General features: G+C 37.4%; 1 protein-coding gene across 1 annotated transcript; it reads right to left on the bottom strand.

Annotated features, from left to right (window-relative positions):
• Positions 1 to 26,144: 26,144 nt before the first annotated feature.
• On the bottom strand, positions 26,145 to 112,927 carry PTH2R (parathyroid hormone 2 receptor). The gene is made up of 13 exons (XM_032860271.1): positions 112,853 to 112,927; positions 86,160 to 86,262; positions 79,148 to 79,258; positions 78,916 to 79,037; positions 70,143 to 70,240; positions 66,767 to 66,956; positions 65,432 to 65,585; positions 56,380 to 56,440; positions 42,730 to 42,796; positions 36,781 to 36,875; positions 29,888 to 30,026; positions 27,857 to 27,898; positions 26,145 to 26,540 (listed from the first exon to the last, which is right to left on the bottom strand). Exons 1-13 carry the CDS (start codon positions 112,925 to 112,927, stop codon positions 26,145 to 26,147), a joined length of 1,653 nt encoding a protein of 550 aa, XP_032716162.1.
• Positions 112,928 to 137,446: the final 24,519 nt, after the last annotated feature.

The following is a 137,446-nucleotide window of genomic DNA, read 5'->3' on the forward strand; positions in this document are numbered from 1 at the left end:
GTGTGTGTGTGTGTGTGTGTGTGTGTGTGTGTGTGTGTTTATTTCAGCCATTCTGACAGGTGTGAGGGGATACCTCATCATAGTTTTGATTTGCATTTTCTGATGATCAGTGTTGTTGAGTATCTTTTCATGTGTCTGTTGGACATCTGCAGGAGACTTCTCTTTTGGAGAAATATCTGTTCATGTCTTCTGCCCTTTTCCTAACTGGGTTATTTGTTTTTTGGGTGTTGAGTTTGATAAGTTCTTTATAGAATTTTGGATACTGACCCTTTATCAGATATGCCATTTGCAAATACCTTCTCCCACTTGGTGGGTTGCCTTTAGATTTGTTGATTGCTTCCTTTGTTGTGCAGAAGTTTTTATTTTGATGAAGTCTCAATAGTTTATTTTTGCTCTTGTTTCCTTTGTCTGAGGAGACACACCTAGAAAAATGTTGCTACAACCCATGTCAGAGAAATTACTATCTGTGCTCTCTTCAAGATTTTTATGGTTTCAGGTTTCACATTAAGGTCTTTAATCCATTTGGACCTTATTTTTGTGTAAGGTGTAAGAAGATGGTTTACTTCTGTTCTTTTGCATGTATCTGTCCAGTTTAGAAAATATTTTTAAAAGAGTAAACTCATTCTAAAAGGTCAGCAACACTTCAATAACAAACCAGACAAAGATGTGGGAAAAGAACACTGCAAAGTAATCTCTCTCATGAATGTAGATGCAAAAAACTTCAACAAAAATATTAGCAAATTGATCCAACAATATATACAAAGAATTATATAAGAAAACCAAGTAGAATTAATCTCAGATATTCACAGCTGTCTCAACATTGGAAAATTGATTAATATAATCTGTCACACCTACGGGCTAAAGACAAGAAAAATCATGATCATATCAATAAATGCACGTAAAGCATTTACAAAAATCCAACACTCATTTATGATTAAAAAAAACTTTCATTAAACTAGGACTAGAAGGGAGCTTCCTCCACCAGTAATAAAAAAAAAAAAAACTCACAGCTAACATATTTAGTGGTCAGAAATTAGAAACTTTCCCACTAAGATGAGAAAGAAGACAAGGATGTTCACCCTCACCACTCCATGTGAATCTCATATGGAAGGTCCTAGTTAATGCCGTAGGACAACTGATTGGGACAGAGAACATAAAACTGCCTTTGTTCACAGATAACTTGGCTATCTATTTGAAAATCTGAAAGAATTAGCAAAAAAAAAAAAAAAAAAAAACCTCCTTGAACTAATAAGCCTTTATAGCAAGGTTGTAGAATATAAAGTTAATATACAAAAGTCACTTTCCCATATCCAGCAACAAACAAGTGAAATTTGAAATTGAAAACACATTGTCATTTGCCTTAGCACCCCCAAAAATGACTTTTTGGCATAACTCTAACAAAATATGTATGTGGTCTATATAAGGAAAAGTATGAAACTATAAAAGAAATCAAACTAAATAAATGGAGAGATGTTCTATGTTCATGGATAGAAAGACTCAATAATGTCAAGATGTCAGTTCTTCCCAACTTGATCTTCAAATTCTTTACAAACTGAATCAAAATTCCAGCAAGTTATTTTTAGATATTGCCAAATTGATTCTAGAGTTTACATGAAGAAGCAAAAGACCCAGAATAGCCAATACAATATTGAAGGAGAAGAAAAAAGTTGGATGACTGATGTTACTACCTGACTTGAAGACTTACAATAAAGTGACAGTAATCATAAGATAGCATGATACTAATGAAAGAATAGATGAATAGACCAAAGGAACAGAATAGAGATCCCACAAATAGACTCACTTACTATAGTCAACTGATCTTTGACAAAGGAGAAAAGGCAATACTGTGGAACAGATAGTCTTTTCAAAAAGTGGTGCTGGAATAACTTGATATTCACATGCAAGAAATGAATCTAAACATAAGTCTTATACTCTATATAAAAATTAACTCAAAAAGAGTCACAGATTTAAATGTAAAATGCAAAACAATAAAACTTCTGAAAGACAACAAAGGCAAAAATTTACATGACCTTGGTTTTGACAATAAGTTTTTAGATACAACAGCAAAGGCAAAATCCATGAAAGAAATAATTGATAAGCTAGACTTGACTAAAATTAAAAATTTCTGTCTATAAAAGATACTGTCAAGAGAACCAGAAGACAAGCCATAGGCAGGGAGTAAATATTTGCAAAAGACATATTCGGCTCGGGTCATGGTCTCAGGGTCCTGGGATTGAGCCCTGCATCAGGCTCTCTGCATAGCAGAGAGCCTGCTTCCCTTCTTCTCTCTCTCTGCCTGCCTCTCTGCCTACTTGTGATCTCTGTCTGTCAAATAAATAAATAAAATCTTTAAAAAAAAAGAAAAAGAAAAGAAATGTTATCCAAAATACACAATGAATTCTTAAAACTCAAGAAAGCAATCTAACATCAAAAATGAATCAAAAACTGTTAAGGTTTTTGTCTGTTAAGGACACTTCACCAAAGAAGACATCCAGATATCATATAAGTATATCAAAAATGCTCCTTATTATGTGTCATCAGAAACATGAAAATTGAAACAATGAGAAAAAATAAAATAAAACAACAATAAAATAACACTATACATCTTTTAGAATGACCAAAATCCAAAACAGGGACAATACCAAATGCTGGTGAGTATCCAAGTAGGAAGGCAAAACAGTACAGCCACTTTGAAAAACAATTTGGTGATTTCTTACAAAATCAAACATCCTCTTGCCATACAATGCAACAATAGAGCTCCTTGGTATTTGCCCAAAGGAGTTGAACACTTAAATCTACACAAAACCTACACAGAGAAGTTTATAGCAGCTTTATCCATAATTGTCAAATATTGGAAGCAACCAAAATGTCCTTCAGTAGGTAAATGGATAAATAAACCACTGTATCCAGACAATGAAATATTATTCAGTGCTAAAAAGTAATGAGCTAGCAAACCATGAAAAGACATGGAAGGCCTTAAATATATATTAATAAGTAAAAAGAAGTCAATATGAAAAGGCTACATACTATATGATTCCAATGATAGGACATTCTGGAAATGGCAAAATATGGAGACAACAAATCAGTGATTGCCAGAATCTGGGCAGTGGAGGGTGGTATACATAAGCAGAGGATATTTAGGGTAGTGAAATTACTTTGTATCATACCGTGAGGGTGGAAACATTTCATTATACATGCCCAAATCCATAAAATATATAACACACAAAGAATGAACCCTACTGTAAACTATAAATTTTAGGTGATGCTGTTATGTCAGTATAGGTTCATCAGTTGTAACAAATGTACCATTCTGGTGGGGGTGTTGATAATGAGGGAGGCTATGCATGTGTAGGGGCAGGGGAGATATAGGATGTCTCTGTATCTTCCTCTCAATTTTACTGTGAACATAAAATTACTCTAGAAGTTAAACTTTTTTTAAAAAAGAATAAAAATAAAACACATTAAAATATATGTGGTGCTATTAAGCAGTGCCTAAAAAGAAACTATGACCTTAATTGCTTATTTAGAAAAGGAGAAAGTTCTAAAATGAGCAAGTTTCTATTTTATGAAGCTATAAAATTAAGAGCAAATTAATCCCAAAATAGAAAGAAAAAAACAAGAGCAGAATTCAATGAAATAAAAATGGTGAAAAATAAAGAAAAGTCAAGGAAATCAAAAAGTGTTTCTTTGAAAAGCTTGAAATTTTTTACAAACATCTAGCTGAACTAGGAAATAAAGGGAGAAATGCAAACAAGCAATACAAGGAATGAATAGAGGGGGACAAACTGCATAACTACAGACATTGAGTATAATTAAGGAAATATTATGAATAAAGTTATGTCAACAAATTTGACATCTTAGATAAAGTAATAAACACCTTAATAGACACAAATGGTCAAATTGAATCAAAGTAGAAAAGCCAGATCAAGGAGCAAGATGGCAGAGGAGTAGGAGACCTAGGTATCATCAGGTTCCAGGAGTTTGGCTAGACAGTTATTAAACCATTCTGAACACCTACAAATTCAACAGGAGATCAAAAAGAAGAAGAGCAGCAATTCTAGGAACAGAAAAGTGACCACTTTCTGGAAGGTAGGATGTGCAGAGAAGTGAATCTGAAGTGATATACAGGAAGAGAGACCACAGGGAGAGGTGCCAGCTCCTGGGGAAGTGGTAAAACAGCAGAGTACAAAATTGGAACTTTAAGAAGTCTACCCCACTGAGGGACATTGTTTCAGAGTCCAAGCAGGGGGTGGAGCCCTCATGGGAGCAGTGTGGTCTCAGGACCCACGGGGTCACAAAAAAACCAAGGGTGTCTGACTATGGCAAAGCTCACAGGTATCAGAGTGGGGAAGCCAGCTACAGAGACAGAGCTGAGCAATGGGCTCTCAGCTCATGGTTATCTTAAACTGTGATCCAAGGCACAGTCAGACCACTGCTGTTTGGGCAGTGAGGGAGACTACCCCCTTCCTCCTCTGGGAGAAGTATCACAAGAGCACACTTCAGGAATCTGTTGGATTTGAAGACTCCAAATGGGCCATGCACCAGAAATAGAAATGTTCAGTCACAGGCTGGGTAAGCTCGGAGTGTGGCAGGATACCAGGGAGACGGGAGGGATTGACTGCTTTTCTCTGAGGCCACAATGAGGAGTGAACCCCAAACACTTGGCTCCCCCAGGCATGAGACTAGAAGGCTGCCATTTTCACTCCTGTCCTCCAAAGCTGTATGGAAAATGTTCAGGGAACAAACACTACCGAAAGTGAACCCAAGCAGATTACTAAGCCTGTGCCCTGGCAAAGGCAGAGCAATTCTTCCTAAGGCAAAGACATTTCCGACTCAGTACAAAAGACCCCTCCCCCAGAAGATCAACAAGACCATCCAGCAAAGACCAAGTTTACTACTCAATGAGAATTGTGGAACTCCAGAGCTAGGGGAAAGCATCACATAGAATTCATGGCTTTTTTTCCCATGATTCTTTAATCTTTCAAAGTTAAATTTATTTTATTTTTTTCTTATTCTATTTTTTAAAATTTTCCTCCTTCCTATTTAATGTTTTTAACTATTTTATCTTATCATACTTTTTTAAAAACCTTTTACTTTACACTGTTAGAGTCATATTCTATCCATTCATTCTATTTAACCTTAGTTGTTGTATATATATAGGTTTTTCTTTATTTAAAATTGTGGGATACAGTTTCTTCTAATAGATCAAAATATACCCTCAATCTAGCACATGGCTTAGTTCTAGTCTCCAGCCTGATCACATTCTTTCCTCTTTTTTTTTCTTTTTTTTTTTTTTGAATCAACTTCTTATCTCATCAATTCCTTTTTTAGAATCTTTTTAAATTTTCATCTTTGCAGTCATATTCCATCCCTTCATTGTGTTTACCCTTATTTTGTGTATATATACTTAAGTTTTTCTTTCTTTAAAGTTTTGGGAGGTAGTATCTTCTATGATACCAGAATAAACCCAAAATCAAGTGGGTGGCTCTGTTCTATTTACCAGTCTAATATAGTTTATTACTTTTTTATTTTTTTATTTTTCCCCTTTTCTTCTCCCCCCAGTTTTGGGTCTCTTCTGATTTGGATAGTGTATATTTTTCTGGGGTCTTTACCACCCTTTTAGTATTTTGTTCTCTCATTCATCTATTCTTATCTGGATAAAATGACAAGGCAAAAAAACTCACTGCAAAAAAAAAAAAAAAAAAAAAAAAAGAAGAAGAACAAGAGGCAATACTGACAGCTAGGGACCAAATCACTATGGACATTAGTAATATGTCAGAACTAGAGCTCAGAATGACAATAATCAAGGTGCTAGCTGGGCTTGAAAAAAGCACTGAAGATATTAGGGAATCACCAAAGGAGAAATAAAATCCCTTTCTGGAGAAATAAAAGAACAAAAATCTAACCAAGTTGAAATTTAAAAAAAAAAAAGCTACTAATGAGGCTCAATAAAAAATGGATGCTTACTGCTAGGATAAATGAGGCAGAAGAGAATTACTGATATAGAAAACCAAATGACAGAGAATAAAGAAGGTGAGCAAAAGAGAGACAAACAACTATTGGACCATGAGGGGAGAATTCGAGAGATAAGTGATACCATAAGACAAAACAATATTAGAATAATTGAGACTCAGGAGAAGAAAGAGAGAGAGGGGCAGAAGATATATTGGAATGAATTATATTAGAGAATTTCCTTAATATGGCAAAGGGAACAAGCATCAAAATCCAGGAGGCACAGAGAAACCCCCTCAAAATAAATAAAAATAGGTCCATACCCCATCATCTAATAGTAAAAATTACAAGTCTCAGTGACAAAGAGAAGATCCTGAAAGCAGCTCAGGACAAGAAGTCTGTAACTTACAATATTAGATTGGCAGCAGACCTATCCACAGAGACCTTGCAGGCCAGAAAAACTGGCATGATACATTCAGAGCACTAAACGAGAAAAATATGCAGCCAAGAATACTATATCCAGCTAGGCTGTCATTGAAAATAGGAGAGATATAAAGCTTCCAGGACAAACAAAAGCTAAAAGAATTTGAAAACATCAAACCAGCCCTACAGGAAATATTGAAAGGGGTCCTCTAAGCGAAGAGAGAACCTAAAAGTAATAGACCAGAAAGGAACAGAGACGATATACAGTAACAGTCACTTTACAGGCAATACAGTGGCACTAAATTTGTATCTTTCAATAGATACCCTGAATGTAAATGGGCTAAATGCCTCAATCAAAAGACACAAACTATCAGAATGGATTAAAAAATAAAAAAACAAGACCCATTGATATGCTGTCTATAAGAAACTTATTTTAGAACCAAAGACACCTCCAGATTTAAAGTGAGGGGGTAGAAAACAATTTACCATGCTCATGGACATCAAAAGAAAGCTGGGGTGGCAATCCTTATTTCAGAAAATTAGATTTTAAGCCATAGACTATTCTAAGAGATGAGGAAGGACATTATACCATATTCAAAGGGTCTGTCCCACAAGAAGATCTAACAATTTTAAATATCGCTGCCCCTAACATGGGAGCAGCCAGCTATATAAACCAATTAATAACAAAATCAAAGAAACACATCAACAATAATACAATAATAGTAGGGGACTTTAACACCCCCCTCACTGAAATGGGCAGATCATGTAAGCAAAAGATCAACAAGGAAATAAAGGCTTTAAATGACACATTGGACCAGATGGACATCACAGATATATTCAGAACATTCCATCCCAAAGCAACAAAATACACATTCTTCTCTAGGGCACATGGAACATTCTCCAGAACAGATCACATCCTGAGTCACAAATCAGTTCTCAATCAGTACCAGTAGAATGAGATCATTCCCTGCATATTTTCAGACCACAATGCTCTGAAACTAGAACTCAATCACAAGAGGAAAGTTGGAAAAACTTAAATATATGGAGGCTAAAGAGCATCCTACTAAAGAATGAATGGGTCAACCAGGAAATTAAAGAAGAATTGAAAAAATTCATGGAAACAAATGATAATGAAAACACAACTGTTCAAAATCTTTGGGACACAGCAAAGTCTGTCCTGAGAGGAAAGTATATAACAATACAAGCCTTTCTCAAGAAACAAGAAAGGTCTCAAGTATACAACCTAACCCTCCACCTAAAGGAGCTGGAGAAAAACAGCAAAGAAAGCCTAAACCCAGCAGGAGAAGGGACATAATAAGGATCAGAGCAGAAATCAGTGAAATAGAAACTGCAAGAACAGTAGAACAGAACAACGAAACTAGGAGCTGGTTCTTTGAAAGAATTAATAAGATTGATAAACCCCTGGCCAGACTATCAAAAAGAAAAGAGAAAGGACTCAAATTAATAAAAGCATGAATAAAAGAGGAGAGATTACAATCAACAGCAAAGTAATACAAACAATTATGAGAACATATTATGAGCAATTGTATGCAGCAAATTTGACAATCTGGAAGAAATGGATGCATTCCTAGAGACATATAAACTACCACAACTGAACCAGGAAGAAACAGAAAACCTGGACAGACCCATAACCAGTAAGGAGATTGAAGCAATCATCAAAAATCTCCCAACAAACAAGAACCCAGGGCCAGACAGCTTCCCAGGGGAATTCTACCAAACATTTGAAGAAGAATTAATACCTAGTCTCCTGAAACTGTTCCAAAAAATAGAAATAGAAGGAAAACTTCCAAACTCATTTCATGAGACCAACATTACCTTAGTCCCCAAACCAAAGACCCCACCACAAAGGAGAATTACAGACCAATATCCTTGATGAACACAGATGTAAAATTTCTCACCAAAATACTAGTCAATAGGATCTAACAGTGCATTAAAAGGATTATTCACCATGACCAAGTGGGACTTACTCCTGGGATGCAAGGTTGGTTCAACATCTGCAAATCAATCAATGTGATACAATACATTAATAAAAGAAAGAACAAGAACCATATGATACTCTCAATAGGTGCTGAAAAAACATTTGATAAAGTACAGCATCCTGTTTTGATCAAAACTCTTCAGAGTGTAGGGACAGAGGGTACATACCTCAATATCATCAAAGCCATCTATGAAAAACCCTCAGTGAGTTTCATTCTCAATGGGGAAAAACTGAGAGCTTTTCCCCTAAGGTCAGGAACACAGCAAGGATTTCCACTATCACCACTGCTATTCAACATAGTACTAGAAGTCCTAGCCTCAGTAGTCAGACAACAAAAAGAAATAAAAGGCATCTGAATTGGCAAAGAAGAAGTCAAGGTCTCACTCTTTGCAGATGATATGATACTTTAAGTGGAAAACCCAAAAGAAAGAAGCTAAAAATACTAGAGCTCATACAGGAATTCAGTAAAGTGTCAGGATATAAAATCAATACTCAGAAATCAGTTACATTTCTATACACCAGCAACAAGACAGAAGAAAGAGAAATTAAGGAATCAATCCCATTTACAATTGCACCCAAAGCCATAAGAGCAACCTCTTTGACCTCAGTCCCAGCAACTTCTTCCCAAAGGTAAGGGAAGCAAGAGCAAAAATGAACTATTGGGACTTCATCGAGATCAAAAGCTTTTGCACAGCAAAGGAAACAGTCGACAAAACCAAAAGGCAACTGACAGAATGGGAGAAGATATTTGCAAATGACCTATCAGATAAAGGGCTAGTATCCAAAATCTATAAAAAACTTATCAAACTCAACACCCAAAGAACAAACAATCCAATCAAGAAATGGGCAGAAGACATGAACAGACATTTCTACAAAGAAGACATCCAGATGGCCAAGAGACACATGAAAAAGTGCTCCACATCACTCAGCATCAGGGAAATACAGATCAAAACCACAATGAGATACCACAAGTCAGAATGACTAAAATTAACAAGTCAGAAAACAACAGATGTTGGCGAGGATGCAGAGAAAGGGAAACCCTCCTACACTGTTGGTGAGAATGCAAATTGGTCAAGTCACTCTGGAAAACAGCATGGAGTTTCCTCAAAAATTTGAAAATAGAGCTACCCTACAACCCAGTAATCACACTACTGGGTATTTACCCTAAAGATACAAATATAGTGATCCAAAGGGGCACATGCACCCAAATGTTTTTAGCAGCAATGTCCACAATAGCCAAACTATGGAAAGAACCTAGATGTCCATCAACAGATAAGTGGATAAAGAAGATTTGATATATATATGTATGTGTATATATATACATATATATATTTATAAATACAATAAATGTATTGTATACAATGAATATATGTATACATATACAATGAAATACTACGCAAACTTCAAAAAAAAATCTTGCCCTTTGCAAAAACATGGATGAAACTAAAGGGTATTATGCTAAGCAAAATAAGTCAATCAGAGAAAGACAATTATCATATGATCTCTCTGATATGAGGAATTTGAGAGGGAGTTGATGGGTCATGGGGGGCAGGGAGGGAAAAAATGAAACAAGATGGGGTTGGGAGTGAGACAAACCATAAGAGCCTCTTAATCTGGGGAAACAAACTGAAGTTTGCTGGGGGGTAGAGGGGGAGGGATAAGGTGGCTAGGTTATGGACACTGGGGAGGGTATGTGTAATGGTGAGTACTGTAAATTGTGTAAGACTGATGATTCACAGATCTGTACCCCTGAAGCAAATAATACATTATATGTTAATAAAAAAATAAAAAGTAAAAAATAAAAATAAAGTAGAAAAGCCAAATTTCCCTATATCAAACTTTAAAATAATTGAATTCATAATTTAAAACATTTCCAGAAAGAGAAGTCCACATGCAGAGACTTTATTAGTAAATTCTACCAGACATTTAAGGAAAAAATAATGCCAAGCCTACACAAATTATTTCCAAAAAATGGAGAAAGAAGAAAGACTTCTTAATTAATTTAGCAAAACCAATATTGACCTGATTCCAAAACTAGGCAAAAATAGTACAATAAAATAAAATAGGACAATAGTCCTCATGAATTTAGTTGCAAATATCCTTAAGAGCAAACTATAAAAATAATAATATATCATGACCAAAAACGTTTTTTTCTCAGGAATGAAATACTGGTTTAACATTAGGTAATCTATTAACATAATTGATCACATTGAAAAATAATGTTATACATCTCATTTGAAATGTAAAAAAAATTTGACAAAATTTAATACTCTTTCATAATAAAAAGTCTCAGCAACCTAGAAGGAAACTTCCTCATCCTGACAAATGACATCTATGAAAAACCTATAGTTTACACCATGCTCAATGGTGAAAGAATGATCACTTTCCTTTTAAGATGAGGAACATTGCAAGGATGCCAACTCTCACCACACTTATTCAACATTGCTCTTGAAGTCCTCACACTACAATTAAGGGAGTAAAGGAAATAAAAGGCAAACATATTAAAAAGAATGAAGTCCCAAAAGTTCATTTTCGCTTTTGTTTCCTTTGCCTTTGGAGACATATCTTGAAAGAAGTTGCTATGGCTGATATCGAAGAGGTTACTGCCTATGTTCTCCTCTAGGATTCTGATGGATTCCTGTCTCACGTTGAGATCTTTTATCCATTTTGAGTTTATCTTTGTGTACGGTGTAAGAGAATGGTCGAGTTTCATTCTTCTGCATATAGCTGTCCAGTTTTCCCAGCACCATTTATTGAAGAGACTGTCTTTTTTCCACCGTATATTTTTTCCTGTTTTATCAAAGATTAATTGACCATAGAGTTGAGGGTCCATATCTGGGCTCTCTACTCTGTTCCACTGGTCTATGTGTCTGTTTTTATGCCAGTACCATGCTGTCTTGGTGATCACGCTTTGTAGTAAAGCTTGAAATCAGGTAACATGATGCCCCCAGTTTTATTTTTGTTTTTCAGCATTTCCTTAGCGATTTGGGGTCTCTTCTGATTCCATACAAATTTTAGGATTATTTGCTCCAGCTCTTTGAAAAATACCAGTGGAATTTTGATCGGAATGGCATTAAAAGTATAGATTGCTCTAGGCAAGATCAAAAGCTTCTGCACAGCAAAGGAAACAGTCAAAAAAACAAAGAGGCAGCCCACAGAATGGGAGTAGATATTTGCAAATGACAGTACAGACAAAGGGTTGATATCCAGGATCTATGAGGAACTCCTGAAGCTCAACACACACAAAGCAGACAATCATATCAAAAAATGGGCAGAAGATATGAACAGACACTTCTCCAATGAAGACATACAAATGGCTATCAGACACATGAAAAAATGTTCATCATCACTAGCCATCAGGGAGATTCAAATCAAAACCACATTGAGATACCACCTTACACCAGTTAGAATGGCCAAAATTAGCAAGACAGGAAACAACATGTGTTGGAGAGGTTATGGAGAAAGGGGAACCCTCTTACACTGTTGGTGGGAATGCAAGTTGGTGCAGCCACTTTGGAGAACAGTGTGGAGATTCCTCAAGAAATTAAAAATAGAGCTTCCCTATGATCCTGCCATTGCACTACTGGGTATTTAACCCAAAGATACAGATGCAGTGAAAAGAAGGGCCATCTGTACCCCAATGGTTATAGCAGCAATGGCCACGGTCGCCAAACTGTGGAAAGAACCAAGATGCCCTTCAACGGACGAATGGATAAGGAAGATGTGGTCCATATACACTATGGAATATTATGCCTCCATCAGAAAGGATGAATACCCAACTTTTGTAGCAACATGGACAGGACTGGAAGAGATTATGCTGAGTGAAATAAGTCAAGCAGAGAAAGTCAATTATCATATGGTTTCACTTATTTGTGGAGCATAACAAATAGCATGGAGGACAAGGGGAGATGGAGAAGAGAAGGGAGTTGAGGGAAATTGGAAGGGGAGGTGAACCATGAGAGACTATGGACTCTGAAAAACAATCTGAGGGTTTTGAAGGGGTGGGGGTGGGAGGTTGGGGGATCCAGGTGGTGGGTATTGTAGAGGGCACGGATTGCATGGAGCACTGGGTGTGGTACAAAAATAATGAATACTGTTATGCTGAAAAAATAAAAAATTTAAAAAAACATATTAAAAAGAATGAAGTAAAACTATCACAATTCACAACTCACATGATTGTGTAGAGACAATCCTTAAGAGTCTATAAAACAACTAAACTCTTAAGCATATATAATAAGGTTGCAGGATACTAAGTTAATATTCAAACTGAGAATAAAACCCATTTCTACAAAAAGTCTACCAATAAACATTTGGAAATTTAAATTTTTTAATAGCCATTTACAAGTACATCAAAATTATGAATGCTTAAGGATTAATTTAACAACATATATATAAGAAACATATAGACAAAACTATAAAAGATTACTGAGTAAAATCAAATGTGATATAAATTTTTTAAAAGGTGATGTAAATAAATGTAGGCATATAACACATTGGTGGGTCAGAAGACAACCCTGTTAAGGTGTCAGTGCTACTCCAATTCATGTATAGTTTTAATCTCAGTCAAAATTTCAGCAGGCTTTTTTACATTAGTTGAAAGCTGATCCTGAAATTTATATAGCAGTGTAAAGGAATTAAAATAGCTGAAACAATTTTGGAAAAGAATAAAATTGGAGGATTAATATACTCTGGTTTTCAGACTTATTATAAAGCTCAGAGTAAAACTTATTATTGGCAAAAGAGTAGACAGATTATAGATTGATTGAACAGAATACGGAGTACAGAAATAGACCCATGCCTGAATGGTCAATTGATTTTATTTTATTAGAGTAAGCTCTATAACCAACATGGGGTTCAAACTCATGACTCTGAGATCATGAGTCTCATGTTCTACCGACTAAGCCAGCCAGGCATCCCTAGTCAATTGATTTTAGACAATGGTGACAAGGCAACTTCAATCAGAAATAGGATTTTGTTTTTCAGTAAATGGTGCTGTAACAGCTGCATATTTACATGGGGAAGAAAATAAACCCTGGATGTTTCCTCACCTCATACACAAATATGCACTTAGAATAGATCATAATTATCATACACCCTAACACTTCTAGAAGAAAGAACAGGGAGAAAATCCCTGTGACCTTGGAGTAGGCAAAAAATCCTTAAGACCACAAACCCCATGAATCATTTAAAAAATATTTTTGACAAATTGCATTTCATCAAAATTGAAAACTTCTACTCTTCAAAAGATATCATTTAGGAAATACAAAGGCAAGCACTGACAGAGAAAATATTCACAAAACCACAAATCTTTTATCTAGAAATGAGTTGTATACAGAATATATTAAGAATTCTTACAACTTGACAATTCAAATAGCCTAATAAAAATGAGAAATAATATATTTACAGTTACTTCATAAAAGAAGATGTATGAATGACCAATAAATATGAGAAAACATGGTCGGCATCACTCATCTTCATGAAAATGTTAATGAAAACTCCAGTGAGATAGTACTCTGTGTCCATTACAATGGCCCAAGTTAAAGTCTTTCATATATGCCTAGTGTGAGTATAAAATAATACAACAAAATTTGGAACACAGTTTAACAGTTTCTTATAAATTTAAACATATACTTCACATACAACTAGAATTCCATTCCTAGGTACTTACCTAAGAGAAATAATACATGATCACACAAAGACTTATTTACATATGTAAATATCAATTTCATTGGTAATAGCTAAGAACTGGGATGTCTATCATGTCCATCAACAGCTGAACTAATAAAAAAAAAATGTATTACACATCCTTGTGATGGAATAGTACTCAGCAAGCTACTTCCACAACATGCATGAATGTCTGAAAGCATTGTGCTGAATGAAAGAAATCAGCATGGTTTGTGATTACATTTATGTAAAACACCAGAAAGGCAAATCTAGTCTTTAGTGACTAAAAGATTAGTGGTTGTCTGGTCCCATGAGGGACAGGGTATTGAGTGGGAATGGCCACAAATTAAACCAGGTAATGAAAACATTCCTGAGTGTGGTGGTAGCACACAGGCATACTCTTTAGTCAAAACTCACTCTACAGCTTACCTAAAACATACATTTCATTCTTGATTAACACAATAAAGTCCTTTTTAAGGAAATAGAGTCACTGGGAAACAATGTGAGAAATGTGAATTCACATTTTGAAAAAGTCTGCTTTTGTTTACAGTCAGATGCAGACAGATGCTTTTACATAAAATGTTACAGGGCACATGGCTGACTCAGTTGGTAAAACTTATGACTCTTGATCTTGGGATTTTGAGTTTGAGCCCCACATTGGATGGAGAGATTACTTAAAAATAAAATATTTTACAAAAATAAAAATAAAATGTTGTTACCATCACAAGAGTATCATATGGTGAGAGTAACAATTTGGTCAGAAGGAAAAATAGGTTGTAGCAGTTCATTAGTAGTGCAGGAAGGGGTCAAGATCACCACCTTCTTCCCTCACCCTGACAGCCCAGCTTCCCCCACCACCAAGTCAAGACACAAGCAGAAACAGATGATCGTAGCCACTCTGTCCACTTACCTGGATTACTGTTGATAGGTCTTCCTAGGAAATGGCATATCTGTGTTTATCTTCATGTTTTCTATCTTAGGACACAGTTTTGATGCTTACACAAACTCAACATCTATCAAACTTTAGCTTGTGTTTCACAGTTTACATAGTTGAATTTATAGGCTCTATTTCATGCTCAATTGCCTTTTGGAAAGTTACATATTATTTCTTTTGAACATCACAATTTTTCATTATAATGTTCATGATGTGCCATTCATTTTCTCATGCTTTCTACTAGAATCAAGAATAAAGGAGGTAGCATTTAGATAACAGGCCTGTTCATTAAATACATCATTTACATGAATATAACATTCCCAGTTATATAGCTGTATGCATACTACTGCTTTATAACTTTTTTTTTTTTAAGAAACCTAAGGAAAGTTACATAATAAATAAGGGCAAGTAAGTTGGAGTTAATTAAATTCACATTCATTTTGTGAATGTGAAACTGACTGACTGGCTCAGTCAGTTAAGTATCTGCCTTTGGCTCAGGTCATGAAACCAGGCCCCACATCAGACTCCTTGCTCAGCAGGGAGTCTGCATCTCCCTCTCCTTTTCCCTCACCTCCTACTCCCCCTGCTTGTACTCTCTTTCTCTTTCTATCTCTGTTAAATAAATAAATTTTTTTAAAATAAATAAATAAATTCCTATTCCTTTTTCCACTTGGGCAATGGCTAGATTTGTGTGACAGACTTGTCTCAGCATTCTGAATGATGACATGAAATGAGATGCGGTATGTCAGAGACTTCAGACCTTTCTAATGTTTGGAGCTGCCTCATGATTCTTCATCAGTTTGCCTTCAAATGTTATTTTCAAAATTACAAAATTATGCTCATTGAATGGCCCATGTCAATTAATCTTGCTTCAGTGTTTTATGTAAAGTAACAACTGATTAATATTTACCAGTGAAAGTAATCCTGTTTGCCTTTATCATTGCTTTTCTGATATTCTCTCTGATATTAATATATAAAGCATCTTCTAGTGGACTTCTGAAAAGGTAAGGCTACTTTTTCTGAGTCTCTTCAATTATATGGCAGATTTATGTGTGAATGCAAATTTCTCTAGTTATTTTTCATAATCTATCAGTATGCCTTTAAGTTTCCTAAAAAAATTTCTAGAATATCTTATAAATTAATACCATTAGAATAGTTTTAGATTCTTTACAGAATTCCTGGATTTATTGTTACAAACGTAAGGCAACCTTTTAAAAAGATATACATGTAAAACATTACATGGATAAGCACACATCACTAAGACCACCAGCAACAAATGATATGCCATATTTGATGCTCTTTGTACTATCTGATAGCACATAAATCTTTGCATTAGAAAACTGCTTAGAAGCCAGAAAGTGGGGATCTCAACTGCAAGGGAAGAGGTTTAGGTCTGAGAAGGTCACACAGAAGAGGTAATGGGATGTGGAGCAGGTACTATAGCACTTGGTAGAGCCGGTGATGGATGTGAGGAGACAGACCTCAAGTTTCAAATACTGAGCTGTTACTACAGAATAGCAAAGTGCATGAGATTCTAAGGTTCTGGGTGAAAAGAACTTTCAAACACTGTGAAGTCCTCTGAAACAGGAATTCTGAGTTACTCAACCCTTTATTTTTTTGTATCTCCCACAGAACTTGGTACATAAAAGTCATGAGTATTAGTCAAATGCATGACTTATGAATGAAGTGGAAGTCTATCTGAGTTAAAAGTAAGGGGTACTATTTATTCATGAGAGGGGTACACCAGGCTCACCCCTCCAGTCACATCTCTCTTGCTCATTATCTTCAAATAATACTGTTTTTCATCGTATTTTTAGAACACTCAGAGCTCTTCCTTGCTGAAGAATTTTTCCCTTGCTGTGTGCCATCTCCCTCAAACATATTTCCATAGCTGGCTTTTTTGTCTCAACTCGGAAGCTACATCCTCAGATAAAGGCCTTCTATGACCTACTGTATCTTAAGATCTCCCCCAACATTACTCTCTATCACATCACCCTATTACTGTTCTTCTTAACAGCTAACTCAATCTGGAATTATCTTGTCTGTGCAAGACTTCATTTATTTACAGTCTGTGCTATCTTTTCCCAAAGAATACAATTTTCTTGAGAATAAAGATCCTATCTGTTCACTGCTTTACTCCCAGGTCTTCGGACACAACCTAGCTCATGATAAATATTTGCTGAATGAATAAAATAAGCTTCTAAATAAAATGTGACTTTTTATATCAACATAACTCTGAGTTGAAAATGGCAAAAAAATCTCAACTTGAGGCAAAAAATAAATAAATAAAATAATGAATTGATTGGTTTCATCATTTAAGCGATCACATACAAGGTAGAGGAACTGCTATCTAAAACAATGTCATCGGGTGTACACATCAGCTTTGTTTGCCTCTTCAGGGTTGGCTTTGTTTTTTCGTTTGTCAAATTCTGCTTCAGGCATACATCTTAACAATCGGTCCAGGAGAGGAGAGAGCTTCTTTTTCCTGGGAGCCCAGCATATTTCTGCCTGGTTATATCCTCATCACCAACCCAATTACTAGCCAGAGGAAAGAAATGAATTGCTTGATTGCAGCCTAACGGGTCCCACCTGGGACTTATAAGTGGGGTCAATCCCACCCAAATCACAAGACTGAGAATGAAGGAGGGGTGATTTCCCAACGGAAACTTGGCATCTCTTTACTAGAAAGAAAGAGAGCGGATGCTGGGCATCAAACACAAGATGCCTTCTACAGTATCATTCTTCTAATCCCTTAGCTGGAATCAGCCACAGCTTGATTCAAACCTATCCCTTTTGTTTGGATGTTATTTAGTTTTACACAGTTCTGCTATTTCTGATCAGAATAAGGAAGACAGAAAGGAGTACAGAGGCTATGTTATTCAGTATTCCTTTGGTTGTTCATGAATATTTCTATAGCTTCTAACAGCTGGTTGCTACTCTGCCTGAATGCCCCATGGCTCTTTTCTTTGAGCTGGAAGCTGAAAGATAATACTTGGGGGAAAATAAAGAAATTAAAATTTTAAAAATTTTTAAAGATACTTAGGGAAGTCTTGGTGGTATAGCCAGCAAAACTCTGGAAAATGCTTGCTCAGCAGGCAGGGAGGTAAACTTTTGCAGTTGGGAGGTGCTGGGGGGAGACAGAGAGTAACGTCTCCGCATTAGAGGAATTTCCTCTGACTTCTCTTCTGCTTCCATCCTCAGGCTACCTTCACTTACAGCGCTCTCGAATTCAGCACACCCAACTCTGGGATTACCAGCGTCGCTCTTTAGTACCTCCACCTGCATTCTGCCTCTTAAATACCTTCTCCCTCCCACTTCCACTGCCCTTGTCATACTTTGGACTCATGTAGGTCACCTGCACCTTTGTACTCACCTCCTAACCGCTGCCTTTGTGCCTTTTCTAGCCCATCTTCACACAGCTTGAGAGTTCTCTTAGAAATATATACCTGCTCCTTTCCTGCTTATCTCCATCAAAGATTCCTCACTCCTTTTAGATTACAGAAGCCTTTCCAGTATCCTCCCTGCCTCCCTCTGCAGCCACATCTCTTGTCATCTCCTCCTTCCCAGCTCACACTTCATCATGAAACCCTTATAGTTCGCCAAATGCATTACATCCTTCTACACCTTTGTAGCTTTGTAAAGGCACAGCCTAAAACTCTGCAAAGAACTACACATCACTTAACTCCAACTTTAATCAATGAATGTATACATGTATGATAATTAAGACAAAAGGAAAACAATGGAATTATTTTGATTACTTCATTTCAAAGGAGAATATGTGATCTAGATTATATCATAGAAACGGATACCTTCATGAAAGGGAAAATGTCAAATAGGAAATACCCTGAAGAATACATGTTGTGTGCTTGATGATGTTACAGCTAATACAATACAACTCCAGGGGTTGAGCTCCTTTCCAACTCTCTTCAATGTAACAGAAATTCAACTAGAATAAAGACAGCATTCAAAAGACTAGGGCAAGGGGTTGGGGGTGGGGGAGAGAGAGACAGATCTCTGTTAACATGCTCTGGGGAGGTCAAGGTGAGAAGACTTCAGAAATGTCTTTGGTCAGCAAGAATCTGCTCACCTAGAGATGCGAAAAAAAGTTACACAAACTCATAGCTTCAAATACTCAATGTGTTTTCCTATTCAGCCATTTAAATCTTGAATCAAAAGAGCCCATAAGCTCCCAAAATGAAATGTGGTGTTGGAAAAGATTAGGGATCTAAGTAGGAGCTGACTCTTATTTTTTAAGTGCTAACACATTAAACTAACAGTCAGTGAGAGAAAAGGACATTTACCTTTTTACTTGGCTTCTGCACCATTTATAGATACTTCCACTGAGCAGTTTTTATAATAGTGAATAAGTGAAAACCCACATAAAAGCTATCTTTAAAGGCCATAAAGATGAGTAATCTAAAGTTAAAGTGTTCAAAGTCATTTTTGCAACAATTCGTGGGCAAATTTTCCATGGTCTCATGAGGCAGCTTAAGAAGGATTTAGATCACTGTATCTCTAGCTATAGATTCCGTCTAGAATTAAAAGAAGAGCTGAGAAGAAAATAATTTGGAAGTTTTTTTCCTTTTTTTTAGATTTTATTTATTTATTTGACAGAGAGACACAGCAAAAGAGGAAACACAGCAGGGGCAGTGGAGAGGCAGAAGCAGGCTTCCAGCTGAACAGGGAGTCAGTCCAATGAGGGGCTCGATCCTAGGACACTGGAATCATGACCTGAGCCGAAGGCAGATGCTTAACAATGACTGAGCAACCCAGGTGCCCCAATAGGTTATTTTTTTATTCTGACAGTCATAAAATTCTGGAAATAAAAATGCTTTTACCCAAAACTATAATCATGTTATTACTGGTTTTCACATTCTCATAATTGGTAATTTGTCATCACAGTAGTTAAATTCTTATTTATTCCCTGGTTGACTTGGCATAATATTAGTTTCCTGACAAAGAGAGTAAAAATGTCCATATGCTTGAGAGAACAATCAAAGGCCTTGGAGTCAAACTGAACTGGGTTCAAATCCGGATTCATTCCCTTCCACCGGAGCAAGTCATCTACCTTCTGATTATCTCTACATTTTTGAAATGGTGATAACCTCACAGTGTGTTATCAAGATTATATGATAAAATAAACAGAAAAGGCTGAATTCAGTTTCTATGTTATTCCTAAACTACTCACAGGGTGGGCCATCTTTTCAGCCTAAAACTTCCCTGGCTGAGCAGGCAAGAGCTTTACTGAGGAGTTGAGTCCCTGCGTGTCTCATGGAGAGGGGCTGAGGGTAGAAAGACATAGGCAGAGCAGACCTAAAAAGAGACACAGATTGAAATCCTACTTATAAATCCAGATACTTAGTAACCCTTTAGAAAAGTTGAGAATGGCCTTTCCTGATAAATATTTATGTTTCTAAAATGAAACAACCACTGGTTTAAAAAAAAAAGTGAGTTTGGCAAATAGGCAACTTTCTTCCCTGTAATACATGCATCATATAAAATACGATAAACACTAGGGAAATAATTGATTTCCGTGAAGTAAGCAGGTAAATAACAATTATTCAGCATTATTCTAATGAGCCATTATAATTCTTTCCATATGGACCATCTATAGAAACCTCTGTAATAGGTTTCTTTGGGTACCATAACATAGTACCACAAAGTTAGTGGCTTAAAACAACACAAATTGAGGGGTGCCAGTGTGGTGCAGTTGGTTAAGAATACTGCTTTTGGTTTCAGCTTGGTTCATGATCTCAGGGTCCTGGGATCAAGCACCATGTCTGACTCTGTGCTCAGCACAGAGTCTGCTAAGGATTCCTCCTGCCCCTCGCACTCATGCTCTCTCCTGCTGAAATAAATAAACACATCTCTTTTAAAAAACACACAAGTTGATTATTTTACAGTTCTGTAGGTTAGAAGTCCAATAAGGAGTACACTGGGCTAAAATCAAGGTGTCAGTAGGGTGATACTTTACTCTTTCTGTGGGTTCTAGGGGAGAGTTATTTTCTTTGCCTTCTCCAGTTGCCTACATTCCTCAGCTTATAGACCCTTCTGCCATCTTCATAGTCAGCAACAAAAGGCATTCCTTCTTACATTATGTCACTCTGACATCCTCTTCTGCCTCTCTCTTCCACTTTTAAGGATTTGGGGACTATGCAGGACCTACCCAGATAATCCATTGATTTTAAATTCAACTGATTAGCAATACTTAATTCCATGTACAACCTAATTCCTCTTTGCCAAGTAACCCCACATAGTCACAGGTTCTGGGAATTAGTAGGCAAATATCTTTGGGGGGAGAAGGGTGGGCATTATTCTGCCTACCATAATCTCTAAGGAAGAGCACCTGTGAATCACATACTATTACTCTCTGGATGTAAATAATATGCTGCAACTCACACATACCTTATTCATTCTCTTCCAACAATTCAAAAACAGTGAAGTTCTTTCAGCAACTTTAGCGAAAGTGTTTATAATTGGTTTAACAAGAGCAGAAAGAGAAAATGTTCTGACAGTACGAGTTATGTGACCAAGATCATTCCTGTTTATACCAGACAGTGGAATTCTATTTTCTCTGATATCGGGGTTCCTTTGGCTACAGGAAAAATAAGGTATCAAAATTAATACCCATGTCAACAAGCCCTATATGGCTGTCTTCACACACCCCGTAACCTACCATACAATTTTGTCCTTTTTGCATCTAGAACTTGTGTATCGCCAAAGAGAAAAATATCTGTTGTGTTAGCAATAAGTAAGAGTGATGACTTAGAAAGTGAAGCACTGTGTGGTTGGGATCTGAAAGCACAGAAGCTGTGGGATGAATTTTTTTCTTAATAAACTCGTCTGAACAGAATATTTGTGATTTCAAGCCTAAATATCACTACACATAAAAATAGTTGATTGCAAAAAAAAAAGAAAAATAAAAAATAAATTCTCGGTTGCTTAACTTTATTAGAAAAATTAAAATTATATGGAATGTCATTCCACGAGAACATTTTATAAAACTATTGTTAAAGTTTTATATAAGTACATTGTCTAGATCAAGAGATGTAGAATAAAGGGGTCTGGAGCCAAAGCAGGTAACAGAAATAAGTGGATGAGGCCAATGGGCACTGGGTGTACTCGCACCTTTGTCGTCCAATCTGAAAAGGTCAGCCACCATTCAGCTCTAAGAGCTGATTTTTGGTTCATAAGATTGTCTGACATTCTTAAAATTGAGAAAAAATATTATTTTTATGTGGGAACATTCATATTTTCAAGGCTGGCAACTTAACAATATGCTGCAATCTCTTGATAGAGCAATAAAACCCAGCCATGGACCAAATTTAGCTAATCACCGAGGAGTTTGCATTTCTGAAACTAGATCAGCCAATCCAATAACCACCTGGTATTTTACTTGATAAAATTAAGATTTGTATAACTTATTATCTAACTGGATGCAACCATCAAAACCTGGAAGAAAAATTGTGTACACAGATGAGGTAAAGAGACTTAGCATGCACCTAAGGGGTTCTTTGTTCCTTACTGGGAATCGATTAATGCCTTATGTTTCGTTATAGCCCTAGGGCATAGTGTAGTATCTGTCACATGACAGGTTTTAAGTAAATATTTGTTTAATTAATGAATAACTGAACTTTGGGGGCACCTAAGTGGCTTGGTGGGTTAAGCCTCTGCCTTCGGCTCAGGTCACGATCTCAGGATCCTGGGATCAAGCCCCACATTGGGCTTTCTGCTCAGCAGGGAGCCTACTTCCCCCCTCTCTCTGCCTGTCTCTCTGCCTACTTGTGATCTCTCTTTGTGTCAAATAAATAAATAAAATAGTTTTTAAAAAATGAATAACTGAACTTTTAAATTTTGATTACTCTGAGGATTATACTCATACTTGTTAACATAAAGAATTAGTAACCTAACCTCAAAATATGAGGTTGGCTTAGAAAGCAAGAACACTTGGGGTGCCTGGGTGTCTCAGTTGGTTATTGGACTCTTGATTTCAACTCAGGTCATGATCTTGGGGTCATGAGATTAAGCCCCATGTTGTGTTCTATGATCAGCATGGAGCCTGCTTAGGATTCCCTCTCTCCCTCTCCCTCTGCCCTTTCCCCCACCTTACGTGTGTGCACATACACATGCATGATCTCTCCAAAAAAAAGAAAGAAAAGTAAGAACCCTTAATATTTTCCATATTATCAAAAGAAATATATTCTAACAATTGTTATGTTGTACTGACCAATAAGGTCTTTTTATTTTTCAGTGTTCCAAGATTCATTGTTTATGCACCACACCCAGTGCTCCATGCAATACGTGTCCTCCTTAATACCCACCATCAGGCTCACCTAACCCCCCACCGCCCTCCCCTCTAAAACCCTCAGTTTGTTCCTCAGAGTCCACAGTCTCTCATGGTTTGTCTCCCCCTCCAATTTCCCCCAATTCACTTTTCCTTTCCTTCTCCTAATGTCCTTCCTGTTATTCCTTATGCTTCACAAGTGAAATCATATGATAATTGACTCTCTCTGCTTGACTTATTTCACTCAGCATAATCTCTTCCAGTCCCATCCAGGTTGATACAAAAGTTGGGTATTCATTCTTTCTGATGGAGGCATAATATTCCATTGTATATATGGACCATATCTTCTTTATCCATTTGTCTGTTGAGGACATCTTGGCTCTTTCCACAGTTTAGTGATTGTGGCCATTGCTGCTATGAACTTTGGGGTACATATGACCCTTGTTTTCACTACATCTGTATCTTTGGGGTAAATCCCCAGAAGTGCAATTGCAGGGTCATAAGGTAGCTCTATTTTTAATTTCTTAAGGAATCTCCACATTGTTTTCCAAAGCGGCTTCACCAACTTGCATACCCACCAACAGTGTAAGAGGGTTCCCCTTTCTCCACATCCTTTCCAACACTTGTTGTTTACTCTCTTGTTAATTTTGGCCATTCTAACTGGTGTAAGGTGGTATCTCAATGTGGTTTTGATTTGAATCTCCCTGATGGCTAATGATGAGGAACATTTTTTCATGTGTCTGTTATCCACTTATATGTCTTTGGAGAAGTGTCTGTTCATGTCTTCTGCCCATTTTTTTTTTTATGTGATTATCTGTTTTTTGAGTGTTGAGTTTGGGGAGTCCTTTATAGATCTTGGATATCAGCACTTTGTCTGTAGTGTAAGGTCTTTTATAACATAATGGAGAAAAGCCAGATTTTAACTCGAAACTGTAATGTAACAACAACCCAAACCAAGTATTTGTATGATAATTTTATTTTACAAAGTGCTTTCAATATGTGACTTCTCTTATCACTAGAACATTTCTCTAATGTAGACAGATATTATCTTCATTTTAAAGATAGAAAACTTGAACTACAAAGGAAGCTAAGTGATTTTATAAAGTCTTGCAGAAAATTAGCTATAGAACTGAACTTAATCTTTCCACCCATGCTCTTTCTTTCCTGGTAAGGAGACAGCCTGCAGTGTGACAATAAAGCATAGAATCAAATTAATTAAATTTGTACAATGGCACCTTCCTAAACAGGATGGGAAGGAAATTACTTCTGTGTGGCACAGAGGAGGAAGGCAAGAATGAGCATAGAAGGAAAGTATAATATTTTTCAAGATGGTGTGTAGACATCAGGGTACCTTATTCATCATGACACCAGTTGCATGTTGGTTAAATCATTCAGCACAATGAGATTGATCAGCTTGACCTCTCTTGTTTCACTTAGAAAGAGATTGCTCTGTAATATATTCATTTCATATATATATATATATCTATACATATATGTAGATATATAGATATATATATCTGTCTGCCCCACTAGAGTGGAAACATCATGAAGGTCAAAGGTTAAGAAATAATAAGAGTTCTTAAGCACTCTCTATGAGAAGAAACTAATTGAATATTTTCATTGGTTAATGAGAAACATATATATTGGTGATAGTGGAGCTAATGGTTAAGAACACAGGACTTGAAGTCAGTAGATCTGGGTCAGAAACCATGTTCCATCAAGGTCTAGCTGTGCAACTTTGGGCAAGTTACTCCACTTCTAGGAGTCACAACGCCATCTGTAAAGACGGTGACAGTGATAAAACAGAACCATAAGTCTGTAGTGAAAATTAAAGAAGTTAATGTTTGTAAGAAACCAGCAGGATTGTGGGTACCTGATACGCACTCAATAAATGTTTCAGTGCTACAACATACTGAAGTTTCAAATTCGGGAAAGTGCTACAGCTACATGCTGATCCCTGTAGTTTTGAAGAAGGAGCATTCGTTGGTTCTCAAAAGCAAAGTTAGATGCCGAGAGAAAATCTTTTAAAGTGACCCAAAATGTATTTTTAGAACAAACTTTTAATGTTAACATAATGGAGCAAAGCCAGATTCCACATGCGATTTGGAATATAATAATAGAACAAAGAAGAAAAAGGCACAGATGCAGTGTGCCTATCACTACAAATGATTACAGACAGAATCGGTTTGCAGACACAAGCTCACTGACAGAGAAAACCGGGTGGCATGTCAAGGTTTTCAGGAGCGAAGACCTGAGATTTGGCTGGTCACAGAGGAGACACTCAAAAGAAGGAATAGGTGCAATACTATCTTGATAATTTTCCTTGTTTCTAGAAATAAACATATTTCACAAATTTATTATCAAAGTCCAGCCTCCTTTTTTTTTCCAGTGTGTACTTGTGCTTAGCTCTTTCATCGTTCAAGGTATGTTTTCAGATGCTAATTGCTCCTCTGCACAGGCAAAAGGAATGAAATTGTATAAGTACATTAAAATGAGGAAAAGAGAATGTTGATTTCTTAAAAGGGAAATGACACATATGGAATGATCTCCATCATACTTAGAGTGATATTTTTATGAGAAAACTAGAGCCACGTAATCGAAATGGTTTTCTACCCAAAAATAGCAGGAAAAAATGAACAATCACAGAGCACGTACCACACCAACAATTTAGAAGAGAATTTAATGCCAAAATAAGGTAATGAACTGCTCCACTGACGCCTCTCCTTCTGGGTCTTTACTATTTATAGAATCCAATCATGCAACCTGAAAACTTCTGGGAAGTGACACTTTGAACCCTCGATTTTCAGTTCGGCGGCTCACGCAGAGGAATGCCAACCAGACTCTAACACAACCAGAAGAATCCGCTCTTGGAAGTCGCGGGTGTTGACTCAGAGAACGTCCTCTGTTTCTCCTCTGCTTCCTTCCGGGTCTGGGTTACATTCCAGTGGCCGGGGGGACTCCGCCATTGGAATCTCCTCTCGCAGCCTCACGCTCCCTTCCTGGGTCTCCTCACGGATCAGGTGTGGCTGGCAGTCCTGCTCCGAGCTACTCCACACGTAGCCGGGTAAAGTCACGTGGCTGTCGGGCTGGCGGCCGGCTGTCCTGGGGGTTTTGCCGGAGATGAGCACCAGGCGAGTGCTGGCCGCCCCCTGCGACTGGCTGCTGGTGCTGTGGGTCAACGTGGTGAGCACGGAGCCGTACCTGTGGCCGCCGCAGGGGGGCGTCCTTTTCCAGTCGGTGGAGAGGTTCCACCGACTCCACAACTTCTTCACCTCAGACTGAACCTAAGTCGCAGGAAACAACGGTGCGTCAGAAACCATCAGGGAGACCTGGAGCCCTGTGACTTGGACGTTTGCGCGTCAGGGATGGTTATCACTGAGTTTCCACCATGGGTGCCAGCGACTTGATGTACATAGTCTCTCTCAACTTCGAAAAACCTCGGAGGTAGGTACGCTACCAGAGATGAGCAAGCGGAGGCTTTGAGAAAGGTGAAGGGACTTACCGCAGATCACTATTTTAATAGAATTTCAAATGCAGCCCATAGAAACATCTGACGTGGGGAGCCTGGGTGGCTCGGGCAGTTAAGCGTCAGACTCTTGATTTCATTTCAGGTCATGATCTCAGGGTCCTGGGATAGAGCCCCTTGGCCTGGGGGCTCAGCGGGGGCGGGGGGGGGGGGGCCTGTTCAGGGATTCTCTCCTTCTCCCTCTGCCCCTACCCCCACCCTACTTGATATTGATCTCTCTCTCAAATATATAAATCTTTTTTTAAAAAAGAAAGAGAAAGAAAGAAACATCTGACTTGTGGGAGAGGGAAAAGAGGCTTATGCCTTGGAAGAGAAGGAAAGATAAATAGTGCCAGCTGTGGCTGAAGAATGGCATGGAATTTACTCAACCTGAAATGTAATACTATCACTTTTGCATAAGCATACTGAAGGAGGAAAATACGGGGAAGAAACTTATACCATGAAAAGCAAGCATGCAAATGCATTATTAATGGGGTGGGGCTCTTGCTTCCAACCTGTGGTTGAAGATTCTATTCTACTGCTATTGCCATTTACCAAAAAGGAGCTTATCTGGGAGTTCTGTGGAAAACAGTAGAAATCTGGTTAGCTGGTGTCACCTGAAAGCACAGTAGGGCTACTTCTCCCCAGCCAACCCCTAAATGAACTGAAAGCGTCCCGTCGCCATTGTATAGTCTTAAATATATCAAAATATTCTTTCTTGTCTCAAGAAAACTTATGTTGTTTCTTATAGAACTTGAAATTAAATATCAGTTTAAGTATTGACTGGAATACAAAATTCACTGTCCTTCCAAGTATCAGTTTACACTCTAACAAGTTGGTATTTTGCTATCAGAGTTTCCAACTGAATTGACATTGAAAAGTGCTACGAGAGAAAGACTCTAGCTTATTTACATTAATTCTTGCTTTCCTCAAAATCATTTATGATTGAAATATCTCCTTTCTCCCTACTCATTTTTTCCTGTAGTTCCTGGGAATCCTAAAGAGATTAGGTCACACCGTGATGGCCATTTACAAGCTTACTTGGAGCTAGAGCTGTGGGATATGGGACGGGGGTGGGGGGTCCTTCAAACCTACCTCTCCATTGCAGTAGCAGTAGATGATAGACACAAAGAATCCCTGGGGAACAGAAGAGAAGGTTAGCATGCTGACAACTCATGAAGTTCACAGCACTCAGGCACCTTGGATCATAATACATACATTGAAAAACTGGGTTGTGTTTTGCTTCCTTCAGGAAATTTTATGAACTATTCTCTCCTAGTGTTTCCAAATCTTTAAGTTTACATTATATTTGTCTGAGATCCTTCCTTGGCGTCAGCTGAACCAAACAAAGTAATGGGATAAAACACTCTAAGACACACAAATAACTGATTTCTTGTTGGAGGCCACGGCACGGTTGGAGTGGAGGACCAAACCAGGCCCTGACTTGTGTCTCCTTTAAAGTCCAGACGCCTTGACAAGGTTAAGGACGGGAAAGTTGAGTAACACTGAGAAAGGGTCTGTGCTATGTGTCGTGTGCTCGCCTACGTGACTTCCCACACGCTCTCCCTACAGAAGGGAACAATGTGGTCAGGATCATGAATTCTTAGTTGGTCCTTGTTATTCCTATACTTCCCATAACCCACTCCCTGGTTGATTGTCTTGCATCAATAGTAGCTAATGGCATTAGCCGTGACTACCTGGCATCACGAGGTTTGCTTGTAGTTAATGTAAACTTGTTATAGGAACTTGCGGTCATCTGACTAGGTACTGATGTATTACTCCTCCCATTGTGGTCTGCCTTATAAATGCTTGTAAGATGTGGAATAAAATCGGCACTGTTGGACATCCTCCTCAGTGCTCCTCCTGCCCCCGTCTCTTTGTTTCTTAATTTCTTTTCACCATCCTCTTACCTTCACATTCCTGGTCGATTTGTCACACTGGCCGTGACAATTTCTATTATATTAGCTTCATTTATGCTGTCACTCAAGGATTACAGAATATCCCCTGGTTGGTAAGAGATATTTATACACTGCGAATGCTGGAACTATGGACACAGGCTATTATATGGTAAAAAGACAAAGAAACTTTTTGTTTTCTCGTTCAAAAATATTTATTGAGCTTCTACAGGGCAAACTGCTCAGCATGCCAGGAATAAACAAGTCAATCAAGACAAAGAAGGTCCCTGTTCCCTTAGAGCTACATTCTAAAAGGAAATATGGATGATGGATAAAATATAAACGACTTGCCACACTAGAAAAATGTAAAATAATAAGAGCTATGCAGGCCAAACAAGCGGCGTGAAAGAGAATGGAAAAGATACAATGAATGGGGAACTCAATGAAGACCGAGTTGAAGAGATGGCATTTAAACTGGTTTGAGTGACAAGAAAAAGGCTTGTGAATATTAGCAGGGAGCACCTTCCAGAGAGAGCGAACAGTAACTCTGAGACAGGAATGAGCTCAAGGAACAGAAAGTGTGGAAGTGCTAGTGGGGCTCAAACTTAGCAGGTGACTGGGAACATGACGGCATGCAACGTCACAGTTGGACAGGGTCCCTGTCACAGAGGGCTGTGCCCGGCAACAAATGGCATTTGGATCTTATTCTGAGTGCAGTGGGAAATCTCTGGGTACTTCTGGTAGATAACAGACATGATCAAATTTACTTTTAAGATCCTTCAGACCCTTGTATGGAGACTAGATTAAAGGCAGCCGTGGGAGGCAGCAAGTGAGTAGCCAGGAGGAGAAGAATGGTGTCCACAGAAAGCCATGTGAGAGATTATGGTAATCATATTTTCAAATGAGATAAAAGGGAAAGAAGCTACTTTTTCCTTTTCTCCCCCTCTTCCTGTCTGCTTTTTCTTTGGCTTTCATTTATTTTCCATACACACATGCTAGTCTGTTCACATTACATATTCTACAACAATATGCTTTCTTGTCTCATTGCCCAGGCGTATTTGTGAGAAGCAGCTCCTGCTCTGGTCAGAGGTTAAAAGCACAGACTCCAGAGAATAATGCCTTTTCATGGCCCTGTGGGGACATGAAAGCCTAACAGAGGGGCAGAGAACAAAGTTGCAAGCAGGGAATAAAAGCAAAATGCAAGAACCACATTACTAGCTGCCCTCTCTACCTGAAAGGAGTTGAAGAAGAGCTCACAGTGCATCCGGACCTCCCAGCCCAGCCCCGTGAAGGAGTGCGGCAGGCACAGGAACACGATGTAGTGCACTCCAAAGACCAGCACAAGGACCAGGGTTGATTTGGCGAGTTTCCTGAAAGAGAATACCAAGCCCTTATATTCATCAACTTCCAGTGCCCGTCAGTAGAGACAGCTTGCTGGGAAAAAAGCAAAGCTTACCAGAGGTAAGGGGGGCTGCATTTTTTCCATCTCTTTTGACCCCATGGCTTCTGCTAGCCTTTATTACCCTCCCTCCTCTTCCTGCCCTTTTATACTAAATCAAGTCACTTATTCTCATTTCCCAAGATTATTATCCCTTAAATCTTTCTAATCCCATTTCCACTCCTCTGGCATAGGATGCTATTTTCATAAAGCCATGAAAAGCCCCTTTTCTCTGCCCTAAATTTATTTTAACATCTATGTTTGAGATACCGCCATCCTTGTTAACTGTCTTTACTTTCATAGAGTACATTTCTTCATTTTAAAATTAACTACACCCTAAGTTCTTCTTACATTTGGATCTGCATTAATCATTTCGTATTTTCTTATAAGCTGCATGTGGTCAGTAGTTCCTACTTTTCTAAATATCCTCTGTCAAATATCCTACAGAATATCTACAGTTCTAGGTTTTGTACTCTTTTTTTTTTTTTGCAAACTAAGCAATGTGACTTTATTTCCCATAACTACCTCTTCATATACATTTTCTTGTGTAACTGGAGGAACCCCAGGTTTCCAAGATGTTGGTTGATTCTAAAATGGCCCCCAATGATCCCTACCTGGTATTTACATTCTTGTTAGTCCTCTCCCCTTGAGTGTGGGCAAAGACCATGAACTTGCTTCTAACTGATCAATTACAGCCAAAATGATGAGCTGTCACTTCAGTGATTACATTTCATAAGAGTATAACTTTCATTTTGCTAGTAAAAAAAGAGAGTTTACTAGCAAACTCTCTCCTTTGTTTGGTTCAAGGACACAAGTAACCATGTTGTGAGTTACTCTACTGAATGGGAGAGATGGCAAGGAGAGGTGGCATCAACTAACAGCCCGCAAGAAACTGAATCCTGTCAACAATATACTTGGCAATGGATTCTTGGAAGTGGATTCTTCCCCAGTCTTAGGATAAGACTGCAGTCCTGACAGCCATATCAGCTGAGTCTTGCAAGAGATTCTGAAGCAGGAGACCCAGCCAAACCATGTCCAGACTCCTGACCTAAAGAAACAGTCAAATAGCAAGTGTGTTGGTAAGCCACAGATATTTGCAGCAATCCATTTGCACAGCAGATAGCTGATACACCCAAGCACATCATGTGTTTCTGTTGTACTTTTTATTCAAGAAATAGCCAAATCTGGTTGATTCTTTATTTCTCAAATATTCCCTTCTTTACAAATCATTTATACCTCAGTAATCTCAAACAACTGCAACCTTCTCCCTGTCTCACTAGTCTTACCGCCAGCTACTTTTCTTCCTTCTTTCCTGCCTCTCTTCCCTCCTTCCTTCCTTATGTACTTACTTATAAACTTACTTAGTTCTCTTCTTGGAAATAACCTGTATGAGTGAAGCTAAACAGAACTGGATTCAGGTTCCAGATTTGCCATTAACTTCTTGAGTAACTGTAATTCAGCTTTCTTTTCTCTAAAATGAGGGAACAGGGCCCAGAAGTTTATAAGAGCTCTCACAGTCTAACGCTTTCGTAGGGAGGATCATCTTCCAGACACATCCATTTTCCTACTATAACCATCTTTCTGGCTCCTGCAGGAGCTGGGTATCCCACAGAATTGTACTAAAATGCCTAAATTAGTCATTTGGAGTTGCACACCTGCCCCATCTCATTCTCCTCTGCCTCTTGTATCTCTCACTAGTGGCCAGGCCTTCTACTCTTCTTGGCTCAGAGCCATCTGCTCCGCCTCACACCCAGTTTCCCTGGTGGTCTAGGGGCTTTCTCCTATGCTGCTCTAGTCCCACACTTCCTACCTTGACTCACCTATAGTCTACTTAATTTGAAAATTCTACCCAAAGTCTGTTTCATTCAAGGCAGCATCTCTGATAAGACAATGGATTTCTCTTACCTAACTCATTCTCTCAACTTTCGGAGGCTCCTCCTAAACCTGTCTAGTGACTATCCTCTTCACATCACTGCATATATGAGCAAGACACTGTGAGTACCTTCATGATGTTGTAATTCACTCTAATCAGATAAAGGGGAACATACTTGCAGAATTTTAGAAGTCTTGGTTAACATCAATCTGAAAAAAACAAAAATAAACAAACAAAAAAACCCACCCTGCACTTCCTCCTTTAAGATGAATGGATAAATCCCCCTGGAGACTATTCTCAAAATCAAGCTAACTTTAATTGCTACTATTGTGTGTGTCTAGGAACCAAAAACTAGGTTAAAACAAAAAGAAAAAAAAAAAAAAAGCAAAGAAGAAAAGAAAAAAAAAAAGAAAAGAAGGGAGGGGACAGAGGGAGGGAGTGAAGAAGGAAGGAAGGGAGGAAGGAAGGAAGGGGGAGGGAGGGAGAAAGAAGTAAAACACATTGTGAAATGATCACAAATGTAAAAGTTTACGGAGAGTTTGGTTCAATGCAGAGTAAGAAAAAGCTGTCAGACTAAAATTTATTGGGAATCCTGCTAGCTCAGCCATCTGGGCTTTCTCTCTCCCTTTATCTGTGACTAGGCTCTTTTATAAAAGCTCTGTAGAGATAAAAGTGAACTTGTAGAAAACCAGATAGTAATTGAATTCATTTTCTATTGCTATGAAACAAATCACCACAAATTTAGTGGCTTAAACCAATATCTATTTAGTCTCTCTCGGTTTCTAAGAGGTCCCTCAGATCTTAACCACAGACCTTCACAACACGTCAGATTACTTCTTCAAAGCCTGCAAGACAATCTCTCTCCAGACTGCCAGTCACAGGAGTGACTACCCCATCACCTTTCCAATATAATGTAACCTAATCGAGGGAGAGATTATCCCATCATAGGTCTTGCTCAAGAAGGTGTGTGAAGGATGAGGATTATATAGGGCATGTACACCAGAGGTAGTAATTTTGGGGGGGGGTTCATCTTAGAAATCTGCCCTCCACAACAGTGCAAATAAGTTCTGTCCATAGAAATGCAATTTGTGTTCAATGCAATGCCACTAATTACAGCTCTGTGAATGTTAATAATTTGTTAATTGGCATCCATTTGTAAATTCATTTTAACATTTATAATTATCTGTTAAACATATGCAATGCCTTACCATTTCCTTCATTAATCAATGAAATAAAATCTTTGAGGCGTGTTCATTTATGATTACATCCTCTTTTAAAATTTATCCTTCAATGACAGTGAACAAGTTGAAGCAGTGGCATGTGCCTGGCCAATGTATACATGGGTCATCTCTCTGTCTGTTCACTTATAAGATGGATTTTTCCACCGACATCAAATCATGCAGCCATCCTGGGCACTGATTTGCTTGGTGTCCATCTGGCCACTCATGCACATTTTACATCTTTGCAGCCCGGCTCTCTAAAAAGGCACAGCTGTCTAATGAGATGATCAGGGTTGCACCAGCTGAAGTGGCCTTCTGGCTTGCTGGAGACATGGTTGTGGCTCTGCATCCAAGAGCAAAGCCATGGGAGGAATATAAAGGAATCAAATGGTGTGTAGGACTCAGCGTCCTACTTAGAAAACAGATACCCAATTCTTGCAATCTCTCTCTCCAGGTCAAAAGTGCTGGAAGTTTTCTACTTTTCTTTTAAGAGTCAACTTAGCTTTTTAAAAAAGTAGTATTTACCCTAAGCCTTTTTCAATCTCTCTTGAGCTTGAATCTTTCCTTTTTTTCTATACACATAACACTTTGGAAGTGCGTTTCTACTAGCACTGTTCTCACTTTAATTAAATCAATCTCTCTCTTTCTCTCTTTCTCAAATTTTTTTCACAGGCAGAAACCATGTCTTCTTAACTCTCAATCTCTTGCATGGCACAAGAAGGGTAGTCAGTCAATGAAGCTATTGGCTATCATGCTCCTGTCATTTCCTGTACCGGTTGCCTTCTTTTATTCTGCCAACCACGTGAGAGAGCCATTATTTTCTCATGTCCAGATAAGGATAGAGGCTCAGAAAAGGAAAGTATTCACCCAAAGTTAGACAATGAGTAGAGGATTCAATTTAAAATCTGTCCTCTTTACTATCATATTGCATAACAAACACTGATTGCATTTATTCCAAAAATAATAAATACAATTTTTGTCTAATATTGAATCGAAAGTCAAATTTGCCAAAATATTCAAGTGTTCTTTTCCACTGAATTTTGCATTTTTCATATCTCATGTTCTTCCAGTCCTGACAATCTTCTCTTAAGGAAATTGAGTTGTAATATAAAAAAGAATGAAATGCATTAGCCCTATTGTTAAATCTGATAGATTATTTAATTTTCTACACAATTTGAAAAATCCTTCTTGTTTTAAAATAACTAATGTGAACTACAGATACGTAGAATGTCACTTTTGAGAGAAACTGGGTAAAGGATATATGTTATATATTACATACATATATGTATATTATTTTTACAACTCTGTATTACTTGTATGTTTTATTTTACCTCTGTATTACTTTTATAACTGCATATAATTCTGCAGTTATCTCAAAATAAGCAGTTTTTTAAAAGCTGACTGTATTATTTCATTTCAGTTTTTTTGTTAAGATTTTATTTATTTATTGGAGAGAAAGAGAGCAAGAGACAGAAGGAATAGTGGGGAAGAGCAGAGGGAAAGGGAGAAACAGACTCCCTGCTGAGCTGGGAACCCAACAATAGGGCTCAATCCCAGGACACTGAGCTCATGACCTGAGTCAAAGGCGATTCATTTCAATTTTAAGCCACTATATCAATGAGGGGATACCTTGTCCTTTTCCAAAGTCTGTCTTTATGTGTGTGCACATACTCACCTATCTCAGCTTTGAAAGATGTTTTTAGTCTTTCAGAGAGGAATAAGCATGGAAATGTGTTTAAAAAATGTTTTAGATACCACCATTTGGAAATTTAAATATAATATACTATGTTTTTTCATTGTTAGCAAGAATATTTGGTATTTGAGCATTTGTTTGACAAATGTAATGACCAAATGAAATATAAGTTTAAAGGTACAAAAATAAGTGGATGTAAATTTAAATACTCAGTTAAACTTCAAAGATAGAATTTCACTGGGATAGAGACACAAATTACACTTTTCTAGGTCTCTTTATTTATAAAGTGAGAAGATATTTAAATCAGGTGATCTAAGACCTCAGAAGCAAAATACTGAATTCTCAAATCACTGCCAAGTAAGTAACCACATGTTTCTCTCCAAAATGAAAGATGAAGTCATTCCTCACCATCTTATCTGTAACTTTGAACATTATTAAGAATTTAAATAGGTTTCAGCTACTTAAAAATAAATGTATTTGGCTGGAAAATACTTTCCCTGACTACTATTAGCCTAGACCCTGTTCAAATTAATGGCTCCAAAATTTAAAAATTTCCAGGCCCCCAATTATTTAAAATTTATCCTGAATTCTAAATAGTAGATTATTTTAATCTTTGATAAATGTTTCTCTTCCCTTATTTTGAGAAATAATCTCCTATGAATGAACTCAAAGTATTGTCTATTCTATTTTTTACATTAATTCACCCTTTGTCCTCTCCAGAGTTTCTCAAATCTCTTGGGAAACTTTTAACTGAAAGTACAAGTTCACATCATTCAGAACTAGAGAAATAGGAGCTTTTATTCAGGGCTAGAAAAATAAACTTTCAGAAACCTTTGTACTGTTCCACTTTACGGAAAAGAATGGAAAGCTATTTACGTTTTCCATTATTCTATCATCCTTTGGCCTTTGTCTTCATCAATGGGATGTAACATGAGACATGCTATGAGTATAACAAAGGGCCATCACTGGAAACTCTCAGGCATAATTTATAATGCTACCGCTAACAGCACATTACAAATGGCTGGAGCCTACAGCTGCTGGTTTGTTCATACTCCGCAGCCTATTCCAGACTCCAGTCCACACCCAGCATCTTTTCTTCCTGACAGTGAATGTTGCCTAAACAGTAGAGGGAAATGACTCAACAAAGGGCTTTGAGAACATTTGTGACACAGGACCAAAATGCTGACTATGGTTTCTTCCTTTCTATGTCTCAGATAGCATTTCCTAACAAACCAAGACAAAAAGAAATAGATATTTATGAAGATCAATTCCACCAGAAGATCAAATCCACCAGACTACTGGATGTGTATATCCAGTTGGGTAGAGGCTGCTGTTATTCAGAACTCCCAAAATGATCATTGGAAAAAGTTGACACACCCTTAAGATAGTTCAATAATGATTATAGACACTCAATTTTCCCCTTTCTTCTTGAAAGACTGAAAAACAGACCTCACTCAATCAGTACATTTGAAAGTTCTTAAAGATTTACATTCAGTAGAGGCCAGTCTGATGAACCGATTGGAAACAATACAGCAAACTCAATTTCTTGATATTTTCAGTTATATTATTTTAAGAACACAGATAAAATTGTCTGCCAAGATCATCAACAAGAGATTTTCTAGGAAGTCACACAGTTTATGGGAAAATTCCAATATGCTAAGAACAAATTAAAATTTTATATTACTTAATACTTAAAATTTAAACACATTAGGAAGGTTTTGGGTTATTTAAATTTTCCTAAAATACATATACTCTCTTGATAAATTGCACAATTAAACCAAATGAAAATTAATATGCATAAATTTATCTCTCAGAGACATTTCAGATCAATCAATATCTGTTCTTTCTTCTAAATAGTAACACAAATATTTCCTCTGGTGCGTACCTGTCCTGCAATTACCTGTATTGTTTTCTTGTGTCATGCCCAACTGCATTGGTCTCCCAGATTTTGGTAGCCAGAACTCTAACAGTATTCAGAAACAGAATAAAATTGAGCTGAAAGAGAAGGTAATATTGAAAAGCATTATTAAGGGAGTCTCCAAGGTTTTTATAAAAATTTGTATAAATTAAACTTCTTTGTATTCAAAAATTGAAAATTACCTATTCCACAAATGTGAATGAGGTACCCTGAGATAAGATATCGGATGGTTAGTGATTCATGAGTTGCCCTCATGAAAACATAGAGATAAAAAGTCTCAATAGCACTGAATAGAAATACCAGAGGACGATCTGCAAGAACAAATGGGGAATTTCCAAACGAAAGTTCAGATAAAGTCTGTGGCAGACTGGCAGGATAAAGAATAATAGTTACTATGTAAATTTAACTAACTGCTCTTTTTGAAATTAATTTCCCAGCTTCTGTGTCTATTTTAGGGAGAGGAATAGCAGAGTTGTTTGGGGGATGGTGTCCCTCTTATAACAAATGAGAAGTACAGGGTGTTGCCTTAAAAGATCAGTTAATAAAATATACCCATGTACATACACACTGATAGCTCCTACACCAGTTGGGTAAAATTCCAAATAATTACTCTGAATAATTTAGGGAAGTAGAGAATAAAGGTGAATTAGGAACTAAGTTATCAACTACTTATTTACTATTCTAAGTGTATGAGGTAAATTGACTCTTAGTCATCACAACAGTTCCATGAGATAGGCACTTCATTGTCCCCATTTTGTGGGTAAAGAACCCGAGTAACAGCTTCCACAAATTATCCCTGATCACACAGCCAGCAAGCAGCAGCGCCCTGAAGCCGGTGCGACCTGGATAATGGAGAGTGGGGACTCCACCATAACATCATGCTGCCCATAAAACAGAGTTGAGTTATAGCAGATTGAGATGAAGACATAAATTTCTTAAAGAGCAGGATTGATTAAGAAAAGATTGTAAAGAATCTAAAATAAATCAAGTTTTAAAATCAATATCAGAAACAGCAAACAGTAGATCTAACAAAGCAGAAGAACACATTGAGCAATGTAGAAGACCACTGAAGACTCTTCCCAAATGGGGGGGATAAAGAACAAAGACCCGTATGATGAGGGGAGAGATGTTTACACGTATGACATGGAATTGAGAGTCATCGTACAGATTTATTTCTCTCTCTGTAGAAAAGATTATGATAAACTGAAGGAATCAATAAAAATATGAGAGGAAAATTCCTTTGCTAAAGGAAGATCTGAGTCTATAAATGACCTTACACACTGGGCAAATGGAATGAAAAAAACAAGACCAATTGGAAACTTCTGGTGAGATTGTTAAATTTCATTTTAAAAGGTGTAGAAATAACTCTAGAGAAAATTATTTAGAGAGTCCTTGTATCTCTCATGTGCACTTCCTCTAAAATTTTGCTTAAAGGTCTACTTCAGGCAAAGTACAGATAAAACAAAGAAATAGGAAACTGAGAAGGTGAATAAAATGACCACTCCCTAAGCATTAAAACTAGTCACACATTGAATAAATTTTATGCAAATATGGCTTTTAAATAATGCAAACATAAACATTAGATTCTTTCTCAATTAAAAATTTAAAGATGCATTCAAAGTGAACCACAAATGAATCAAAACAAAGAACTCAAAATTTAAGTTTTGAAACCTCTGGCCCTTCAGGCTATCTCAGAGACTTTGTTCCCGGAGTCCCCTTTGCCTGGATCATTCTTCCACTTCCTCTGCTCTCCTTTCCTTACTAGGTTAGCTCGTTCCTAGGTTTCAGGCTGAATGTCAGCTTTTCTCAGAAGCCTACCACAGCACTTGTCATACTTAAATGTTCACCTTACCCACTCTGCTTAACCTTCATGAGAATTGGTGTCTTTTTTTTTTTTCAGATTTTACTCCCAGATACACAAATGCCAATTAATAGAATTACTGCTATTCTAATATCCAAAGCCAGAATTCAGTGAGGGATCCAACTTCTATTTTAAAGTTTTGGTGGAATGCCTAGGAAGCTCAGTTGGGTAAGTGTCCAGCTCTTGGTTTTGGTTCAGGTCATGATCTCAGGGTCGTGAGAAAGAGCCCTGTATTGGGCTCCATGCTCAGCAGGGAATCTGCTTGAGATCCTCTCTGTTGCTCTCCCTCTGCCCTTCCCTCCTACATTCATGCTTGTTTGTGTGCGCTCTCTCTCTCTCTCTCAAATAAATAAATCTTCAAAAAATTAAAATTAAATAAATAAAAGTATTGGCAAATAATTTTTGATAGCATATATGGAGCATATTTATTTATATAAAACCATGCTACATATAATGCAAGTGTGAAAAGCAAATATTTTATCCAGAGTTGATATATAAAATACTATAAACATTACCTTAAAAATGGAGAAAAAACCTTTTTCCCATAAATTCAAGAAAAAATCTTGACATGTTTTGGAGCACAAGTGAAAACAACATGGTCACAAAATGTAGTTATAATCTTATTTTGTCACACTAGCTATGTGACCTTTATCTGCGTAGGCTTTAGTTTCCTTCTCTAGAAATGAAAAGCTTGCATGAAATGGACTCAAAGATTCCGTAATCATACCTAACTTTGCTTTGGGCTCTTATTTAACCTCTTTCCTCTTACCAGTTCTCCAGGGCATCTACTTTGTATGCCAGCTTTATTTCTCCAACAAGTATTTATTGAGTGATCACTATGGGTCAGGAAACTTGCTAGGTACTAGAAATACAGACATTTAGGAAAATATGGTCCTTATGACTTAGTGTACAAGACGGACTTTCAACTATCAGAAGTTTTATACATTGTGATGATCTAGAGAAAAACCTCACCTTGCTCTTTGGGTTATAACAGGTGACCTAATTTAGACTGGAGGCATCAAGAAGGCCACAATGAACAGTTGCATTTCAAGGGAGGGATAGAAGGAAGTACATTCCAGGCTTCTAAGAATGCAGCACAGAACATGGAGGAGACAGAGGTGGACAGGTTCAAGGAACTGAAAGGAAAAAATGTGGATGAGGCATGACACGTAAAGGGTGCAAACACAAGTGACAGGGTCTTCCCTAGACTACTGGGGATGTTGGATTTTACTGTAAGTGCAGGGAGCTTATTGGGTAGGGACACTGACCCTGAAGTTAGAATCCCACTCTACCATTCACTAACTGTGTGATTGGGAAGTTTCTCCACTTCCCAGATCAGATAAATCTATGTAAATAAAGCACTAAGAACAGTGGCCACTGCATGGCACTATGCAGTGTCTGTGGTTATTATTTGCATCATCCTTTCTAGCTTCAGGACACTAAACAGCTGAGAGGAAGGGACACCTCACTCAAAACACTAGGATGGAGTTCAGGGCACATCTCTTCCCTTACAGACTGGTTCTACAATAAAATGAGGGAATCTTAAAGGGAATGGTGATAATTGAATTATAATACTAAAACAAAAAGGTAATTCAGTGAATAGAAAGGTGTTCTTGAATCTTTGATTTTTTAAAAAAGATTTTAGTTATTTATTTCAGAACGAGAGGGAGCATATGTCCGGGGGGAGGGAGAGAGAGAGGGAGAGTATCTCAAGCAGGGCTCGATCTCACAACCCTGAGATTGTGACCATGATTTTTGAGATTAAATGGATATTGTGATACTGGAAAAATACTAAAGAATTTTTGCTTTGAAGGTGTCATCATTTAATCAAGAAGATGAAAATGGATTTCATCTAAGTTTTCTTTAAAATACATACACAGGGTGCCTAGGTGGTTGGGCAACTGCCTTCAGCTCAGGTCATGATCCTGGAGTCCCAGGATCGAGTCCCGCATCGGGCTCCCTGCTTGGTGGGAAGACTGCTTCTCCATCTGACCTGCTGTCTTCTCATGCTCTCTCTCGCTCTCATCCTCTCTCTCAAATAAATAAATAAATAAAATCTTAACAAAAATAAAATGCAGATGCATTGGGCATACCATCATTTCTAGCTCCCTTTCCCCAATGGGGAATTTTCTAGAACCTCTATAATCACCTAATTTTACTGTTTTTCTTTGCAATGTAGAAATCTCAGCAAATAAACTTCTCATGCATGTTGACTGTGAGTAAGTAACTAAGATCTGCAAACAAAAAACAAAGCTTTGGTTAAAAATCAACTGTTTCAATGGAGGATGTCTCATGATGTACTTTTGTCCACTGTTCTTTGCTTCAATTCTTAATTTGGTAAGGATTTCTTGGAGTTTTAATATGTCTTTTCTTTTTGTCAAATGAAAACTCGTACTTAATGTTCTTAAATGTGCCGTTTTCATATAATACTTAATTATCTCATTTCACAATTCCAGTACAAGGCACTGAGGACACAAAAAAGTAATAAGACCTAAGTTATCCCCTTAAAAAGAGGATGGTAAGCGATGGACGAACAAATACAGTGGAGGAGGAACTAGGAAGAAAGAAGATGAAAGGCTGGCAAGCACAGATGAGGACAGAATATCAGTGGATGAAAGGGAAATAAGAGTAGTAAAGGCTAGACACTACTTTATAAAGTTAATTTGTATCTTTAAGTTCACTAATGTTCCCTAGGGATGCAGTTTATCGATAGATGATTTGATGGGATAGTTCATCACTAGACTAAGATAGCAGTACTTCATTAAAATTAAAATGATAACAGTTTATAAATTTAAGTCATTCATTCCTTTATCCACAGTCTGTTCCCAGTTTCTCCTAGGACATTGAAATGGGATCTAATTTGCTAAAGGGCTGTTTTAGCAAGGATACAAACTGGCTTCTCTAAAAGTCTTCTATATTTTCTTTCTCCCTATAAACATTTACTCAATGGCTTTTTGAAATGATGAGTCCTTTTCAAGCTTCTCTCTTTCTGTTTCTGTATTTTTCCTATGAGAGAAATAAGCTTTTCTCTGATTCTGGATTGATCCTACAAAACCTCAGTCCCATTAATAGTTGTCCCTCTGCCATCAAACATGGCAATATAATGATAAACCTGGTGATGCATTATGTTACAGAAAACAAAATGAGAAATGTGAGAAATTGGAGATCAAAGACCAAAAAAAAAAAATTTAGTTAAAAATTAGGCGGCTGCATTACTTTCAAGTGATTTAACAGTTAATATGGGAACATAAGTCCTCTTTTTAAGATGTTTATAATCTTGAATTAATACAAGTATAATTTCTTCATCAAACCATGGAGAAGCTAATGAGATAAAATCTTCAAGGGAAATTAAGAATAAACATTTTGGGGACTTGTATTAGACACAAAGAAGAGTAAATTTATTTTCTTTTACAACACACATGTAATAATATGTAGGTGAAATACAACAGACAGAAAAGGTACATGCAATATGCATTGTTTACTCCAGTCTTTTTCCCATAATAATAATATGGGAAATATTAAACATAATCCATGACCTATCCGACAGGGTTTATGGATTATGTTTCCAAACAGAATCATCTTAACTCCTTGGGGAAGGTGTGCCAAGGGAGAGCTTTAGTCAATGCTTTATAATGAATCATACTATCATTTTTCTCTCTCTCAGTAATTCCTCCATTCTTTGGCTATTTGACGACTTCTCCTGACCTACTACCAAGTGATCAGAACGTTAAAGTGGAGCCCTAATATAATGTATGCAAAGGGGGAAAAGTTTTAGAACCTTCCAGCTCCTTGAACATGTACAAGTTCACAGATATTTTGAAGCCCCAGAATTGCATCCATGTGCTAGCTGATTAAAGGGAGGGTGTGTGCTTTAAGTATAGATCTCAGTGTCACCCGTGAATATGAGTGTGATCCCCAGTCCAGGCTCCCCCAACAGCTATTGCTATAATGCAAGTCTCCTAAGCCTTGGTAGAACAACGTGAGAGAGCACACTTCCCCCTGGTTTTAGCAGCAGTTTAATTATGCACCCTTTTTTCTTTCTTTCCATCACATAAGCTTTTAACACTTACCCCAATAGCTGCTAAGATTGGGGCTTGGTAAATCCACTTGATGTTTCCAGAACTAAGTTCCCAGCATCTGAGACATGAAAAAGAACTTTCATGAATAAAGTGGCAAAGCAAATAGGCAGTGAGAATTATGTAGCATTTAAGTTTTACTGAACATTCTAGTCCCAAGCTTTTGATTAAAAAATAAGTAGACAAAAAGAAATCTCATAAAACACCCAAACCAGTAAAAAATGTGTACTAAATGTGTTACTAAAACCAGTAAAAAAAATGTGTAATAGGACCTAGTTTCTATACTATTAGCGATAGAAGATTATAAATATTATTTTCAGAGCCACAAAAAATTATCGTGTTTTAAATATGGTGCACAGGAGTACCTGAAAGATGGCAGAGGATCAGGGGACCCTAGTTCAACTGGTCCCCTGAATTGATCTGGATATCTATCAAACCATTCTGAACACCCACTAAATCAGTCTGTGATGTAAGAAGATATATCTGAATCTCTACAAACAATATCTCAGGGAGTTGTTCTCGAGGTATGAAGCAGGGAGCCGTGATTCAGTGGGCAGTTATTGGAAGATAAATGGAAGGGGGAGGGAGCATCTGGAATCCTGTACCTCTGGAGCACAAAAGCCTCCCTCTCTGGGGACCAGGCACAGACTCGCAGACTGGTAGTAGCAGGGAAAGGACTTTAGGGCAGCCCCCCAGACTGAAACCTGGAGGTGCCGGGGGGCGGCAGTGCTGGGGAGGGGCACGTGGGAACTGGAGGCAACTGGCGGTTTTAGAAGCACAAAAGGCAGAGATGTGCCTGGACCTGGAAGCAAGGGCTGGGGGTGCTGCTGTGCGGTGTACAACCCAGGATGCGGGTTTTGGCAGCACAGACAGAAGTGGCGAAGGTGTGGCCTGGAGTGCTCACCAAACAGACAGATTTCTCTGTTGAGACAGAGGTTTGGATACAGTCACTTCTGCTCTGACTCTTGGCGGGGATGCAGAAAGCCGCCAGAGAAAGTTGCCAGCGAACAAAATCCCCCCAAAAGCAGTTTTCACTGAGCCCATTCCCCCACAAAGAGGGCAGGGCAACTCCACCCAAATAGGGTTGCCTGAGTAGCAGCATGGCAGTTCCCTCCCCCAGAAGACAGGCTCAAAGAACAAGAGGCTGACAACCCTACGGTCCCTATGAAACAGATGCATCCTGCTTAGGTTGTGGTCAATAATTTGGACTCTGTACATTCCCTCAATGACCCCTCAACAGAATGACTAAGAGTAGGAACTCCCAACATAGGAAAAACTCAGAGACTGTGATCTCTGCCACAGAACTAATGGATATGGATTTAAGCAAGATGTCAGAAATAGACTTCAGGGTAACAGTTATGCAGATAATAGCTAGGATGGAGAAAACAATTAATGACAACATATAATCTCTAAGGGCAGAAATGAGAGCTGATCTGGCAGGACTCAAAAATGATATCAATGAGACCCAATATAATCTAGACATTCTAACAGCTAGGGCAAGCTAGGCAGAAGAACAACTTAGTGATCTAGAAGACAAACTGATAGAAAAGAAGGAACAGGAGGAGGCCTGGAACAAATAGCTTAAAATCCATGAATTAGAGAAATAAATGATGCCATGAAATATTCCAATGTCAGAATTATTGGGATCCCTGAAAGGCTGTCAAGAGAGGACTAGAAGTTATATTTGAGCACATTGTAGCCAAGAACATCCCTAATCTGGGGCATGAAACAAGAATTTGTGTCCTAGAGGCAGAGAGGACTTCTCCCAAGATCAAGGAGAAGAGACCAATGCCCCAGTATGTAACAGTAAAACGTGCAAATCTTAGAACCAAGGAAACCACCTCAAGGGCAGTTAGAAGGAATATATTCATTACATACAGAGGGAGGAATATGAGAATAATGTCAGACCTGTCCACAGAGACCTGGCAAGCTAAAAAGGGCTGGCAAGACATAGGGTAGTAAATGAGAAGGACATGCAGCCAAGAATTCTTTATCCAGCAAGGCTGTCATTAAGAATGGATGGAGAGATAAGGAGCTTCCAGGACTGACAGAAACTGAATGAATATGTGACCACTAAGCTGGCCCTGCAAGAAATATTAAGGGGGGGGGGTCTATAAGAGGAGAAATACCCCAATAATGATATAGAACTGAAATATACAGAGACAATCCATAGAAACAAGGACTTCATGGGCAACATGATGACAATAAAATTATATCTGTCAGTAATCACTCTCAATGTGAACAGCCTAAGTGCTCCCATAAAATGGCACAGGATTGCAGATTGGATAAAAAGACAGGACCCATCCTTATGCTGTCTACAAGAGACTCATTTTGAACCTAAAGATACATCCAGACTGAAAGCGAAAGGATGGAGAGCCATGTCTCATGCCAATGGACCTCAAAAGAAAGCTGGGGTAGCAATTCTCATATCAGACAAATTAGAATTTAAACCAAAAACTGTAGTTAGAGATACAGAAGGACACTATATCATTAAAGGGTCTATCCAACAAGAAAATCTAACAATTGTAAATATCTATGCCCCCAACGTGGGAGCAGCCAACTACATAAGCCAACTGTTAACCAAAAAAAAGAGACATATTGATAATAATACATTAATAGGAGACCTGAACACTCCAATTTCAGCAATAGACAGATGATCTAAGCAGAAAATCAACAAAGAAACGTGAGCTTTGAAGGACATGCTGGACCAGATGGACCTCAGAGATATATACAGAACATTCCACCCTAAAGCAACAGAATACACATTCTTCTCAAGCGTACATGTAACTTTCTCCAGGACAGACCACATACTAGATCACAAATCAGGTCTCAACTGATACCAAAAGATTGAGACTGAGACTATTCCCTGCATATTCTCAGCCCATAATGCCTTGAAACTGGAATTCAATCTTAAGAAAAAGTTTGAAAGAAATTCAAACACTTGGAAGCTACAGACCATCCTGCTCAAGAATGTTTGGGTCAACCAGGAAGTCAAAGAAGAACTTAAACAATTCCTGGAAACCAGTGAGAATGAAAACACATCGGTCCAAGACCTATAGGATATGGCAAAGGCAGTCCTAAGGAAATACATAGCCATCCAAGCCTCCCTCAAAAAAATAGAAAAAAATAGAAAAATCCTGAATACACAAACTATCAACAACAAATTAAGCCTAACCCATGCATAAGAAAGAAAATAATTAAGATTAGAGCAGAGATCAATGAATTAGAAATCAGAAATACAGTAGAACAGATCAATGAAACTAGAAGCTGATCCTTTGGAAGAATTAATAAGATTGATAAACCACTGGCCAGACTTAAAAAAGAAAGGACCCAAATTAGTAAAATTATGAATGAAAGGGGAGAGATCATGACTAATACCAAGGAAATAGAAACAAACATTAAAAATTATTACCAATAGCTACACGGCAATAAATTAAGCAACCTGGAGGAAATGAATGCATTCCTGGAAAGCTATAAACTACCAAGACTGAAATAGGAAAAAACTGACAACCTGAATAGACCAATAACCAGTAATGAGATTGAAGCAATGATCAAAACCTCCCAAAATACAAGACTCTACAACCTGATGGAGTCCCTGGGGAATTCTACCAAGCAATCAAAGTAGAAATAACTCCTATTATCCTGAAGTTGTTTCAAAAAATAGAAACAGGTGGAAAACTTCCAGACTTATTCCATGGGGTCAGCATTACCTTGATCCCCAAACCAGGCAAAGACCCCCTCAAAAAGAAGAATTTCAGACCAATATCCCTGATGAATATGGATGCCAAAATTCTCAACAAGATCCTAGCTAATAGGAACCAATAGTACATTAAAAGGATTATCCACCACAACCAGGTAGGATTTATCCTTGTGATGCAAGGGTGGTTCATCATTCACAAATCAATCAATGTGATGGAACATATTAATAACAGAAGAGAGAAGAACCACATGGTTCTCTCAGCTGATGCAGAAAAGGCATTTGACAAAATACAACATCCATTCCTGATTAAAACTCTTCAAAGTATAGGGATAGAGGGAACATTCCTCAACCTCATAAAATCTATCAATGAAAAACCCACAGCAAATATCATTCTCAATGGGGAGAAATAGACAGCCTTTCCATTGAGATGAGGAGCACAACAGGGATGCCCACTCTCTCCACTATTGTTCAACATAGTACTAGAAGTCCTAGCAACAGCAATCCGAAAACAAAAGGAAATAAGAGGCATTCAAATTGACAAAGAAGAAGTCAAACTCTCTCTCTTCGCAGATGACATGACGCTTAATGTGGGAAACCCAAAAGACTCCACCCCAAAAGTACTAAAACTCATACAGCAATTCAGTAATGTGGCAGGATACAAAACCAATGCACAGAAATCAGATGCTTTTCTATACACTAACAATATAACTGTAGAAAGAGAAATTAAAGAATCAATTCCATTTACAATAGCACCAAAAACCACAAGATACCTTGGAATAAACCTAACAAAAAAAGGTAAAGGATCTATACTCTAGAAACTACAGAACACTCACAAAAGAAATCAAAGAAGACACAAAAAGATGGAAAACCACTCCGTGCTCATGGATTGGAAGAAAAAATAATGTTAAAATGTCTATCCTGCCCAGAACAATCTACATTTTCAATGCCATCTCAATCAAAATACCAATATCATTTTTTCAAAGAGCTGGAACAAACAATCCTAAAATTTGTATGGAACTAGAAAAGACCCCAAATGGCCAAGAAAAAGAAAAACAAAGCTGGGGGCATTACATTGTCTGACTTCAAGCTATATTACAAAGCTATGATCACCAAGACAGCATGGTACTGGCATAAAAACAGACACATAGACCAATGGAACAGAATGGAGAGCCCAGATATGGGCCCTCAACTCTATGGTCAAATAATCTCCAAAAAAGCAGGAAAAAATATACAATGGAAAAAAGACAGTCTCTTCAGTAAATGGTGCTGGGAAAATTAGACAGCCATATACAGAAGAATGAACCTGGACCATTCTTTTACACCATACACAAAGATAAACTCAAAATGGATGAAAGACCTCAATGTGAGAAAGGAATCCATCAAAATCCTAGAGAAGAACATAGGCAATAACCTCTTCGACATCAGCCACAGCAACTTCTTTCAAGACATGTCTCCAAAGGCAAGGGAAACAAAAGCAAAAATGTACTTTTAGGACTTCATCAAGACAAAAGTCTTCTGCACAGCAAAGGAAACAGTCAACAAAACAAAGAGGTAACCCACAGAACAGGAGAAGATATTTGCAAATGACACTACAGACAAAGGGCTGGTATCCAAGGTCTGGAAAGAATTCTCATACTCAACACCCAAAAAACTAATAATCAAGTCAAAAAATGGGCAGAAGACATGTAGAGATAGTATTCAAAAGAAGACACATGGAAAAAGTTTCATCATCATTAGCCATCAGGTAAATTCATATCAAAATCACATTGAGATACCACCTTACACCAGTTAGAATAGCAAAAATTGACAAATCAAAAAATGACAAATGTTGGAGAGGTTGTGGAGAAAGGGGAACTCTCTTATACTGTTGGTGGGAATGAAAGTTGGTACATCCACTTTGGAAAACAGTGCAGGGGTTCCTCAAAAAATTAAAAATAGAGCTACCCTATGACCCAGCAATTGCACTACTGGATATTTACCCCAAAGACACAGATGTAGTGAAAAGAAGACCCATATGTACCCCAATGTTCATAGCAATATTCACAATAGCCAAACTGTGGAAAGATCCAAGATCCCCTTCAAGAGACAAATGGATAAAGAAGATGTGGTTCATAATACAATGGAATATTACTCAGCCAACAGAAAGGATGAATATCCAACTTTTACATCAACATAGATGGGACTGGAGGAGATTATTCTAAGTGAAATAAGTCCCAGAGAAAGTCAATTATCATATGGTTTCACTTATTTGTGGAACGTAAGGAACAGCATGGAGGACAATAGGAGAAGGAAGGGAAAAATGAAGGCAGGGAAATCGGAGTGGGGAGGCGAACCATGAGAGACTCTAAGAAACAAACTGAAGGGAGGAGAGTGGAGGGATGGGTTAGCTAGTGATGGGTATTAAGGAGGGCACATATTGCATGGAGCACTGTGTTATATGCAAACAATTAATCATGGAACACTACATCAAAAATGAATGATGTACTGTATGGTGACTAACATAACATAATACAAATAATAATTAATAAATAAATAAATAAATAAATGTGGTGCACATGGAGGCACCTGAGTGCCTCAGTTGGTTGAAAGTCCAACTCTTGGTTTGGGCTCAGGTCATGATCTTGGGATTGTGAGATAGATCCCCATGTCAGGCTCCATGCCCAGTAAAGAGTCTTCTTCCCCACTTCCTCTCCCTCTCCCCCTCTCTCCCCCATTCTTTCTCCCTCTGAAATAATCTTAAATAAATAAGTAAGTAAATAAATGTGGTACACCTGATACTTCATTTTTCTTATCACAGGGAAGATAAAGTCCTCTTACTTCCAGAAGCTCCAACAATTTTATGCTATACTTCCACATGCTATAGAATACTGACAATAATGCAAATCATTCTTACCATCGAAATGCAATAGAAAGCTGACAGTAATGCAAATGATTCTTGTTGGTAGAAATGCAACAGAAAACTAGATGCAAATGATTTTTGTGCTTAGAAATGAAAACTAGTTGTGTTCAATGAAATGTGATTGATCATTGCCTTATGAATTGTTTCATGTATTTATAAATTTATTCCAGGGTTCCTTTTGCTAAACACAGGCATGTGATTTTTTAATTTCTTCTCTGAACAAGTTATAATATAACATCTTACTGCTTCCCTTAATAATTAGTGAGTTAAAAAAAATCATTGACAAGTGCTCATTTTATATCTGCATAAAATCCATGATTTTATCTTTAACTTTAAAAGTTCATTTTTAGCATTACTTAATAAAAACACTATGTAATTTATCTATTTGTTATGTTTATCTTCTGCTTCACTCCCAACCCAGCTAGAATTTAGTTTCCACATGAACAAAGATCATTGTTCTTATTTTCTGATGTATTTTATGTGCCTAGAAGAATACAAAGCATATAGGTAATCAAAAATATTTGTTAGATTGAACTGAATTCAAGGTAAGTTTGACTCAATCTCACTCAACCTGGTTTATGATGTAGTTTTCACACTGAAATAAATGCAACAGTATTGAGAAAAATTAGTTCCACTTGAAACTGTAATGTAGCTTTAAACAGTTGTACTTTGAAGATACATAAATAAAATCCTCCATTTCTTTCTCCTTAGACGAAACCTAGCATTGATTGTGGGAACAATAAATGAAATTTTATAAAGAAATTTTAGGGATATAATGGTAATTTTTTAATTCTAGATGATAAACTTATCAAGAAGTTACTTTTAAATTAACGAATAAATTCTGGATAATAGAAAACTATTTCAATTATTCCTTGAAGGTAAAACACTTTCAGTACATAGATAATGACTACATATTTTTACATTTTAATATTTTCATATAGGCAATACATTCTCATTTCAAAAATCAAACTGTATAAAAAGACAGCCATGGAGACATCTCAGTCCTTCCCATGTTCCTGTCTTCCTGGGCCCCTGTGTCTCTCCGTATAGGTAACATCTTTTATTACTTTATTTTACATGCTTCTAGTGTTTTCTTATACATATACAGATACAAATATTATCATCTTATTTTCCCCTACCCTACAAAAAATGCAATGTATACTCCATTCAGCAACTGGCTCTTTCCTTTTAATAGTGTATTTTTTATTTCTTTCCATATCAGTACCAAGACAGCGCAGTAGGACAGCATTCCACTGGAAGGATGTACCACAGTTGAATCAACTAGACCTCAAAACCAAAATGTAATTCTGGTCCCACCACATTGAAATCTGCAAGGTCAATGGACTTGAAGTTTGCATAACATGGAAATATCAAAGGGAAATTTTGCATTTGCATGTTATTAAACATTTCCTAGCATTCTTTGTAGGCATCTATGCTTCACATTATTCAACTAGACAAGAAGGATAAAAGAGTGTTCCTGAGTTGTGCAGCACGTCTATCACATTACCCTAAAAATATTCTCTACTATATAGAAAGTGGCATATATTATTGTATTAATATAAATTGAATACCGATTCACTAGCTATGACACTCCTGGATTCTGTAAATTTTCTTTTTGCTTTGGCATTTGGTATTATCTTCACAATCTTCTTTCTTTCCCTCAATAACATTTCATCATTGTGTCTCCTAAAACATTACAACTCAATTGCACAATTCCAGCTCGGCAAAATACTTATATTTGGAAATAGGTCAAAACCAGCTACCTCTAAAAACAGAAAAATCTTGACTTTGATAGTTTTCAATGTCAAAGCTTCAAATTTGCCCTTTGATATGAAAGGCAACTGAGATTTCAGAATCTTTTTTTAAAGGAAAACACTATCAATCCTTGTTTTTCGTTAATTCTTTCCTATCTCAGCTCACACTGTGTTTGTTAACATGGCTCAGAAATTACCCTCTATTCAGACTTTGTAAATGAAATTTTAACACTCTAGAAAATGCAGAAATGAATGTCAGTAAAAATGTAGTTCTGAAAGGTAAGGATGAGGCACCCAGTTCTGCCTAGAAAGTAGAAACTCTCTACAGCCAGGATTAGGAATAGGAAATGAATGTTCTGCAGGAGGAATCCAGTGAAATGAACACTGCATTGTGTCCATGACTCACATTCTGAGAAGAGGAAGTACAGAAGCCCTGAGACCCTTGCAGATTTCCTAGATTTGATAGAGGTTATCTTTTCTTGGTCCTTTGCATTACAGGACCCGCCTTTCCTGTCATCATTCCATTTCCTTTGCATGAGCAGGGAAAAGGTAATGAGGTATCATATAGGGTGTTTCACTTTTGCAAGTAAAAGGAGAAACAAAAATACTCACTTTTTAAGCTCATTTGTCCAATCAAAACTATTCAACCTTCTTACCCTACCTAAGTCAAATAACTTTTGATAGAATTTCAGGACTGTAAGACTTCCTTTAGACTTCAATATCACCTAGAATGTCTTCAAAACTGGATCTGATTTGCTTACCTCTAAATGGCCAGGATGCAGAGAAAATCAGAGTTCTAGCTTTGAAAGTCCAGATCAGAAAAAGAAGAATCTCAAATGTAAGAGATAGGAGCAGAGACCCCACCTGTCCTTTGGAGATGCTCCAAGCTCAAACTTTGTGACAGAGGACTATATGTAGGTCAGATTACTCTCAAGAAAGCCCTCAAAAACTCTCTAGAGAGAAGCTGAATTCCAAGAAAAATCAAATTAGGAAATTTTGAAATCATGCTATGTATGTGATAATACAGTTTTATTTTACATGCAAAATTAATATAAAATGACCCCTTAACCCAATTATCCTGCTCAGATCAGGGCACTATAGAATTCAAGATTTTATTCTGAGTTGGTATGAATAAATGTTTTGCACAGAGGAGTCAACATGATCTAACATCTTTAATTTTTTTACATTAACTCAACTGTTTTAGAGAAATATTCAATATCAGTTGCATTTTTTAAGTATTATGTAGCTAAAGGAGATTCTTCGCCTCAAAAATAAACTTTTTTCCTTGAAAAATAATATGTTTTCCTTGAAAATACATGACTATTAATGGTTTATGATTTAGTTCATAATTTTCAAGAAATAATATAAGATAACTAAGAAAACTAATTATCTAATTCAATATAAAATGCGTTTGTGAGGGGCACCTGGGTGGCTCAGTAGGTTAAAGCCTCTGCCTTCGGCTCTGGTCATGATCCCAGGGTCCTGGGATCGAGCCCCACATTGTGCTCTCTGCTCAGCAGGGAGCTTGCTTCCTCCTCTCTCTCTCTGCCTGCCTCTCTGCCTACATGTAATCTCTATCTGTCAAATAAATGAATAAAATCTTTTAAAAAAATGTGTTTGTGAATATACTCGCTTGCATTCTGTGCTCAAGGCTCGGAATGTCCGTTGAACGGATGAATGAGTCAAATTTGCTACAGGCTGTGAAGATGCAACCTGATATCTCTGGGTCTCATTTTATTCATCTGGCAAATGAGGGATTAAACCAAAAAATGTCTTAGGATTTACCTTCTCTAAAACTTCAAATGTAAGTTTTATGGTTCTACATCTCAGGTGAAAGTATATAGCATTATCTAGTACCTCTTTACTGACTCAACCCACCCCCCAAGAAATCAAATAGCAGACACTCTAAGTCTTCTTTGACATTTCCAGTATCATTGTACACGTATAGCAATGGTGATATTGTTGATAATATTAACCCTCAACTATTAACCTAATGTTTGTATAGAAGCTGGGGTTTACAAAGTCTTTTCATAAATGGGCTTTCATCAGATTTTCAAATCTACCCCCAGCAGACTCAATCTTACTCACAGCCACGAATATTCCCATTTTACAAATGGGAAGGCTGAGACTGAAAGGAACTGCCACAATTAACGAATGGACGAGAAAACACATTTCCTAGTAACTCACAACTTGCATGAGTCAAACTTTATCTTTGCTCAATAGACACTTAGCAAATGGAGGAAAGTGGCAAAATAGATCCATAAGAACTAATCGGCAAGCTTTGGACAGTTCTCTATTGTAAAACAGAGAATTTCACTCGTGCCTATTTGTAATTCATAATTTTTTTTAATCTGAGAGCTATAGATGAAAATCAAGAGAAATAAGACAGTATGTAAGAAAGAAATTAATTATAGAATCTACATACAAAATGCTAAGGAATTTTATGAAGATTTTACATGGGGAAATAGCATCTTTGAAACACACTGAAGTGGTAGAGTGCTTGTAGCTATGGCTTTCCTTTCTGAACACCATGAAAGGTGGATATAATTTTATCATGTGGATGAGAAAAACATGTGCTAGTAGACAATGCTGTATGCTTACATGCAGTACTAATGCACAAGCTTGAGCTCATACCTAAATAAAAACTGTGAACTACTGAAAAGTCCAAGACAGGTGATGGACTATTTCTTATCAAGAGAGTAGGAAGAACTACAAGTGGTAGAAGGACAAAGAGTAGATAAAATGAAGGTACGAAAAACTGTCCAGTGTACAATGGGCATTGTCCACCACGCACTCCTCATTATCAGGGTTGTTTAAGCAACTGAAGGGTAAACAGCTGTCAGTGATACTGTAGAAGGAATCCCTCTTCAACACTCCTCCTCCACAGAAAATAAATACCAGTGATCTTAATAGAAACCTCTAGTCTGCCCATAGTATTTATTGAGTGCCTCTGGAACCTAACTGTCTACAAAATTCCTTCTCTACTATTTGTGGCTGTGCAATGCCAGGTACAATTTTTCTGGCCTCAGTCTCATAGGCTTGATAGGAAGTGCAAATAAGTTAATATTTGCAGAACCCTTAAAAAGTGTCTGGAATGTGGGTATCATTCAAAAATGTTAGCTTCATCTTTATTATTGCTTTTCTCCAATTTTCCCTCAGTATCCTGGCAATGATCTTTATACAATGCAAATTTGTTGTCATGATCACTGAAAAAAAAAATGCCAAAAATCCTAGTATGACCTATAAAGGTCTGGAAGATCTGGCCCCCATCTCTTCTCCAGCTTCATTTATAAGCTCTAATTTTAGCAGAATCAAGGCTCCATGGACTTGATAGGATAAATATCATCAGTTAAGATTAATGAAAGGATAAGTCCTGCTTTCTAATGGAATAACAATAAACAAAAAACATTATTTTTTATCAGACATTATGTATAGGTATAAATTAATGAAATAATCAAAGGAATAATACTTGTTAATAAGTATTTAGTATTTACTATTCCAAACCCTATAGTGTTTTATGTACAATATCTCACTCAATCTTACAACACTCTTGTGAAGTGAATATTCATTTTATCTGTATTTGATCAATGAAAAAACCAAGGCTCAGAGAGGTCAGGTAGGGCATCTGTTGTCAGAAAACGAAGAAGTAGCAGAACAGGCCAGTGAGTTCCCTGCACCTGAACCCCTTTCTCATCATGTTCCCATTTAGTGCCTACTAGCTGCCAGGCTCTGTGCTGTGTTTTGTCTATATTAATATAATTCATACATTATTATCTCTGCTTTAAACTAAGCAATGGGCATACAAAAAGATCATGTGTGTTTCCCGTGGTCCCAAAACTAACAGCTGGACCAAGATTTGAACTCAGGTCTGCCTTAGTCTAAAAAAGCATCTTTAACTATCATCCAGCATCACTGCCCTATACTTTAAAATGCTGCTTTTGGGGTGCCCAGGTGGCTCAGCTGCAAAAGTGTCTACCTTGGGCTCAAACTGTGATGCCAGGGTTCTGGGATTGTCATGTTGGGCTCCCTGGTCAGCGGGGAGCCTGCTTCTCCCTTTCCTCCTCGCTTGTGCTCTCTCTCACTGTCTCTGTTTCTCTTTCTCCCAAATAAATAAATAAATAAAATCTTTAAAAATAAAATAAAATAAAATGCCTCTTTAAATGAACCCCAGTCTACTTGAAAATCCTATTGAATCACTAGGACTGATTCCAATTCTAATGTGCTTTTGTTTTCTTTTCTGAAAACATTTAATTGTGCTATAGAAGACCAAAAAAAGAAAAAAATGGGATGGATGAAACCCATAGTTTGCATCAAATTCAACTAAATAGGTAATAAGTGGACCCCATGCATGTTAAACATAAGTATAACTAGACACTGAATATTCATGATACACCTGGGGCACCTGAGTGGCCCAGTCAGTTAAGCCTCTGACTCTTGGTTTCAGCTCAGGTCACAACCTCAGGGCAGTGAGATCAAGCCCTGCATTGGGCTCCATGCTAAGTGCAGAGTCAGCTTGAGATTCTCTCCCTCTCTCTCTCTCTGCCTCTCCCCTCAACCGTATCTCTTTCTTAAAATAAATAAATAAAATCTTAATAGATAAATAAACACTCATGATACACCAAATATATGAGGCACAAAATATTCCCTGATACACAGGAAGTGCTCAATATTCTTAACATCTTAATTCAGCCACTGATTGGTGAAACCCATCCCACATATCCTTTGCCCAAGAAACACAAATAAAACCCAAAGCTGTTTAGCAGGCTAACTAGCAAGCTACAGCTACAACCAGGCATACTTGCCTCCCAAAATATGAAAAAGCAAATGTGTGTCATTGGCCCGAGGCACCTTCTGTCTGTGGGTCTCCTTGCTGCAATCTCATATCTGGGCTTCATAACCACACCATGAAGTGGGGAAAACTGATGTGGCACAGATCTGAAAATTGCCCATCCTGGGAATCAGGTGGTGTGGTCCTTCCACATGCTTACATCATATCCTGTGATAACTTAACCATCTCCTTCCACTTGCTTCTCACAATATATTTTTAAATATTATAAACCAAAGAGGTCAAGCATCCTAATCTGGTCTGTGAGTCCTTCTGTCCCATGACCTCTGGGATTGGATAGCTTACTGGTAATGTATCAAAGGCTACAATCACATCAAGGTATTTCCTACATGACATCCCTGAGAGGACATGGGATCAACAACAGCAGCAAGTGTCAGTTCCAGGCAGGAAAACTGAGTCTTGAGAAAATCGGAGGTGCTCTCTTTACCTCTCCTTTTTCACTCACCTTGCATCAGCCAGAGTTGCTCGTGCCACAGCCCAGGCCACAGCAAATGCTGCTGGGAACCCTGCAATCAAAAAAGGATTCAGAGACCATATTTAAGATTAAGGGAATTTTTTAATCTCATACTCAACACACATAAGAATATACTATTAAAAGTTGAAAGAGAGGGGCACCTGGGTGTCCCAATGGGTTAAGCCTCTGCCTTCAGCTCAGGTCATGTTCTCAGGGTCCTGGGTTCAAGCCCCACATCAGGCTTTCTGCTCAGCAGGGAGCCCGCTTCCCCCTCTCTCTGTCTGCCTCTCTGCCTACTTGTGGTCTCTCTCTCTCTCTGTCAAATAAGTAAATAAAATCTTTAAAAATAATTAATTAATTTAAAATTTAGAAAGTTGAGAGAGAAAAACAGATATGAAAAATGTTGATATATCAACAAGAAATTCCACTTAATTTTCATCTTGTCCATTCAAAAAAATGAGCAGGTACATTGCTGTCATTTGTTCCTGAAAGTCTAAAGATTGAAGGTTGGGCCCAATTTTCCCTTGAGGGATAGATTCCCTCAAGCTATCCTGGGAGGGGAGAGAAGTTACTGCGGCCAGAAGCAGGCAGTAGTTGCAGCACTGGATTTGACTCTTGCCACCCTGACAGCTACAGGCTTTCAAGGAGGAGTGAAGAAACATGACAGACCTCATGAGAAGCAGCAGGGAGCCTGTCGTTTTAAAAAATTAGAACTTAGCCATTCTAAAAGAAACTATATTGAGAAGTTACAAAACTAAAAGTTTTGATCAGTTTAGCCTCTTCTTTTTGAGGGGTTCATATTGGCTGAAGACAAACATTTGCATGCATTTAGACCAAGGGGTGCCTGCTATATGAGTCTGGTGAATTGAGTGTGAGATATGTATCCTTCATAAATGTTAAACACCTTGTGAGCTTGTAACATCAGATCTATTACACTGACTTTCCACAAGCCTGAAAAGGCCACCTATGGTAAAGGCTGACTGTTCAGTTCATGTTATAGTTGATGAGACTCTGACAGCACACACAAAAAGATCACAAATCATAGCTTCTGTGGAACACAGCAAAATAGGACCAAAGGATTTAATGGACAACTTCTCATTCTGTGGAATTTATGAAAGTGGTTAAAAGAAAGGAAAGAGAGAGCATTATGGAAACATTGCAAAAGTTAAGAAGCACCTTAAAAGGGAGAGAAAAATTTTAATCTAACTTAGAACATTTTTTGCTAAACACAATATTAAATTATTTCCTTTTAAAAACACATTTTCAATTTTTCAAATAATCTTTTTTTAGCAAAAAGTGAAAAAGAATAGATTCAGATGTAGGAAAATGCTATTAAAAGTGAAAACAAGATGATACCCTGCAATAGAAAATTTTTTGGCCTTCTCAGTGATCATCTAATTGAATTTAACCTCAGCCTGCCTGTGTGGCTATTAGATTTTATGATTCCATGTTCAAATTTTATTTGTTTGCTAGAACATCTGAATTTCAAACATCATTTTGAAAATGCTCAAATTCTATGAGAATTGGAAATTGTTTTTGTCAAAATAGATCTACTTAGGGATGCCGGGGTATGCTCAGTTGGTTAAGCATCTGCCTTCAGCTCAGGTCATGGTCCCAGAGTCCTAGAATTGAGTCTTACATCGGGGTTCATTGCTCAGTGGGGAGCCTGTTTCTCCCCTGGCTGCTGCTCCTCCTGCTTGTGCTCTTTCTCTCTCTCTCTTTTTCTCTATGGCAAGTAAATAAATAAAATATTTTAAAAAACAGATCTACCCAATTCTAGTTATCCCTTAAGTTCAGTTCACATATTTTATCTATCTTTCTATCCATCTCTGTATCTACCCACCTACCTATCCATCCATCCGTCCATCTATCCCATAACCATTTATTAAGTGCCTATGTATGTGTCAAGGATTACTCTACTTTCAGAAGATAAAACAATAAACCAGCAATATCCCTATTTTTTTAAGCATATGCTGGAAGGAGATGCAAAACTAATAACATAACTTTGGTTATTAATCAGCACTATGAAGAAAAAACAAGAATGATGTTGTATAATGCAGTAGAGTTCCTGCTGATACAGTGGTTCAAAAAGTCCTGATGCATCTCCCTTTACTCTTCTGCTGCTTTGACTATCTTTAGTCTTGATCAGAATTTTCACATTTTCTCATTTATAGGTCTTTATCTTTTGCTTCCTTTACAATCTCCCAATCAAGCAATTTCCTGTGTGGTGTTCTATACACATTGATCAAGGGTACTTGAGTTGGAATTCTGTTTTAGATGATAATTATAACAAATACCTTATGGAAGATACCGTGTCTTAATGAAATTACTTTTCTCATCATCTTGGAAGACTTCCACTCACAAAACTAGCACAGAGGCAACCATGGATGAAAACAAATTGAAACCACTCTGGGATTTAAAGATTTTTTTTTTAAGATTTTATTTATTCATTTGACAGAGAGAGACACAGCAAGAGAGGAAACACAAGCAGGGGGAGTGGAAGAGGGAGAAGCAGACTTCCCACTGAGCAGGGAGCCCTATGTGGGGCTCAATCCCAGGACCCTGCGATCATGACCTGAACCAAAGGCAGATACTTATTGACTGAGCCACCCAGGTATCCCTTAAGGATTTTTGATCACCAATATTAGTATCATATTATTACATAATTGAGAACACATAAATATAAGGGGAAATTTTTGAAATTTAGATGTTATTTTAAATTTAAATATTAATTTGAGTAAATTTAATGTAAATTTGAATGTTAATAAATGCATTTACCTTGAGAACTGAGTTATCTTCATAAAATGTCAGTATAAATAAGTGACTCTGAGAAGGATGCAATCTTTAGACTAAAAGTAAACAGATGTGGGTTCTTGTGTGGTTCCATTACTACTCTTCTTTAAAATGAAATTTTGGACTAATAGTAGTTAAAATGTGTTAGCAATTAAACCCTTCCTTCACATAAAAACTTAGCAGCAGCCAACTGCATAAAACAGAAATGCTCTGAAGTCAAAGATCATGAATAGGATCTTCTCACCTTGGTTTATGTAGTTTCATCTTGTTTTGGATATTTCAGAAGCTTCATAGAACCATACCTTAGCTGTGGTCCTTACTGTAGTATTATAAAATCACAAAACTGATCATAAAGTATAAAGTTAGACCTAAAAAGTAGACACCCATCATGACATAGGATGCCTAGCTTTGCTAAACACATACAGTATCTTACCAACCAGAAACCTTGATTCCCCTAGGAATCCATCTGTATTGACTGCTCAGACACAAAACTCTAGGTTAGGCTTCCAGTTCCCTCACTACTCATCATAGAATGCTGGAGTCAATACCCATCACCTATGTTTCATCCTTTAAGGAACCCAGAAGTACCTCTATATGATTTTGGCAGTATTGTTCTCAACTCTCTAAGCCAATACTGAAGGAGTACATCTCTCTTTCAGGAAAATTGCAAAGCCTTTGAAAGTCTTTCATTGCTACAAAGAAGAGGGTCTATTTATAAAACTTTAGAAGAGCTACCTCCTCCTGAGATGGAATTGCTATAGGAAACAAAAGAAATATTTTAACTATGTATCTAATTTATAATCCAAAAAAAATGCTCTGGAATAGAGTAAGGCATTGTGGGAAAGGACCAGTCTAAAGCAGAAGAGCTACAATAAAAAAAGAAAATGTTTACTGAATTAAATATGGTCAGTGGGCAGAAACTGTAAAAGATCAAATTGATGGAGATGAAGTGAAATCTTGAAACCAGGTGAACTCAGTGAGATAAATCTAGATAACTGCTACAAATATAAATCTAAATGTGACTATAATTTGTTTTATTTTAAAGAGGTAATAATTTATACAATCTTAAAGGGTTAGGAATAAAACCCCAAAACACATCTAAAAAGTTTGGGGAAAAATGATAAGCGGAGAGATTCAAATTCTGTATCTTTCATAAACGTAGGGCTGAAATATCGATCTTTTATTGACTCTAATTGTTATTGACTCTAATTTTATTGACTCTAATTGACTCTAATTGTTTATTGACTCTACCTTCAGTAGAACTAGTAATGGTATTAAAAATCATAAGGGAAGAGAGAAATAGCTTTCCTAGGTTTTTAAATTTTGTTTGAAGCCAATGAAAGATTTTTAATTGTGTAAAGGTATTATATTGACTATCCTAAATAATTTTTTGGAGAACAGATCTTATAAATCAAATATTTTGAATGTAATATGTATGATCAGAATAGGCAAACACAAAACAAAATAACCTACTAGGTCAGACTGCATGCTTATTGTGTGCAGAGACTTCAACACATATCTCTGTGTTTCGATTACATTACTGCCTACTGGATAATCAAAAAATATTTGCTGAATTGAGATCACCTGATACAGAGATAATGAAACTGGACATGTAGCATCTCCTGATTATTTTCAGAGACTACAGCATATGAAAATATTCTATAGGAAAGCTTGGCAACGGAGACATGACTACACAGTATAATCAGGGTAGGTGATCTTATATGATAATATGTACATTCTGGCATCTTATCTGAGAGCTGAAAATTAAGAATGGTTGCTAATATAGAGGCAAATTACCACATTAAGAATAAAGAAATAAGACTGACACCTTTCAAATATAAAATTAAATATATAGAAAAAATAATGCATGCTTGGAAGAAAATGGAACCAAGAATAAACTGCCTTATTTGTGAGAAAATTGAGGCAAGAAGAGGGAAAATTAAGAACATGGTTGATTGAAAGAAAAACAGAGTCATCATTGGAATTTGCCTTTACTCCTCTATACATTTGTTTTGTGATGAAGATGTGTAAAAACAGTTATTTTAAACATTTGCCTCCAATTTACTAATGATCAGATATGGCATCGTCTCCTCTTTAGATTGTAATTTCCTTCCCATCCAATTTATTCTTAAGAATCAGCAAAATCAATGTAAATATTATAGCTCCACATCACTATAATGGGAATAATAAAGCTCTATTTATTTAGCTGAAGAGAGTTTAACATTATCATGATTGGGTCCAATGAGTAACAAAGGAATCCAAGCAAGGTCTCTTCTCTAGTGACACCAATAAATCACATCATTGGAAGAAAGTGTGAAATTGGATTCACTATAAATTACTCTAGCAAAGAATCATGCAAAGCAGCTATAATGTTTTTGATCATTGTTTTTCTTTTTTTTTTTAAAGATTTTATTTATTTATTTGACAGAGAGATCACAAGCAGGCAGAGAGGCAGGCAGAGAGAGAGGAGGAAGCAGGCTCCCTGCTGAGCAGAGAGCCCGATGCGGGGCTCGATCCCAGGACTCCGAGATCATGACCTGAGCCGAAGGCAGCGGCTTAACCCACTGAGCCACCCAGGCGCCCCTTGATCATTGTTTTTCTTAATGGAATCTAGAAAAATGATCAGAAATCTTTTGATTTCTAAATCAGATGATATTCTAAATAGAATGTCAGTGCTAAGGGGAAAATAGTCTATTAATCAAATAGACTTAGGTATTGAATTCATTAAATAGTAGCTGCATTTAAGTGATGGAGTTTTTTTTTTTTAAGATTTTATTTATTTATTTGAGAGAGAGAGAGCACATGGGCATGCACTCTTGTGAGTATGGGAAGGGGCAGAGTCAGAAAACCTCAAGCAGACTCCAAAATGAGTATGGAGCCTGTATGGGGCTCAAGGAAAGACTCACGGGGGCTCAACCTCAGGACCCTGAGATCATGACCTAAGCAGAAACCAATAGTTGGACTCTTAACAGACTGAGCCCCTCAGCAGTGGGGAGATATTCTTTAAAGAATATTACTATAGGGGGCCCCTGGGTGGCTCAGTGGGTTAAAGCCTCTGCTTTCGGCTCAGGTCATGATCCCAGGGTCCTGGGATCGAGCCCCGCATCGGGCTCTCTGTTCAGCAAGGAGCCTGCTTTCCTTCCTCTCTCTCTCTGCCTGCCTCTCTGCCTACCTGTGATCTCTGTCAAATAAATTAAAAAAAAAAAAAAAAAAAAGAGTATTACTATAGTTACATGCACCCTAGACTAGAACATTTTTTTAATGGAGTTGCAAACAGAGATTCAGAAGGTAGATCAAATGTGGAACCATAATTCTCTAAAGATTGGTTATCAGTGTTTTAGATTGTGCTTAATTGTGTGTGATACAGCACATGTAAAATGTTTTTCAAAGCAAGCTTCCATAGGAGGCCTACTTGCTTTCATGTTTGTTCCTAAACCATTTGATGAAAAGACCACTTCAAGTAACGATGCTTATCTACTGTAGTTATCATTCCAATGCCAAAGTTCTTGTGAGCAAATCAATAAATTTGTATAAGAAGGGAAGAAATTCATATTCGTGTCAAACCCACTGGACTTTTTTAAAATTCTGTTTTTTTCATAGAAAGGTCTGAAAAATAACTTCGCAGGTTAAGTGAAACAAACTCCTGACTTTAAAGAGGAACAGACTGAGTAACAGAGGATGTGAAGAACAAAGGCAAAAGGAAATGCAGATAAAATTAAACTTCTTTATAACTTGGAGCTTATTGACAAATACTTAAGGCAGGCAGAATATGACATTCCTCCAGGAACTCCCAACTGTTTTAATGTTAATGCCTTGCTAGAGGGAAAAAAACAACCTTAGCTTGACAATAGCTAGCACCCCCCATCCTATAAATCTTTTTATTTTTTAAGATTTTATTTATTTATTTGACAGACAGAGAGCACAAGTAGGCAGAGAGGCAGGCAGAGAGAGAGGGGGAAGCAGGCTCCCTACTGAGCAGAGAGTCCTGAAGCGGGCTTGATCCTAGGACCCTAGGATCATGACCTGAGCAGAAGGCAGAGGCTTAACCCACTGAGCCACCCAGGCACCCCCCACCCCCATCCTAGAAGTCTTATTTACCATATGAAAATCCTTTTGGAAACTTCCTTTGTCTTTACTTCCCCCACCTCCAAAAAGTATAGAATCAATTGCACTTCACAATCCCAGAACAGTTCTTTCTGCCCAGTGGTCCTGTCCCGGAGCTTTCATAAAAACATCCTTTTGCACCTAATAATGTCTCAAGAATTCTTTCTTGACCATTCACTCAGGAACCTCACTTCAAATCACATCAATAGAGACCAAGTAAGAGTTCTGGGGGAGTTGGCTATCAAACCAGTAGGTACATAGAGAAAAAAAAGGGATTTATTATGTATGACCAGTGGTGTAGAAATCTAAAATATAAAATGTAACTAGGACAAATGTCTACATTCATTGTTGAATTTTCTATCAACACCTTTACCAACTTCTAGTAATTATATTGGTACACAGATATAATTTTGATTTAAAGGCAAACTATCAAAAACTATTCAGGAAATTTCCAAAGTACCTAAAAAGTAAAATATCCTTTTCATTTTTTTTTTTTTTAGCAACTGCTAGTCAAAGGGAAAGCTTTAAAAAAGACAAGCTGCCTTCAGAAATAAAGTTTTATTCACAATAATCATTTCATAATAAATGAAATGTCATAGTAAATAGACCCTTTGTTTTCTTAAAGTAAATAGACCTGCTAGTTATTCATTAACTAGCAGGAAATTCAATGTTCCCTACTACACATTTTCAAATGTTAAAAAAAAACAATATTAAAGCCAAACAAGCAAGGAAATCTTACTTTGGAGGAGAAAAACAAAGCCCTTCAAATTTAATCTTGAGCTGCTCAGTTAATTTTTTTTTAATATGCTGAGCACCTTATAACGTGGGTATTAAAATAACAATAGAGATCTGCAATTGTTGATCATGAGGCTTCTTAATTGTAACTACATATGAGTTTCAATTTCTCTTAAATTTGAACAAGCAACATCCTTTTCCCCATGTCCTGTTGAGTTAATGCCTAGTCCAGTGTAGTGCTGAGAAGGCATTTTTGGAATGTGAGATAAATATCCTCTTTTTTTTAAAGCATTTTTGCATAAAGTAATCTGCATCATTTCCTTCCAAAAGACATGATAAGTCTGCATAATTAGTTGGTAATTTGTATCTTTAAATGCAGTCAAGATGATCTTATAAATTCCTTTATGGAATTCTCATCATACAATCTAAAAATGTAAATCAACATTCATTACTATAGCTTAGAAATTTAAATATCAAAATATTTAAGATGAAATTATTGCCAAATCAGGACATTGACATAAGATATGAGCATAGCAGTTCTAAATGTGTATGGTGAACAATGTGTTCTTTTATATTTCCACCAAAGAATTCTCTCAAGAATCTGACCTAAGAACACTAACCATAAGTTAAAGATGGAAAGTTTGTTACCACTGGGAGGATTGTAGACTTGATCTTAATAATCTTCCCCAATGAACAGTGGAAGAGAAAGAAGATATAAAGGTAAGATAGAGAGATTTCAGGAAAATGGCTGAAAGTATGTTAAGGATACATGATACAGGAAAATGCTGAGTATTCAGGACAAAGTCAAGAAAGAATTCTTGAGTTGTGTTTGGTAGAAAAGGTTGTTTTATTAAAGTAAGGGGACAGGACCCATGGGCAGAAAGAGTGGCACTTGGGTTGTGATAGGCATGTGACTGTATACTTTCAAATGGGAGGGGGTTAATGCTAGCATAAGTCCCTAAGGAATTTTGGAAACAAGGTTTCCAGGACCCTGTGGAGCTAGGTATTGTTAAGAAAAGGTCGTTTTTTACCGTATAGTAAAAGCTCAGTTCTGAGACACTTCAGATGTGTGTCAGTGGGCCATATGCTAGAAGGATGATTGCTAACATGTACCTGATGGGTAGAGATAAAGGAAGTTTCCAAAGGAATTTTTATATGTTAAAGAAGACTTACTGGATCTTGGAGGTCAGCATAATGTTAAGCTAAGATTGCCTTTTGCCCTTAGCAAAGTGTCAACATTGAGGCACCTGAGATCCTAGAGGAATGTCACTCTTCTTGTTTCCAGTGCTTGTCAATGGGCTGTACATAGTAAGGACATTTAATTTTTTCTTTTGTTTTTGTCTCTCACATCAGTAGATTTAAGATAAATCCATAATACAGTTTAAAGAGAAAAGGGATATAAATACCTTACCCCAGCCTATCAAGATGAAGCCCCACAGGTATTTGGTGTCCGAAAAGAATGCCACAAAGATTAGACTATGCAGGTAGAGACCTTCCACCAAGATCCAATAGTAATTTGTAGCCAAGAAGTAAATGAACATAACAACAGCAATCTTGCACCCAATCTGTTACAAATAAACCAGAATTGCATCATATTAGAACTCAATTATACTACATGAAACATCAGACCATGAAAAAGTAATTCTGTATTTCTTTTTTATGATCTGTTTCCTGCCTATAGGCAAGCCAAGACTGTTGAATGAGACCAGAACAAAGTTATTTTAAGACAGCATCTCTAAAACTATCAACTCAATTCTATTTTTAAAGTAAGTTTTCCTTTAGAAGTTACCAAAAAATCATTTTTCCTTGATTTTTCCTGTTTATGAAAATAATACTTGATCACCAGAGAAAATTAGGAAAGTACAAGAAAAGCATAAAGAAGAAATATTAACCATTATTCTACCATGACTTTATTTTATTCTCATCTTTTTTCTGCTCCAAAAGTCAATGGCTAAAATAATATGCATTTACTACATCTTATGAATCCATGCATTGGCTAGGTGATTCTGTTGATCTAGGCCAGGCTCTGCTAATCTTGAGAGCTCACTCCCAGAGCTCTACCCCTCACTGCCACACTATCACTCCCACTTCTGTTCTATTGGATAAAGCAAGTCACAAAAACCAGCCCAGAATCAGAATCAGCAGGGACTACAAAGTTACAGGGCAAAAGCCAAAGCCAGAGAAAGGGCATTAATTAATACCATCAAGACATATAATCTATTGCACTTAATTCCCAGATATAGTGCATCAGTGATTTAATTAACTGAATTATTGAGTGATTCTATTTACTAAGTAACACCAGCATATTTCAAGCAGAATCAAGTACCCTGGAATCTTATATTGGAACAAGCATGAATCTACAATAAAGTAAATGTCATGGGCTTTCAAATAACACACTTCTGGTTTTGCAAGTGGGCTTTTTACTTCTGAACATGGCAAGCCATGACAGCTAGTATGAGCCATACATCAAATGCACTCCGGTCATGTGATTTTTGAAGTTTCCATTCCAGAATGTTCTTACAGAAGGAGCTCAAGACTTTTAATAGTCTAGGATGATGAGTAATTAAGTGTAAAGCTTAAGGACAGAATTGAGGTAGTAAATATCATTATAAAAATTGGTCATCTATCTTGGTTAATTCAGAGATTACATAAGCCAAAACAAGTTAATATTTAGTGGACTGTAAAATTTCACTTGTCTATAATGTTATAGGAATTAGTAATGAGAGAAAGTGGTGAAAACACTTACATATTGTGATTTGTCCACAAAAGGCATTTCTATGGAACTTTGTAGGTCATCCTGCAACAACAGGGACTGCAGCTCCTTGACTCCTATGTGAGCATGGACCACTTTGTCCTTGACAAAGATGCTTACAGCTCTCAGCATGAAAGACACAAACAAGTGCATGTGGATATAGTTCCGTGTGCAATGTAATCGTCTATGGAAAGAAAATGTTCAGTATTTAGATTTGGATGAAATTAGACATAGGGAAAGAAAATACATAAACAAGTCCATACTCTCCTCCAAAAAAAGAAGAAAATACTGTAAGCCTGAACTAAGACAGAAACCCATTACTATCTACTTCCAGTTGAAACAACTGGGATCAAAAACTAAAATGTAACTTTTTGAGAAATAATTTCAAATTCAACCTGATCTACTACTATGTTTATCTTGATTTTGCATAGTTAACTATTATGATATATTATACTAAAGCATTATACTAAAATATATATTACAGTAATAAATGACTAATGGAGAATCATTTTGAAAAGGGATAAACATTATTAAAAACAGAGCTTTCAGGGTTGCCTGGATAACTCAGTCGGTTAAGTGTCTACCTACTGCTCAGGTCATGATCCCAGGGTCCTAGGATGGAGTCCCACATTAGACTCCCTGCCCAGTGGGGAGTCTGCCCTCTCCCCCTGCTTATGCACTCTCAATCTCTCTCTCTCCCTCACTCTCTCTCAAATTAATAAAATCTTTTTTTTTAAATGGAGCTTTCACATTTTCAACACATACTCTACAAGAAAAACTAAAATATTTTGATAACATTACACAACTTTATGTCCTAGTAATATTAAAGAGTAAACAAACTTACTTTAACACAAAACCTTTAACAAAAAGTTTTGCATTTATAAAAGAATCTTAGACACAAGTTAAGTCATAACATACACAGAAGAAGATACAGTATTACTAATTTCCTGTACAAAGAGCTAACTCCAAAAGAGATCTTTTCTTAAGTTTAATGGGAAAATACACTAAGAAAGGGTTGTAGAATCTAACCCACCTCTACCATTGCTTGACTGCAAGACAAGACAATACTTTCCTGTACAAAGATCACCCTATTACTACATCTTTTCCAGAAAGGACAAAGTACACAAGTATAAGAGAGTAAGAAAATATTTTAATCCAATAATATGTTTTTATATTTCATAATATAGCAGGGATAGGCCAACTGAGAATGAGCTAAATTTAGATATTTCAGAAATATCTTGTTAGTATGTTAGGGACACGCATGTAGGTCCATTGTACCCAGACAGTCCTCCTCATTGGTCAATTCCTTTTGGGGAGTGTGTTCACAAGTGAACAGGATTTGACCAGATAGGTTGTCACATATCTGTGGAAATTATTGACCACAAATAGTGCCATCACAGTATACAAATGGATATTGATTTTTAGAAGACTCAACACTATTTACTATCCTAATAAAAAAGCATTTTGTTGTGTGAAACAGAAGAGTTTCTGAAATTTTTGTGTAACATTATGCTATATAGTTTAGCAATTATATAAAAGTATCATATAGAAAGAATTTGTTAAATAGAGTGATAAATTACTATGTAAATTGAAGAATTACTACTTAGTGATTTGTATCCTCCTGAAATTTTATGTAGAAATTTTTTTCTCATAAATATTCATCTATTATTCTGAACAACCAGAGCTACATTTAGTATAATGGAATGAACTCTGAATAGGAATTAGAAGATGAGGTTCTGTTTCCAGCTGTACTACCTATGACCTTGTGACCTTGGACACTGAACTTTAGGTTCTTAGGTCTGTAAAATGGAATAATACTGCCAAGCCAATTTCATGAAACTGTTTTGAGGAACCCCACCATAATTCCACAAATCTGTGTTCCCCTTCTGCTTTAAAAACTTCATGAGCTCCCTATTCTCTACCCTTACAAGATAAAATTCAAAGCCTTTGACAAAGACCTGCAAAGTGCCGCAAAATCTAGTTTCTTCCTAGTCATTCCTATATGGCCACTCCACTCTATGCTCCAAATGTTGCATTCTCATGGGATTCTTCAATGTTCCCAGAGTCTACCCTGCTCCTTTCTGCCTCTGAGTTTTGCACATTCTGTTCCCATCATCTAGAATATACTAAATTCCTTCTCATCATTGAAATATCAGTTCACATGTCAATGTGATCTAGGAAGTCTCCCTCTCTTATCTAGTCAGTTTTAGCCTCTTTGGTCACCTATCCTCATTCTTTTTCCCCATGCATAATTTAACACTGAAGTCTTAAAATGTTATTGCCTTAATTACTATAGCTCAAGACCTTCCATTTCTATCCAATCCTCAATCCGCTGCCCCTGGTCAGGCCACCATCTTCCTTTCCTGAGTTACTCTAACAGCCTCTTCCAAATGGGCTTCCTATCATGCTTCCCACCAACTCACACTCCACCTCACAAGTGACTTTTCATGTCATGCTTCTGCTTAAACTCTTTCAGTGGCTCTTCGTCACTCTTAGGGTAAAGTTCAGATTTCTTCATATAACCCACAGTCTCACTACCCATCACTCATCTGCACCAAAACTCTGAATTCTCAAATATTCCATGTTTTGATCTAAACTTGGGTTTGGAATTCTGTCCCCTGGTATTCTCTTTGGGATACATCTTATTTATAGTCATGCATCTTTTGAAATTTCACTTCATACCCTTACTCTGCCTTCCCAATTACCATACACCACCTGAATCATACCATTTCCCACACTGTATACTAATTGTTTTCTTATTTATGTGTATCACAAACCAGGTGCAAGCATCATGAGTATACATTTCCCATACATGTTGTACACTGCTTTATCTCCATATTGGTGCTCAAAATTTTGTACTGATTTATACCAAATTGAATTGAATTGGGCAAAAGTTTCAGTGGATAAAAAATAAACCATAACAGAAGCAACAAATATGACTTCTTTAGATATAATATCAGATCATTTGGGGGATTATTTAAAATGAATTTCTGTCCAATGGCACCAAAGTCATTTGGGAAAAATGAAGTCTTTGCAACATGAATGAACATTTTTGCAGCTCATTCTGCTCTACCCAGCAACACTTTGCAGACAAATGCACTGTAGTGCAGATCTATAGGCTTAATGGTTTCATAGTGCTTTGATGTTTTTAAAGATTTTTCTTTTAGCTTTTAAACAACACTAAAACCCCTGAATTTCCTCATGAAAAATAAATTTTCGAAGGCAAATAATATTATAACACTAGGCTGAATTCAAAAACTTGTGCTGGGAAAAGTATCTCGGCCAGAAATTGTGAGACCTCACGTCTTCTATGCATAGGACACAGAACCTGTCCCTTCATGGAGAAAGGGATTGGGAATCAATCACTCACCTGAAGTAGCCAATGATGAGAACAGCCACAGCCAAGGAACTGAAGGAGACAGAATATCCAATTGTGTACATGACATAGAGGCGTTCAAAGAATTCTTGCTGAAGGGGAACAGATTTAATTAGAAAAATAACTTTTAACAAGTAGATGTGAATAAACTTAAAAATCATGCTTCTTCCTGTTTAGATAGGCAGTGTGTTAGCACATTTATATAACATAGATTGTTAATCTGGCCTTTCTTTCATTTCCTATGTTCAAGTGAGAGATTTTTTTGGTTTTGTTTGTTTGTTTGTTTGTTTTTCTAATATTTTATTTATTTATTTGAGAGAATGAGAGAGAGAAGGCATGAGCAGGGGGAAGGGCACGAGAAGTAGCAGGCTCCCCACTGAGCAGGGAGCCCCCAACACAGGGCTCCATCCCAGGACCCTGAGATCATAACCTTGAGCTGAAGGCAGAGGTTGTTTTTTTTTTTTTTTTTTTTGAAGGCAGAGGTTTAACTGAATGAGCCACCTAGGCACCCCTCAAATGAGAGTTAAAGATGTAATAATAATAACATGTGGCATTTCTTGTTTTAGTGAGGTCAAATCAAATGTTGCAATATTCACTTAGTGAATTTTTGTGCTGTCCATTTTAGTTATTTGGAATTATATACCTAATGTGATAGTTGAAGTAAACAAAACATGTGTTACAGGGCTATTCTAAGAGGAAACTAGTAAAAAACTTTCATTTTTGGAATATTATTTCTAGTTTTCCTTAAGCTTTTTACTGAGCTGTAATTTACATGAAATAAGATGTACAGATGTTAAGTGAGCACTTTGATGGGCTTTGATAAACCACATTTGCAGCCAAAAAATCACCCACCATTCACTTCCAGGTAACTACTGTTCCAATTTCTGTCAACACAAATTGGCATCAATTGTTCATATACTCAGTGTACTTTTTGACTATTCTTAGCCTTCTTAGAATTAGATAACATATACTTAGTATATACTCTTTTTGTCAATATACTGTGCAATTGTTCTGTATCTCAATTGTAGCACCAGTTACAAAAGTTTACATATGTGATGAAATGACAGAACTATAACACACAAATGGCACCATGTCAGATTTCTCCCTCCGATATTTTAGTATAATTATGTTAGGATGTAACCATTGGAGAATACCAGGTGAAGGATAAATGGGGCTTTTTTTACTATCTTTTCCAGTTCTTGTGAATTTATAATTATTTTTAAAAATTACAAAGGAATGGACCATTGATTCATGCAACAATATTGATGAATGTCAAAAACAGATGGAGTCTTAAAATTGTACTGCCTTAATTACTATACCTCAAGACGTCCCATTTCTATCCAGTCCTCAAAAGCCATTGCCTTTGGCCAGGCCACCATCTTCCTGTCCTCAGTTACTCTAACAGCCTTTTCCAAATGGGCTTCCTATCATGTTTCCTACCAACTCACACTCCACCTCACCAGTGACCTTCCGTGTCACTCTTCTGCTTAAAATCCTTCAACGGCTCCTCATCACTCTTAGGGTAAAATTCAGATTTCTTTATATAACCCACAGGTCTCAAAACATTCTCCATTTACCATTGTACACTTGAAGGCTTTGAAGACCTGCCTTGTGCTGTCCTTTAAAGTTACCCATAGACCCCTCTTCCCCAGCTTCCCTGACACCTAGCAACCATTAATCTGTTTTCTACCTCTGTAATTTTGTCATTTCATAAATGTTATAGAAATGGAATCCTCCAGTATGTAACCTTTTGATATTGGCTTTTTTCACTTACAATAATGACCTCAAGATCCATTCAAGCTATTGTATAGGTCAAGTTTGTTCCTTTATAATGCTGAATATTATTGCTTTGTATGTATGTAACCTAGGTATATCAGTATATATAAAATGTTTCCAACTTTGTAGACTGCATACATTTGGGTCATATTTTTTAATAGATTCTTTCAATCTCTGTTTACTGGTATAATTAGATCATTTTTTAAATATAATATTGCTATGTTAAGGCTAAGTCCATCACTTTATTTTTTTATTTTCTGTTATTCTATTTTTCATTTATGTTTTATTTTTCCTGCCACCCTGTGGGTTACTTGAACATTTTGCAGAATTCTATTCTGATGTCCCTTTTCAAACACTTTTGGTTGTTGTTCTTGATATTACATTGTACAACTTAATGTGAAGACTTTGATTACTGAATGCTTACCTTTCTTCTTTCCTAATTAAGCTATAATTAAGCATATAATTGAGCTATAATATAATTAAACAAATAATAAGCTATAAAACTCTTAAAGTCTGCTTTTGTAGTTTCTCCCACTTTTTTGATATATTCAGCTTTCATAAGTATTCAGTTCAAACTTTTGCCATGGGTCACACATATATTTTCCAACAATTTGTGAATTGTCCATGTATTTTATTTTAATTGATTTTCAATTAGTTCTTTTGTAGTCAGAAAATACACTCTGTATGATTTTAATCTTGAGATTTATTGACACTTCTTTACAGTCCAGTGTATGTCCAATCTTGAAGAAACTTTGATGTGTAATTTCAAAGAATGTGAATTTTGTTGTGTTTGGTGATTGTATTCTATAAATGGCATTTTCATCAAATTGTGTGAAAGATATCCTATGGGTGTTTTTGTCTAATTGTTTTACCAATTACTGAGAGAATGGTATTTTCATAAATTCCAACATCGTGGGACCTGACCATGTCTCCATTTTGCTTTGACAATTTTTGCTTTATGCAATATGAAGTCCCTAAAAGCATGCATATTTAGGATCATTACTTCTTGCTGGTAAATGGATTCTTTAACCATTCTGACATGGCCTTCCACCTTAGTAATACTCTGCCTTGAAGTCCACTTAGCAACACCAACCTTTCTTATGCTGAGGGTATGCATTGCATTAACTCATCCACCCTTTTAATTTTGATACATCTATTATCTTCACATTTATCTGTATTTTTATAGAGTACATTTCTTACAGACATTATATACCTAAGTCATACATTTATTACCCATTCTATCTTAAGTGATTGTTAAGTTCATTTAACACTGAGCACAATCATTGCTATAGTTGGGCTTAAAAATAACACATTGGTACTGGCATTCTAGATGTCCTATCTTTGTTCATCTGTACCTACTTTCTTACCTTCTATTCGGGAGGTGGTGTCATCAAGCATTTCTTAATATTTCGCTTGTGTTATTTTTTAGCAATTATGCATCCTGAATTTATCAGAGCCTCCATTTAAGTAATATTGAACTATTTCACAAACGACTTAAAACGTTTACAAATGTATACTCAGTTTTGCTCCCTAGCCTTTGCCCTTTTAGATTTTGTCTACATAGTGCTTGCTTTGGCAGTACATATAATAAATTTTGCCTATTAATTTATAAACCTTTGTGAGACTATTATGATTGCTTTAAGCAGTCAGTAGACTTTTAAATGAATTATAGATAAAGATATAAAGAAAGACATAAGTACAGTAATAAATAAGGATAAGAATATAGTTTTGTTTACTGTTTTAGTCTGTCATTTTTATCCATATATACATATATATATACCCATTCTGGTCCTCTTCATTCCTTCCTACCAATCTATGTTCTCATCTGGCATATTTCTCTTTGACCTAGAGAACTTTCTTGAGTATTTCCTATACTGAAGGTATGATGAAGATGAATCCTCTCATATATTTTCTGTCTGAAAAGTATCATTATTTTACCTTTATCTTTTTGCATATTATCACCTTAAGGATGTCATCCCATTATATTCCAGCCTCCTTTAGGCATCTTTTTTATTACTGTTCCCAATGTGCCCTTATACTCTGCCTTTAAGTTTTCTTTTTACTGTGATTTATAGCAGTTTAACCTATATGTTGTATCTATATATGATGTATCTAAGTATGATTTTATTTTATCCTGTCTTGCATTTGCTAAATTTCTGAAATATATGGGTAGATTTATTTCACCCATTTAGAAAATTCTTGGCCATTGTCTCCTCAAATATTTATTTTGTCCAATTCTCTGTAGTTACCTCTAATTTCACATTGTTAAACAATTATATGTTGTCTCACAAGTCTCAGATGCTTCCAATTTTAATTTATTTTTTTTCTCCTGATGCTTTGGTTGGAAGATTTCTATTGACTTCTCTTAAAAGGCATTAATCTTTTATCATGCTGTATCCAGTATGCTGTTGAGCAAATCAAATGGATTCTTCATTTTTGGATTGAATATTTCAATTTTAGAATTTCCATTTTGGTTTGGTTTAGTTTTGGGTTTTTTTGAAGTTTTTATTTCTTTGATTTTTCCCATCTCTTTTACATACCTTCTCACCAAATCATCTAACATATTTAAAATAGTTATTATTAAGTATTTATCTGCAAATTCTAACATCTGGATCATCTGTTTTTTTCTGCTCTTATTTTTACTCCAGATTTGGGAGCCCTGCCTTGTAATTTTGTATCACACTCCAGGCCCTGTAAGTAAAAGAATGATAGAGACTGAAGTATTTGGTGTCAACTGCCTGAAAAGGCAGGCCTATTCCTCCATCAGGCTTCTTGGGTAGGGAAGCTGGATTACTCTGTTGTTAACTAAGTTGAGCTTTGTTGTAGTTTTTGTTTTATGTTTCTTGTGATCCTTTTATCCTGGTTTAGGTTTTGAGCCCAGAATCAAGACTCCTTCAGCAGACCTCGAGATCTTAGCGTTGGCAGCCTCTAGTGGCCATTTTATGGATTTTTGTTCACCTGACATTTTCCAAGCCATAGAACTTTTGGTGCTCTTTGAACCATCGTCAGATTTTTGAGTTGCTAGGGATTTTACTTTGCTCTCCTGCCCTTCCCTGGCATGCAGTCTGTAGCAATCATGCTCCATATGTGTCTTCTGTCCCATGCCTTTGACTAACTGCTGCATTTCACTCTGAGTACTTCGCAGCTCTCCCAGAATTTCTCTTACCCTACCTCTGCTGTCCCAGCCTTTGGCACATGGCCTCCACTCCCATGGGTAAAAACTGGCTGGTTGGTGATAGTGCACTGTGAATGGGCTCACTTCTTGAGATTCTAAGCCTGTATGCCAACGCTTGTCTATTAAAAGTTGATTTAAGGGGCACTTAGGTGGCAATTGGTTAAGTGGCAGATTGTTGGTTTCAGCTGAAGTCATGATCCCAGGGTCTTGGGGTCCAGGCCCATGTCCAGGTCCAAGTCCTTCACCGAGTCTGGCTCAGCAGTCTGTTTCAGGATTCTCTCTCTCCTTTTGCACCCACCCCAAGCTCACTTGTTTTCTCTCTCTCTCCCTCTAAGATAAATAAATCCTTAAAAAAAGAAAAAAAAAAAAACTGTTGGTTTAAGAGCCTGGCTCTTTTCTTTCCATCTCTTTCTATGACCTGGTTGTTCCTCTTCTGCTATAGACCCAGGGACAGATAGCAGTCATGGGTCTCTTCTCTTATAGGAAGGGCTTGCCCACTTCTAGAAATGGGATCATTTAGACTTCTTGGCATCCTCAGCTCACTGATGAAATGTTACAAATTACTGATTTTGCATCTTACTTAATCTGTTCCTACTGTCACAACTTCCAGCATCCTAATTGAAGGCAAAAGATTTTGCCTTTTGTTCCTTTTTTAAAAAAATTATTATTAGCAGTCAATAAAATACTAAAACATTTTATAGAAAATATTTGGGAATGCCTGGGTAGCTCAATCAGTTAAGCATCAGTCTATTGGTTTCAGGTCAGGTCTTGACCTCAGGGTCATGAGTTCAAGCCCCACTTTGGGCTGGGTGTGGAGGACTACTTAGGAAGGAAGGAAGAAAGGAAGGAAGGAAGGAAAAAAAGAATATATTTGGATAATGTGTGAAACACAAAAGAGGGCGGAACCTCCCAAATTCCTACCAGCCAAAAAGAAACACTTCATGTATTTCTTTTTATTCTATCCCTATGCAGCATTTTCCATTGTTTTAAGCATCTACATTCCCAATTTATATATAACTTTATGACCTGATTTTTTTTTTCTGTTAACTGTATAACAAAGGAAATTTCTAAGGCCACAGACTCTTTACAAAAAACATTTATGTGAGTTTATTTAAACTTCTCTGGAAGGTTCTTCACTGGAAACTTAAATTCTTTAGAATATTCACTACAAAAATTAATAGTTCAATGAACATTCTGTCCACTCAATTCCCCACACTCCAAATTCTTATACTTGACTCTTAGAAGTAACTTCATAAGATCAAAAGATATGACCGCTTTGAAGTTGTTTTAATACACATTGCTAAATTGTTTTCCAGAAGTTCATTTAACCTTTAAACAGGAGATGGATTATATGGTAATTTCTGCAGTAAGCTGTTGTTTTAAATATAATTCTCTAATGAATTTAATAAACCTATGGCCTATCAGAAGAGTTCTTTTCCCATCTTTTTATTAAAAGTAACTGTCTCTTATAAAGAACTTACCCAACTCAACACCTAAAGAACAAATAATCCAATCAAGAAATAGACAGAAGACATGAATGGACATTTCTCCAAAGACCTCCAAGTGGCCAACAGACACATGAAAAAGTCCTCAACATCACTTGACATCAGGGAAATACAAATCAAAAACACAATGAGATACCACACCAGTCAAAATGACTAAAATTAACAAGTCAGGAAATGACAGATGTTGACAAGGGTGTAGAAAAGGTAAGCCCTCCTACACTGTTGGGGGAATGCAAGCTGGTGCAGGCATTCTGGAAAACAGTCTGGAGACTCCTCAAAAAGTTGAAAATAGAGCTAACCTATGACCTAGCAATTGCACTACTAGGTATTTACCCAAAAGATACAAATGTAGTGATCTGAAGGGGCACTTGTACCCCAATGTTTATAGCAGCAATGTCTACAATAGCCAAACTATGGAAGAGCCCAGATGTCCACTGACAGATGAATGGATAAAGGAGAAGTGGTACACACACACACACACACAAAAACACACAGAGGAATATTACTCAGCCATCAAAAAGAATGAAACCTTGACATTTGCAGTGACATAGATGGTATTAGAAGATATTATGCTAAGCAAAATAAGTCTGTCAGAGAAAGAAAATTATATGATCTCACTGATTTGTGGAATTTAAGAAACAAGGCAGAGGATCATATAGGAAGAGAGGAAAAGATGAAACAAGATGAAACCAGAGAGGGAGACAAACCATAAGAGACTCTTAATCCTAGGAAACAAACTGAGGGTTGCTGGAGGAGAGAGGGGTAGGGGGATGGTATAACTGGTTGATGAACACTGGGAAGGGTATGTGTTATAACGAGCACTGTGTATTATATGAATCACAGATCTGTAACCCCTCAAACAGATAATACATTCTAAGTTATTTTAAAAAATAATAAAATATGAAAGCTAAAAAATAAATAAATAAATAAAAGTAAGGGCCTCATTCTGTCAAGCCAACAATAAGGAAATTATCTTAGGAAGAAGACAATAGTGTTTAAAAAATCTTAGTCGTATTTCCCTCCAATAAAGATGTTGATTCTCAATGCACACCTTTTTGTTTTTTAATTTATTGTTCCTCCTAAAAAACTTTCATTACTGGACACCTGAGTGGCTCAGTCACTGAAGCATCCGCCTTTGGCTCAGGTCATGATCCTGGAGTCCTGGGATTGAGGCCCATACTTGGGGGGGGGGGTCCCCTGCTCAGCAGGGAATCTACTCCTCCCTCTGCCCCTCCCTCTACTCCTGCTCTCTCTCTCTCTCTTTCTCAAATAAATTTTAAAAATCTTTTTTAAAAAAAGAAGTCCTGACTATTAGTGCAAAATCAAAGAAATCTTCAACTCACTGCTTCCCCTACTATTCTCCCTATACCCAACCTCCAGCGGGAAAAAAATAAAACCAAGCATAAAGAAAAATGTCTAATGCCGGTACAGTGTATGTAGGATAGACTGTTCTCAGGATCCCCATAAAAGCCATTTTCACATCCATGTATCATATTAACTCCTAACATCATATGCATATATCATCATGCATTTTACTCACAAGGTCTGAGTGATAGGAATTTAAGCATGACTTAAAGGACCACGTATCAGCTAAAATTGACTATCTAGGGTTTCCAACGTTTTCATATGATTGTTACATTGCAAATAGCACTGATCAGGTATTTGGAGATCAGGATTCAGCTGTAGATCCTGTCATCAGTGAGCTGAGTCACTCTAACACCTAATCTCTGGTTCTGAGTTTACTCATGTGTAAAATTAAGGTGTCATCTGGAAGACCTATGGGATGCCACTTGCTTCTCCTTAATTCTACAACTCTAATCTTTCATATACTAATAATATCACCTACTGGCCAATCTTACAAAATGACAAATACATCTTTAAAATACAAATCTCCTTTAGGAATACAGAGTGAAATGAGATGTAGCCATTCATAGGTAACAAAAAAGAAATCATAAATCATGTTGCTGACTACCTATTTTGATTTTGAAGTAAAATATAATGCAATATAGCATAATGTAATATAATATAAATATAATGTACTATAACATAATACACACAAACACATATTTATAAGTATATATGCATGTATCTTAGCCAGATAACTCTAACCTAAAGAAAATACCAGAATGTTTCAGGTCCTACACCATTCCTTAACCAGATAGCTAAAAAGATTCCAATCTTGTTTTTTATCTTTTAGAACATTTGTGTTCTAGAATAAAGGGGTTTTTATATATAATAGTTGGCAATCAAGAAATGCATAAAAATATTCCATTTTCCCTGGGGGGTTCACAAATACAAAAATTATCATTACCTTTCCTATGCCGATATCTGGCTGCATAAAGCGAAGGCAGTCTGAATAATTAGCCCATGTTTTATTTAAACTGTACATAAAATCCCATGTTCCATTGGGGTTACAGTGTCGAAAAGCAACTCCTGTAAAGACATGAAGGAAAACATCAAGATTGCTCAATGCTCTTGGCTTTCACTAGGAAAAAAAAAGTATCTTTCTATTCCAAATTAATTATTTCAGAAAAATTCAATACCTTTATGATTGAAGTCATAAATATAAGGAGGGCACGGGACAGCCAGTATTTTCCCCACTGTTCCTCTGGGCCAACAAATGAGTCCATCCCATTCTGGGAAACAATTTCCCTCTAATAAAAAAAATTAAAAAATAAATAAACAAAAATGCAATTGGAACCAGACACTAAGTACACTCAAAATACAAAATCTCAGGTCTCTAACTGCAGCAAAATATAAAACAAATTGGTAGTTATGGAAACTAGAATGGGGTAGATATGACATAATTGTCCTAATTTCTATCCACCTTGCCACGTTAAAGGTCCATTAATAGAAACATTTGATTTGCAGAAATTAAAAATATTTTCGTGATTCCACTCTATGTGAATTATAGCAATTAATATATAAGAAACATTGGAATTCATTGTGAACAACCATAGTAAAATTCTATCACAGTTCTAGATACATTTTTACCCTAGATTTTTAAAAATTGCTGTTAAAAAGTATATGTGAAACAGATTGAGATTCCCAGTAAGCTCCAAGATTTGAGTTTGCCTTTTTACCAATAATTCTTTTTTTTTCTTTTCACCAGTAACTCTAGTAATTTGTTTGAGCCTAACCCTCATCTCAAACAAAATTCTCACAAGCTCTACTCTCCTTAAGAATCAAGTATAAAGATTTGGAGTGGGAGGTACTGAACGGACAAAATGCATCCAGAACCCGAGTAGTTCTCATAACCTCCATTGCCACATCCACGGTCAAAACTCGTCAAACCATGATATTCACACAGAAAAATCTAGAATTTGGAAACTTCAACTTTGTCTCTTTTCAGTTCTATAACTGAACTGATATTACAATGTAACCGTAACACAGAGAAACCAAACATTTGTGAAGTTGAACCAGGATGAATAATATTTTGAGTTTTGCTTTTAACTACTTGAATCATTTTATAACTAGGTATTTGCATTTACATTCTGTTTTCTTTCATAGACATAAGGAAAATTTTTATTACAAAAATTTTTTCAGGGGAGCCTGCGTGGCTCAGTCGTTAAGCATCTGCCTTCAGCTCAGGTCTTGATCCCAGAATCCTGGGATCAAGCCCTGCATTGGGCTTCCTGCTAGGCAGGAAGTCTGCTTCTCCCTCTCCCACTCCCCCCGTTTGTGTTCCTGCTCTCACTGTGTCTCTGTGTCAAAAATTTTTTCATAAATAAAGCAAAATATTGTGTACACACACACACACATGCACACCTCTACCTAGAATTGACACTTGCTTATATTTTTATCATATTTATTTCATCTATTTGCTCTTTGCTGTGGTATTTTAAAGTAAATTGCAGACAGCATAACGGATCACTCTTAAATCTTTTGATACCTATCTCTCAACTTTAAGGGAATTTCAAAGTGGAAATTTCTTAAATTAGCTAACGAATTCAAAATGCTGTTCTAGTTTTTCACACATAAGTTGAAGAAATCTCTCATTGAAAGGTAAATCTGGTCTTCCTGGTTCCACTCTTGCTCTCCTTTCATTCATTCACATAATAAGCCAAAATCTTCCAAAGGCTTCCCATCTCACTCCCAGCAAAAGCCAAGTCTACAAAATCTGAAAGCCCTTCAAGATCCTCTTTCCCCCATACTTCTCTCCCTGACCTGGTTCTGCTAAGGTCCTCCTAGCTCTCCCTTCACTTCAGTCCTTTCAGCAGATGGCCTTAAGGTTTATTCCCGTTCACCCTACAGACTTTTACTCAGATCACTTCTAAGTAAACTTTCCCCATTTATATTACCTTCAAAACTTGCCTTATCCCCTTTCCTTCTATGCTTTTTACCTGAGCTCTCATCACCTTCCAATAGGAACTGTTATTTTATTATGGTTTCTTAAACCACAGAAACCCTGAAGGTGGGGAATTTTGTCTGTTTTGTAGCCAGTCCTAGGCAGGCGCTTAACAAATATTCAGTCAGAGTCAACACTGTGTGTTCTTCAGGACTGCTCTCCATTAGTTGTGTATTGAACTTCCAAGAAGAGAGCATATCCTCCATTTGAAAATGAGATTACTTTTAATGCGTGTTGTATTCATGTTTCTATTGCTACCATAACAAATTACCACAAACGTAATGGCTTCAAATAACCCAAACTTATTATCTCACTAGTTCTTTAAGTCATAAGCCCAGTGAGTTCAACTAGGACTGAGTTCCCCATTTCCTTGAGGGTGATCAACTTCTAGAAACCACTTATATTCCTTGGTTTATGACTCCTTTCCTCCATCTTCAAAGTCAGCAAGACAAGCTGACACGTCTCCTCATGTCTCTCTTCCACTCTCCTTTTCCCCTCCTGATTCATCCACCACACACACCACATTGGACCCATCCAGATAATCCAGGATAATCTCCCTACTTTAAGGCCCATAACTATAATCCCAGCTGCAATGTCCTTGCACCATTTAACATAGCATATACACAGGCATAACACCAGGTATTGGGGTATGGACATTTTGGGGGACCCTTATTCTGTTACAATTATAGCTCCCTCAATTTTTTAGTTACCAATTACACTACAGTAGCTGAGTAATTTTCTTCTAGCTGATGTTCATGATGTCGAGTTGTTTGTTCAGTTTTGAATAGTCATGCAAACCCTGATCTATACAGAAAAGAATTCAGCATAAACCTGAAATTAATTTCTTACTGTCCTCCATATCACATGGAAACAAATAACCTGATTTGCTTTGGGGATTGCTGAAGCAATAAGAAAAAAGAAACGTCTTCCCTCACTCACACTGTTCTTATAGAAGAGAGCATTTTCTTGGAAACAGCCTCACTTTGCCCACACAATAAAAGCCTGTGCTTCACATATCACAAGCAACCCAGGAACCCATTATACTGGCTCTTGCTTCTGGAGCATGGCTTCACCAGCTTCTTTCCCCCATTATCTGTGTTTTGTTTTTCTTTCTTGTTCAAACAGAGTGCAATGAATCAACCCCTTCCACTAACCTTACCCTAGACATTCTTCTGTATCTTGCTACCATTCCATATGGCTTCCATATGACATTCACTTTGTCTTTAACAAGACATGCATCCTCATTGACCTGTACTTGTTCAATCTTTTACCAGAGACCTATTGTACAATCTACCAAAATTGAACCTGGACACACATTCTTGAGTTCCAAAAACTAGCTGTCCCTCCAAAATGTATGCTGCAGGGGTGCCTGGCTGACTCAGTCAGTTGGTACCCAACTCTTGATCTTGGCTCAGGTCATGACCTCAGGGTTGTGAAATCAAGCCCAGCGTAGGGCTCTGCACTGAGCACAGAGCCAGCTTGGGAATCTCTATCTCCCTCTTCCTCTGTCCCTCCCCACTACTTGCATTCTCTCTCTCTCTCTCTCTAAAACAGATACATAGATACATAAAATGTATGCTGCAATATCCTGATACTTTCTGGCAAGAGTTAGTTAACATGATGGAATAAGGTCTTCGTACAAGTTTAAAATTCATACAAGTTTAAAACCCAATGACCATTTATTTTATAATTATGTAGTTTTAAGCCACTATGGAGATAAATCTGCTGTATTTTCCTCATGCTCTAAAGGGGATAATTTTCTAGTTCCCTACAAGATACCTCACACACATACACACACACTCCCCAAAATTCAGAAAACCAACATTCCTCAAAAATAATGTTTCTGTGGATTATGTTCATCTCTCTGGTGGCTCTTTGACAAACAGTATAATAAATATCCACAAACATTGAAAAAATTGAGGAAGCCATGGCCTCACACAGCTAATACAGAGATCTTAATTAACATCTACTCTTTGATCATCATTTCACATCCTATGTGAGTAAATACTTTCACCAGTTACCAAGAAACTAATTAATTGCCTGATGATTCACCAATCTCTCTTTATAAATTAACACCATTAATTATATTCCCTGTCATCTTTTGTGTATGCCAGGACAAACTACTTATTAGTGATGTTGTCATACTATGATCTTTACACAGAACAGTCTAAAATTTGGAAACTCCAACTTTGTCTCTTTTCAATTCTATAGTTACCCATAATACAGTGTAACCATACATTTGTGAAGTCACACTGGGATCAACAATACTTGGGGTTTTGTTTTTAACTACTTGAATCATTTAATAGCTAGGTATTTGAATTTATACTTCCTCCACTTTCATAGACATGAGGAAAAATGGTATTTTCTTTTTATTACAATTTTTTTCACAAATAAGTCAGAGAATATTTTATGTATATAGAACCTGGAATTGACACTTGATAATATTTTGCCATATTTATTTCATCTATTTTATGAAGACACAAAGGGTCTGAGAAGGTCCTATATTTATCTAATTAGTGTTCCAATGGAAAGACTAGGAAAATGGGAGAGAACAAAGTTTCAAAGACAAAATAGCAAACCATTCCCATGAATGACTGAAAGACATAGATCCTCAGACTTCAGAAATTAAATGAATCCATACCTAGATACAGACTAAAGCTGCAGAACATCAAATACAAAGAAAATCTCTTAAAAGGAGCCAGAGAGAAAAAAAAACTAATCATCAACAAAGACTGAAAACTGATTTGTCACCAATAACAACAGAAGCTACAGTAAAATGAAATAATATTCAGACACTAAAAATAAATAATTCTCAACCAAGAATCATATGTCCAGAAAAAGTATCTTTGACAATTGAGACTGAAATAAACACCTTTTCAGACAAACACTGAGAGCGTTCACTGAAAGCAAGTTCACAAAAAGATATATTTCATCTTGAAGAAAAATTATAATATATAAGATAAAACTATATGACTTTATTAATATAAAATTATATGACATAGCATATAATTTGGAAGTAATTAAAGTATTTCAAATTGCTTATATTATTCAAGAGGAAGAAGTTATAAACTTTAAATGTTCTTAAATTAAGTATTTGGAGATTAGAATGAAGTAGATCAAACCAGATATCTCATTATAGGGCATAGCTTTTTTTTTTTTTTTTTTTTTTTTTTTAGAGAGGGAGAGGTGGGCGCAGGGGCAGTGGGTAAGTGAGAGAGAAAATTTTAAGCAGGTTCCACATCCAGTGCAGAGCTCAATCTCACAACCCTGAGATCATGAACTAAGCTGAAATCAAAAGTCTGAGGCTTAACTAACGGAGCTACCCAAACATCCCCAGGGCATAGCTTTTATTTTTATTTTTTATTTAAATTCAATTTAGCTAACATATACTGCATTATTAGTTTCAGGGGTAGAATTTAGTGATTCATCAGTTGCATATAACACGCAGTGCTTATTACATCAAGTACCCTTTTTAATGTCCATCATCCAATTACCTCATCCTCACACTGACCTCCCCTCCAGCAACCTTCAGTTTATTTCCTAGAGTTAAGAGTCCCTTATGGTTTGCCTCTCCCACAGATTTCATCTCATTTTATTTTTCCTTCCCTTCCTCTTTGTTCATCTGTTTTGTTTCTTAAATTCCACATATGAGCGAAATCATATGGTATTTGTCTTTCTATGACTTATTTCTCCTGGTATAATACTTTCTGGTTCCATCCATGTCACAGCAAATGGCAAGATTTCGTTCTTTTTGATGGCTGCATAATATTTCATTATATAAATATATACATACATCTTCTTTATCCATTTATCTGTCAATGAAAATTTGGGCTCTTCCCATAGGTTGACCATTGTGGACACTGTTGCCATAAACACCGGGGTGCAGGTGCCCCTTCGGATCACTATGTTTGTATCCTTTAGATAAATACCTAGTAGCGCAATTGCTGCATCATAGGGTATCTCTATTTTTAACATCTCCATACTGTTTTCCAGAGTGGTTGTATCAGATTTCATTCCCACCAACAGTGAAGGGGGTTCCCCTTTCTCCACATTCTCACCAACATCTGTTGTTTCCTGACTTGTGAATTTTAGTACAACATAGCTTTAGAGACATCTGCTGCATTCAGATTGTTGAGAATTTAGGGAAGCTCAGTAAATAGCACCTCCCTTTAAAAAAAAAAATTCCTAAATTATACTCAACTATCAAGGCAAGGCATTTTCCCATATAAAACATTATAATTTACCTATTACTCCAAAGATTCCAATAAATAATTTTTCTCAATGGTCCCAATAAGAACTACGAGTCATCACCAGGCCCTGAGGAGAATAAGCCACAGGTTCCTGTGCAATTATAACAGCAGAGTAACCCCAGGAGTACAAAAGCCACCACAAGCTCACCTGTAGTATTGTTTTGCTTTTCTAGTTCCCCACTTGAATGTGGAACTAGTTGAGAAATAACACAGAAAGTCGGGCATATGGAAATTAAATAATCATTTTACTAAAAAGAAAAAATGTTTTGAGAACAGGGCCTAGGTACATATAAAAGGGCCTGCTTATTTGTTCTTCTAATATTTATATACACTACCAAACTGCAAGCAAGACACACAAGAACAGAGCCTGTCCCTCCAAGCTTACTACCTGGTTGAGGGCAAACCAGGATGTATGCTGTCTGCAAGCAAAGAGATCCCAAAAAGAGGCCTGAGAAAGAGACTGATGTGCACGTGCCCAGCTGCTATTCTGAAACTCTAAAGTCAGGCAAGTCATTCTGTCCACAGGGAGGGAAGAGCTTGTGGTTAAAGAAATGAAAAGAGGGCGCCTGGGTGGCTCAGTGGGTTAAAGGCTCTGCCTTTGGCTCAGGTCATGAACCCAGGGTCCTGGGATTGAGCCCCGCATCGGGCTCTCTGCTCAGCTGGGAGCCTGCTTCCTCCTCTCTCTCTCTGCCTGCCTCTCTGCCTACTTGTGGTCTCTGTCAAATAAATAAAATCTTTAAAAAGATAAAAAATTAAATTAAATTAAAATTAATTAATTAATTTAATTAAAAACTTTTTAAAAAGAAATGAAAAGAGCATGGTTCTGCTACATGATCCTTCACATGGAAACATGGAATGAGTGATGAGGAATACCCAACTGCTACTTAAAAGGGGAATTTGAGTATTTTTGAGAACTGGGGTGGGGACACAAGACGACATGATTTTTAGCACCTTTACCTCCTTCCTGAAGCTGAGCTGTGATGTTGAGCTCACACTGTACTTTAGCTTTCAGCACAAGGACAATCTGCTCCTCTATCGTAATAGTGCCATCAGAATCCAGCTGGGGAAATAAAAAAAATACAAACAGAAAAACATTCCCATTACCTCTTTTTTAAACCATGATATAATATTTCATTATCTACCTTCTAATACTGTTGAAAATTAAAGTTTTGATATCCTGCTATCTGGAATAGTCTTTTATCTGAGTCAAACTTTCTACGAAGTACCTTTCATTCCCACCCTGGAACATGCACCTAACATACAAGTGAATAATGAATTCTAATTGAATGAGTTCACCTAGGTTTGGCTTTAATACCACCAGCAATGGAGAAGAAATTCTACTTTGGAAAAACCTTCATTTCAATGAAATACATTTTATCTTAACTATGACAAAACATTCATAAATGTTTGTTCAAAGTATGGTGCTTGGACAGCCTGAATCTGAGGCACATATAAAGCGTAGATCCTTAAGCTAATTAAGGATCAGATTAAGATCAGATTTAGTGAATCAGAATTTATTTCTGGAGGTGGCAACTGGTAATCCCCATGTTTCACAGGAACCCTTTATGGTTCTGGCACCAACTTTAATAAGTTTGAAAACCAGCATATGTGAAGGTACAGGATAATGGTAAAGATCATTATATTAGTCAAGCTTCAATCAGAGAAGCAGAACTATTAAGAGATTAAGATAAATTACAAAGAAATATAGGTAGAGATAGAGATAGAAAAAGTACTTGTTACAGGGATTTGACAATTTGACTAAAGTATTGTGGAAGTTGTGTAAAAAACTTCTAAAGGTTTTTTTTTTTTTTTTTTTATCTGATGCAGGAGCTAGAAATCTGCAGGTCAGGAAATCAAAAAGAGAAGATAAATGTAAAGGGAGGAAGAATAAGAACAAACTGGAACCATGAGCATGAGCTAGAAACCGTAAGGACATACTAAAGTACATGTGAATTCTTGTCGCCTCTAACCTTCATGTTGCTGGTGTCCTGAAGAAGCTGGCATTCTTTATCATGGACCTAAACACACACTTAACCCAAGAATCAGAGAAGTTAAAGGAGGACCCAGGAAAAGATGAAAGAGCTGCAGGCCTGGCTACTGTCCTTCCCCAGTGAGATGAGCCCAAATATAAGCAACAATGTGTGTGAGATACGAAAGTACCTGCCTTGACCATCTGAGTGTAAAAAAACAAAATGGCTGCTGCTTCACTTCTGCCCACCAGTGCTCATGAAAAAATGTCTTGTGTGTCACTCTAACCAGAAACATAAAGGTAATGGGAATTCTGGGGTATACATTTTAACATAACCAAACTGACATATTACAAAGTCATCAAAATCCACCTCTGCCGACTTGGCACCCATACACATCTCTTCAAGCCACAGTGAACTTCCAGAAAACTCAATAACAAAGTCATGCTTCATGGTACAATCCACTTGATACAAAGCGTGATTCCAAAAGAAAAGAATTTTAAGTAGAAAAAGTCTGTATTCATCATCTCTAGCTATGTAACAAATTTACCCAAAACTCTTTGGCTTCAAACAACAAACATTAATTATCTCACAATTGAGAGAGGCTTAGCTGGGTGGTTCTGGGCTCAGTCTCTTAAGAGATTTCAGTTAAAACTTCAGCTATAGACGTTGTCACACAGACCTGACTGGGACTAGAGAATCCACTTCCAAGATGATGCCCTCACACAGCTATTGGCAGAGGACTTCAGTTCCTCAGTGGCTGATGAGAAGAAATGTTAGTTCCTCACCACACAGTTCTCTTCATATGGGTGCCTGAGTGTCTTTACAACATGACAATTGGCTTCCCACAGATGAGTGATTCCAGAGAGAAAGCAAGGGGAAACCCACTATGTCTTTTATGATCTAATCTCAGATGACACTCATGGTCATTCCCATCATATTCCATTAGCTAAAAGCAAGCCACCAAGTCTCACTTAAGAGGAGGGGAATTAATCTTTATCTTTTAAAGAGAGATATCAAAAAATTTATAAATATATCTTTAAACAACCACAAATTTCTATAGGTGGTCCATAGAAAGAGGATACTGAGTATTATGGGTTTTGTAGATTTATTAATAATCAAGGGTCCAGGGGAGCCTGGGGAGGCTCAGTTGGTTAAATGTCTGCCTTCAGCCCAGGTCATGACCCCAGGGTCCTGAGATCCAGCCCCATGTTAGGCTCCCTGCTCAGCGGGGAGTCTGCTTCTCCTTCTCCCTCTTCCTCTGCCCCTCCCCTGCTCATGGTCACTGTCTCTCTCTCTCAAATAAATAAATAAAATCTTTAAAACAATAATTATTAATAATGATGATGATGATAGAATCCAGAGCTTTGCATTTCTGTCTCTCTGTAGGCGACTTAGAAATTCTTAAATCAAATGAGAAGGTAAAACTCATCAATTTACCTAAGTAACCAACTCCCAATAATACAACACTTTGCGTACCCCAAATCTTTAATTTCAGGCTGCAAATACTTATTTTCTAAAACCATTCATTAAGGAACATGGGAAAACAACCCTTTTTATGTTTTGCAGTAAGACATTATGGATTAAACAACAGAAATAGAAAGATGTTTATATTATTAGCCATAAGAACCCAGAGATTATGACAATTATGATTTTAAATAACATAAAATGACAACCTGGCAGGTTAACTTCAAATGGAGAATATGGAAAAAATAATCTATCATAAGAACTAGTTTCAGAATAAAAAAAGTCTTGTTCCTGAAAATTATGAGTTTATTTCCCAAGATATTTATAATACAAAGAGCAGTTCAGTGAATAGTCTGGTATATAGTTTTAGAGACTTTTGAATAATATTCATAGTTCAGTGCTCACATTTAATGATATTTATGAAAGGAGACAATAAACAAAAACTAATTTTTTGGATTGGAATAGACACCATAATTTAGTCATCAGGCAAACACAATGCAGATCCTGACTTAAATGTAACTACACTAAAAATGAGCTATAAAAAACTCACTTATCCAGAAGGGAGAATGAAATGTGGGCCTGATGAACCATCTGGGTAGCATGGTAGTGAAACTGACTTCTCATTCATTATCCAGAAACAGCCAAGCACCATTCATTTTTTTTGTTGTTCTGTTTTCCGGCTGGTTTTTTCTTTGTTTGTTTTTTCAGTTCAATAACTATTTTATTTTACTTCAATCCTAGAAAAACACTGGGTAAGCTGTGACCAAGTTTCAGAACTCTAAATTTGATTCAGAGAACTGTGACTTCAGTTATCAAACATGAACACTGCAAATCATCCCTTGCTCATTTTTACTTGAATAAATACATTTTTTGTTTTCTTTTGTGCAGATTTAGCCTTTTTATCAGGATAACATTTTCAGGAACATAAGCATCATATATACTATAGCTTCTACAGATATTTTGCTCTATACAATGTGGCCAGTTTAACCAGGAGCAAATTTGATTAGAATGTGCTAATCCATGACTTTTAAATTGCTCTTCAGTCATCAAGTGAGAATATGGAAAATGTTTAACATCTTTTATATTGCTTTCTCTTCCTCCTTAGTTACAAGTGTTCTTCACCATAGAGGGACAGTAAAATCATAGTGTACTTAAAACAGAAGAGGAGTTTTCATGGTCAATGGCTGTTACTCCAAAGGCAACAACTGCATCCAAAATAAAATGGTACATTTAGTTAAAAAACAAAACAAAACAAAACATTTTTTTTCTGGGTAAGTGATCATTTACAATACAATTTGAAATAAAATATTGTATTTTACTGAAAGTACTTAAAGTTGTTGTTATAGGTACTGATTAATTGAAGTCAGAACATGCAAATTCTTATAATTTCAATATTCACATTTATTCCATTTTTAAGTTAACATGAACCCATAAATTAGATGTTCTTAAAAAGAACCATTCTGGAACTTCCACTTCTGCACGATGGAGTAAGTGTATTTTTCGCTACTTCTCCCAGTGAGTACAACTAAAAACTCTGGACATTATATATAAAATGAACATGAGATGATTCTGAAAGGCAAAGAGCAGAAAGCAGACCAGCTAGGGACCTCCGATCCCAAAGAACAACACAATGGTAAATTCTCTCAGTTTTCTTTTTGCCTTATGTATTTGGGACTTGGAGTTGAGAAGCTGGCAACAATAGACACGGACTCAAAAAAAAAAAAAAAAAAAAAGCCTCAAGAAAACCACACTCTCCGCAGCAAGGAAGGAGAGGAACCGCCTGACTAGACAGAAAACTTTTACATAATAACAGCTCGACCTAAGCCAAACACCACACAAAAAACGCTGCAGCTCTAACCCAACTGACACCAGCAAAGGACAAGTGGAGATCCACCCTTAGTGGGTTGAAAGGAGGTAACACTACGCTCTCTCCAGAGCAGTTTCAGAATGAAGTAGAGAGCCAGGATGTTTGCCACGCTGGTCTGTAACATGCCCCATCATGCCTCAGGTGTCAGTGGAGACCACATGGAGAGCCTGGACTTCCCTCTCCTGCAGGCAGTTAAAAGGTAGCCCTCCTTGGGATGTTGTCAGAAAAGACCAAGTAGGGAGTCAGCCTAGCAATGAGGCCACCCCTCTGTGGTGTCAGTGGAGACCACGTGGCGGGGGGCGGGGGTTTGAACTCATATCCCCACCCATCAGCAACAAGGAGCTCCCCACCTTGGGTGTCAACAGCAGCTGGCTGGGGAACCTAAACTTCTAGAGACACCCTTACTTCCCCAATTATGTTAATATCAGATAAAGTAGACTTCAGAGCAAACAAAACCACCAGAGCCCAAGAGGGACATTATATAAGGATAAAAGTATCATTGCACCAAAAAAACATAGCTATCTTAAAAGTATATGCAACAAAAAACAGTAGGGGTGCCTGCACCTGGGTGGCTCAGTCGGTGAAGAAACTGACTCTTGGTATTGGCTCAGGTCAGATCTCAGGGTCATGAGATGGAAGCCCTCTGCACTCAGTGGGGAGTCTGCTTGGGATTCTCTCTCTTCTCCCTCTGGCCCCACACTCTCAGTCTCTCTCTAAAATAAATAAATAAATCTTTAAAAAAAAATATGTGAAGCAAACATTGATAGAATTTAAAGAGGAAATAGGCAAGTCCACAATTAAAGTTGGAAACTTCAGTACTCCTTGCTCAATTGATAAAACAAAGAGACAGAAAAGCAACAAAGATACAGAAGAACTCAACAATGCCATCAACCAAGAGGACCTAAGGGGCATTTACAGAACACTCCACTCAACAAGGCAGAGTACAAATTCTTTCCAAATGCTCACAGAATATATATCAAGGCAGACCATGTCCTCGGCCATAAAACAGATCTCAACAAGTTTGGAACTGAAATCATACAGACTAGATTCCCAGATACAATGGGCTCAAACTAGAAATCAAAAACAGAAAGACAACAGGAAAATCTTCACACACTTGGAAACTAAACAACATACTTCTAAATAACCCATGGGGCAAAAAGAAAGTCTCAGGGAAAATCAAAACAATACACTGCACTGAATGAAAATGAAAATACAAAATATCAAAACGTGTAAGGTACAACGAAAGCGACGCTGAGAGAAATTTATAGCACTAAAACCTACATTGGAAAAGAAGAAAAGTCTCATGTCCATAACATAATGTCTCACCTAAAAAACCTGGGAAAAGGAGAGAAAACTAAATCCAAAGCAAATAGAAAGAAGGACATAATAAAGATAAAAAAGGAAATCAATAATTTTTTTAAAAAATAGAGAATATCAATGAAACAAAGAGTTAGGTCTTTAAAAAGACAATAAAATTGAAAAATTTCTAGCAAGCGAACAAAGGGAAAAAAAAGAGTGAAAACACACAGTAAATTATAGAAATGAAGAACAGATTAATCGTGGCCCTGGGGTTGAGGTGGAGATGTGAGTGCGTCCATAGAATGGCAACAGAAGGGGAATATTTTGGAAGTAGTAAAGTTCTGTATCTTGACTACATCAATGTCAATAAACTGGTCATGATATTGTACTATACTTTTTGTAAAATATTACCACTGGGAGAAGCTGGGCAGAGGATACAGGGCTCTCTCTGTATTATTTCTTACAATCACATATGAATCTACAATTATCTAAGTTGTTTTTCTCAAAAGAATCAATCTGTCCTAACTTGAAAAAACACAATATATATAAAAATATTACCTCATTTTAGTACATGATGATTTGCCACAAGGTGCTTGTAAAAAACAAATGTTTTGTGATGATTTGCCACAAGGTGCTTGTAAAAACCAAATGTTTTAAATAAGAAATATCGGGGTACCTGGGTGGCTCAGTGGGTTAAAGCCTATGCCTTCGGCTCAGGTCATGTTCCCAGGGTCCTGGGATCGAGTTCCGCATCTGGCTCTCTGCTCGGTGGAGAGCCTGTTTCCCCCTCTGTCTGTCTCTGCCTGCCTCTCTGCCCACTTGTGATCTCTGTCTACCAAATAAATAAATAAAATCCTAAAAAAAATTTTTAAATAAGAAATGTTAAAATATGACTATTTTATAATTTTGCAAAAATATCTCCTTTATAAAGCAAAATTTCTTTAAGGTATATAATGCTTTCTTAGTTATTGTAATATTCATATACCAAATTTGACTCTAATTTGGAAAGGATTGAAAGACTATGTTTAAAGAGAATGAATTTCTTTGGACATTCTACTTTCCATAGTCCAAGAGAAAGGTGAGCTGGTCTATAATAAGGAATTTTGTTTGGAATTCAGGATTGGTCATGCAGTCTAGTATTAATGAGCTAATCAGTTTTATCAACTTTCTACTTCATGTTTTCACACAGGCCTCAAAAGAGTTCATACAAACATATTAATATTTTTTTACGTAACTTAAATACTAATTTCATTCCCAAGAATATGATTCCCTTGAGAGTAGCCAAAGATTTTTATATTGTGGAGAATGAAACATGTTTCTGCTTTGTTTTTTTTTTTTAAATAATCTTTCAGAAAGCCCTTCCCTTTTTTTTTTTTTAAAGATTTTATTTATTTATTTGGCAGACAGAGATCACAAGTAGGCAGAGAGGCAGGCAGAGAGAGAGGAGGAAACAGGCTGCCTGCAGAGCAGAGAGCCCGATGCGGGGCTCAATCCCAGGACCCCAGGATCATGACCCAAGCCGAAGGCAGAGGCTTTAACCCACTGAGCCACCCAGGCGCCCCGAAACATGTTTTTAATTATTTGGAATTTATTGTCTATACTACTGGGTTGGAATAGAGAAAAGGATTCTGTTATAATAAACTGATAGCTTTGGGGAAAATATTGAACCATCTTTTTTAATTAAAACTCCAACTATGAGAGTGTTTCCCCATTTGTCCTTTTTTAATTCAAAGTAAAACAAGTTATATGGATAAAACACACAGCATAAATGCACGCGCGTGCGCGCGCACACACACACACACAACCCAAATGCAGGTGTCCCTACTTCTCAAGTTTTTTAATCCTTTCACAAATTGACCTCTAACTCAAAACTAAATCTAAAGACCAGTCCATTTTGCACATTAGGCACTAAACCATGAAACTTCCATGACCCTGTTCATGCAGAAAGCAAATGGAATTTAAGAATACAATGGACCTATCCGTGGCCTCACTCAAAATCAGTTAGGATGTCAGCATTAGGAGAGTGATCACAAAGAACTGTCATCTTTCACACCTATCATCCATCCTTTCTCTTTCATCTTAACCACACGAATTTATCAGATATTTGTAGAGCTCCAATTACTATTTAGAAACCAAGCATAGTTAATTATTCAAGTCGTCTAATGATTATAGAGATGGAGAACAGATGAGTGGCTGCCAGGTACTAGAGAAAGCAAGGGACAAGGTAGAAAAAAAAAGGCTGCGGCTATGGAAAGGTAGCAGGAGGGATTCCTGTGTTGAAACTGTTCTGCATTTTGACTATGGTGGTGGTCACGGGCATTTATGCATGTGATAAAACTGCATAAAACTGAATGCACGCACATACCAACGAATGCATATAAGACTGAATTACGTAGGTGGATTATATCAAAATGAATTTCCTGCTTGGGCTATTGTATTATAGTTATGAAAGACATCACCAAGGGAGCACTTGGGTAAAAGGTATACAGGATTCCTGTATTATTTCTTACAGTACATGTGAACCTACAATTTTCTCAAAATACTTTCTTTATTCATTTTATTCATTTCTTTATTCATTTATTCATTCTTTATTCATTTATTCATTCTTTATTCATTTATTTTAGTGAATTGTATTTAGTTTAATAATAACCATGACAGAGAAAGACCAACTAAATTTTAAATTAAATACAATATAATTTATTAATTTGAGCTAAATTAAGTGCAAATATATTAAGATTATTTGGCAAAGAATTTTAGTGCAAAAGAAATCATGCAATAGGTAGCCCCCATAATTTATAGGCTTCTATAAATATGAAAATTCTCTATCTTCTCAAACAAAGCCAATTAGAACTGACAATTTTAAATTCCTACCCATTACCAAATCTTCCAAGCAAGAGATTAAGTGTCAACTATTAATCACCAACTAATTTAAAATAAATCCCTTGGAAATTCAGTGAAGTAACTATATCTTCCTCAAAAGTAATTTACTTATTTTGTGGAAGTTGCCATCAAAACACAAATTCTGAATTAGCCAAGTTAAGAACTAGGCCCACAGGATCAAGCAGGTGTGTGCAACATTCAATCCTCAAGTCAAAAGCTCCATTTTCAAATCTCAGCAAAATTGGCCCAAGAACTTTAGTTACTTAAAAACCTAACTAGCTAGTACATCTAAAATGACTTTTAGTCATTCCACACTAAGAATTTGGGAATTTTCTATGAACATAGAAAAGCTGAAAATTTGCTTTGAATGGGGTCCCTGTAATTATAGGGAAAATACAGGACTTTAAAAAACCAGCATACCTCGTTTAATTGCACTTTGGCTTTATTGCCCTTCACTGATGCTGTTTTTGGTTTTTTTTATTCAAATTGAAAAGTTATGGCAACCCTGCATGGAATGAGGCTATCCACGCCATTTTCCAACAGCGTTTACTTATTTCAATTCTTGCAATATTTCAAACTCTTTCATGTATCATCATATTTCTTATGGTGATCTGTGATCAGTGATCATGATATATTGAAATCTCGAATGATGGTTAGCATCTGTTCAGCAACAAAGTATTTTTAATTAAGATATGTACATTTTTTTCAGACATAATGCTATGACACACTTAACAGAATACAATATAGTATAAATAAAATTTTTATATTCACTGGGAAACCCAGTAATTTATTTGACTCATTTTCTTGCAATATTAATTTATTATTAAACCAAACCTGTAGTATCTCCATGGTAAGCCCATGGATCATAAGTGTTCTCACCATACACACACACATACACACACACACACACACACAGTGAGGTGATGGATGTGTTGATTAACTTGATAATGATAATCATTTCACAGCATGTATGTATATGTGTTAAGTTATTGTGTTGTACACCTTTAAAAGAATCACATTATACAACCAAAAAAAAAAAAAAATGCAATATAAAATAAAAAATCTACCCTCACCATAACAAACAGTGTTGGCCTGTTTGGGGATATGAAAAATCATCAAGAAGATGATTATTTCCTTCAGGCAGTTGGCAACCAGAATTTGAAATACAGAAAATCAGGCTGCTGGCCAAATTGCAGTGAAAACATTTCATCCATTTGTATCCATAGTGTCACCACCCCAGGCAACACATCTGTCACACAGCATTGCTGTGGGATCCTGAGAAAGCGTAATGGCAGGGAAAAATAACATGGTTGATATCCAATGAGAATGAGAAGGCTAATTTTGAGCAAAAGCAATGAGGTAAAATTACTATTAATAATAAGGTCCAGAGAGAGACAAGATGGAGGCGGACTAGCAGACTGATAGGACATTAGGTCCCAGGAGTTCAGCTGGGTAGTTATCAAACCATTCTGAACACCTACAAACTCAACAGGAGATAGAAGAGAAGAACAGCAGCAATTCTAGGAACAGAAAATCAACCAGTTTCTGAAAGGTAGGACATTCAGAGAAGTGAATCCCAAGCGACAGGAAGATAGACCACAGGAAGAGGTGCCTGCTCCCAGCAAGCAGTGGAGCAGCAGAGCACAAAATCAGAACTTTTAGAAGTCTGCTTCACTGAGGGACGTCACTCCAGAGGCTAAGCGAAGGTGGAAGCCTTGTGTGGACAGTGTGGTCTCAGGTCCCGCAGGGTCACAGAAAGATGGGGGGTGTCTGAGAGTGGCAGAACTCCCAGGTATCAGAGCAGGAAAGCCGACTACAGACTCAGAGCCAAGGAGTGAGCTCTCACTCCTTGTTGAAGTAATGAGGTTGCCTTCAACTGTGATCCAAGACACAGTCAGGCCACTGCTCTTCAAGAAGGGACCCCACAAGTGGCAGATCTGGAGAGACTCACCTTCCTCCTCCAGGAGTAGCAGCGCAGTAGGAATCTGCTGGGTTTGGAGACTCCAAACAGGGCTGGGCACCAGAGACAGAAATGCTTGGTCACAGGCAGGGTGAGCTCAGAGCACAGCCAGAGACCAGGGAGATGGGAGTGCTTTTATCTGAGGGCACACTGAGGAGTAGGGCCCCAAGCTCTCAACTCCTCTGGGCCAGAGATTGGGAGGCTGCCATTTTCATTCCCATCCTCCAGAGTTCTACAGAAAGCATTCAGGGAACAAAAACTCCCGAGAGCAAACCCAAGGACATTACTTAGCTTGGCCCCTGGCAAGGGTGGTGCAATTCCATCTCGGACAAAGACATTTGAGACTCACTGCAATATGCCCCTCAACCAGAAGATCAGCAAGAACATCCAGCCAAGACCAAGCTCACCAATGAAGAATAGCAGAATTCCAGAGCTAGGGGACAGCAACGCATAGAATTCATGGCTTCTTCCCCATGATCCTTAAGTCTTGCAAAGTTTAATTTTTTTTTAATTTTATGTTTTTCTTATTCTACTTTTTTTTAACTTTTCCTCTTTCCTCTTTTAACATTTTTTAACTACTTTATCTTAACAATACCATTCTTTTAAAAAATATTTTTAAACCTTCATTGTTATAGTCATATTTTATCCCTTCGTTGTATATAATGTTATTTTTTGTATACATATAGGTTTTATTTTCTAAAAAATTTTGGGATACAATTTCTTCTAATAGATCAAAATATACCCTAAATCTAGCATATGGCTTTGTTCTAATCTCCAGCCTGAGCACATTCTCTTCTCTTTTTTTTTTTAATCTTTATCCAACCAACTTATTAATTCCTTTTTTTAGAATTTTTTTTAAATTTTCATCTTTATAGTTATACTCCATCCGTTCATCATCTTTACCTTTATTTTTGTATATATATAAGTTTTTCTTTCTTTAAAATTTTGGGAAGTAATTTCTTCTACAAGACCAAAATACACCCAAAATCAAGTGGGGGACACTGTTCTTTTCACCAGTCTAATATTAATTTATTCATTTATTCATTTACTTATTTTAATTTTTTTCCCCATTCCTTCTCCCCCAGGTTTTGGGTCTCCTCTGATTTGGTTGGCCTACATTTTTGAGGTTTTTACCACCTTTAAGACCTTACTTTCTTGTTCATATATTCTTATCTGGATAAAATAACAAGGTGGAAAATCTCACCAAAAAAAAAAAAAAAAAAAAAAGCAAGAGGAAGTACCAATGGCTACGGACCTAATCAGTACACACATTGGTAATATGTCAGAACTAAAGTTCAGAATGACGATTCCCAAGGTGCTAGCTAGGCCAATAAAAGACATGAGAGATATTAGAGGAACCCTTTCTGGAGAAATAAAATCCCATTCTGCAGAAATAAAGGAACTAAAATCAAAGAAGTTGAAATCAAAAAAGCTCTTAATGAGGTTCAATAAAAAAATGGAGACTCTTACTGCTAGGATAAATGAGGCAGAAGAGAGAATTAGTGATATAGAAGACCAAATGATGGAGAATAAAGAAGCTGAGCAAAAGAGAGACAAACAACTACTGGACCACAAGGGGAGAATTTGAGAGATAAGTGATACCATAAGATGAAACAATATTAGAATAATGGGGATTCCAGAAGAAGAAGAAAGAGAGAGGGGGACAGAATGTATATTGGAGAGAATTGTAGTAGAGAATTTCCCTAATATGGCAAAGACAACAATGATCAAAATCCAGGAGGCACAAAGATCCCCCCACAAAATCAATAAAAATAGGTCCACACCCCATCATTTAAAAGTAAAACTTACAAGTCTCAGTGACAAAGAGAAAATCCTGAAAGCAGCTTGAAGTCAGTAAATAAGTAAGTAAGAAGTCAGTAACATACAATGGTAGAAATATTAGATTAGCAGTAGACTTATCCACAGGGACCTGGCAGGCCAGAAAGAACTGGCATGATATATTCAGAGCACTAAATGAGAAAAATATGCAACCAAGAATACTATATCCAGCTAGGCTGTCATTGAAAATAGAAGGAGAGATAAAAACCTTCCAGGACAAACAAAAACTAAAAGAATTTGCAAACACTAACCCAGCCCTCTAGGAAATATTGCAAGGGGTCCTCTAAGCAAAGAGAGAGCCTAAAAGTAGTAGACCAGAAAGAAACACAGACAATATACAGTAACAGTCACCTTACAGCCAATACAATGGCACTAAATTCATATTTTTCAATAGTGACCCTAAATATAAATGGGCTAAATGTCCCAATCAAAAGACACAGGGTATCAGAATGGATTAAAAAAAAAAAAAAAAAAAAACCACCCATCAATATGCTGTCTACAAGAAACTCATTTTAGATCCAAAGACACCTCCAGGTTTAAAGTGAGGGGGTAGAAAGCAATTTATCACGCTAATGGACATCAAAAGAAAGCTGGGGTGACAATCCTTATATCAGATAAATTAGATTTTAAGCCAAAGACTATACTAAGAGATGAGGAAGGACATTGTATCATATTCAAAGGGTCTGTCCCACAAGAAGATCTAACAATTTTAAATATCTCTGCCCCTAACATGGGAGCAGCCAGCTATATAAACCAATTAATAACAAAACAAAGAAACACATCAACAATAATACAATAATAACAGGGGACTTTAACACCCCCCTCACTGAAATGGACAGATCATCTAAGCAAAAGATCAACAAGGAAATAAAGGCTTTAAATGACACACTGGACCAGATGGAAATCACAGATATATTCAGAACATTCCATCCCAAAGCAACAGAATACACATTCTTCTCTAGGGCACATGGAACATCCTCCAGACTAAATCACATCCTGGGTCACAAATCAGGTCAAAACTGGTATCAAAAGATTGGGATCATTCCCTGCATATTTTCAGACCACAATGTTCTGAAGCTAGAACTCAATCACAAGAGGAAAGTTGGAAAAAATTCAAATATATGGAGGCTAAATAGCATCCCACTAAAAAATGAATGGATCAACCAGGAAATTAAAGAAGAATTGAAAAAACTTCAGGAAAACAAATGAAAATGAAAATACAACTGTTCAAAATCCTTGGAACACAGCAAAGTCTGTCCTGAGAGGAAAATATATAGCAGTATAAGCCTTTCTCAAGAAATAAGAAAGGTCTCAAGTACACAACCTAACCCTACACCTAAAGGAGTTAGAGAAAGGACAGCAAACAAAGCCTAAACCCAGCAGGAGAAGAGACATAATAAAGGTCAGGGCAGAAATCAATGAAATAGAAAACAAAGAACAGTAGAACAGATCAACAAAACTAGGAGCTGGTTCTTTGAAAGAATTAATAAGATTGATAAACCCCTGGCCAAACTTATCAAAAAGAAAAGAAAAAGGACCCAAATAAATAAAATCATGAATGAAAGAGGAGAGATCACAACAAACATTAAAGAAATACAAACAATTATAAGAACATATTATCAGCAACTATATGCCAGCAAATTTGACAATCTGGAAGAAATGGATGCATTCCTAGAGACATATAAACTACCAAAACTGAACCAGGAAGAAATAGAAAACCTGAACAGACCCATAACCAGTAAGGAGATTGAAGCAGTCATCAAAAATCTCCCAACAAACAAGAGCCCAGGGCCAGAGAGCTTCCCAGGGGAATTCTACCAAACATTTAAAGAAGAATTAATACCTATTCTCTTGAAACTGTTCCAAAAAATAGAAATAGAAGGAAAACTTCCAAACTCATTTCATGAGGCCAGCATTACCTTGATCCCAAAACCCAGACAAAGACCCTACCAAAAAGGTGAATTACAAACCGATATCCTTGATGAACACAGATGTGAAAATTCTCACCAAAATACTAGCCAATAGGATCCAACAGTACGTTAAAAGGATTATTCACCATGACCAAGTGGGATTTATTCCTGGGCTGCAAGGTTGGTTCAATATCCGCAAATCAATCAATGTGATACAATACATTTATAAAAGAAAGAACAAGAACCGTATGATACTCTCAATAGATGCTGAAAAAGCATTTGATGAAGTACAGCATTCTTTCTTGATCAAAACTCTTCACAGTGTAGGGACAGAGGGTACATACCTCAATATCATCAAAGCCATCTATGAAAAACCCACAGCGAGTATCATTCTCAATGGGGAAAAACTGAGAGCTTTTCCCCTAAGATCAGGAACACAGCTGGGATGTCTGCTATCACCACTGCTATTGAACATAGTACTAGAAGTCCTAGCCTCAGCAATCAGACAACAAAAAGAAGTTAAAGGCATCTGACTTGGCAAAGAAGAAGTCAAACTCTCACTATTTGCAGATGATATGATACTTTATGTGGAAAACCCAAAAGACTCCACTCCAAAATTACTAGAACTTGTACAGGAATTCAGTAAAGTGTCAGGATATAATATCAATGCACAGAAATCAGTTGCATTTCTATACACCAACAATAAGACAGAAGAAAGAGAAATTAAGGCGTCCATCCCATTTACCATTGCACCCAAAGCCATAAGATACCTAGGAAGAAACCTTACCAAAGAGGCAAAGATTCTGTACTCAGAAAACTATAAAGTACTCATGTAAGAAATTGAGGAAGACACAAAGAAATGGAAAAACATTCTATGCTCATGGATTGGAAGAACAAATATTGTGAAAATGTCCATGTTACCTAAAGCAATCTACACATTTAATGCAATCCCTATCAAAATACCGTCCATTTTTTTCAAAGGAATGGAACAAATAATCCTAAAATTTATATGGAACAAGAAAGAAACCCGAATAGCCAGAGGAATGTTGAAGAAGAAAGCCAAAGTTGGTGGCATCACAATTCCAGACTTCAAGCTCTTTTACAAAGCTGTGATCATCTAGACAGTATAGTACTGGCACAAAAACAGACACATAGATCAATGGAACAGAATAGAGAGCCCAGAAATAAACTCTCAACTGTAATGTCAACTAATCTCCAAGAAAGCAGGAAAGAATATCCAATGGAAAAAAGTCTCTTCAACAAATGATATTGGGAAAATTGGACAGCCACATGCAGAAAAATGAAACTGGACCATTTCCTTACACCACACACAAAAACAGACTCAAAATGGATGAAAGACCTCAATGTGAGACAGGAATCCATCAAAATCCTTGAGGAGAACACAGGCAGCATCCTCTTTGTCCTCAGCCACAGTTACTTCTTGGTAGACACATCGCCAAAGGCAAGGGAACCAAGGGCAAAAATGAACTACTGGGACTTCACCAAGATCAAAAGCTTTTGCACAGCAAAGGAAACAGTCAACAAAACCAAAAGACAACTGACAGAATGGGAGAAGATATTCACAAATGACTTATCAGATAAAGGGCTACCATCCAAAATCTATAATGAACTTATCAAACTCAACACCCAAAGAACAAATAATCCAATCAAGAAATGGGTGGAGGATATGAACACACATTTCTGTAAAGAAGACATCCATATGGCCAACAGACACATGAAAAAGTGCTCCACATCACTCTGCATCAGAGAAATACAAATCAAAACCACAATAAAATACCACTTCATACCAGTCAGAATGGCTAAAATTAACAAGTCAGGAAACGACAGATGTGGGAGAGCATGCGGAGAAAGCAGAACCCTCCTATGCTGTTGGTGGGAATGCAAGCTGGTGCAGCCACTCTGGAAAGCAGCATGGAGGTTCCTCAGAAAGTTGGAAACAGAGCTATCCTAAAACCCAGCAATCGCACTACTGGGTATTTAACCTAAATTTACAAATGTAGTGCTCCAAAGAGGCATTTGCACCCAAATGTTTATAACAGCAATGTTATAGCAAAACTATGGAAAGAACTTAGATATCCATCAATAGAAGAATGGATAAAGAAGATGTAATATGCACGCACACACACACACACACACACACACACACACACACACACACACACTGGAATACTAATCAGCCATCAAAAGAAATGAAATCTTGTCATTTGCAATGACGTGACTGGAACTAGAGGGTATTACGCCTAGCCAAATCAGTCAATCAGAGAAAGACAATTATAATATGATCTCCCTGATATGAGGAATTTGAGAGGCAGCATGGGAGGTTTAAGGGGTTAGAAAGGAGAAAATGAAACAAGATGGGATCAGGAGGGAGACATACCATAAGAGAGTCTTATTCTCAGAAAACAAAATGAGGGTTGCTGGGAGGAGCGGAGTATGGAAAGGGTGGTTGCATTATGGACATTGGGGAGGGTATGTGATGTGAGTACTGTGAAGAATGTAAGGCTTATGATTCACAAACCTTTACCCCTGGGGTAAATAATACATTATATGTTAATAAAAATAATTTTTAAAAATAATAATAATAAGGTCAAGAAACTATAAAGTAAGTTTCACATGGTAGAAACTGTGCACTCATTAGCTGTAACAATTATGCATGTATATTAAGAGAATAAAGGAAAATTACTATGAAAACTTGTAAATTAAACCATTTTCTAAGACCTCTCAAAAAAGGGATGAATGTTGAAATGAAATTTTGGTTTCCCTAATTTCTGACATAAGGATGTGATTGCCTATCACACAACTGCTAGCTTTATGGATGAAAGAGAGGAGGTTGAGGTGTGACTATTTTTAGATAGTTGAATGAATAATGGTGTCTGGGGAGTAGGAAAAGGTAACATGTAATAAGGAATTTAGTCAATAGATTTGGGATTAATAAAGTGTTCTAAATCAGTAAGAAGTGGGAGTCCACATGGTCTTACCAGAGGTAAAATAAAACAACCCAGAGAGCCAAGGGTGTGGGGAACAGTAAAGGGCTATATTTGACAAGACTGTGTGAGATCAGTGTAGTCTGAGGCACAAACTTTTAGACAGATGTGGGGAGAGACACAAGAGCCAGCCACCCAACAATACTGTGTCTTATCATGTTGACTTCCTTCCCAAAGGAATCATCATCACTCAAAGGTTGTATTAAACATTAATTCAAATGTCGAAACCTTTCTGAGAATACTGAACATGATCTGTTTGAAAAGGTGGGCATGTGTTTGACTATGTTTCTATTTCCAGTGATTATCACAGTGTCCAGCACATGTGAGACCCTAAAAGAACTTGCTGAACTGAATTGTCATGAATAGAAGGTTATGGGTTTTTTATTGTGTTTTAACTGAACTATAATTGATGTGTAACATGTTGTATTGTTTCCAGCTATAGTGATTTGATATTCATATATATCGTGAAATGATAACCATGATAAGGCCATTTAACATCTGTTACCATACATTTACAAAATTTTTTTCTCATGATGAGAAGTGTTAAAATCTACTCTCTTAGCAACTTCGAAATAACGCAATACAGCGTGATAACTATGGTCAACATGCTGTACATTATACCCTTACAACTTAACTTATTTTAAAACTGGAAGTTTGTACCAGTGACCACCTTGCCCATTTGGCCCTGTTTAGAGATTTTTGTTTGTTTGTTTATTAGATAAGGTGTTCTTTTTTTTTTTTTAACAGCTTTATTAAAATACAAAGAACTAGTGGCTCCTGGGTGGCTCAGTCAGTTAAAACATCCAACTCTTGTTTCCGCTCAGGTTATGATCTCAGGGTCATGAGATCAAGCCCCACATCAGCTCCATGCTCAGTCTAGAGTCTGCTTGTCCCTCTCCCTCTGCTCCACCCCCCAGGTGGCAAGTGCATGCATGCACACACATGCTCTCTCTCTCTCTTTCTCAAATAAATAAGTAAAATCTAAAGAAAAGAAAAGAAATACAAAGAACTATATATATTTAATGGGTATAGTTTGGTGGATTCAGACACATGCAAACACTTAAGATGCCATCACCAAAATCAAGGTAATAGATGTAGTCAACAACTTCCTCAGGTAGGTCAGGAATGACAGTATGGCTCTTGGGCACTTACTACACAATTAGCATGAGTGGTAAAAAATATGATAAACTCACAGACAAAATGCCATTCCTAATATATTACCAATCTGGTGGGAAATAGAAGCATACTGTGTCTTTTGGATTGATGTTAAGAGGCATTTTCAAGACAGCAGGAAAGCCCCCACATGTCTACTTATGGTTTCTTCTAGTTTTTTAGATATCTCTAAGTTCAATTAATCAATATGAAAATTTTGCTTAAGTTTTGCTTACATGACAACCCAAAAGCTTCTGGATGTTGTGTCTTACAGACTTTACGCATCTAGGAAGTAAGATAGGTTGAGAGGAGAAGTTCCACTTTGGTGCTCATTATATGCATGAACGCCTTTCTGAAGGCAGAGTCTCCCGTGGTGTAGGCAGAAGAATATGCAAGCATAGACATATCTCATGCCCACAGAATTGGTGTAAGTGTATTGTTAAACATAATCTTTGCTCTCATAAAGTGTATTCAAAAAAATTACTGAAAATTTTTTTCTCATAGAAAACAGAACTAGCCTGATTATGTAAGTAAGGAAAGTGACAAGAAGTATAAATTATTCTCATTTAAGAAATTATAGCCAGTTTGCAATTTGATGTAAATGGTTTCATAAAGAAAAGGAAGAAGTTTACCTTAATTACACACAGAAGTCTGCTCCAATCTAGTCACATAAATATTTAGCCAAATAGGATTAAGCAACACTTTTGTTTGCTAAGTTTTTAAGTATGTTAATAATATGTATCTTGTTATTAACAAGAGTATTTGACTTATTTGCTAATTCAAGCAGCAATATATAATAGGTCTTCTATATATAGGTCATATAACTATGATCATAGTTATGATCATACAAACACTTACCAATATTTAATGAGCATCTACTAGGTACCCTGTACTGTAGAAAAGTTATGAAGAATCAGTTCTTGCCCTCAAGTAGTCCACTGCCTGTGGCAGAATATCAAAACAATTATATGACATATTTTTAAGGAAAGAACACATCAGGGGTGCTTGGATGGTGTAGACAGTTAAGTGTCCAACTCTTGGTTTCAGCTCAGGCCATGATCACAGGGTCCTGGGATCGAGCCCCGTGTCAGGCTCCACATTCAGTGTAGAATCTGCTTGAGATTCTCTCTCTTCCTCTCTCCCTGCCCCTCCCTCTCATGCTGTCTCTCTCACTCTAAAATAAATAAATAAAATCTTTAAAAAAAAGAAACAGCATATCATTTATGACTTTAAAATAAAAATTATACATGATATAATTCAGAACTTTCTACACTTTCCTTCCATTTAACAGCTTAATAAAATTAACATGAACATGAGCAAATACCATACTTGATAAATCTTTAGAAGCAGTGCCATTGAAGTAATAAACAAGATAGTATCCCTGTAGTAATTATTACCATCCAACATTACATTGGGAGCTCTAGTTAATGCAGTAAGATAAGACAAAAGATAAAAAGAAATAACAGTATAGTTATTGGAGAAAATTGTTACTGTTTCAAAATAAACTTGGTAGGTATGAATCAGTAAATAAAAATAATCAATTCTCAGGGCACCTGGGTGGCTCAGTCACTAAGTATCTGCCTTTGGCTCAGGTCATGATCCCAGGATCCTGGGATTGAGCCCTGCATCAGGCTCTCTGCTCAGCAGGAAGCCTTCTTCTCCCTCTCCCACTCCCCCTGCTTGTGTTCCCTCTGTCACTGTGTCTCTCCCTGTCAAATAAATAAATAAATCTTGAAAAAAAAATCAACTCTCTATACCAGCAATAGCTAGTTAGAAAATATAATAGAAATGATGATGATGACAGCAACAATGATAGCAACAACAGTGATGGCTAAGACTTAGAGTGAGCAAGCTCTCTGACAGGTGCTACATTCAGTGTATCTCCTGAGATTTTCATGCTGTATAATTCACACACCAAGTTATTGAATTTGGCATTAGGTCATCCCCATTTTTCAAATGAAGAAACTGAGCTTTTGAGATGCTAGTAAGAGAGGGTAGGAAATGTAGATTCCAAATTCAGTTCTGATATCAAAGTCCATAAGCTTAACCATTTTGTATACTTCCTTCCCCCTCCAGAAAGCTGTGATTTACTTTCTTTGAGATCTGTAAAATCCCACCAGCCAATGGAATAACTGTTAAGCTCAACACTGAGCCTGCTTTATCAGTTATTAGGACAAGAGAGTTCTGGAAACACCAAACTCTCTTAGAGACCAACAGCACTTTTCTCTCCATCTCCATGACCAGAGGCGGGTTCCATGATTTCTGCCCTTAGAATAGAATGACCTTTTTAATATTAAAACCAGAGTAAATGATTAGAGACTTCAGCTCCAAGTGGGATCAAAGAGGATGAATTTTCTTGAAATGAAAAAATACAAATGAGCTTATTCAAACATTTATGCAGAACCTACTACCTAAAGATACCACGCTGATTGTCACAGGGTGTTCCAAATTGTTTATTAGTCCCTTTTCCCCTGTGAATTTATAATTTAGGAGTAATCTTAAAGAAAACCTATCTGTATACCCTCTTTTAAGCAAGTTAGCCAGTCCTTTCACTTCCATTATACCTTCATTGAGAAAATATCATTCACACATGTGGCTCCAGGTACTTCCTACAAAATGCTGATGCTAAATCCAGAGTTTTCTTAAGCTTTATAATCCAATATCCAACCAGCTCCTAAATATCTCAGGCATCTCATGCTCAGCTAATCTAAAAATTTCACTCATCATATCTGCCCCCAATGCACTCTTCCTTCAGCTGAATGTCTCCTGAATCCATCTGCCTTCTTACATTTCCAATTCTACAAGGACACATTGGTCAGAACAGCTGCCATTGCCTTCTGAGTAGTTGCTCTGTCTTCAGAATGACTTCTTCAGAAGGGGAAACAGATATTTAGCAAGTAGTCAGATCAATAAATGTAAAATGATAACAGCTATCAGTACTATGAATAAAATATCCAGTTGCTGTCAGAATGCAACTGGGTCCTGAAGGAGAAACTGTAAGGAATAGAAGGAACAGTGTTGGAGGCAGAGAAAATAACCTCGCAAAATACACACACACACACACACACACACACACACACACCTATTTAAGGTGGCTCCCAATCGTGTTTAGAAGTAATGTCAATCCAATAATCATTCCATGAAAAAGCTCTTAACTAATCTACTAATAGAAAAGAGCTGGCGGGCACCTGCGTGGCTCAATTTGTTAAGCGACTGCCTTCAGCTCAGGTCACGATTCTGGCTCCCTGCTTGGCAGGGAGTCTGCTTCTTGCACTGACCTCTATCCTCTCATCCTCTTTTTCTCTCTCAAATAAATAAATAAAATCTTTTTAAAAAGAAAGAAAGAAAGAAAGAAAGAAAGAAAGAAAGAAAGAAAGAAAGAAAGGAAGGAAGGAAGAAAGAAAGGAAGAGAGAGTGAGAGAAGGGAGGAAGGAAGGAAAAGAAAAGAGCTGGCATTTTCATTATCCAACACCTTAAGGCTTTTGAGAGTTTGCATACTTTTCAACCCAATATTCCCACATCCCATGAGATAGTCATGGTGTCTTAATCACTGTCACTTTAGATTGGAGGAAATGGAGGTTCAGAAGGTACACTGGGCTGCCTAAATTCACATTGCCATTAAAAGATTCAAAGAATAACTCAGGGAGAAGGCAGAGGGGAAAGAACGAACATGGATTCTAGCGGATGACAAATCCAACAGAAGCTCAAGACAGGAAAATAAGTGGAATGTGTGACTGTTAGTTGAAAATGTTCTATTTTTGTTCACGAAGAACTGAGGAAGTTCGAAGGAAATGAAACCTCTCTGTGCGTGGCCAGGAAGAGGCCACAACTAGCTCCCTTCTATCTTGCAGCTTCTGGGCTGCCGACGCTGAGGGTTCTACCTGCAATTAGCGCAGCCACAGAAGACCAGGCTTCCCCACGCCTGGAAGACAAATGAAAACCGTCCTGGCTGTCAACAGGAAAGAAGGAGAACAAACCAACCATTCCTCTCTAACTACAGTAGTGTTTATGGAAAGAGGCATGGTGCAGACGTAATCAGCAAGCAAGTTTCAGTTTGATTTCGCTAAGAGTAGTCCTTCAGCTGACCATCTTGGAGAAGCTGATGAAGACACCATGGCTATCTCATGGGACGAATATCTTAATTATGTCCTCATTCTTAAATCTACCGGTGATGGCTTGTTGCTAGTTCCATCTGCTATCACCATGATCTCCAACTGACACAGAGATTGAGATACGGCTGTAGGCTTACTTACATATTTCTTTAAATTAATCTATCATCTATCTCCCCTTTTCTCTCTATACCCTACTCCTATTTCTCGACCTCTCCATATGCAACCACTTATGTGAAATATATATACATACACCTCTTATCTAGATGTTCATACAATATTTATTGCTGCTTTTTGTGCATGTATTTAAGTGTATGTAAATGGGATTGTGTCATATATCTCATTGTTTATATGCTATAGCTTATCCTGTTTGAAAGATCTCATACACGCTATTTTGTGTTCATTAAATCTACTGCTTTTTGCTGCTGCCTAGTGTACCCTGTGATGAGCATCCAGGTTGACCCCAACACACAGAATTATTGCAATAACCATTATGAACTTGTCTAAGAAATTCCTTGAGATATATCCACAGAGGTGGATATTGTTGGGACAGAAGGCTCAATAGACATACTTAAGCTAAGCAATGCCTATCTCCACGATAAGGACACCAATCTGAGGGGTGGGTCCCAGGGTAGAAGCCAGGGTACGGATCGTGACTACTCTACTTGCTAGTTGTGTGACCTGAGAAAATTACGTAACATCTCTTAGCCCCATTTTCTCCCTTATGAAATGAATAATTACAGTGCCTATCTCATAAAGTTACTATGAGAATTAAATGAGATAACAATAAAGTGCTTAGCACAGTATTTGGTACTTGGTAAGTAAATAAATATTATCACTGATTATCACCCCTCCCCACAAGTATGAGACTTCTGATTCTCCAATAGACTCTGAATCTTCATACTGGAAGGTCAGTAGAACTAATCTTTCTCACTGAACAGAATAAGAGCAGAGGTATCAAGTTTCATGCCCAAGGAGTCTGCATGTTTTTGGAGGAGGAAATTGAATGTGGCTTTGGGGTTCCCAAGCTACTGCTCCTTTCCCCACATCAGAAGGTGCATGACAGTGTTGATATTCCACTCGGGCAAAAAATGAATGATTACTGAAAAACAAAATCTGCCCATGAGTATCCGCTCATACCTAGTACTGTATGGAAGTTATACACTTCCACTGAATATGTCATGATCTCCTGAGAATTTTCTCCAGTCATTATAATGCATTTGTGCTTACTTCTGGGCACATACACTGTCAGAGCCACACTGATCTGCAGCCATGGAGCCTGCAGAAGGGGACTGAATCACATGGGGTCAGCCCATTCTTGAGCCCAGCAAAACCTGTGTTGTCCCTTGGTAATTTTGTAAGGAAGGCAGACACAGAGGTGCACCACTAACATAGTCCTTCAAGAAAAAACCAACTACTTGTCTGTAAGGACTGTGGTTGCCTGACAGCCTCCAGCTGTGGTTACTTTCAAACATCTGTCTCAGCTTTGGAGCCAAGTGCACAATTACACCAACAATCCTGAGCTAATGAGCAAACCACAGTCAGAGTACTAGGACCCGGCAATTTTATCACCACATGGGACTCCTCTGATGGGCGCCTTTTACTCCTGAGCTTTCCACGAGGTTGGCCAAGACTTTGCTGGATTTCCATCCTGGTCTGAAGCTCTCTCTGTCAAATTCTACTTTCTCACTCTTTTCTCTTTCACAGGCATTCCTCCCCAGTAAACCTACTGTACCACTAATTCCATCTCAGAGTCTGTGTCCAGAAGGACCCACTGACACAGCAAACAAAACACTACACATATTTGTACAATGCTTCCAATTTCCGTAAGATAATCTGACATCAAGAAATGTATTAACTGGGGAGGGTGCGCCTGGGTGGCTCAGTGGGTTAAAGTCTCTGCCTTTGGCTCAGGTCATGGTCTTAGGGTCCTGGGATTGAGCCCCACATCAGGCTCTCTGCTCGGCGGGGAGCCTGCTTCCCCCTCTCTCTCTGCCTGCCTCTCTGCCTACTTGTGATCTGTCTGTCAAATAAATAAATAAAAAATCTTTAAAAAAAAAATGAAATGTATTACTTGGCACTGTAATGACATTTGATATGCAAATACATGAGTTTTGAACTGTGCATCTTCACCAACCAAAACGACAGGGATCTTTAAAAACAATTGATAGGTACTAGTCTGTATTATCTATTTTGTGATGTGATCCAATGCTGATTAAATAATAAACATTTGTTCTACACAAGCTTTCTGCTTTGATGTTCTATCAATATATTTTCTAAATTTAATATACATATTAGCTGGGAATGAAGATGAGCAGACTGACGATCAGAGAAGTTGTGAACGGGTCAGTGTAAATCACTTTAAACTTCAGATTTTGTTTAAAGGGCCAACTATCATTTCATACATTCTTAATTTATAAACATAAATGGAAGTCAATTTAAAGCAATGTATCTCAACTGGGGCTGATTTTGCCTCCCAAGAGACATTTGGCAACATCTAGAGACATATTTTGGTTGCAACATCTTGGGGGGTGGAGGTGGGGGTGGGTGGGGGGAGGTGACGCTACCGGCATCTAGTGGACAGGACAGGAATGTTGCTAAATATCCTCCAATGTACAAGACAGTCCCCACAACAAAGAACTATATGGCCCAAAATGTCAATAATGTCAAGGTTGAGAAACCTTGGTTTAAAATTACAGAAAAAGTGTCCAATGTCCTGAGTGTTTTATTGAAAGCTAAAAGTAAAAGAAATGTTCTACCCACAATCTCATAGTGATATTTTGTTGTTGTGCTAATCAGTATCTCCCCATTCTCCTAAAAAAAAAGCTAATCTCAAACATTGAATAAAATAAATGATTACAATCATTTGCCCCTTATACAAGGAAGCAATGTTTTTAAGCAAATTCTTCAAATATCTTAATGAGACAGAAATGCAGGACATACATTAGAGATCACCAGAGTTCCATAACTGTCACCAAATCGTTAGGGTTTCTTCTTTTTTTTTCCATTTGCTCATATTCTTTCTGTTACCTTGGTGGAATTTTTCAGGTTTGAGCATACCCTACTTTCACACACCCATTGTTAATATTATTGGTTAACATATAATACACATATTATTTGATTTTTTAACATAGCAAGTATACATTAAATACCCTGGACATGCTAGACAAACCCCAGTATGTAGCAGGGAAGGGTATTTTTTCCTTTAACGCATGTGGCTATGTGGTTAATAATAATAATAATAATAGTAATAAATTTCTTTAAATTGCGCTTTTAGGATAATTGACGTTTAAACTGATCATCTGAAAGCCAAGAACATAGTATTAAGTTTAGATAGTATTAGTACTAAATCAATGCTTTAATTTTTCTCAGGGTTAAAGAATTAAAAAAAAAAAAAAAAACTTGGGGCTCCATTTGACGGTCAAGGTGCGCCCTCTGCTGAACAGAAGACAGAAATAACCTTGATACAGTTTAAATTCACAGGATTCTTGCACCGCTTTGCACCATCACTACACGTATCTCCATACAGCTCATCTGAAAAGTTGAGTGTAAACCCCACATTTTATTTGACTCAAGAAAATGTTAGGTTGAATTGTGACTTGCATATTAGAAAGGTCTTATGCTAAAAGATCGCCCAGAAAAAAAATCTCTAAACAGTATTAGCCGCATGAAATGACAACTAACACGCAACACAACGTTAACAATCTGAGCTTTACTTAACACGGTATTTTTGTTCTGTCAAGTCTCTTCGCTTTAATGGTATGTGACTATCAGGGAAAGCCAGTTATCCTTTCAGTCAGTCGTTACTATCAATCCTAGGAGTTAAAGTTCTCAAAAGTGACAGTAAATTACCAGGAGACAAAAATAATTTGGATTAATTAAACGGGAACCAAGGAGTCTAAGGGCAAGAAAAGTTCGTGCACCTCCGACTCGCCCTCCTGATCCAGAACCGGTTGTAAATTAAATATCCCCTTACTTTGCAGATGCCAAAACGCCCACCCAGGACACTCACCTAAGATCTATCTTTGTGGCTCCACTAACTGCCTGTCAAACCCTGAGGGATGCGTGTGTGTGTGTGTGTGTGTGTGTGCCTGGATGTGTTAGCATGAGCCCGCGCACGCATCGGTCTCTGTCTCCCTAAAGCCCCTGGTCCCGAGGCTCCGGCAAGCAGGTGTCTCGGGGCACCTGCTCTTACCTGGGCTCCGGCGAGAAGGCAGCCGCCGAGCATCAGCCACCCCCAGACGTGGGGCGATGCTCCCGGCCTGGCCATGCCCGGACCTGCCCGAGCTGGAAGCACAGACGTTCTCCCGGAGCCCGGAAAGGCTCCCTCCTCGCAACTTGGCCGGTGCAGGGCAAACTTGTGGCCCGGAGCGCGGCGCCGCTGGGGCGGCTCGGAGCGCGCGTCGGATCTCGGTCCTGCGCGGTGAGGCCCGCGCCTTGGTCGGGTCTGCGGGGGAGAGCGGCCCCTCAAGGCCCGCGAGGGGGCAGGCGGACCCTGCGGATCCCCGGTTGCAGGAGGGGCGGGAAGAGCTCCCGCTCCTGCTCAGAGTCACTGAGTCCCGCAGCCCAGGGGGCCCGAGGGCACCGATCTCGAGCTCTGCTGCCGCCGCCCCCAGCTCGCGCCGTCTCTACTTCCGTCCACTCTGTACCGGGTTCCAACCTCCTGTCTCGAGGGGTGGCCTAAGTCCTCAGGGAGTGCTCTAAAGCTCCCTGCTGTCCGGTGCGCGCTGACCACCAGTCACGGGAGGCACCGGCTGGTGCGGCTGAAGGCTTCGGGGGCCAGGCGGGTGCTGCACCTGCGGCTGTGAGGACCCGTCTCCACGACCCTCTCAAATTCTCTTCCCCTTCTTCTAACCACTATGAATAGTGTGTGCGCACCTGTGTGTGTGTGAGCGACTGAGAGCGAAGGAAGGAGGGAGGGAGATTCTGCTTCAGCTGAAATCTCTGGGTTGAAATTTCTTTGTATCATTTTCTAAGTATAGGATGCAAGCTTCGTAGAAAGACACCTAATATGCATTTATAGGGGTGGGGGGGTGAGGGCGTGCGCGCGCGCACGTGTGTAAATATCTTTATTTGGGACAAAGCCCGTTCCTTTCTTTTTCTTATAGGCATAATCATCAAGATGCCAGAAACCTTCCTTCAGAGACATTGAGTCCCCCGAATACTTAGTCTCCCAGGATCTGATCCAATAGGGAAAGAATGATTCCCATAGACAAAACACAAGCGTTCTCTCTCCTCTTGACAATGAGAATCTGAGATTTGTCACCATCAGCTTTCATATGAGTGCCAAAGTGAAAACTGGGTTTGCTTTTAAAACTTCTAGATTATTAATGGCTGGCCACCCTAACACTTTACTAGAAGGAGATCATTTGTATTTCTACACGTCTGAAATGTTCACTCCTATTTCTATTTTAATAGCATTGTTTATAGTACATATATGTATTGTGAACAACCTCGTGTTTTTTGGAAGTAGCAAAATCTACATTATACAACATACGCACAGGTACATACCAGTAAAATTACTAAGTAAACTTTACTTTCTACTTATTCTATCAAAGATTTCTAGCACTCTGCAGTGATTATTATCTAAAGCCTTCAGTTTCATTAAATTATTTAGAACTAGTACCTGTTATATTATCCTACTCAAGCAAGAAAATAGTGGTAATAGTATAAGACCGATATATTAGATATCTATCAGTATAAAGCATTAAGTGCTTTATTGCAGTTGTTAGTCTTCTAAGTACTTTACATAAAATCTTTCCATTAACCCTGTGAGATAGGCATTATTATTATCCATATTGATGAGGAAACAGTAAGTTACTTTCCCAAAGTCAAGGTATTCTATCATTGTGGCGTTACTAATCATGTGTTCTCCTATTTGTAAAAAAATATTATTACAGATTTTTTCCCATAGTCCTTGGGCCTCACAAAAGCAGAAACACTTTTCCAGCCAGTTTTTATTTTCATTTTTTTTGTTGTTCTTCCTCCCTTAGCCAGAGAATTATTTACTGTGCATTACTGTAGTCGTTCCAAGCCTGGGACAGTTTTATCCCCCAAGGGACATTTGGCAATGTCTAGAGACATTTTTGGTTGTGTCATATTTTTGGTGCGTCACATTACACATTACGAGCATGTAGGGGATAGAGGTCAGTGATGCTGTTAAACACCCTACAATTTGCAGAACAGTTTCTCGTGACAGAAATATCTGTCCCAAAATGTCAGTACTGACATGGCTGAGAAACTCTTCATTACAGCAAAAATGGTGCCCAAATTGTTAAATAAGATAGGCCTATACATTGGAACCTACAATCAATTTGTGTGAAACTTACGCTATTCAAAAGGTTCATTCATTAAAAAGGTAAAAATCAACAGGCTCTAGACTAGAATATTCGAAGTTTTGAAGATATTAAATTACGCTAAATGAAAAAGTTATGTAAAATAAAAAATAATTACACAAACAGCTGTGATATCATCAGGATATTTGTGACTCTTGCCATAAAATATATAATTGCCGATATCATGGGTAAACTTGGAATAATAAGATTATTTGTAAACTGATAACTTAAAAAAAGAAAAGAAAACCTTTAGGGGCACCTGGGTGGCTCAGTCAGTTAAGCGTCTGACTCTTGAATTCAACTCAGGTCATGATCTCAGAGTCATGAGATCAAGCCTTGCATAGGTCTCCCTCCGTGCTTAGTGGGGAGTCTGCTTGAGATTCTCTCCCTCTCTCTCTCTGCCCCTCCCCTGCTTGTTCTGGCCCTCTCAAACAAATAAAACTTTTTAAAAAAGTAAAACATTTATGCAAGTTGATGGAGTAATTTACCCAACAAACCTCTTTGCAAATGACATCTTGTTAATCCTTAAAATCATGAAAGTCAGTGACAGTTCTGATTATCCCCATTTGCAAATGAAAAACAGGATCTTGATCATTAAGGGACTCAACCCAAAGAAAATCCTAGCCCCAAGGAAATTATGTGATTTCTAGCAGTTTCATTTTGTTTTGTTTTTTTCTATCATTTATTTATTTGTTCATTGCTGTCTTTTGTCATTCCACTATGTCACATACCGACCTGTATCGGGATTAGCTGGCATGCTTGTTAAAAATGCACATTCTTGAGCTTTACCTGAGACCTGCTGAACCCCAATCTCCAGGTCTGATGTTTGGAAAACTACATTTTTTACAAGCTCCTGGGTGATTTTCATACAAGCTAAAGTTTCAGCATCACTGTCTAGACTGATTGGTACATGCAGCTGGTATAGACTTCACAGGCCTGGTGAGATCTAATAGCCCAATACTTCTCTTCTGTGAAAAGTATACTCAATGTCCTCTGCAGCGAAGGGGCAGGGGTCATGGGTCAACAGCCTATTTTGTAAGGTGGAGATTTGGGGACAGTAGACTGTTAACCCAACTTCCCCACCACTGCACAAGAACAGCCTTCTTGTGAGGAGGCCTGTTTTTGTTTTTGTTCTTGTTTTTCCATTTCTGAAGAGAGGTATCTTTCCGTGTTTTCATACTGTGCTTCTGTCTTTGTATTTGGTGAGGAGGACCAAAGGCTCTGAAGCCCTGGGTTGCTTTCTCAGGCTCCAGTACTCTTTGCTGAGCTTCTCCTGACCAGACCCTCACTCACTGTCTCTAGGGACTAATTTGAAAATCTTTATTCTGGGAGCAAAGATCCCTGCTACCAGCAGCTCTGTATTTGGGGAGAGGGCAACTAAAATGCTAACTTAATTAATTAAATTGAGATTAATTAATCAATGTAATTTAATTACCTTAATGGCTTCTCTAAGCTCTTTCAAGCTTTTCGATCCCAAGTGTGTGTGTGTGCGGTTTTGGCTGCTGTTGCTGTATGTGTCTGTGATTGTGTCTCTGAGTGTATCTGTGAATGTATCTGTGTGTGTATATCTCTGAGTACATACATGTCTGTGAGTGTGAGTGTGTGTGAGTCTGTGACTGTGTGTGTTTGCAATTGTTTCTGCTTTTAACATTCCGGCGATTTCTCAAAAATTTTAGTGTACAGGGGCACTTGTGTGTCTCAGTCATGAAGCGTCTGCCTTAGGCCCAGGTCATGATCCCAGGGTCAGGGGATCGAGCCCCGGAATGGGGCTCCCTGATCAGCTGGAAGGCTTGTTCTCCCTCTTCCACTCCCCCTACTTGTGTTCCCTCTCTCGCTGTGTCTCTTTCTCTGCCAAATAAATAAATAAAATCTTGAAAACTAAACAAAACAAATTTTAGTGTACCAATCTCATTCTTTGATGTTTTCCAGTATGGTGAAGTTTGAGTCTTTAAAAATACAGAGTTGACCTCTAAACAATGCAGGGGTTAAGGCCACTGGCCCCTATTCAGTTAAAAATCTGTGTATAACTTTTGACTCGCCCCAAACTTAGCTACCAATAGCTTCCTGTTGGCCAGAATCTTACCAATAACATAGTCGATCAACACAAATTTTATATGTCATATGTATTAAATATAATATTCTTATAATAAAGTAAAATAGAGAAAAGAAAATGCTACTAAGAAAATCATAAAGAAGAGAAAATGCATTTCCAGTGCTGTATTTATCAAAAAAATCCACATATAAATGGACCCTTCAACTCAAACCGCGATGTTCAAAGGCCAACGATATGTACATTTTCTCTCATTCCAATGAATCTTTCAACAGAAAGTAGAGTATATTCCCAGCCCACCACCTTTTTCTGGAAACCCAAGGTAAAATACGTTTTTAAAAATTCTTAGTCACATTTTTTTAAGTAATACGTGCTCCAAAAGCAAATTTTGAGAATACAGAAAAATTACAAAGAGAAAATCAACCAACTTTCCTTTATCTAATCTTTTGTCTACTCATAATTATTTTAAAGCAAAATTGGCCTTGGAGCATACATAACATTTTTTAAAGGAGGAAAAACAAACAGATTCAATAAGAATGTTTGGCTGGATGGGTTTGATTATTTAGTTTTCTATACTTTCTAAATGTTTATTGTATGATAACATTCTGGAAACAAAAATGTCATAAAAATATTCTAGAAGCAAAAATATCACTGATAACTTTCCTTGAACATGTTTTTTGGTGAATCATTGAATATTATCTTAAATTTTTTAAATCAAAACTTTTGTCAAAGATAAGCTCAAATTTAAAGGATATTATGGATATTTACGAAGTGAAACTATTTATAGTCTCAGAAAAGCATTTTCCAACAAACTTGCTTTCATTGGCATTATGTTCAGAATCCTGTCCATTTAACCAAGATGACACATAATTATTGCTTTAAGTTGAATTTTTAGTTTGTTAATAAGGTTCACTATTATGTAGATTTATTGGACAATTGTACAACTTCTTCCATTCTTGAATATTACTCAGCCATCAGGAAAGATGAATATTTACCATTTATATCAACGTGGATGAAACTGGAGGGTATTATGTTGAACAAAATAAGTCAATCAAAGAAAGACAATTATCATATGGTTTCACTCATATGTGGAATATAAGAAACAGTGCAGAGGATCAGAGGGAAATGGAAGGAAAGGTGAATGGGAAGTCATCAGAGGAGAAACATAAGACCCTTAACTCTAGGAGACAAACTGAGGGTTGCTAGAGGGGAGGTGGTGGGGGGTTGGAGTAACTGGGTGATGGGCATTAGGGAGGGCATGTGATGCAATGAGCAATGGATGTTATACGCACTGATAAATTATTGAAGTTTACGTATGAAACTAATGATGTATAATATGTTGGCTAATTAAATCCATATAATTAATTAATTAATTAGGTTAAATTAAATAGATTAATTAAAAATTAAGTAAGTAATTAACATCTTCCATTCTTTCCTCTTGATGGAAGAAATGAAGTGACACAGAGTCTAATGTGGATAGCCTAGGTTTCAAACCCCAGCTGTGTACCCGGGGCAAAAGTTTTTTGGAAAAGTTAAATGCATTAACAAAATATAAAGAGCAATGTCTGGCCCAGGGAAAATACTCAATAAGTGTTATTTATTGTGATACTAAATGTTAGTTATTGTGAATGGTGTTATATTCATATAATTATTACCATTACTGTTATCAATGATTTTAGTCTTGTGACCCCAGTCTCTAAATGGGCAAAGGACTATGGTGAGTTTGAATGTTTTCTACTTGTCTAGAAAAGCATTGTCTACATTTAGTATATTAAATCTTTCTCTGGTATCAATACCAAAATGTTGCTCCAACACTATTTTCAGACTAATTTGTATAATTAAACAGTTGTCATGCTTAATCAATGCAGAAATTCTTCAAAAACTTTTATGTATATGAATCTATCAATGTTTTATTGCACAGTTTCTTCTTTACTTTCTATGCCAAGAAGGAAAATGCACCCTAAAAATAAATAGCTTTTCATCAGATTTTTTTCTAGTTCTTTTCTACTTTTTCATAATTTTACATTTAACATTTTGAAGCATCAAATGTGTTCAATGGTGATTTAACAGTATTCCCAAGTACCTAACCAGTTAACACCGCATGATGTATAAAAGAATCCATCTTCTTAATAGGAAAGACACTTTGAAGGGAGGTAAGGGATGTATGTATGCTGATGGCTCTAAAATCACCATCTCAGCTTGACATGTGGCTGCTCTCCTGGAAGGGACTTAGAATAAAGCAGAGTTCACAGAGGGTTTCCTAGAACCTCTCTCCATTTTACCCAGGATAGAATCCCATTCCTCAAACCCAGATGTCAGAGGCCCCTGTCAAGCTGTTGGCAAGGTTCCCTCTGAGTGTATAAGTGTTAAGATTTCAAAAGTTGGAAGAAATGAAGCCTCTGAGATTTGGATCTGAAGGCTTTCTGGCTGGAACTCAGGAAGTTGGCACATAGCAGCAGGGAAAATCATGGCCATTTTTTTTTTTTTAAGATTTCATTTATTTATTTGAGAGAGAGAAGGAGAGCAGTGATGAGTGGGGTAGTAGGGAGCAAAGGGAGAAGCAGACTATCCAGTGAGCAGGGAGCCTGATGTGGGGCTCAATCCCAGGATCCTGGGATCGTGACCTGACCTGAAGTCTGACACTTAACAACTGAGCCACCCAGGCACCCCAAGCCTGGCCATTTATGAACAGGTGTAGGTCAGTTACTCAGAAAGGAAAATGTGTTCCACGTGGAGAGGGCTTCTGTCCAGACTCCAAACTGATGTGCAGTGGCTCGTATGCAGTGTTTTTCTGTCTGTTTACTCTGAGATGGTTGTTATTATTAATAACTCCCTTCTAGTGTTTGTGTGAGGAGTAAGTGAGGCAATGACTTCAAAGAAAGTTATCAGCTGTACAAAATTACACAAAGGACAGTGAACCACTATTTATAGGATACTTTCTTACGACTATCACATTTCAGTTATAACTGTTAATATGCAAAGTCTTATAAGATACTCAGTAATTTGTAGCTTAATGGAAGGGGGCAAGAAAGTGGACGACTAGGGGACTCCATTTCAATCAGTGCCATGAATGTAGCTGGGTATCTACCATACCATTCTAAACACTGAGGAAATCAGCCTGAGATATAAGAATATATAACTGGATCTCTGTGAGCAGAAAAACACCACCTGTCCCAAGGTAGGAAGGGAGGAGTCATAAATCGTTGGGCAGATATTGAAATGAGCAGAAAGGGAAGGGAGCTAGACCCTGCAGTTTTTGGCAGCACTTACAGAAATGGAGACTGTGTGTTCTGGAGGGTTCAGAGAAGAGCAGTCTGTAATTTCTCTGCTCTGGGACAGAGGTCTGGGTATAGTTTTTAGGGGTTTTTTTTGTTGTTGTTCTTTTGTTGTTTTTTGTTGTTTTTGTTGTTGTTGTTTTCTTTTTGCTCTGACCCTCAGAAAATGTGCAGAAAGCCACCATAGAACAAAAGCTAAAGAAAACAGTTTCCAGAGAACCCAACTCCTAACAGGGGGCAGAGCAACTCTGCCCAAACAGGGTCTCCTGAGAGCATGGCAGGTCCCTCCCCCAACAAACTGGAAGAACAAGAGGACAACAACCTTAGGGTCCCCATAAAACTATAAAACCCCAACACCAGGGGAAAATAGTGTATTGAGCTCTAGACATCACCTCAGGGTTTGTGTATTTTTCAGATACAACTCTTTTTATTCTTTTTCTTATGTTTCTTCTCTGTTTTTTATTTTTACCTTTTTCTCATTTCAACTAGATGTTTAATATTTTTCATAGTAGCTTTTTAACTTATACTTTTCCACACCTATGTTTTTTTATACAGATATATGCTTCAATGTATCCTTTTTTCTTTATGTAATATTACCTTTATATATACACCAGTTTTATCTTCCCTGTAACTATGGGAAGTTGTGTTCTTCAACAAATAGAACAAAATACACCAAGGAAGAACTGAAACGTCCACCTTGCCCACACTGAGAGATTCTAATCCCCCTTACCTCACCCCCCCTTTTTCCTTCTCTCTTTTTTTTTTTTTTTTACTTTTTTTTTTAAATTTTTTAGTTTTATAAATTTTATTCTTGGGTTTCATTTTGGCTTTATTTTTTTAGTGGTGGCTTCTGACCACAGATTTTCCTATGGTGCATCTTGCCTGGGTTGTGGTTGACATTTTGGACCCTGTAAATTCCCTCAACCACCCCTCAACAGAATGAATAGGAGGAAGAACTCCCAACAAAGAAAAGAACCAAAGACAAGGTCCTCTCCCACAGACCTAATGGATATGAATATAAGCAAGATATCAGAGGTAGACTTAAGGGTAGCAATTATGAAGTCAATAGCCAGGTTTGAGAAAAACCATTAGTGGCAATATAGAATCTCTAAGGGCAGAAATGAGAGCAAATGTGTCTGAATTTTAAATGCTGTGAATGAAATGCAGTCTAAACTGGATACCCTAACAGCTAGGGTAAATGAGGCAGAAGATGAATTGGTGATCTAGAATATAAGCAGATAGAAAGGAAGCTGAGGAGGCTGGAATAAACAGCTAAAAGCCCATGAGAACAGACTTGGAGAGATTAACAACACCATGAAATGTTCCAATGTCAGAATTACAGGGATCCTTGAGGGGGTAGAAAGAGGGAGAAGACTAGAAGTTAGATTTGAGCAAATCATAGCTAAGAACTTCCCTAATCTAGGAAAGGAAACAAGCATTCATGTCCAAGAGGCAGAAAGGACTCCTCCAAGATCAAGGAGTACAGACCAACACCCTAGCATGTATTAGTAAAACTTCTGTAAATCTTAGAACCAAGAAAACCTTTTTAAGGGCAGATAGAGGGAAGAGATTCCTTATGTACAGAGGGAAGAACATCAGAATAACATCATACCTGTCCAAAGACACCTAGCAAGTCAGAAAGGCCTGGCAAGACATAGTCAGGGTACTTAATGAGAAAAACATGCAGCCAGGAAAACTTTATCCAGTAAGGCAATCATTCAGAACAGATGGAGAGATAAAGAGCTTCTAGGACTGGCAGAAACTGAAAGAATATGTGACCACCAACCCAGCCCTTCAAGAAATACTAAGTGGGATTCTATAAAAGAAGAAGGACCCCAAGAGTAATATAGACCAGAAATTTACAGTGACAATCCATAGAAACAGGGACTATATAGACAATGGAATTGCAATAAATACATATCTTTCAGTAATTACGCTCAATGTGAACAGCTTAAATGCTCCCATGAAATAGCACAGGGTTGCAGATTGGATACAAGACAGAATTCATCCATATACCATCTACAAGAGACTCATTATGAACCTAAAGATACATCCAGACTGAAAGTGAAGGGATGGAGAATGATTTTTCATGCCAACAGACCTCAAAAGAAAGCTGGGGTAGCAATTCTCACATCAGACAAATTAGAATTTAAACCAAAGACTGTATTAAGAGATGCACAGGGACACTATGTCATAATTAAAGGGTCTATCCAACAAGAAAATCAAACAATTGTAAATATCTATTCCCCTAACGTGGGAGCAGCCAACCACATCAGCCAGCTGTTAACCAAAATAAAGAATCATATCAACAATAACACATTAATAGTAGGAGATCTTAACACTTCATTCTCAGCCTTGAACAGATCATCTAAGCAAAAGATCGACAATGAAACAAAAGGTTTGAATGACACATTGGGCCAGGTAGACTTTGTAGATATGCATAGAACATTCCATCCTAAAACAACAGAATACTCATTCTTCTTGAATACGTGGAAAATTGACCTTACTGGGTCACAAATCAGGTCTCAGCCAATACCAAAAGACTGAGATTATTCCCTGAATGTTATCAGACCACAATGCCTTGAAACTGAAACACAATCACAAGAAAAAATTGGAAGGAATTCAAACAGTTGGAAGTTAAAGAGCATCCTGCTAAAGAACGATTAGGCCAACCAGGAGAATAAAGAACTTAATTCATGGAAACTAATGAGAATGAAAACACTTTGGTCCAAAAGCTATGGGATACTGCAAAGGGGTCCTAAGAGGGAAATACATAACCATCCAAGACTCTCTCAGAAAATTAGAAAAATCCCAAATGCACAAGCTAACCTTATGCCTAAAGGAGCTGGAGGAAGAACAGCAAATAAAACCTAAACTAACGAGGAGGAGGGAAATAATAAAGATTAGAGCAGAGATCAGTGAAATATAAACCAGAAAAACAGTAGAACAGATCAATGAAACTAGAAGCTGGTTCTTTGAAAGAATTAATAAGATCAATAAACCACTGGCCAGACTTATCCAAAAGAAAAGAGAAAGGACCGAAATTAATAAAATCATGAATGAAAGGGGAAAGATCATAACAAGCACCAAGGAAATAGAAACAATTATTAGAAATACCAGCAACTATATGCCAATAAATTAAGTAACTAGAAGAAATGGATGCATTCCTGGAAGTTTCCTTCCTGGAAACTTATAAACTACTAAGACAGAAACAGGAAGAAATAGACAATCTGAATAGACCAATAACCAGTAACAAAATTGAAGCAGCAACCAAATACATCCCAAAAACAAAAGTCCAGGACCAGATGGCTTCCCTGAGGAATTCTACCAAACACTTATTCTTCTGAAGCTGTTTCAAAAAATAGAAACAGAAGAAAAACTTCCAAACTCCTTCTCTGAGGCCAACATTACCCTGATCCCAAAACCAAGCAAAGACCCCATCAAAAAGGAAAATTACAGACCAATATCCCTGATGAACATGGATGCCAAAATACCCAACAAGATCCTAGCCAATAAGATCTAACAGCACATTAAAAGAATTATTCACCACAACCAAGTGGAATTTATTCCTAGGATGCAAGGGTGGTTCACCATCTGCAAATCAATGGGGTTCACCACCTACAAATCAATGCGATATACTACATAAATTTAAAAAAGGACAAGTACCATATCATCCTCTCAATAGATGCAGGAAAATCATTTGATAAGGTACAGCATCCTTTCTTGATTAAAACTCTTCACAGTGTACAGACAGGGGAAACATTCCTCAATTTCATAAAAGCCATCCATGTAAAGCCTACAGTGGGTATCATTATCAGTGGGGAAAAGTTGAGATCTTTTTCCCTTAAGGTCAGGAACATGACAGGGATGTCCACTCTCACCACTGTTGTTCAATATAGTACTAGAAGTCCTAGAATCAGCAATCAGACAACAAAAAGAAATTAAAGGTATCCAAATTGGCAAAGAAGAAGTCAAACTCTCTCTCTTTGCAGGTAACATGATACTTTATATGGAAAACTCAAAAGACTCCATCCTCAAAGTACTAGAACTCATTGAGCAATTCAGTAACATGGCAGGATACAAAATCAATGCACAGAAATCAGTTGCTTTTCTATATGCCAACAATTTAACTGTAGCAAGAGAAATGAAGGAATCAATTCTGCCACCTCCTGATGACCCACGGGAGAAGAATGAGGCACAAACAAGTTAGTTCCAAGAAAATGGGAGCAGGGGGTGACAGTAGAAAAAAAAGACTGTCTCCCCCTGCTCCCATTCTCTTGCAGCTGACTTGTTTGTGCCTCATTCTTCTCCCGTGCGCCATCAGGAGACTGCAAGTGGCACCCGAACAGGGACAAAAAAAACAACAAAACAAAAAAACTTAAAATGAAACAAAAAAACAAGCCCCAACATAAGTTTTCTCACGGCTGTGCCTTTTGCCAACTGGTGTGTTGTGAGTACTTACCGCAGGTATGGGTAATCTAAAAAACACAAACAGATATCGCCTTTATGTATATTTGTCGAAATGGCTCCTAAGGCAGGAGGAACAAAAGTCAACAAGGGCAAACTTATGGAGCTTTAAAAGGTAATTAAAAAACATTGCTCCTAATTCCCTATATCAGGGACTTTAAACCTACAGACACAAAAAAAAAAGTAGGTCATAAGTTAAAACTTTTGCCTACTTAAAAAAAAAAAAAAAAGTTGCAATTACTATATGGTCTACTTGGAATCTTATTCACTCCGTTCTGTAGCTTTTACAAACCCCAGTGTCTTAGGCAAAAATTAAAAATGGGGTGGGCCCAGGTAAAACATAAATCAATATTTAAACTATTGTTTAAGTTAAGTTTGTTGGTTTAATTAAAATAGACATGCCTTTTAAGTTATCAGCATTAAATGTAAAACTTATTCTATCAAGGTTTATCAAAGGTCAAATAAGCTCATATTATCTCTGTTAAAATTTCTTAAGAAAAAAAATGACTAAACTGACAGTAAATTGTCTGTCTCAAAGTTTTCATGGGTAATTGTTAAAATAACTTTCAAAGTCTTTGGTAACCTAAAACTTTAAAGCTTTACTTGGATGACAAATAAAATTAAAAATTGTTGAACATCTAGGTATTTTCTAAATGGGATAAAGTGCTAAAGCATTGATTACTATACATAGGTTTGTACTTTTAACTCATTACAAAAAAACTAAAAATATTTAAATATGTTGGTAAACATGTTTTATGCTTAACTAATTCACAAATTTACCATTTAAAATTTCTGGGGTAACAGTTCACAATTGGTTACTCCTTGGTCTTCACTGGAAATTAAGGTTTCTAAAAAATAAAAAATTCTGCTAACTGTAAAACTGACCTAAATAAGGGATACAACTTTGTATGTAAAAAAGTTAAAAATATATTTTTAAAAATGCATTTTCATTAAAGGTTAAAAAAAAAAAAGGTAATTTTGTCCTAAATAAAATGGTTGTTTGGGGAAAAATGGCTCAAAACAAAATCTAAATACAAAAATGTTGTAAAAGTTTTGTAAAAAAAAAATCTTTAAAACAAATTTTAGGTGTGGTTAAAATGGACTAAAATTAAAATAAGTAAATTTTAAAGACCCTGGTATAAAATAAAAAGTCAGGTTTTGCTCTATTCTGAAAAACAAAGTATTCTCAATTGTTGGTCTGTTCTTAATAAAAAAAGAATACATATAGTTATTTTCTCTCTGCCTACCTAAAAAAAAAGACGGTTTCTATGTCTTGCCTTTATCAGGTCTTTAATGTCCTTGTTCAAACACCACTTGCCATCAGGAAGAGGCACAATTCCATTTACAGTAGCAACAAAAATCATAAGATACCTAGGAATAAACCTAACCAAAGAGGTAAAAGATCTATACTCTAGAAACAAAAGAACACTTATAAAAGAAAATGGAGGAAGACACAAAAAGATGGGAAAACATCCCACACTCATGGATTGGAAGAATAAGCATTGTTATAATGTCTATCCTGCCCAGAGCAATCTACACTTCCAATGCCATCCCTATTAAAATACCACTGGCATTTTTCAAGGAGCTGGAACAAACAATCCTAAAATCTGTATGGAACCAAAAAAGACCCCGAATTGCCAAGGGAATGTTGAAAAGAAAAACAAAGTTGGAGGCATCATGTTGCCTGACTTCAAGCTATATTACAAAGCTGTGATCACCAAGACAGCATGGTATCAGCACAAAAATAGACACATAGACTAGAATAGAGAACTCAGAAATAGACCCTCAACTCTATGGTCAGCTAATCTTTGACAAATCAGGAAAAAATATACAACAGGAAAAAGACAGTCTTTTCAATAAATGATGCTGGGAAAATTGGACAGCTACGTATACAAGAATGAAACCAGACCATTCTCTTACACCATACACAAAAATAAACTCAAAATGGATGAAAGACATCAATGTGAGTCAGGAACCATCAAAATCCTAGAGGAGAACATAGGCAGTAACCTCTTCGACATTGCCCACAGCAACTTCTTTCAAGACACTTCTCCAAAAGCAAGGGAAACGAAAGGAAAATGAACTTTTGGGACTTCATCAAGATAAAAAGCTTCTACACAGCAAAGGAAATAGTCAACAAAACTAAGAGGAAACCCACGGAATGGGAAAAGTTATTTGCAAATGACATTGCAGATAAAGGGCATATGGGAGATCTCTGTGCCTTCCTCTCAAGTTTGATGTAAACCAAAAAATGCTCTAAAAAATAATAAAATATTTTTTAAAACTCATCTAGTGGTTGACATAGGATATGGGAACAACTTGGCAAAATTGTTAGATCACTTGTAACCATGACTCAATTTAACCAAATTTTGACTGGACAGGTAACCCCTTCTGCCCTGAAATTCCGTTTTGTCTTTCCAAAATCATATGGCTTTCTCAGAGTTGACTCATTCGTCTGTCAAGAATTTCTGAGAACTGTGATTCTTCTCTAGAGATGCCACAAAATACAAGTATTCGAAAAATCTTTCAACTTCTTCCTAATATGTAAATCACTTCTACAAATCTATAGCCATATTTCCTCAACAAAAAGATTCCTGAGGTAGTGAGATTTACATGGAAAACATCTGACTGGACAAACCAATAGTCCAGATGAAATGGTTACAGTTGGCTGCCGTTTACAGTCACGTGGGTTTTATAGTGCTCTATAAAATGTTTATAAATTCCCCTCATAAATTCAAATTTTGCAATGTATCTGTGTCAGCAAAATATCCCTGGTTCCCCCAAACAACCCTAAGAGAGGAGGAAACTAAGTGATGGGATCATTCAGACGAGGAAAGGGCAACACAGAGAGAAGCCAAGAAGGACACACAGCAGCAGGTAGGGACCACCACCTGGACCTTCCATTTCCACATCCATCACTTTTCTTACTAGCCTACCCTACCCTTCTGGAATCCATTTTAGCATCTGTGTAAAACTCCACAGACCTACTAAGTGCCTTCGCAATCATTTCCCCATTTTTCCCACAAAGACAATCTCCAGTAGAATCACTTTTTTTTTTTTAAACGATCCTTGTCAAACTAAAGGATTAGTCACATTTCAGGCAGCATGACATATCTACCAGTGATTTATTTTTTAAGTCTTTCAGCACAGGAGGCCATATGCTCCCAAGAAGGTATTCAATAACACTTAAAAGTGAAATTTAACCTACATAAGAAAAGGAACACTTTAATTTGGAGATGGATTAGAAAAGAACAATGAAATTTTTTTCTCCAAGATTTTGAGAAAGAGAGCACCAACAGGGGGAAGGGCAAGGGGAGAGGGACAAGCTGTCTCCCTGCTGTTGGGGGTCGATCCCAGGACCCTGAGATCATGACCTGAGCTGAAGTCAGACACTTAACTGACTGAACCACCCGGCACCTAGAACATTGAAATTTTTAACGTAGTTATTTCTTTAACTCTTAAAAAAAAAAAAAAAAAAATTCAAGGAATCTCGAAGAAAGTACTCTGATTAAGACCTTTAAGTCTCAGGAGCCATGACAGTTTGTTAGCAATTTATACTTTCTAGACACTAAAGTTCACTGTAAGAAGTAAATATTGATAAAAACAAAGAAACAGAACACATTATTTTTGCCCTAAAGAATGTATATGACAAAGCAAAATATCAACATAGCCAGAGTAATGTATTATGAAATTATAGCTATGGGCTGCAGAGTGAGGGAGTGATCAGGTTGGGAGACTTCTAGGAGACAGGAAGATTTGCAAGCTTCTGAGGTAATATGACAAAGGAAGAGGGCATTTATGTGTTTTACAATGGGCTGAACTCACCACAAATCTGGTATATCCTACAACTATTTGTAGATGGAACCACATTATATAATGGGTACAAGAAAGCTGGAAGAAAATGGCCTTGCCAGTAAGAATAGGAGTATGAGAAGTAGCAGGGGCTGGGAGTCCCTCATTACCCAGCTAATGGCACAGCAGCCAATCATGCACCCCACAAAGTTGAGACATTAAAATGTTTGCATGAGAAAAAGTGCTCTGTTTGCTCTGCACAGAACAGATGCAGTGAGGAGAAACAAGGGAGCCATGTCAGATGTAGTAAGAACTTCAGTATACCAGGCACTGCATTCTAGATGCCAGAGTTTCAAAGGAACAATCCTGTTCTGCCTCCAATCTGCTCCCAGGGAGTCACTTACGCCTGTGCAGGTGAGAGAAGATTTCAGGGGAAAGACGGGGACTGAGTGTGCAGAGCAGCTATGCCTGCGTCAAGGGAGGGCACGGAAGAAGACATTCTAGACAGAGAGAAAAAAGCATGTGCAAAGGGAGGGAAACGTGGAGAGCGTGATGGGCTCCAGAACAGCATTTGTGAGGAAGAGGAGGGCGCGATGCAGCCATAAACCTGGGGGATGAAATGAAAAGTAAGAAAATACCCAGGAAGGGACAGTGCTGAGAAAAAAATGTGAACGAAAATATTAACGGGCCTTGGTCACTGACTGACATTAAAAGGTAAAAGGAATGATGGGGTTAAAACAACCCTGTTTTGGGATACCGCCATGGTGCAGAGTGATTGAGCATCTGACTCTTGGTTTTTGAGCTGCAGCTGGTTGAGCATCTGACTCTTGGTTTTTGCTCAGGGTCATGATCTCAGGGTCCCAAGATCAATCCCCTACTTGGGTTCCATGCTTAAGACTCTCTTTCTCTCCAGAGTGCCTGGGTGGCTCAGTGGGTTAAAGCCTCTGCCTTCAGCTCAGGTCATGATCTCAGGGTCCTGGGATCGAGCCCCACATCAGGCTCTCTGCTCAGCGGGAAGCCTGCTTCCCTCTCTCTCTGCCTGCCTCTCTGCCTACTTGTGATCTCTGTCTGTCAAATAAATATTTAAAAAAAAAATCTTTAAAAAAAAAAGTCTCTCTCTCTCTCTCTCTCTCTCAAAATAAATAAATAAATATATATATTTTTAAATCCCCTATTGCATGTCTGGGGGAACAAAAGAATGGGAGCAGTGCCTAAGGCAGGAAAGGAAACTGCTATGCGAGGGGAGAGATGCTCATCTGTAACAATCCATGTTACATTTCCAGTAACGGGAACATACCGGCGGCAGGAGGAGGCGAACCCCTGACTGAAGAGAGGCGGAACTGTGGAGTGGGGCCAAGAGGAGCCCTGAGGACAGATTTAGGAATAGTCCACATACACGTGAAGCTGAGACCACGAATGGATGAATTACTTAAAGATACTCAATATACGCAAGAATATAAATGACTTCCTTGTAGAATGTGTAGACCCATGTAGCTGGAGTATAACGGACCAGTGAGCACAATGCCGCTAAACTAGATCGGTTGCCTCTCCTATGCCATCCAGTTGGTTTCTACTCCAGAAACATGAAGCCAACACTTGTCAAATATTTATTAAGATTTACTATGAGGCTGCGCAGGTGGCTCAGTCAGTTAAGCGTCTGCCTTAGGGTCAGGTCATGATCTCAGGGCCCTGGGATAGAGTCTGAGTCAGGCTCCCTGTCCAACAAGGAGTCTGATTCTCCCTCCTTCTCTGCCCCTCCACCTACTCATGCTCGCTCTTTCTCTCTCTCTCTAATAAGTAAATACAAATTTTTTTTTAAAAATCTACTATGAAATGCGTGTTTATCCTCTCCCCAAAACTTTTTTGCTTATAGGTAAAGGTTCAGAGATACAAATACATCTGTTTAAATATCCATTTAGACATTAAATATCTGTTGGTAAAAGAATATCTTGCTTAGTTGAATATAACACACATACATCATATTTCTTTCTTTTTTTAAGATCTTATTTATTTATTATTTGAGAGAGAGAGAGAGTGCACAAGCAGTGAAGAGGGAGAAGCAGGCTTCCCGCTGAGCAAAGAGCCTGCTGTAGGGCTTGATCCCAGGACCCTGGGATCATGACCTGAGCCAAAGGCAGGCACTTAACCAACTGAACCACCCGGGTGCCCCAATACATCATATTTCTAATAAAACATAGATAGGCTTTAGAAATTAAAGAAACTGGGACGCCTCAGTGGCTCAGTGGGTTAAAGCCTCTGCCTTCGGCTCAGGTCATGATCTCAGGGTCCTGGGATCGAGCCCCACATCGGGCTCTCTGCTCGGCAGGGAGCCTGCTTCCTCCTCTCTCTCTTCCTGCTGCTCTGCCTACTTGTGATCTCTGTCTGTCAAATAAATAAATAAAATCTTAAAAAAAATTAAAGAAACTATTTTTAACAACTATATGTTGAACTTTCATTGACTTAACGTGAAAAACATTTAGACAAAATTGTTACTATCTGATTTTTCCATGTCTAAAATAATTTTCCCTAAATTAAAAGAAATCAATGGGATCTGTATAAAAAGTTAAAGATAATATACTAACCCTAATACCAAAATAACCACTAATATAATTTATTCTGAACCATCTCTTAGCACTCTGGGTAATGTTGCTGTTTTTACTACATTACCAGGCTAAACTAAGTATCTCTCTTTTTATTTAAAGGTTCTAATGAGAAAATCAAATAGCTCTTGCTATTTTTGAAAATATAAGAATATCCCACTGCGTTGTAAATAGACATATCGTTTCATGTTAGGTGGTCCCAAAGATAGGTACTGATGATTAATTTAATAACTGAGCAGATTTTTGGCAAGTTCTTCTCAGGATGTTATAATATTACAAAAGAGAAAAGTCTGCTGTAGTCAATTCTATCCCCATACATTTTGGCAAATTTGGACATCACTATTTAGAATTCATATTTTTATTTGGCGATAAGCAAGTATGTTACCAGCCTCTGGACATATAACCACTATAATAGTTATTTTAGTAAGCCATGAAGAGCAGCATTCTCCACAGAAACAAAATGGGCCAAGTAACTAAAAGAGGTAGCTTGAGATTTAGGAAGAGTTTAATCTTCCAGGTGACTTAACTGAAGATCTATTTTTTTTTCCTATGGGATTATTAAAGAAAGTTTAATCCTCCAGAGACAGGTGAGTGAACGTCAGTATAAAGGGCAGGAGGGATATTATAAAGAGGTTTGGAGCTCCACTCTATGCGGAGAAGAAAAGGGTAAGTAGAAGGCCTGCAAACTTTCTATCAGAAAGGAAAGTCAAACCTCAAATCTCTTTGTGAACAAGCCATACCGGGGGTGTCCAAGCCCACAGTCTTCACTCTGGATGATTTGTTAGAAGGACTCATAGGACTCAGAAGCTGTTATAATCTGGTCCAACTGAGGCAAACAAGCCATCAAGCATACAAAACCACTCAGCAGAATATTACAAAAACTCAGATCTCGGCTCCCCAGAGCCAACGAAGGGCTTGTCCTGAAGACTGACATTTCTCGGGGGTACTCAGGGTTTAAGCACCACCCCGCTTGCTGAGTTAACCCTTTCCTGCACATTTATTGATGACCAGACATCCCAGTAAACATACTAATGGCATTTACTTGGAGTGGAACAATGATGGAGGGTCTGTATCTGTAAAAATGTTTTGGGAGGATATATCTTGATTATGTAGCTTGTCTATTATAAATACATTTAGAATTTGCAGATGTATTGGTGGTTTGTTGCAAAATAGGAGCTGAAACAGTTAATCAATGGGATATGAAGAAGATGTGTTCCCCAACCAAAATTACTCCCTTTGTTTGAACAATGTTTCTGCATACATTGTGTAGGCAGAATCTTGTCTATTATATCTAAACCAAAGCTCACCCTCCTGCCTAAGAATAGGGCCATTTTAAGAAGCCATGCCACACGGTCTCAGACTTCTCCAAGAAGAGACAGTTTCACTTGTGCCTGGTGTTTGCCTGATCTTTCGATTCATTAGTCAAGTTTGGTGCTGGTTAAGAGCTAGTATTCAAGACTGTCTAATTTAATAACTGAAGGCTTTGCTGTGTTACCACAAAGTCCATGGGTCAATGAGACAGCTCTTCTCTATGTTAAGACCCAAATTGTTCTAGGCATGTATCAAATGGCACAAAAACAAGAGAGCAATTAATGAATAATGTAACAGTTTGGGAGAAGAGAGAAGTCCCCTTAAATATTTTTAACAGAATAGTGTAATTACATTCCTAAACCACATCCACACATCTCATATACAGGCTCTAAAATGACTTAATAGTGATATGATATCTCTTAAAAAGCTTTTCAATTTGAATGCAAGAGTGTGATTGTCTTCCCTTTCTCAGGTTCTGTATCTAAGGACATACATTTAATTTAACTCAGCCACTAAATCACCACGGTGATGGGAAATGGGCGGATCATTAATCTCAGCTGCTTAAAACAAATAAACCCTTCCAACCAATAAAACAAACCCGCAGTAAATTTGATAATCCATTTCTCGTGTGAGACGTGTGTCTGGTTTTCATGTCCATTCTGGCATCAGATCCTTGAAGACAATATCAAAGAGTGCTAAGTGTGGGATATGGATGCTATATATTAAAAATTAGGGAAACATTACCATTTCAATAAGCATAATGAAGATATATATGCACTGAAACAAACATCATTCTGAAAGAAAAAGAAACTAGTATTTTTTAACAAAATGCCTAGAGTAGTAAATTAAGTTTTTTCCAACATTTCTATGGCTTAAAGAATATTAAGAATCAAAGACCCCAAAATTAATTTTGTATTATTGGATATAATTGTTAGACTGGATGAGTAAATTGCTTTCTAGTAATAAATCATATGTATTACAATTATTATTCATTGGCTAATGAATATTTACTTTCTCAATAAATATTTTCTGATATGTGGTCTTTGGAGACCAAGAAAAATGTTAGTACCCTCTCAAAGATGAGACTAAAAGCAACTTTTCATCTTTCCAACAAATAATTTTTTAGTGCCTCCTATGTGCCAATGGCTCTTCTAGATTATGGCAATATAATAATTTTTTTAAAATTCTTCTTCCGTGATTCTTAAAATTTTGCTGATTGCTGGTTTGCAAGAAAACATCAGTGCTGGGAAAACTGTTAGCGGTAACGCTCTTAAGAGTCACTACAACCATGATTCACTAATTTCTCCTCATGGGTCACAGACAGCCTAGACTTTGAGAAAAGTGCTATTCTAGAGTCTACACATTGACAACCTGCCAACTAACACAAGCTAAATTTTATTTGTAGGCTAGAAATTAAAAGATGCATTTAATTATCGGTCCTCCAGTGCTTCTGTTATCTTTTGGCATTTATGAGAGTTAATAAACCACCATGGTTTCTGCAAACATAACTGGCAGTAATCCACAATTGATTGAGTTAATTAAGCAGAACAACTGGCAAGAGCTAAAAATAATGAGAAGAATTTTAATGAAATGGTGCCTAATGTTGTAGACCTGCACTAAGGAGTATAGTCAATCTATTTAGAGATTTTTTTAAATAAATTATGTGTGTGCTTTCTTTTAATATATGTAAAAAGTAGGGAATATTTCTCTAACATTCCAAGTCATGGAAAAGTAAATGATTAGAAATTCAGTCTTTTCCAATACCTTGAGTGTATAATACTCTCTAATGTTTAAATTCAGATGTGATGAAAGCATCTTCATTATGAACACCCTGTAATTATTAATCAGAATCTCTTGATTTTAAGAAGGGGGTAAAGATGTTGATACTAAGGCTGCTTTATTCAATTCAACATATTCATGAAATGTTCAAATAATCTGTCATTGCTTTCTTATGTGTGGAGCCCAAGGAAATTGGGCTACAGGACATTTGCTGGTTACATCAGTAAGTGTTTACTGGGTACCAAACCCTGGGTTAGGATTCTCTCTTCTAGTGTTGGTGCCAGCTAAAAATTGCATTTGAAGCCGCTAGGGGTAGAATTACAACTAAACATCAAGAGAAGCAGAGGTTCCAGGATAATGGGCACGTGAATTGCTGTGTTTTCTCCTAATAGTTTGGTCATGGTCTTTGACAGTTTTCTTTCTAAAGTCAAGCTTATTATACCACTTCTAGTTTGCCCAACAATATGATTCTTATCTCAACATGTCTGTACCAAAGCAATTACTATTACTTGGAAATGCAAAGCACACAATTCTTAATGCTGTATTTTATGCAAAGATAGAGGATTTGGGGATTTAAAGTAATCTATGTACCATCCCAGAGGATGTAGATAGGGAGATAAATATGACCTAAAAGGTTATCTCAAGGCTTGATGGGATGGGACTCAGGACTGGACACAACGGAAGAGAAACATCTTATGACGGTCTTGAGCAGTGGCATGGAACATTGCCGAAGGTGAGACCTTACAGAAATCACATGTGGAATTAGAGCTTCAGCGCTGTTGGGACCAATGCTGACTGAAGGCTGAAGTCTTCAGTTGTTGCAAGTTCACTCATGGATCCATTCACATCTTTGTAACCTGTGTTCTGCGGAAGTATGGCACAGTGTTAAGGGACTTTGAGTGGGAGAGCCCTGCATCCAAATCCAGGTTCTGCCACTACCAGGATCATCTGTGATCCTGGGGTAAGTTATTTAACACTTGAGCACCAGTGTCCTGCTCTTTGTAAAATAAAGGGGGGAGGCACCTGGGTGACTCAGTCAGTTGGGCATCCAACTCTTAATTTCAACTCAAGTCATAACCTCAGGGGTGTGGAATCAAGACCCACATTGGGCTCTGCACTGGGCATGGAGCCCGCTTTAGATTCTGTCTCTCCCTCTCCCTTTGCCCCTCCCTCTTAGTTAATTAAATTAAATTAAGGGGGACAGGAGGGGACACCTGGATCAGAGTTGTTGCAATGATGTAATTAGTGATTGAAATAGATGTGGTTAGTTCCCCTTCAGAAAATAGTCAAGTAAAAAGATTACAATAGTGTGACATACCTCTAGGTAACACTATGATGGGAGAATAAAGAAGCAATATCACCTAAACATTATTTTGCCTCAGTGATTTTCATTATGGAAAATGATCATCTCATTGCAAAAGACAGAGCCACACTTTTAAGAGGGGACTAGAGCTCTGATGCAGTTAAATGACTCCTCATTTCTGAAGCCCCAGGAATTTTTTCTAAAGGAACCAAAGCAGCAGAGTCAGGAGTTTCAGCGATCAGGGAGGTGAGGAAAAGAGTATAATATGATAGAGACTTTTAGGAGGGTGTTGCTTTGACAGTTCAGTGTACAGACTGTTGGATTAATGGGAAGGGAAGGGAGAGGATGGGAAGGGATGGGGATACCTGAACATGCATTTGGAAAAAGAGGCCAGTTTATTTAGGATTTAACACCACTACATTCTAGCTATATAAGGTACCCCAGACTCCACCTGGAGATTACCTGTAAAATAAATATGTATGTCCTTTCTATCTCAGATAATGTTTCGAGAAAAACCAAATTTGATACAGCACATAAAACTGTTCTTAATAATATAAAGTACTATCTCTGCAAATTTAATATTATTAGATCATCATGATTATAATAATGCAAATAATCCAGATCTCAAAAAGCAAAAACATTTAGTCAAATTGTTGCTTCTTTGCATAGGGCAGTTTAAGAACTGAAAAGTAAGACTTTTTTTTTTTTTAGATTTTATTTATTTATTTGACAGAGAAAGAAAGCACAGCCAGGCAGAATGGCTTGCAGAGGGAGAAGGAGAAGCAGACTCCCCGCTGAGCAAGGAGCCTGATGGGGTCATGACTTGAGCCAAAGGCAGCCGCTTAACTGACTGAGCCACCCAGGCATCCCAGTAAGACTTCTTTTTAAAAGAGAAAACATAGACTACAAATTCCCATTTAAACTTAAAATTCTGTCATTGGGATACCTGGGTGGCTCAGTCGGTTAAGCATCTGCCTTTGGCTCAGGTCATGATCCCAGGGTCCTGGGATCAAGCCCTGTATCAGGCTCCCTGCTCAGCAGTCTCTGGTTCTCCCTCTCTCTCTGCCACTCCTCTGCTTATTCTCTCTCTCACTGTCTCTCTCTCTCTCTCTCTCTCAAATAAACAAAATCTTTGAAAAAAAAAATTCTGTCATTAATGACAGATTCTTACATAAAGAATATAAATTCTTGAGATATTACAACTTACCTATTACGGACTTGAACATTTGGTCTCCCAAAATTTATATATAACCCCCAATGTGATGGTATTTGGAGGGGAAGTCTTTGGGAGTAAGGAGGTCACGAGAGTGGAGCCCCACGACGGGATTAGCCCTCTGACCCAAGAGAGCAGATCTCTCTATTTCTGTCTCTCTATCACTTTGCCATGTGAAACTACAGCAAGAAGATGGCCGTCTGCAAAGGAGGAAGATGGCCTTCACAGGAACCGAATCTTCCAGCACCCTGATCTTGGACCTCCCAGCCTCCAGAACTGAGAAATGTCTGTTGTGTAAGCCATCCATTCTGTGATATTTTATTGTAACAGCCCAAACCAAGATACTACCAAATAAATTATATTTTTGATCAGGTTACCTCTGTGTCTGTCTCTGTCTGTCTCTCTGTATCTGGCCCTCTGTCTTTCGCTCTCTCTGTAATTATTATTGATTGCAATTTGCCAAGTGCTACACTAAGAGCTTCATATATATCCACTTATTTATGCCTCATGAGTCAATAAGGTATTGGTGTAGACACAGCCTAGATATACACGGAATATAAAGGGAATTATACAACGTGCTGTATCCATGTCAATTCTATGCCTACATCCACTGTATCTGTGTACTCACATCTAAATACACCACAACATGGGGCACCTGGGTGCC

Source organism: Lontra canadensis, unplaced genomic scaffold (assembly GCF_010015895.1).
Source record: "Lontra canadensis isolate GAN:19392208 unplaced genomic scaffold, GSC_riverotter_1.0 scaffold18, whole genome shotgun sequence".
NCBI lineage: Eukaryota > Metazoa > Chordata > Mammalia > Carnivora > Mustelidae > Lontra > Lontra canadensis.

What these genes read in the sequence shown, in the direction of transcription:
- PTH2R (XM_032860271.1), bottom strand. Translation starts at nt 112,927, where the DNA reads ATGGCCAGGCCGGGAGCATCGCCCCACGTCTGGGGGTGGCTGATGCTC. An exon ending in TTATGACTTCAATCATAAAG is followed by an intron (nt 79,038 to 79,147) that starts GTATTGAATTTT and finishes ATGTCTTTACAG; the next exon opens with GAGTTGCTTTTCGACACTGT. An exon ending in TTGTGGACAAATCACAATAT is followed by an intron (nt 65,586 to 66,766) that starts GTAAGTGTTTTC and finishes TATTTGTAACAG; the next exon opens with ATTGGGTGCAAGATTGCTGT.